General features: G+C 46.5%; 5 protein-coding genes across 7 annotated transcripts in view; 3 read left to right on the forward strand and 2 right to left on the reverse strand.

Annotated features, from left to right (window-relative positions):
- The window catches only part of PYM1 (PYM homolog 1, exon junction complex associated factor), a 6102-nt gene extending 4528 nt beyond the window's left edge, over positions 1-1574 (reverse strand). Inside the window, exon 1 of the mRNA XM_055003679.1 lies at positions 1493-1574. Coding sequence (XP_054859654.1) covers positions 1493-1523 — 31 coding nt within the window. The 5' untranslated portion in view covers positions 1524-1574. The remainder of the gene's footprint in view (positions 1-1492) is intronic.
- A 26972-nt stretch (positions 1575-28546) lies between these two features.
- Positions 28547-79961, forward strand: DGKA (diacylglycerol kinase alpha). 2 transcript variants are annotated; one of them, XM_055003952.1, is made up of 24 exons: positions 28547-28706; positions 55966-56061; positions 56677-56753; positions 57519-57660; positions 57872-57952; positions 58360-58409; positions 59944-60018; positions 60845-60964; positions 62105-62222; positions 63713-63801; positions 65175-65294; positions 66398-66496; positions 67210-67302; positions 68901-68974; positions 69732-69806; positions 70029-70114; positions 70313-70402; positions 72134-72294; positions 72977-73041; positions 73342-73432; positions 74132-74330; positions 74547-74667; positions 76318-76378; positions 76797-79961. In XM_055003952.1, the coding sequence occupies exons 2-24, from the start codon at positions 55992-55994 to the stop codon at positions 76893-76895; spliced, it is 2256 nt and encodes a 751-aa protein (XP_054859927.1). In that variant the 5' UTR covers positions 28547-28706; positions 55966-55991; the 3' UTR covers positions 76896-79961. The 2 variants fall into 2 exon arrangements, with proteins under 2 accessions (XP_054859927.1, XP_054859928.1); XM_055003953.1 differs by lacking the exon at positions 28547-28706 and adding an exon at positions 29441-29515.
- Positions 79962-80043: 82 nt separating this feature from the next.
- Positions 80044-93501, reverse strand: PMEL (premelanosome protein). Its single transcript, XM_055003954.1, has 12 exons — positions 93245-93501; positions 87331-87459; positions 87049-87195; positions 86431-86571; positions 85121-85282; positions 84553-84957; positions 83947-84339; positions 83630-83791; positions 82999-83092; positions 81937-82139; positions 81683-81773; positions 80044-80379 (listed from the first exon to the last, which is right to left on the reverse strand). The coding sequence occupies exons 1-12, from the start codon at positions 93309-93311 to the stop codon at positions 80220-80222; spliced, it is 2154 nt and encodes a 717-aa protein (XP_054859929.1). The 5' UTR covers positions 93312-93501; the 3' UTR covers positions 80044-80219.
- Positions 93502-95731: 2230 nt separating this feature from the next.
- On the forward strand, positions 95732-110648 carry CDK2 (cyclin dependent kinase 2). The gene is made up of 7 exons (XM_055003406.1): positions 95732-95979; positions 100221-100298; positions 100927-101050; positions 101942-102112; positions 103009-103110; positions 106553-106756; positions 108335-110648. The coding sequence occupies exons 1-7, from the start codon at positions 95864-95866 to the stop codon at positions 108437-108439; spliced, it is 900 nt and encodes a 299-aa protein (XP_054859381.1). The 5' UTR covers positions 95732-95863; the 3' UTR covers positions 108440-110648.
- Positions 110649-112988: 2340 nt separating this feature from the next.
- On the forward strand, positions 112989-133700 carry RAB5B (RAB5B, member RAS oncogene family). 2 transcript variants are annotated; one of them, XM_055003357.1, is made up of 6 exons: positions 112989-113060; positions 124038-124335; positions 126335-126486; positions 127448-127570; positions 129275-129368; positions 130554-133700. In XM_055003357.1, the coding sequence occupies exons 2-6, from the start codon at positions 124173-124175 to the stop codon at positions 130667-130669; spliced, it is 648 nt and encodes a 215-aa protein (XP_054859332.1). In that variant the 5' UTR covers positions 112989-113060; positions 124038-124172; the 3' UTR covers positions 130670-133700. The 2 variants fall into 2 exon arrangements, with proteins under 2 accessions (XP_054859332.1, XP_054859331.1); XM_055003356.1 differs by lacking the exon at positions 112989-113060 and adding an exon at positions 113206-113345.
- The last annotated feature ends 7504 nt before the right edge of the window (positions 133701-141204 follow it).

Genomic DNA, 141204 nt, shown 5'->3' on the forward strand with positions numbered 1-141204 from the left:
TATGCACTGGATGGGGGAGTCCCAGGTTTTCTTAAACAGTAAAGGGTGAGAAATCTCAAGTCTGTGTTTGGGAGAGGAGGGGAGGCAGTACAATGCAACTCTTAGTTCAGCAGTTTCATGCTGGTGGCGTCTCCCTTTGAAGTTTTTTTCTTTGAAGACTGGTGACTTTCATGTCAGAAACGGAGCATCCAAGCAGACGAAGTCACCATACGGTAATAATCGCAGAGGAAGCAGCCGTGTTCAGTCTCTTGCAGCAATAACTAAACAGGAGTCTTGCCGCAGCTTAAAGACCGACAAGTTTTCCTAACACAGGCTTTTGTGGACTACAGCCTACTTTGTTAGACGCATGGAGCTGGTAATCATGACTTCCTATTTAAATTTCCGCCTAGCAAGGGCAGATTGAATGTACTTGACGATGCGCAGTGTAGTCCAAAAAAGCCATTAGAAGAAAACATGTGCCTCTTTAGGACCTCACTACGCAGACATTCATGTTTTAGGTTATTATGAGGATACAATACAGACATTTGATAGTCGGCTGCAATCACATCACCCACTACCATTGTAACTACAGAGACTGGGAACTGAACCTTGGACCTTCCATGTGCAAAGCATGCGCTCTTACCACTGAGCCACAGCCCCACCAAAGAGTTGCCAAAAGCTCATGGTAGGAAAAAAATGCGTTTAAAGGATCATATAGAAAGGGGCAGTTAAGCAACTTTCTGCATACCCCCATTCTATAGATCAAGATGGGTGGCCGTGTTAGTCTGCCTGTAGCAGTAGAAAAGAGCAAGAGTCTGGTAGCACCTAGAAGACTAACAAAGTTTGTAGTAGGATGTGAGCTTTCGTGAGCCACAGCTCACTTCTTCAGTTAGTCTGTCTGTAGCAGTAGCAAAGAGCAAGAGTCCAGTAGCACATATAAGACTAACAAAATTTGTAGAGGGGTGTGAGCTTTTCTGAGCCACAGCTCTCTTTTTCAGATGACAGGTATCTGAAGAAGTGAGCGGTGAGTCACGAAAGCAGACACCCTACTTCAAATGTTGTGAGTCTTCAAGGTGCTCCTGGCCTCTTGCTCTTTTCCACTCCCCCCCACTCCATGCCCTCCTTTTCTGGAAGGAAGGGTGCCGGTTCTTAGGGCCCTGCTGTGCAATCGGGGCGCTGCTCCTGTCCAAAAAGGCGCCTCTTGCTGGACGGAAAGGATTTCCCAGGCAGAGCCAGAAGGCGCAAGGGGCGGGGCCAAAGCAGAGCCCTCCAGAAGGGGGCGTGGCTAGCGCAGAGCGCGGACAGGCGAAGCGGCCGAGGCCAGGAAGGGGCGTGGCCAAAGGAGGGCGGGGCTGGAAGGTGCGAGGATGGGAGAGGGGAGGGGCGGGATGCGGGGAGGGCGCGACGGGCCGCGGAGGCCGGCCTCGGCGGGGCTGGGGCGAGGGGCCGCCGAGGGCCAAACCCGGGCCGGAGCCTCCCCCGCTGCCGCCTCAGCCGCGTCTCCCGCACTCACCGGTTTCATCGGTAACATAGGGAGTCGCCATCTTGGAAACGCGACCTACTTCCGGCCGCCCGGCCTCCGCCTCCGGATGTGACGTAGATGGGAGGAGGGACGCGGGCCCCGCGGCCATTTTGCTGCCCCCGAGAAAGGGGCCTCCAGTCAGGGGCGAGGGCGGGCAGGGTCCCTCCATCCGGGCATTGTAGCCTCGGAAGCGCGCCTGAGTAGAACGAGGTCGCTGAGGAACACAGACGCGCCCCAAGTTCCCTTATTCCTAATGGAAGGGCCGAATAGAATATGCCCCTCTCCCAAAGAGAGAGGTCCATGTTAGTTGTAGCTGCGGAATAGTAAAGAGTCCAGTAGCCCCTTTAAGACGAAGTCTTTTAATTGTAGCCTAAGCTTTCGAGAAGCACAGCTCTCTTCGTCAGATGCATGTGCTAGTTTTCTGCTGGAGGGGATTTCCATGCATCTGATGAGAGCAGTGGCTCTCGAAAGCTTAGGCTACAATAAAGTGGGTTAGTCTTAAAGGGGGCTACTGGACTCCCTACTATTTCCCAAAGAGTGAAAGGTGACACGTTTCTCTGCTCCCTTTAGAGGGATGAGTGGGTCCTATCCATTTAATTTAAACTTCGACCTGGCCTTCTTGTAGTGGTTAACGAGCGCGGGACTCCTCCTGAAGCCAGCTGAGTGACCTTGGGTCAGTTGGAGCTCTTTCAGAGCTCTCTCAGCCCCATCAACCTCACAGGGGGATTGTGAGGATAATAATAACGCACTTTGTAGACCGCTCTGAGTAGGCGTTAAGTTGTCCTGAAGGGTGGTATATACACTGAATGTTATTTTTATTGCAAGTTTGGTACAAGGAGACAAAACGAGGCAAATATAAAGAATGTCTCTCACTCAGAGACCATGAGTGTAACTGATTTTGGTAGTAAGGAAGGAGGCTCAGACAGCCATCCTAGGCACATACAGCATGGTGTCCTGTCCCTCCAAACTGCCTTTCAAAGAACTGTGGGCAGGGATGGGAATTAAAATTGCGTTACCATTTTGCAGGCAGTTGGGGACAGTGATACGTGGATTATTTATATTGTTTAAAAAATTGTTTACTTCATTTATAAGCTGCCTTCCTCCCCAATGGGGACCCAAAGCGGCTTACATCATTCTCCATTTTTTCATCACAACAACCCTGTGAGGTAGGTTAAGCTGAGAGAGTGTGACTGGCCTAAGGTCACCCAGAGAGCTTCTATGGCAGAGTGAGGAAGCGAACCTGGGTGGGTCAGGTCTTAGCCTTCTCACTCTAGCAACTACACCACGTTTGCTTATACTTAAGTGGGCTGAATTACTTATTATTTCCGCAACTGGTGGTTACGATTTATCCATTCCAGAGTCTTAGAAGCTGGATGGTGTTAAAACCCCATTGCAAAACTAACCACAGCAATAAAATATTTTGAAAGCCAATTTTAAAAACTTCCAGGCTTCTGAGTTGCAACTTTTGGCAGCTGTGTGGCCACAGGCACAAGGCACCCAAGAAAGACTGTGTATTGGTTATGAAAAGCTTGTCGGGCGTACCACAAGAAAGGTGCCTGAGTGGATTTACAACTCTAGGGTTGTTAAGTAATTATCTCTGGGTGGGTAAATGAGCTCTCTGTATGCAGAGTAGCTTGCTCATTTAGTTACAAATGATAATGCCGCATGAAGTCAAGTGTAGTGGAGTTAGGCTATTGACGTCTGCTGCTCAGATGGGAAGCTGAATATAAATTATTGTGCAGAATTCTAGTCACATGATTTATACGCCAGCATTGAGTGTCCCTTGAACAACAAATATTTGCAGCTCAACTGCTGACCTAAAGCCAGGATCAAAGCCTTTGGAGGGTGGATGTTACATAAGTTTCAGGATGAGAAAAGGGCAGAATATAAATAAAATTACAGTGAAGGGCACTAAACAGGAACCCACAAGAAAAGGAGAGGAACTGGATTTGTGGAAGGCTGCCATGATATGGCATTAAAAAAAAAACCAGATTGCAGTCTTATGTTCAATTTACCTGGAAGGAAGCTCATTTTAAACATTGTCTTGGTAGTCCTTACCTCCAAGCAAGTATGCATAGAATTGGGCTGTAAGTGATCCAAGACGGAACATAGTCATCATTTAGAGAACCAGCTTCTCATTGGGAAACATAAAAAGAGTGACTAATGTATTTCAGTTTATCAATCTGACAGCTACAAAATGAAGAAATTTCTAGTTGCAAAGGCTTCTATGGCCTACACATAAAAAATAGTACAGATGTTAACAGCCAGGACTGACAGCTAGATAAACAATGGAGAAATAAGGTTCGCTTTCCAGAGGTGGAGAAGATGACGCACAAGATCAGTCTCCTGTGAATAATGAGGATTCTTTATTATACAGACATCATAAAGGTAAGATGAACATTATATAAGTGCTCCCAAAAATTCACTCGGAATATAGCATATTTTTATTTCCCCCGCAAAGAGAAATCATATCCATAACATAATAGCTTCCAAGAAAAAGGCTATGGAGCTAGTTGTTCTTTATTATTATCCAATGATCATGCTGTTGATCAAAAAGCCCAAATCAGTCTGGAAAGACAAGGCAGAGGTGCTAATGGGTGGGCGTAAGGTCTGTTCCAAGACATAAGGTGTCACCCATACTAGATGGAGTTGCACTTCCCTTGAAAGAGCAGGCAGTCTGTAGTCTGGGGTGCTCTTGGACAGAGGCCCACTGCTGCATAAGCAGGTGGCAGCTGTGCCCAAGAGTGCCTTTTACCAGCATCAACTGGTGTGCTACCTGCATCTTTTCCTGGGCTGGAAATATCTGGCCACTGTGATACGTGCCTTGGTTTGGAAACTTCAATTGATACAGAATGCTGCAGCCAGGATGCTGACTAGAATAGGGCCATTTCCAGATGGCTTACCTGAAGCCGCTCCATGCCGCAATGTTGTGGATCGTGCCGGGGAAAACGCGAAAGAGCGCGTTTTCTCGCGCAAGTTTTGTGCGACGTCACGCAAATCACTCCAGTCTTAGCTCATCTGCCCTGGCTTCCAAATTGTTTCTGGGCACAATTCAAGGTGTTGGTGGCCTTTAAAGTCCTGTATGGCTGAGGGCCAACATGCCTAAAGGACTTCCTAAGGCCTCAGGGCCTTCTCAGAAATTGCACCAAGACCCTGAAATTCTCTCCCTGGGGAGATTCCTCTTCCCCCTTTTATTGCCGTCTTTTGTTTTGCTTGGCATTCCCTCAACGATCCCTCCTCCCTCACCAATGTTTTAACTGTTGTTTTATATTTTGTATTCATTTTAAGTTCTGGTTTTAAATTGTTTTAATTATGTATTTGTGTGCTGGTTTTAATATATTTAAAATGAGATTTTAACTTGTTAGCTACCTTGGTGACTCTATGAGGCCCAAAAGGTTGGGTAAAAATCGTGTAAATAAATACATAAATAAATACTGGAGAGAGGGAGACATTTTAACCTACTTTTTTAAAAAAAGCTTGATGGATATGGTTAATAGACTAAAGGACAAAAGGAATAACTTTCTATCATTGGAAAACATGCGCCTGAATCCTACGTGGTTTCCCAGCTGATTTGTTCAATGGAACTTGCTTCCAAGCAAGTGTGTCTAGGACTGCTTATACCCTGAAAATCTTGTTGGTTTCTAAGGTGCCGCTGGACTCAGATCCTGCTCTTCTACTGCAGACCAACACAGCTGCCTGCCTGAGACTGACACTGCAATCCTAAGCAAAGTTACTCTAGTCTAAGCTCATTGATTTCAATGGGGTTAGACTGGAGTAACACTGTTTAGGATTGCTCTGTTAGTAGGGTAAGTTTTGTGCTTTTCTGAGAAATACAGAAATAGGATGTTTAGGAAAAACTGTTCAGTTTCTGGGTTAGGATTTTACCTTTTCTTCCATAACACCATCATTAGAAATGACATGTCATATATTTAGTCCACACCTCTATGAAGCCAGAATTGCTTAGATGCAACATATAGTTACACGAATCTTTCCTTTTTTTAAAGCCAAAAGGAGTCTCAACGGGCTGTAAGTTTGAGTGGTTGAAAGAGAGTGTGGTGAAGAGCTAATCCAACTTTGCATTCTCTATAGCAGAGAATTCGTTTTCATTCCATTCTGCCTGACAAAGAAATCTGTGTAGCTGAAAAGCTTGTACACCTTCTTAAAATTCCTGCAAAAACGTTGGGCCATTAAAAGATAATGTCTTGCCTATTTTGAAATGCTGGAGACCGTGACTGCACAACTGTGAAGTTCTTTTGTTCAGAATGGCAGTACCATAATGAATAATAATCTCAGTAGCTTTCACAGAAGTGAATGAATAAGGATGGGAGGGCTAAAACATGATTTCTGAATGCTACGGTCGGGAGTGGTGAATTAAAGGCAGGTTTTGCCCTCTGAATCTGTTTGAGCCTCTTTTCCTGTCACAGGATTTTAGCAAAAGGGAAACAAGCTCGACATGATTTTTGATTTGTTTTTCACCGTCTGAGCAGCACTGTACCTTCCCCATCATAGAGACAACAGAGGGTTGATAAGAGATGTCAGATGTGAACAAGTATGTTCCTTGATTTGGCACCATTGCTACTTGCGGTGTTCCGCTGCTGAGTTTCGACTCCTGCTTATGTGGGTGAATTCTGTGTGCTGAAATTTTACTCATAATTATCACCCAGGAGAAGGTAACTAGCATTTGCAATGAACAACTGGAGAGCTAACGCAGCCCCCCCCCCCATCCCAGACTGCTCAGTTCAGCGTGGTCAGTGAATATATTGTCCAGTAGGTGTCGCTCTGGTTTGCTCGCAGTAGGGGACGATGGACCAAGAAAAATAGGTCTGGTTTATTTCTCCCATCTAGTTTGCAGCCTGAGAGAGCAATCTCTGGACAGTGCATCATTCATGGGTATGGACACCCAGTGCTGAACCTCCAACTGGGGCCTCACTCTTCTCTGACCCATATATCATACGCTCTCCTCTGCTTGGACTCAGACCAAACACAGAGAGAATCACGCAAGCGTTTTTCTCCTATCCAGTTCTGCTCTAAGGTCTAGCATTCTGGTTCTCACAGTGAGTTGTCTGTCCCTCTTTTCAGCTTCCCCCGTACTAGGAATGCAGTGCAGTTTCGGAGTGTGCGAAAAATTAAAGAATTCTGGCATGAGATTTAGGAATGTGTATCATACATGGGCATTTTCAGATCTTTATGCTGCAGCAGGCGTTCGCTCAATCAATCAGTATCGTTTGTTTATAGTCCATCTTTCTCACGGGTACTCTAGGCCGATTCCATAAAGAAAGTTAATACAATCAACAGCATGGAACATCCAAAAAGCAATAGGATTTGGAATGGAGAAATCTAGAATCAAGCAGAAATCTCAAAACAGAGCTGAAACAAAAAGCGCAAGTATTAACATGATGTCAAGCGGATGGAGTTACGCTGCTGCTAGCCTGGTCCAGCGATCCAGCAGGAGCTTCTTCATTTTCTCCCCCCCCCCGCCCTGCAGTAATCGATTGGTTGGTTGACAGGAATGCATTCTGTGAAGGTGCGGTCCGTGCATTCCTTTGTCGCTGCCCCAGTGCCGCATCCCCTTTCCTGGCAAGCCCCGCCCAAGAACTGATCCTTTGTGTGGGAGAGCTATCAGGCCTGCATTGGGGGTTGCTTCTGCTGAATGGGTAGCAATCATACTACTAGAAGCCTTATAACTCTCCCTTTTTAGTCCTCTGAAATTTATCTGCATGAAAATAAATCCACATCGGTGTTAACAGTCTCCTGAGGTATTTGGTCACGTGCATACAGACTTAAACATACCTTGAGTATGAGCTATTATAGCACCAAAATGATGGAACAGAACCACGTCGTTGCCTATTTTGTACGTCTTGCACATTGTAATGTGTGCAGAGGGCGCACTTCAGTGTTCTGTAAGTTGCCAAAGGAAACGGAGCCCCGCAGGCATTCTAACATGAGTGGCATTTGTTACAGCCTGGTTTCCTCAGCTCTAGTTATCTCTGCCTTTATGGGACATTAGTTCAGTTAGCTTCCTGGGCCATTCCATATTGTTTTTCCAAGTCTAATGGGATTGTTTATACTTGCCAATGCAAGTAATATAAAAGAGAAGTACTCATTATTCATTAGACAGTGATTTATATGCCTTAAAGATACTTGGGCAAAACAATAAAACAAAACAAAACTGTCCTTGAACTTTCACTAGCCGGACACTTGAGTTACTGCTCTTTAGTTAATCTTTTTTTTGAAATTCCTGCAATTGTTGTAGATGACCAGTTGTAAAAGTGGAAGCAGTGGTGTTTCCCCCTCTACTTTTATGTAGGGGTGTATTTTCCTTAAGGGTGATTCTCCCCCACCTCCCAGTATCATCAGAAGGACTGATATTTGTTTTTGAAACTCTGTGCATTACAGATGTTTGTCCATCACAGTCACAGAATCCACAAGTCCTGGGTTCCACATCCATCCAAATCATATCATTTGAATGGGCAGTGGAAACTCATGGAATCTTTTTTACAGCTGAATTGGGGGGGGGGGGAATCCTCTCTTTGCAAAACAACTGTGGAAGAGAGTTGAGCTCACTGGTTGCCAAAAACCCCTTCCCCATTAGGTAAGTCACTGATCTCTGACCTTCATTGTTCCTCAACTGTAAAATAAGATAAGCATCTCTAGGATGTATAGATGGTTAATTCCTTAGCAAAAGTTCGTGTGTATCGCACAGCAACTATTGTACTTCATGGCCTTTTGGCCCTCCTGTTTAAAGTATTTTTTATATATGCATCTGAGAAGTCTTCTGGTCTACCAAAGTTTATACCCCAAGAAACCTACTAGTCCTTTGGGTGCCACGAGGCTTTTAAAAAATGTTTATTATATCCTGCTCTTCTTTCATGAACTCTAGATCACAGAATTTTCAATGGTTCTCCCACTCTGGTTCAGACCAGACCCTGACATGCTTAGCTTCAGCAAGAGTGCTGTTTTATGTGTCTTCACATAAAAGACACATGTGTGCCTGGCTAACTTGCTGTATAGTCTGTGGCTTGTTTCCACTGGATTTTGTTGTCTGGAATTATTTATTTAAAATATTTATTTGGCTGCCTCTCTCCTGAGCATCTTAGGACCCAAGGTGGGTAACAACAATATAAAAAAACAATTTGATATAATAAACTTTAAAATAGCAGATCTCAAACATTAAAAACCAATCTCTTTCTGCATACACTTCATTAGTTTCTGCTTTTTCCTAGCTCATGTCAGCCTCAGGCCCTGGGACTCCCCTCCACCAGCTCCACTGAGCTCCTGGCCCCACTTAGATACACTTTTGGCTTGGATTGTCATTTGTGATACAGTAAGCAAGACAAACATAATTCAGGGGAGGTCCCCGCACTCCCAGTAGCAATGAGGGGCATTTGGTGGTAGAAGACTGCGGGTCCACTTGCTGCTTCAGCAAAAATACTGCAAAAATTCAGCAAAAATAACTCCCTCCAGAGCATGGCTGGTTCTGGTAAGAACAGAAAAAGAGGACACTTGGCTTTTCTTTCTAGTCACAGCATTGCTGAATTGACTTTTTGTATTTTCAGTATTAAAGGTAGCTCAAGATTCAATCACACCTCCCATTGTCACTCACTGGCTATTATCATTTGGCTTCTGCTACCACTCCACTCTCCTAGAAATAAGGACAGATGGACTCATGTTCTAACTGTATCTGAATAAGTGAGCTGTGGCTCACGAAAGCTCCTACGCTACCACCAATTTTGTTAGTTTTAGAGGTGCTACTGGACTCTTGCTCTTTTCTACTGCTACGGACAGACTAACTAAAGAAGTGAGCAGTGGCTCACGAAAGCTTCTACCCTACCACAAATTTTGTTAGCCTTAGAGGTGCTACTGGACTCTTGCTCTTTTCTACAGTATTAAAGATGCGCGCCCCTGACCCATGAGCTTACATAGCTTGGCCTCTAGGTGTACATTTGCAGAGCTGTGTTGGTTTCCAACACCGTTCTTTCATCCTTTGTGGTGTTTGGTGGTTTCTGCCTTTCTTGCTGTTACTCAGACGTGGGTGATATAACTGCAGTGAGAAGAGCTAGAGCTGAAGCTGTGTGTGTGTGTGTGTGTAGGAGAGCTGTGACTCATCCACTGCAAAGAATGTGTTTGCTCCTTTGGTACTAGCCTGTTCTGAACTGCATCTCTAACCACCCCTGTGCGTTGCCACCTGCTTTCAAGAGCCCTGAAATTGAATGGGCCAATCATTTCGTGCAGAGAAGCGAATGTCTCTTGTATCGTTGCACAGCCAGCCTGGCTTCATCTGCTGGGGTGTTACACAGAACAATGAAAAATCTTCGGAAGATGCGTAAGAAGTCTTTCTGTGCCTTTTAAAATGAGTTCGTCAGGGTCAGTTCATCATCATAGACTATATTCTTCAGACGTGAAAAGCACTTCACAGTAGGAAATAACACATCGTGTGCCCATCACCTGTGTTGCATTTTGATGAGTTTGAGAATCTGTCGTTGGCTATGGCTTCCCTTTATGTGTACATAAAATGTTCAAATGTGAATATCTAGTGTGGGTTCCACACCTTTTCTACACCAAAGTCCTTTCTGTGTGGAAAACATGTAATGTCTGACATGGCCCTTTTCAAATACCTTTCTCATTAGAATAGCAATTCTGTTATTCTTCTTAACCATGGAGTACATTGTACTATTTCCATGCAGTCAAATACAGGCTTCTCACCCAAGCCGTACAATCTACTTCCCAATATCTAATTCTGATCCAGCAAAACTCAGATTTTGCAATTAAAATAAATTAGACAAATTAAGGTCTGTTCAGGTACTTTTCTGTAAATGTAGTCAGCTTTCCGAATTCAGATGTCTTGATTACCACCCTGCCACAAATTTTGTGAGTCTTACAGGTGCCACTGGATTCTTGCACTTTCCTACTGTTGGAGACGGACTAATATGGCTACTATCTTGATTACCATGAATCTTACTGGCAAAGGGTATTATCCCTGAATTGGCAATTAAAATCCTGAATGTTTATTGCCAAGCTTGCTGGCAATCCATATAGGAGAAATGAGTATGATGGGCCCTGTTTCTTTTCCTGTCCCACATGAAATCCCAAAGCAGGAAGAGAAGAAGACTCTACCACGTTCTTCCATGCGTCAACCTTCCACAAATCCTCCTCACCACGAATCGGAGAGAAAATACATCACAGTAAAAGGCCTGCCAAGCAAACCTGTGAATGAGCTATGCCACATACTATAGGTATTTTAAGGACAACGGCCAACCTGAGCCTGAAGAAAGCCAGGAGGCTGAGATGGTGGAGACCATGGCGAACCAATGGAGACGATTGGGACAGGGCCAGGACTCAGCGGTACCTGTCTTCGTGATCATGGCGTCTCCTCTGCCAGGTAAGTATTCATGACTCAGCAGTAGAGCACCTGCTTGGCAGTCATAAGGCCCCAGTCTCACTCCCCGGCATCTCCAGTTAAAACAGTCGGGTAGTTGATGATGCTCGAAACCTCTCTCTGAGACCCTGCAGAGCAGCTCTCCTTCGCCCAGCCCCACCCCCAGCCCCAAAAACCTGGAACTGCTAGACTGGGTCTCAAAGACCCCTAATATGGAGCAGAGGTCACAAAGCAGAGTCACCAGCGGGCAATGGAAGGGCGTGAGTGCAAGCGTCGGAGGAAATGCGTGAGTCAGCAGCAGTGGGCCCCCACCGAAAGCCACAGGCCCTGGCAGCAGCCCCACCTTGCTGTGAACTGCCAGCAGCCTTGCTGGAGGGCGGGTGCCAAGGTGTCCACAAGCAGCGAAAGGAGGGGAGGAGGGAAGAGAAGAGGTCCCTAGAGCCGGAGAGCGGCCTGCAGACCTGGGGCTTCTGCTTCGGCCCTTTCAAGAGAGTCCTTTTCATGAGGACTCTCAAAATAGGATTCAAGAGGTTTTGAAATCTCTGTTCCGGATCGCCATCGTTTCCCTCCCGCTGTTGGCCTGTTTTCCAGTCCTCCTGTTTTTATTCACCCTCGGCAGAGAGTTCCAATAGCTCTATCTGGTCTCCAAATCTTTGGCTGACATTTATTTGAGGGTTTGTGTTTGTGTGTGAGGGGAAGGTGCCTCAGATAACATCTGAAAAATAAATAAATTTTCTGCAATAACTTCTTTATATGTACATACAGTACTGCCCTTTACTACTAGATCTGAGTACCACTGAAAGTGCGTCACTCTACTTTGCTGTGAAGATAGTTCCCCCTCTCCAATAAGGTGCCTCAGTTTGTGTGATAACAATTACCTAACCTTTCCACAAAGTTATTAGGAAGTGTGCCTCAAAGTAATTTTTTAGCCATGACACTCTTAACAGTGGTGTGGTGGTTACAGCATTGAACTAAGGTCTGGGAAACCCAATGCCATAGATCCAGAGGAGTTCGCCATGTTAGTCTGTAGTAACAAAAGAGTAAAGAGTCCAGTAGCACCTTTAAGACTAACCAACTTTGTTGTAGCTTAAGCTTTTGAGAACCACAGCTCTCTGCGTCTGACAAAGAGAGCTGTGGTTCTCAAAAACTTATGCTACAATAAAGTTAGTCTTAAAGGTGCTACTGGACTCTACTATTTTACTCTGCCATGAAGCTCATTCGGGGACCTTAGGCCAGTGACACAACTTTTATCCTCACAATAACTCTGTGAAGAGAGTTAAGCTAAGATGTGAGAATGCTGTAAGGCACTTTGGGTTCCTGTTGAGAAGAAAAAGGGAGTATAAATGAGATTAAACAAATGTCTTTTCAGTAACATCAGTGGCATGTCGTACCCACACTAACTAGAGGTGGTAAAGGATAGCCTTGCTACTGGGAGGGAGCTGCGTCACTCCCTTTTAAAATTTAAATTTAGCTAAATCGCATTCTTGTATGCAGGAGTCATACACAGTAAAGGAGAGAACAGCCCTGACAAAATGAAAAACCATTTACCAAAAGCTTGTGCATGTCAAAAATGTGACAAGTCCAGCTGTACCCAGCACGGCGATGCAGTGATGGGGGAAATTGGCACCTGCTCTTCCCTCAGCCTGTCGTGCCTCTTTCAAAGGCCGAAGGGCCTCTGGGAATAGAGAGGTGGTGGCCCCATTCCGCAGCGAGGCTTTCAACATGCTGTTGTTCAGTCGTGCCTGGGTCTGTGTTCAGCTGCTGTCTCTGTTGTGATGATGGTGACAAGCTGGGGGGATCCTTGCCTCCGACCTTGGAGGTCTTCATGAGGGAGGCAGTTGGCTCTCAGCTGCAAGGCCCTACTGGGACAGGGTCTCTGCCTTACCCGGGCTTTGCCACTGGGGCACTTGCAAGGACGAGGAAGGCTTTCTCAGCAGCTTGTGTCCCTCCCCACCCCCCACCCCCACCCCCACGTTGTTCCCCATTGTTTGTGTGATGAAACAACAGAGTGCACAGAGTGGATTGTGAAAGAGGAGAGATTCCCCAGCACAGAGAGTGCATAGGGGAATAACCAGCAGGCAGTGATGATCAATAAAGCTAACACGAGGGAGGGGTTTAAGAAGGGTGGGTATAAGGAATACAGCATCCTGAGCGCTGGTTTACTCCGTGTGTGCGCGTGCGCATCTGTGTTGCCATTTGCTGCCCCTCCATTTTTCTTGGGAGTCAGTAACCAGGGAACAAACCTGGGACATTATGCGCTGAGCCTGGGCTTTCCCACTGAGAGACTGAGAGGGCTCCGACGACGGCACTAAGCTTTCTGGCGGGGGGACAGGGAGGGAAGGTGAGCGTGAATGGCAGCAACCATGTGGCAATGGTTTTGTGTGTTCTTTCTATTGCCACTGCAAACGCCAAGGCATTCGCAGAGGCAACCAAGTATCTACAAAGTGCCTTTGCTGCACTTTCCTTGCTCTACCCCCCTCCCCCCCCCCGTGCTGTGTCACAGGAGGGCTTTAGCTTAAAATTGTTAATTTAGATACTGCTATAGCTTGATGCTATAACAATATGTTGAATATTGATTATTATTTTTAAAAGGAGCTTTCTGGTGGCAGGGAAGAGAGGGAATGGCAGCCCTCAGGGGAGACGGAAAATGGAGTTGACGTTGGTGGAACCCACAAAAATCAGTATCTTCCCACCCACACACTTTCTAAAGTTCTTTGACTGCAGGGTCCCCCCCCACCACCACCACAAAAAAACGGCATACCAAACCAGGTTTTGAGAAAGCAGTAGAGAACATGAAAAGTAGATGATTAGAGGGACAACATAATGCCAATGTTAAAAAAACAAAACACTGGTTCATTTTAGGCAGTAAACCACCTGTGTTATGAGCAGAACCCCTGAGGGACTCCAGAGACCTCGTCGTGAACTACTTTTCTGTTTGCACCTCTGGCTGTAAGGTTGTGGCATTGCTTTCTGGCCTGGGAGTCTGGAGTTCTAGTCTGCTGCTTTCCATCCACGTAATACTGTTTCTACCAAGTTCTCCAAATGATTTCTCCTCAATGTGAGACTCAAGTCCACGTCTTCCATTTCCTCTTACATTGATCTTTCCCACTGAGCTACTAGTATTGGCTCCCATGACCGTATGCATTCTTCCTTGTCCAAATGGCCAAAGAAGCTGTGCAGATTTGGATCCGTGCATTAGATGAAAGAGCTCCTGGGAACCTTTATACAGTGTCTTGAGTTCTGTGGCGAGATGCACATTTAATAAATGAGTAATGAAGCATTGGGTTAAGTAACTTTCAAACTGATGTAACTGGAAAGACTGTGTCCTTCCTTCCCGGCGTGGCTCTGGCATTTCCCCTGTCAGTAGGACCGTTGTTTACAGGCTGCTGCTGTTTGTTGGGATCCTGAAAGATTCAGACCCTGGTCTGAGTAGACACCTGGACCCCATAACCACTAGTGTCAGTTGTTACTTTCTTGTCCGTTGAGTCCGGGAGGTTTCTGCCGGGCAAGTTTCTGTTGGTTCTCCTTGGATGCGTGCAGGTGGATTATGTGTGGAGGTTGCTTGTACTAGGTAGCCTGATGTCATTGTGGTTTTCCCAGTACAGCAACAGCAGAGGAAAAGCAGAAGTGTGTGTGAAGCTCAGCCAAAGATTAGTTTGTGAGAACGGCAATACAACAAAATCATCGCCACATGTCAACCACATACACCTACGTGTACAATGGGTTTCCAGGTAAAGGGATTTTTTTCCCCCATCGTCTGTTTTTCAGCTGCATTCACCATCTCATTACAGAGTGTTCATGCTTCCAGACTATGATGAGAGCGCAGAGCACTTTAAAGGGCAATATTAGCCTATATTTTGCTGAAGGAGCTGTTTGAAACGGGTCTTTATCGGGGAAACCATTGCGTGCACACAAGCAGGTGAATGTGCGCCCGACGTGTGGTTTTTGTTTTGTTGTATCAAATGTTATTGTTCTGTCACAAGGTGGTTGTTAGTTTTGTTTGATACACACTTTTTGTTCTGGTCACCGTGTTCCTGTCACCGCCACATGTTGATGGGTGCTTTCCATGCAAGGGGAGAAGGGGACAGCATTGGTAAGCGGTGACATGATTGGTTGGAGGTTTTCCAGAGATGGCGTGGGAGGAGTTACGTTGACGCTTGTTCCTACACCTGTTGCTTTTGCCCTTGTTTCTGGGCACCTCTAGGATAGTAGCAGAGTGAGGATAAGATCAGCCTGGATATAATGCTTCGTCTGCATTGCTAATTTCAGTTTAGCTTTTCAGAGAATTTGAAATATTCTGGCGGCACTTGAGTTGGTCAATGATGAGAAGAAGGAGAGAAGTCGGGCAAGGAGGGGCAAGTACTAGGAAAGGAAGGTGGCTTCGTTTTATTTGTGACCTGCAATCTAAAAACAACTAGTTAGTGTGGAACCTCGGCCCACCTGGTCCTGCCGTTTCCCTTCCAAGTTTAGTAAATGGGCGGCATTGGTATCGGCCCTCAGATAGTCTTGACGGCGCAACTTGAAAGGTCTGCCTGTGTTTCTCTGGCCCCATCAATCTCTCTGTAACCTGAATTCATAACTGATCAGTGCGGGGAATACCTGGGTTCTCGGGTGCGTTTCTTTGAGGCAGCTCTTTCAGAGTCAGTCACTTTCCTCCATATTTGATACTGGCTCACTACAGGTCTGAAATCCTTTCCCCGGCCCTCTGTGGTGAATTTGAACTGGATATTTTCAAAAATCTGCAGCGCAGAGCCGAAACAGTGGCAGCTTCACTTGAACCCCTCGCACCCGGTTGGAAACATATCCCCGCGCTTTCCCTTTTGGGGAAGTGTTTGCGTGCTTCCTCCATGTAGGTATCGAACCTTTTCTCGTGGCCATCACTCGGATCCTTCTGCCGAAACAGCTCCTCCGCAGAAGTCTGACAACTGCCAGCCACCTCAGACTTAATTAGCTGCTGTAATGACAGACCATAAAAATCTTTATCATCGGGGTTGCAGTTGATTCATCTGAACTGTTTGTACGTTGCAGCACTTTTTTTTTTTTGCAGAAGAAATAATATCAGTAATTCCCTGGCTTGCCTCCGCACCCAGTTACCATGGCATTTGAGATCTTTCGCTCTGTTACGGATCCCTCCACAAAACAAATGCCACCACCCCGTTCAACCAGCTCACCACAGTATCATGTGCAGAAGGAAACCAGGCTCTCGCTGAACACGGAAAGCATATGCTTGTAAATGGTTTCTTGAGGTACGCAAAGGAGATGCTTTCTCATTCTCTTCGGGGAAGCGTGCAAAGTATTTTTTCCTAAAGAGAGGGAGGCAAACTTGTGCCAAGGAGGAGAGTGGCTACCTCAAGATCCGACAGCCAGGTCAGAATAAATCAAAACAGAGAGATGCTCTAAGAAGATCAATACGGCTTGACAAAGCGATGGGAAGTTCTAGGCGCAGCCTTTGGCAAGGTTAATTGTCTTGGGAAGGAGGGGGGCGGGTCACATTGTTTTTGAAATGTGGGCACATTGTACAAGTTAAAAGATGTTCACAGTGAACATATAGGAGAAACAGACATCCAGATTAATAGCACAGGGCTTTAAAGCACTTTTGGTTTCAGTGACACAAACAGCGTGCCTTTGGAATCGATGCCCCCTCCCATGGCTTCGCCTTTCTAGACAGCTGCAGAAACTCTTTTGTCCCCTTTGTTGGCTAAATTCCACTGGCCAAACTGGTTTCTTCAGCCCCTTCCAAGCAGGAGGTTTAAGTGTACTGTCTTTTTCTAAAAATGTATGTTTTGATTTATTTCAAATATTTCTCTGCCACTTTTCTACTCAAGGCAGTTTACAGTAAAAACAATAAAGCACCTATGAAAACAAAACAAACCAGCAGACAAGAATAAAAATAAAGCAGAAGCTAAAAGCTATTTAAATACTGCTAGGTTAAGTACTGCAGAGCGAACATCTTCCTGCCCCGTTTTCTGGAAAAGATTTGTCAAGTGAGAACAGCACCTCCCCCTCCTATGCCTGCTGAGCGATGCAGAAGGATATGTTGGCTGATGCGTCAAAAGCCATTGAGAATCTCAGGAGAATTGTTGTATCCCTCTGTCTGCCTCCCTGCTCTGGTGATCTACCAGGGGATCAAAGCAGTTTCAGTCCCCTGTCTGGGTCAAAGATTGAAACGGGGCTAGATAATCCACATCATCCGAGAATGTCTTGGAGCTGGGCAGCCGCCTCTTTTGAATTTCTGGTCCCCAAATGTAAGATTAGCTATTAGTCAGGCGAATCATTAGGCTTTTTAGAAGTTTTTTTTAAAGAGGTGTCTTGCAACCACCTTCTTTAAGGTGGCTGGGAAAACTCCCTCTTTCAGCGTGGCATTGATGGCCGCCTTCTAGATTCACTGGGCCCAGAATGACTGCTCCGTCCCTTACTGTCCACTACCTGGCACAAACACTCTTGATTTCAGCTCTGCTAGGTAGGGCACCCAGAAGAGGAGATGGAATTATCAATATGGCAACAATGCTGGTGCTATACCAAGGATGCCTTCCATCTCATCCAGCCATGCCATTTTGGCTTGTGTTACCAAGCCAAGTTACATTAACAGACTTGCTCAAAGCCTGCAAACTGGAGGACGTGGCTTCTTTTATTGAGTTCCTCTTTCCCTACTGCCTTCCACTTTTCCCAGCATTAATGACTTTTCCAGAGAAACTTGTCTTCTCATGATGTGACCAAAGTACGATAGCCTCAGTCTTGTCATTTTAGCCTCTAGGGAGGATTCAGGATTGATTTGATCTAGGACCCTCTTACTTGTTTTTAAGATTCAACAGTTATTCGACATGGCAAGTAGGGTTCCCTGGCTGGATAAAGGACTGGAAAGGAAGTGAGTTGTTTGACCACCTCTTCCCTTACCTGATCATTTTGATTTCATTCATCATATCTTTCCCTTCCCTAGGAAGATGAGAATTGGGGTGCTTCTTCCCTCTGCATCATAATTGACTTTTGTCTCCCCTGATAAACCACCAGCTACCAGAGGACGTTTAGCAAACGTCTTCAGCTTGCGTATGACACAGAAAGTCTCATGAGAAGATGATAATTCATCTCCACAGAGGATGCTTGTGAGAATACCGAATATAGTATACGCACAGTCCCCATGATAATTGAGGCTTGAAGGGAGTCTACCCTTTTAAATAAAATTGCCCATATCGATGAGTTCCTTGTTTTCTCAGTTGCATCACGTTGAGGTCTCTCCATTGCAGAGCAAGTAGGACATTTCACTTGACTATCTGCAAAGTATTAAGTAACGACAAAGCACCCTGAACATCCTGTGCGTCTGGTGTGTGTGTACCCATAGCCCTAGATCCCTGAGGGAGATAAGAACAGCACCTTTCTCTCTTTTGTTCACATGCTATTTTTGGCAATAGGGTTGAATTTCTGTACCCGCTGCTTCTGCCAAGTTGTTGAAAGACTGAGATGAGAGGATGGCTCCGGCTTTTGCCGGGGTACTAAGCTAGGAAACAAGGTAGTAAAAGATTTCCTATCAGGTTGTAGTAATTAGTAGATTGATTGTACCAACTAAACTTGTATGTGGAGGGACAATGGGAGGGAGGAGGCATCGCTGTTTCATTTTACATGACTGTTTCACCACCTTGCTTACCGCTGTGCTATGCAGACTCTGGTTTCACCCTTATATGGTGTGCCTAGAAAGTAAATGAACATGGTCACAATCACAACTTTGTTCTCCTCATCCTGATTAACACGATGCTTCCAATTAAAAGAGCGCCAAAGGGCGCACATTTTCTTATATACATATTGATGAGGGCATCAAAATTGTTAAGGAACTTCCACAGCAAACTAAAAGCTGAAATTTGGTACATATGTGAGTGAGACAAGACCCTCAGGTCTGAAAAGGGAATGTTTTTACATCAGATGTTCAAAACTTGTGATAAACAAGTATATCCCACAAATAGCCAGATTATTTCTTTATTTAGTACTTTTTATCCTGCTTTTCCTCCAGGGAGCTCAGGGCAACATACATTATTTTGTGCCCATCCATTTTATTCTCGCAACAATCTTGTGAGTACATTAAGCTGGGAGATAGTGACCAGCAAGCTTCACGGTAGAAGTGGAATCTTGAACCTGGTTCCTCTAGATCTTAGTCCAGCCCTCGAAGAGCTACTCACACACAGCTCCTTTGAAATCCTCCTCTGTGGAAGTGAAAAAGGAACACTTCTTGGCCACCGTTGAGTCTGAACAGTGTCTTCCAGTGATCCTCTTTAAGGCTGTAGGAGGCTTGTTATAACTGGACCTTTGAGATGAATTAGGGAACCCTCAACAGCTTTCTGTGACTGGTTTGCTTAGGAAAGTCACAATCAACAGCCATTTTGACTTGGACTCCATTTTAACAACAGAAATAGAATGTTCCCAAGATTCCAGCTGCCAGAATTCATATGGATGCTTTCCAGTTAATTGTTCCTGACGATATTGGCAAGATTCTTGGAGAAGTGCGACGTGATACCCTCCCCCTTCCCCCAATCCGTGTCCTTCATGGTTGATGAAATTGGACTGGAGTGTCTTGGTACAATGGATGATGCCAATTATAAATAGTTCCTTAGAAGGAGTAATTTCATCAGCCTTAAAGCAGGCTATTATTAGACCTTTATTGAAAAAGCGTTCTTTGGATAGCAAGGATTTCAATCATAATAGACTGGTGTCAAATCTCCTTTTTTCTAGAAGGTTCTGGAAAGGATGGTTGCCAGGCAACTCCCAAGTTGTCTTGAATGAAACATTTATCTAGATTCTGTTCATACTGGATTCAGAGCTATGTGGAAGAGAAATTGCCTTGATTGCCCTATTCCATGTCCAGCACTTGTCAGCTTACAGGAGAAGTATATCTCCAGTGGTTCTTCTGGACTTCTGTGCAGTCTTTTGTACTATCAACCACTGTCTTCTTCTGGACTGCCTGGCAGAGATGGGTCTGGATTAGAGGTGGGCACGAACCGAAATATGAACCAAAGTTCATCACAAACCAGGCGATTTTTTGTTCGTGAACTGGTGGTTCATTGGAGGGTTTTTAGGCCGGTTCGTTTGGTTCATTTTTCAGTTCGTCACTGCAGACAGCCTGGTGCCGATCAATCAGTTTCCTAGGCAATGTGGGGATGGGCTTCCTGCAGATCTTCTGCTTCCCCCGAAGTGATGTATTCACAAACCAAATGAACTGGTTTGCAAAGCGGGCAATTTCATGCTGGTTCATGATTCGTGGTTTGTAAAACGCGACGAACCACGAACTGCAACAAATCACCATTTTCCTGGTTCGTGCCCACCTCTAGTCTGGATGGAGTAGTGTTGTTCTGGCTCCATTTATTCCTGGAGGGTAGGCCCCAGAAGGTCGTGCTGGGGAACTACTGCTTGATCCTATATGAAGTTTGGGCAAGGGTCCGTCTTATTCCCTCATGCTTTTAAATCTCTCCATGAAGCCACTGGGAGAGATTATGCAGAGAATTGGAGCGCAGAAAGCTCTCTCTCTCTCTCTCTCTCTCTCTCTCTCTCTCTCTCTCTCTTCCAGCCATGTTGAGAGAAACAGTTGAAGTGCTGAACTGCTGCCTGTAGTCAGTAAATGAGTGGATCAGAGAAAATAAATTGAAGCTTAATCCAGACAAGAAAGAAATGCTTTTGGTATGGAATAAAGATGTCCCAGGAGTGGGTGTTTCCTTGTTTTTGATGGATTACACACCTGAACAATGAAGCTTGGAGGTGATTTTGATCTCCGCATTGTCCTTGAACAGGCAGGTATCTGAAGTGGTCTGGGCAGACTTTTACCAAGTAAGATTAGTCTACCTACTGTGGACGTTCCTAAAAGAAACAGAACTCACCTTAATCTCACGTACCTTGATGCCATCCAGGCTGCTTCCAGGCAGGAAAAGATGCTTCTGCTGTGGAAGCAGGAGCAAGTGGGATGGAGGCAGGCAGGGAGGGAGTCGGCACAACCCCCCTCGGTGCCCAGTTGCTGCTTTCCCTATTCCTCCCCCTGCACCCCCCCTTTCAACCCCCTCTCAGTGCAGAAGTATCACAGCGATGACAATGACAGGCAATGCTCCCTTTCCCCTTTTATAGCTGAGCTTCAGTACTTAAGCACCGTGGCTCAGGGGGAAAAGCCAGTGAAGGGGCTTCAGCAATGGTGGTGTGTGTGTGTTAGCATGACATTGTGTGGATGTTACCTCCAAAAGCAGGGGCATCCAGCTGGCTATATGGGCCAAAATCCCTACGTGGAAACGGCCCCAGATTAGATCATTATAATATGCTCTGGGTGGGGCTGCCCTTGAAGATGGCTTAGAAACTTCTGTGGGTTCAGTATGTGGCAACGAGTCCTAACTGGGACCCACCGTGGAGATCACGTAAAGCCGGTATTATTCTAGCCACACTGCCTTTCACTTTTTTCTGAACCCAATTCATTATGATTTTCTAGACGACAGCCTCCATCCACTGTATGGGGAAATGACGGGTGCTATGCTTGAACTACACAGTAGCAGGCACTTTAGCTGCTGTTTTCTAAAAAGTTATGGGGGGGCAGTTATGGGGGGTGCTCAGGATGTAGAGCTTGTGGATTCCATTAAGAGACCCCTTCCCCCCCCCCCCCGCAAATAATTGAAGGACTGCCTTGACATGCATACACGTTCATTAGAACATAAACCGGTGAGCATGCAGAGTAAACAGAAAACTAAACCACCGCGCACCCAGATAGAGGGAGTGCTGACAATGAATATTGTACAAGATGGGATTCAATCCAGTGTTTCAGATTTGACATCCTGTGCCCAATCTACTGTACAGTTCCATCCTGGTCAGAAAGTAAAATAAAGCTGCCTTTGAAATTCCTCTTTTTGGCTTCTAGTGTGTGATTTGCAATATTTTTGTACCCATCTGTGTCCCTGATTAGAACGGCTTTAGGAAGTCTTTCTCAACCTTTCCTCTGTCGCATTGATTGCAAAATTCTTTCAGTCCTGCCTTTGGAGTTTCCTTCCTTCCTTCCTTCCTTGTTGAGGAGCCCTTGGATTCTATTTAGTCTAATTTATCCTCACAACAGCCCTGCGAGGTACGTTAGGCGGAGAGGCTGTGACTTGCCCAGGAAACTGCACACCAGGGCAGGCATTTGTTTCTGCGTCTCCCATGTCCAAACCCAAGTCTCTCTTCACTGCACCTGGTGTTTTCACAGCCTGCTTCATGATTGGATCACACATCATTTGTTTTACCCTGTGTGATCTGCAGGTAGCAGACTGGGGAAGAGTCCTTTGGAGGGAGACTGTGGACCAGTGACATTTTCCTGTCTTTGAAGCATTGGGCTGGAAAGATTAATTAGCTAATGATTGTAATTGAATTGAGAAATATAACTGCAGAGTGGGCTGGGAGTGTATGCGTGTGAGAGACTCTGTATAAACCGCAGCACCAAACACCTCCTGCCCACGCACATTTAACTGGCAGAGAGAACATCTGCAACCTCAAGAGGGGAAATTCCAGATGCAGCATTCGTTACACAGTCGGCTGGGAGGTGGGTGGAGTGGTTCCCCCTCCACCATGCAGGCATCCCTTGTTCAGCGTGTGGCTGTTGAAAACCCAGATCCTTGGAGATAGTAATGGAAATTGAATAACCTGCCCTTAGAGGCATCTGCTTCAGGAGTGGGTGGATGGAACGGGAAGTGCAGCCTGTCTTGCCTTTTTCAAGCCTTAGACTTTTCCGTTACAAACTAAGTTGTCAGCAGTGTTGTGGAAGCCGCCTGTGGTCTCTTGAGACATAAATAGGGTTACACAAGTAGGGCTAAAAAAGTTCTGTTACGTATACCCGGTCTGTTCTGTAGGCTATACAGAGATGCTCAGATGAGCTAAACAGCAGGCTGATGCTTCAAGTCCATAGGAAGAGCATATGAAGATTTATCTGCCTCCCATGCAGATGTAATACAAGCTGTCCATTAGATGTGGTTAAGGGGTTGAGAACAGGTGTGGAGTTGTGCATTCCCCCTGCGTGTGAATGCCTTGGCTTTCCTTGACACAGAAGTTAACTGTGGTTAACCCTAAAGCGTCTTGGTAAATGCTAGCTGCATATACTTGTTTAGTATATTGTAATCCACCCTGAGCCTGCTGGTGTGGGGAGGGTGGAATATAAATCTAATAAATTAAATTAAATTTTTGTCCTGCCCTTCTTCCAAGGAGCCCAAGGCAGTGTACACCATCCTCCCCTCCTCCATTTTATCCTCCCCACAATCCTGCGAAGTAGGTTAGGTTGAGAGAAAATGACGGGGCCAAGGTTAACCAGCAAGCGTCATGTCATAGAGGGGAGATGAACCTGGAATCCCTACCCTGTGCTGGCTCCACCCTTCCTCAAAGGAGCGGAGAACGGCGTGCAGTGTGTTCCAGTGTGGTTCCGCAACCACATTTTCACCAGCCCGGTCTTGCAATGGAACTACATCTGGCACCTCCAGACCTTTGTTTGATCCTTCAACAACAAGGTTATATAAATAGGTGTGGCCTGAGCACGTAAAGAGATCTGGGACAAGCAAACCTGAAGGCAGCCCGTAACCACAGGATACTTCCTGCCAATGTAAAGCTGTGGGGAATCTGCCCAAGAAGTTTTTGAATGTTTCTATCCCTGCCTTCCGTGGCATTCCAGGCAGCATTCGTTGCTGCTCACAGCTAGGTGTTGATCAGGCCTACATCTGCGTAGCTTCTGTAGGCTGATGGCATCATCTTCTCTCAGGCCGTGCCCTTAAATCCTCAGAGGTATCAGTTTTAAGTGGGCAGCCATGTTGGTTTGCAGTAGAGCAGCAGGATTTGAGTCCATTGGCACTAGGGTTGCCAGCCTCCAGGATGTGGCTGGAGATCTCCCGGAATTACAACTGGTCTCCAGGCCACAGAGATCAGTTCACCTGGAGAAAATGGCTACTTTTGGGGTGGGGTCTATGGAATTATGCCATGCCAAAGTCCTTTCCCTCCCCAAACCCCATTTTCTCCAGGTTTCACCCCCAAAATCTCCAGGAATTTCCCAACTTGGAGCTGGCAACCCTAATTGGCACCTTAGAGACCAAGTTTTTGAGAGTCAGAGCTCTGAAAACCTTGTTGTCTCTAAGGTGCCACTGGACTCAGATCCTGCCATTCAGTTGTGATAATAAGGTATTCTGATGCTCGGGTCATTTCATAGAAAAAGAGCTGTAGGAACTCATTAGCATAACTCATTAGCCCTAAAAGGGGCCCAGAATTGGGCCGCTGCTGAGCGGGAGAGTGATCCACCACCCGTAAGAGGCCCGATCCTGGCCGTTTTGGGACCAATCCAGGCCAAAATGGGCCCCAAATGGCCAAAAATCAGGTGGGCGGGGCCACCTGACATGGGACCTCTTTGGAGAACTACTGGAACTGCGTTCCTGTAGTTCACTCTTCCTTACTTTAAAATAGGGAGATCATTTCTATTTAGGCTGGAATTTGGGGGGGTTTTTTACTTGTTTATTTTAGACTTTTTTAGTACTGGTCATGTAGCTTGCTGGGGATTTTGTTCTTTCTCTGATGATGTTTATAGATTTGTGATTGCCTTCCTTTTTGTGAGTTGTTTTGTGTTGAGAAAGGCATGCTCAAAATGAAAAGAAGGCTGCCTTTAGTCCTGGAATCTGCAGTTCTGTTTCATCCTTGTGGAGCTTGCCGTGATATGAGTTTGGTTATATTCTGGAAACAATGAAAGACAAGCATTTTTTTTTTTAAAAAAAGTGTTTCCAATTTCTTTTTTGCAGTTCTAGGCTGCGGGAGGTTCTGGTTTTTTTAAAAGATGTTTTACGGTCTTTTCCATTGTTATTTCAGTTTCTGAGCTTGTTGGAATGGGGTACATGATGCACGCAATGTTTATTCAAAAGCACAGGCTCACTAGATAGATACTCATTCTTACACAGCACAGTTGTAGGTGCCGACTCCCTCATTTTGACACACCGATGGACTGATTTTAACAAACTGAGCACATGCTACCTATGCGGAGACACAAAAACTAAGAATGGGCAAAAACATATATAGCCCTGTAGAGAAATGCATAGGCTCATAGTGATAGGAAATTGGGCAGCACTGTGTATATTTTTCACACTAATGCACATATAAGACCATGCAGCAGAGTTGCCAGTCATAGACCTTCCACCGTGGAGTATTTCTCATTTGCGTATCCTGATTTATAATGAAAGAAATTGAAAATGCAGATTACCCTGTTTAGCACGGTCAGTTTAAAAGAGACCCCAAAAAATTGCGGTGCATTATTTAACCTCTATCCAAGTGTAACTAGGATCTGAGGAGGATACCTGTTTAAATCCCCACTCTGCTGTGGAAGCTTGCTGGGCGACTTTGGACCAGTCATTCTCTTAGCCACAGGGCGGTTGTTGTGAGGATAAAAAGGGGGATGGTAGAATGTTGTTAACTGCTTTGGATCCCCACTGGAAAGGAAAGCATTCTCTCTCTCTCTCTCTCTCTCTCTCTCTCTCTCTCTCTCTCTCCCCCCACCCACCGGCCCACCCAGTCTGTCTGTCTGTCTGTCTGTCTGTCTGTCTATCTATCTATCTGTCTGTCTATCTATCTATCTAATCAGTTAAGGCAGCTATGGGCCAGAAACGTCCATCTTCATTTAGCAAATGTATATGCCATGTCTCCAGAGTCTGTAAGTTTGGCTTGTGGGCTGGAGAACTGCAGCCACGCGTGTTCACCTGCTTCTCTGCGCGTATTCCCCACTTTCCCCCACCAACAGTGGGCAGATGCTGGCAACTGAGCAGCCCTGCCCTGGGCCTGGGCTTACATTTCAGTCAAGAATGGAAACCTTGTTAAAGAAACAAACAAATAACAGCGATGGGTGTAGCTTATGCCTACGCCAGGGAGTGAGCATGGCATATGGAATGCAGTTGGTTAGCCCATTAAAGGCCAGATCTTTTCAAGTACCCAACTCTAGTTGTAGCATTACATTTTTAGAGCCCCTATCAGGTCCTGTTTTGTCTCCTAAGAACAAATTACTAGAAGAGGCTGCTTAGAAGAACAAGGAGATAAGCCCTTTGGACAATCGAGCCCTGATTATTCTGGAAAGGCATGCATAGGAAGTGTGCAACATCTGTGCATACCATACAGCTGTGCATGCAAACTCAAATAATTTGAGTAGGGCAGCGATATTCTCTGCAACAAGCTAGATGGATGGAATCTGGATGTGTACATTTGTGATCTGAGATCGTAACGAACCTCTTGCATGGGCACAAAAATAAATAGGTGCACTCCTGAACTGACTTATTAGGGAGTAAACGCCCATTGAACCCGTTGGGACTTAGTAAAGCTGTTTAGTGAGTGCAGAAGAGTGGTATTTATTTATTTATTTAAAACATTCTATGCCACCTAATATATAAAATAATTCAATAAAAACATGTAACACCAAAACCATGGAGAAGACAGTTACTGGGTGCATGCCACAAGAAAAAAAAAACCTTCACCCAGCGGCAGAAGACAACTTTAGGGAAGACAGATAAATCTTCCTGGGGAGGGGGTTCTGAAGTTTTGGTACCATGACCAAGAAGGCCCTTCCACGGGTTGCCACCCTCCTAGCCTCAGGTGGAGTGGGGTGGGGTGGGGACTAGAAGCAGGGCCTCCAAAGATGGCCAGGGTGGATGGGTAGGTTCGTAGGGGAGAAGGCTGACCTTGAAATATGCTGGCCCCAAGCTTGTATAGCCTGGAAGCAAATTGGCTGCCAGTGCAGATGGAATACGACTGGAGCGATATGACCCCTGTGACCATCTCCAGTCGATACTCCGGCTGCACCATTCTGTACCAATTGTAGCTTCTGGACAGTCTTCAAGAGCAGCCCCACGTAGAGTGCATTGCAGTAATCTAACTTAGGTGCTGCCAGAGCATGCACCACAGGGCAAAGTCTTTTCCACCCAGGAAGGCCTGAAGCCGGTAAAGGACACCCCAGGCCACCGCTACCACCTGATTATCCAAGAAGAGGTCCAGCAGCAGCCCCAGGATATAACCTGCTCCTTTAGGAATATGTAGTGCTGCCAACCTCATGGTGGAGCCTGGAGATTTCCCAGACATGGCAGTTTCAAGAGGCAGGCCACCGCCAAATCTCCAAGGATTTCCCAAGCGGGCGTTGTCAGCATAAATTTCTGCACACAACTGCTGTGGGGCCTGCTGTCAATCAAGATTTGTGGCAAACCAGCTCACACAATCAATTGCTGGGTATTAACAGAAAGTGGGTTGATTAAAAAAAAAAAAAAACCTGACCGCCTCATTTGAAACCATTTCAATACCTTCAGTTTTCAATAAATGGCTGCACAATATAAATAACGGTGGCAAGGAGTGTTTTCTAATGTGCTCTTTGATTTGTGGTCCTGTGAACAGAAAAGCTTTTTGTCGAAGCCTCCAGGTATAGAAAGATTGTATAACGTAAAGGGTAGTTTGAGAAGGCTGGAACGACCCTATGGCAGTTTACTGACAAGATTCCCCGTCCCTTGTCTCCCATTGCCAGTCTTCCCCACAGGGGAGTACGAAGTCTATTGTGCAATTGAGTCCTCAGGTCTGAGGCACACCCAGGCAGTCTTCCATGTGGACTTTCAAACGCTGTACGCTGCACTGCCCCCCTGGTCTTTATCCTCAGGGCGGGTTGGGCAGTACAAGACAACTCTCCTTTGCTAGCTGTCAAAAGCCATTGCAAGTGAAGAGAAGGGGCCTGCCTAAAGGCTCGGGCTGGCCTCGGCCAGGGCCAGGGCATTTCCTGCCCTGGCCCCGACCTGGTGGAACTCTCTGTCGGAAGACACTTGGGCCCACCAAGATCTTGTATCTTTTTGGCGGGCCTGTAAGACAGAGATGTTCCACCAGGCGTATGGTGGAGGCCAGCACTGGATCCATCGAATTAGCCTCCCTGCTGGTCTCCTATGGGGGGGGGGAGCATATGGTCCATCTGCCCCCCCCATGCTTGAGGAGGTAGAGGTTCACCAACCCACACCTCCGCCCTTCCCTTCCCTTCCCTTGTGTATGGTGGGCAGGGGAAGGGGGAAGGGCGCCCTATCTGGAATGCGGATAGCCATGTCTGCATGGAGATGCTATTTTTATTGGTTTTACCTACTGTACCTTATTTATGATTGTAACCCACCCTGAGTCTGCTTGCAGGGAGGGAGGGCTAAAAATCCAAAAAATAAATAAATAAATATAAAATATTTATTTTTCTTTTACTTAGGGACCCAGAGTGGTTTACCTGCTTCTCCTCCCCTCCTCTCCCTTTTATCTCCTCCTCTGTTTTATCCTTGCATTAACCCTGCGAGGTAGGTTAGGCTGAGGGCGTGTGACTGGCTCAAGGTCACCCCCTGAGCTTCCATGGCAGGGGGGGGGGGCTTGAAGACGGGGGTCTCCCAGGTCCGAATCTGGCGCTCTGAGCGCCGCGCCGCAGCTGCCTGTGTCTCCTCGGGCCGGCAGTGTCTGGCCAGAACCCGAGGAAGGGCATTGCGAAGCCGGCTGCCCACCGCCCCGGTTGCATCAGGTACAGCTGGGCAGTGGTTTGCGGGGAGAGGCGCGGAGCTCAGGTCCCACCTTCTCTTCGGCCGGCTGGGTCTCATCTTGAGGAAGCAGCGAGTGTCTTGGTGCCCGTCTTTCCTGCCCTCTGGGGTGTGTGTGTGTGTGTGTGTGTGTGAATGTATACAACGAAAAGCTAAAGGGAAGCAGCAGCAGCCGAAAGCCTCGCCTGGCGCTGATGTCAGGAGCGGGGCTGGCTCACGGGAGGGTGTGTGGTTGAGTTCGGCTGAGCTTCAGGCGGCTCCTGGCTCCTGGCTCCAACTTCCCGGGCGCCGAGGCGGGCTGCGGAGCGAGGTACGGATCCCAGGACCCCTCCCTGCCTCCCTCCCTGCTGCTTTCTCCTTCCAGCGACGCTGCGTTGCAGGGGTGTGCGTGTGCATGCGTGTGTGCGCCCACGGGATGCAGGGATCCCGACGAGATTGGGGCGGGCGGAGGAGAGCGGCAGAAGTTGGGGCGACGCGATGAGTCGTCCGTTTCAGGGCCGGCGTGATTTGGCCGCGTCCGTCTCTCCGGGCAGCCGCGGCTGGAGCAGATTTCGGAGCGACGGCGAGGCTGGCTCGCCTGGCTGTGCTCAAAGCGGCGGGGACGGAAATGTGGATCGCAACGGCAGCATTTGGGGAGGGCGGGGCGGGGGGAGCCGGACTGTAATCTTGGAAGGCGCAAAAATAGGTTTCTTTCAAATATTTATGACTGCAAGGCGCGTCCGGGGAAGCTGGCGAATGGCTTCTTATTTTAGCAGCAAGGAGGGGAGAGGCAGGGAGAACTTCGTGTGCTTTCAGAGGGGGGGGGGGGAAACGGATCATGAAACTTCTCGGCGTCTCTGATGAATCACCTCCCTGCCTGGCAGAAATACATGGCACATCAGTGAACACAGAGAAACAAAGCAAGCCGCAAACTTTCTTCTGTGCTCGCTTGCCCATCTCCGCCCGGGAGGGAGGGAGGGAGGGAGGGAGGCCCTTTCAATCCGCACACTGGGGCGGGGGCAGCGCGTTTCATACCACTTCAGACTTGAATGTTGTGCCCCTGGTATTACTTACTCCTCTGCCGAAAGCTCTCTCAGTTGTTATCTGACCCTGGGGAAGGCTTGCTGGGCCTCATTTCCTGTGAGTAAGAGAGCGTTGATTCCTCTGATTTAATGCACAGATAATGTGGTAATGTCTGTCCCAGTTTAGCAGCATGCCGCACAATCCCAGGTTATAAACCTAAACATTGCCTCTGTTTGTGCATGTCTGCAATGAAGGTCAAAGTTATCCCTGCCTTGGGGGAGAGGGGGGTGATTCCATTGAGATGTTGTGGCTAAAAACCAAAAAGTGAATGCGTGGATAAGTATCTGAAGAAGGGAGCTGTGGCTCACGAAAGCTCACGCTCTCCCACAAATTTTGTAAGTGTTGTAGGTGCTACTGGACTCTTGCTCTTTTCTCTGCATGGATAAGTGTTTGATAAATGTTTCTCATCTGTGTTGTTGGAGGGCCCTAGCTGCAGATACTATTGCCTGCAATATGGTTTATGGATACAACAGGCCACCTTTTCAGTCGCAGGTTTCAGCACTTTCACGATCCCAGGTGTGGGTCTTTCCTAAGCATGCAGTCAGAGATTGTGGAACTGAAGAGAAATGTGTGATTCTTGTATGTGTGATTCTCTTGTATACCCTGCTGCCCCTGAGCTACAGCCCATCAGTCAAGAAGAATGACACATACATCTCTACATAGTGGGGGCTTTGATATAATCATAATAAGCCTGTCTGTCTTTGAAATCCTTGCTAGAAAAGGCACTGTATAAACATGAGATAATCTGTTTTATGTAGGACTAAAGCAGACTGTAGAAGAAAACCCCACACTGAATGGAGGACTCTAAGGGCTAAGGTAGACTAGTCCTTGTGGCCACCTTGAGGACCTAACCACCATTTTAAAGTTATTTAAAATTATCTGAGAGCCAACACACAGTGGACTGAAGCATTCTTGTGCCCCCCCCCACCTTGTCAATTGCTGAAACGGCCACCTACACACCCCGTTTTGGCACTTGAAAAAGTGGTGAGAGGAAACGAGCACTATACAGTGGTCCCCAACAGGATTGTACCCTTGGGACATTTTTAAGTGACTTTAAAATGGATGCAACAACCTTGTGTTGGCCGCAAGGGCACCGTCACGTGTCATTTGGCCCTCTGTCAGCTTAAGCCAAGTACGCCCTGTTAGGGTCAGGAAATGGGGAGTTATTGAGGTAACTGAATTTATGATGATGTGCTAACAGTGCACTAAAGGAGCAGGACTATTAGGTGATGGGTTAGGGCTCTGGAAAATTGCGAAGTGCGATCTCTTGTACATTTGTGGGATTTTTAGAATCTTAGGTTCACTTGGACTTCCAAAGAATAGCAAGGTGGCACTATTTTGATGGGAGGCAATTGACAAAGCTCTTCAGTCACTACTAGACTCTCAAAGAAGCCTTGGGCAACCCACTTTCTCTCAACATAACCCACTTCATAGAATTGCTGTAATGAGAAAACAACCTCCCTCCCTCTGTTCCTCCACGGCAGTTTTGCTCATCTGAACAGGGTCTCTTGCAGGTGCCACCCTGCACATGGGTGAAATCAACAGCAGCCTGAACAGGGCTTTCTCTGTGGTGGCCCCTGTCATGTGGAACAGCCTGCCTGAGGAGGTCAGGAGAGCCCCCACTCTCCTAGCTTTCAACGAATGATGCAAAACTAAATTATTCAAAAAGGCTTTTTACTCAGACAGGAGGGCTGTATTGTAGGGAGGGGGTCTCAGATGCTTCACTAATGAGTTAGGAACCAGAGACTTCACCACTATGTTGCCTTGCATATTATCTGTTGCTTTAAATATGTACTCCTATATACTGCCTGTGCTTCATGTTGTCTAATGTCAGTCCTAGAATTGATTATGTTCTGTTCCAGCAATTCCTCAACTTTGTATTGGATCCTTGCTAATGCTATGTCTTTGTAAACTTGTATTTATTTATCCTATGGCATTGTTTATGGAAATGTCCTTGATATTGTATGGAAAGGTCCTTGATACTGATGGTACTAGTCTCATACTGTGCCTTGAGTCTCATTGAGAAAGGTAGATTATAAATGACATAAATAAATAAATAAATAGATAGATAAATAGATAAATAAATAAATAAATGCAAAGTGCTTAAAATAACATTAAAAACTCAATAGGTACTCAAATGCCATCAACACCTTTGAAAAAACTAGCTCTCTGTGTCTCTAAGTGGCATAACCCAGTTTGGCCACTCATGGTCCCTCTTAGGTCTAAGGAAATTAGCGCAGGGTGTCACAAGAGGAGACCTTGGGAGATGTGGTAGGATCTTCCCAGCATTTTTTAAACAGCCATGGCAGCCATATGCAGCCCCAGTGCAGTCTCTCTTCGTCTGACGATGCATCTGATGAAGAGAGCTGTGGTTCTCGAAAGCTTACGCTACAATAAAGTTGGTTAGTCTTAAAGGTGCTCCTGGACTCTTTACTAGACTGCATGAGCAAGGAAGGGGAGGATTGAGCTCTTCCACTCAGCATAGAACTGCTTGCTCCTGAGTTGAGTTCCTGTCTGTTTTCATCCAGAAACCAAGTGCAGTGTGGGGTTGGTCTCAGTTGCCAAAGCATGATTTGAATGGTAACCTCCCCTCCCCTCCCCTCCCACCACATGACACTGATCTGAAATAAGACCCCAGGCCACTGCTTTTTTTTTTAAATGCTGCAGATGCAGTGAAGGTTGTGAATCTTCCAGCATCTTGAGTGTTCTGTCTCCAGTAATCAAACTGAGGCCTTCCAAATTATGATCTTGAGGCTTCTGGAAAGAGAAAACCAAGCAAACCTCCTCGTAAGCTCCCTGAGGTATACATTCCTCACTAGTCCTAAGGTGCGCATACCTCATTAGTTTTCATTCTCTTCCAGAGTACTGTTTTCCTGTATGGCTGTGATTTCAGGTCAGGTCCCACTATTTTAGGGCTTTGGGACCTCAGAAAAGACCACCTTTCGAGTTTTTTCTAGTAGCGGAAGAGTTTCCCAAGCACCGTTATAAACGAACCACAAAGTCATGAAGCCAGAAAGCACAGTAACTGTGATGTTTCATGTGTATAAAGAACCTTATGAGTTCTAGGCTTATCTTCTGTTCTTGGAGAGATCATTTTGAACATTTGGTTGAGCCGGTCTCGTAAACAAGAAGTCAGTGCACAACTTGTGCTTTTTAAATGTTAATGCTGAGCAAACCTTGTGATTTTTTTTTTAAAAAAAGCTGGGCTTGGCTGGGGAAACAAATTGGGAGAACTATACTGTTTAGACCCAGGATTCATTATTATTGGAGATAATTTAATATCCCAGAACATTTTCCTGTGTTGTTGTTTTTTTAAAAATTGAGATTGGGTGAAGCGCCTGGATGAGGGGCAAGCAATGACTCAAACTGACAAAGGCTTTATTCTCTTGTTTTGCAATTGGTGCTGTTTAAAGAGTCTTCACATGCCGTCCAAGTGCTTGATTTTTAAGCTATTAACACATCGGTGTTATGCCAAGAATAATATGTAGCCTGGTACAGAGCGCTACTTCCCTGTTGCTCAGAGAATATAAAGCACTCGAGAGTGAGAAAGGTGATACCTTTAATTGTGCTAACATCTGGTGGTTAAAAGGGATATATAGGCTTTGGCTCTTTACTTGGAAGTATGCACTGTAGCACAACACATTTTCAAGTCCTCGAGTCGTTTCCCAGCTCAGGGAGGAGGGTGAGTAGTCTTTCTTCTGCTCTCAAGAAAGGCCGGAGGAAAGGGTTTGCTTGAGTTTGCCAAGGTAATCCTTCCTAAGAAGCAGAATCTAAAGTAGGATATAGGGATACATCATCTCACCTGCAGCATTTCAACAAATCCAGATCTCTGCTTAAAACTGGAGCTTCCTGACTCATGCAGACGTTATTCTTTCATCCATTAGGTGTCTCGATGGCCACTGAGGCCAGTTTGCACAACACTTTCATTGATGGCTTGTTTGTACAACCCATTTGTTATTTATTTTATTTATTTCAAATTTGTATTCCGCCCTCCCCGTGAGCGGGCTCAGGGCGGATAACAAAATATTAAAAATACAATTAAAAATTCATCTTCATTAAAAAGCAACGCATTTAAAACAGGATGGTGGACAGCCTTCACAGGGAGGGTTAAGATGTATACACCTTTCCCGCCCCACCCCCCAAGGTCAGCAGAGGCCCAGCCTCAGCCATATGTCTGGCAGAACAACTCTGTGTTACGGGTCCGGAGAAAAGATAGTAGGTCCTGCCGGGCCCTGATTTCAGCAGACAGCGCGTTCCACCAGGTGGGCGCCAGGACCGAAAAGGCCCTGGCTCTAGTGATTGCCGGAAATTCCTGGAAATCTCAGGCTGGCAGGGTTTGGGGAGGAGAAGAGGGAACTCAGCGGGGTATAATTCCATAGATTCTACCCTCCAATGCAGCCATTTCCTCCAGGAGGACTAACCTCTGTAGTCTGGAGATCAGTTGTAATTCCAGGAGATCTTTAGGCCCCACCTGAGGATTGGCAAATCTATAACCGTATGACAAGTCTCGGGGTAAGCCTACCTGTTGGTCAAGCCGGCTATATGCTTATGTCACTACGGGATTGCAAATGTCTCAACTGAGATGTGAATTCAGAATTACCACCGATGGGCGCAGTGCATACTTTACAATAGTTTTACCATCTTACACTCTCAAAAGTGTTGATGCTGGATTATTTTGAGAGAGAGGCTTGGAAGTCTGGAAAGTCTAGAAAGTTAGTGAATTTGTACTTCTTTTTACTTCCCGTTTGGGGTGCTCCCGCCCCCCAACTATATTTTAAAAACGAGTCCTAGAAAACTTTATAAGCAGTAAAATGTTGGAGGTAGACCAGAGCCCAATGGATGTTCAAAACCATACCAGAGATGCTACATGCTACATCTGTGGGTTCTGTATTACCCCTTCCCTCAACAGAATGTATTTGTTTTATCTGAAGCAGGAGTGGCGTGCCCTGGTTTGCTATGTTCTGTGCGCCTCAGAGAAATCTCTTTGATTTGTTTACGCTGAAGCAATTAGTTTTCCATTTTTATTAGATACCTGCCTCTTTCAGGGGAATCAGCATAAATTGTCGCTGGACGCAGTGCGGTGACCCGTGCATGCAATTGCCTTCACGTTACAAGCACGCCACCCACCTCTTCCATATATTTTCCTTTGTTCAGCGTCCTAGCGACAGCACACACACATGCCAAAGTACACATTTACTCATGAGATCAGGGCCCGTTCCTGGGCAAATATCACAGAACTTTATAACCTTCCGATGGAGTTATTTTTAATTTAGGAAAATAAAGGAAGCTTCCTGTCTAGAAACTACGTAGGAAAAACAAATCACGTATTAAACCATAAGAGACAATTATCTCAAAGCAAACAGCAGATATAGCAAGACCTGTAAATATTTTGTGTGTCTTTGGATTTTCCACATAGATGTAGAATCTATGTGGAACGGCAGTGAAGAGGCCTGGATGGAAGATGTTGTGACAACGAAGAGTTTTAATACAGAGGCAAAGTGTGATAAGAGGGAGGCTTTTCAAAGCTCCGAAATGTGAAGTAGCTTAAGAACAGGCTATGTGTAGTACCCTGAGAGAATCCTCGCTTGTGTGTATGTATTTGTTTTAAAAAGCATTTTTCTAGCCATCAAGATCACAGAGGAGAGCTTGCAAGCGCACGTCCGACCTTCAGACTCGCCGTTTCTCACTGGCTCTGGCCGTTCCTTTCTAAAACGCTATAAAATCCCCTTTGAGTGGGGTAGACATTTTTAGTCTCTGGTAGCAGAAGCTGCAGAGAGTCTTTTCAAACAAAACTTTTCCTGCTGTTTCCCTCCCAGTTTCATCACAGCGTTGTTTTCCTTTTGTCGTCTTTCCATGGTTTCCTCGTCTCCTCCATGCTTTCTCAGATTTAAGGCAACACGTGCGAACAACAAAGAAACTGCAAAAGACAACAAAATGGAAAACGATGTCATGAGGAAGCTTGGAGAAAAACTGTTGCATTTCAGCACATAAACCACGGGAAACCATCCAAATGAAAAGATCCAGAGAGTCCTGAGACGAAATAAACATTGTTTAAAGAACGGCTAAGAATCCTGTGGCCCCTAATGGTTCCATGTCACTAAATGACCTGACTCACGGAAGCGGATAGAGTTCAATGCAATTGGTAACTACATGGAAAGATGCATAATTTATTCTGGTTGCAGAAGTTGGGTATTTTCCTTGCAGAATTTTGAGATACCTCCGAGTCTAGCTAGGATGTCTTTGATGCGGCTGCATCTGTTTACTCAACATTTAGCAGTTACGTTTGTTTTTCTTTTTCTGTTTTTTTTGGGGGGGGGAGGGGTCTGGCTTGTAAAACATGCCGGAGCTCCTTTTAATCCACTGCTACTATAAGTGCAGTATTTTTAGCATTTTTGTTGGTTATACTGCTAAGTAGGGTGTTTTGTATCTTAATGCTGCAATTTATTGTTCTATTTTATTGCAGTTGTAACGTTCATTGTAAACCACTTTGAAAATGTTACGAGGAGATGGCCACAGTCCTTAGGACACTTTCCTGGGAGTAAGTCCCACTGAATAAAATGGGGCTTACTTCTGAGTAGGCCTGCTTAGAATTGTTCTCAGTATACTTTAGACAAATAACCTCTCCCTTTCCCACCACTGATATGCAGCATCCTCTTTATGTGGGCCATTTGTAGAAGTGGTTGTACCAAGCTATTGCCAATGGTTTGCTGTTTCCTTAGTGTGTGAGTAAACTTCTGATCTCCCTTTCAAATTGTCCAAAGTCCATGGAGGGACCTGTGAAGGAAGCCGGGATGCTTATTTTTAAATTATTTTAAGATTATGCTTGCAGAGACGCTAAAACCCAACAATATTATGGCTTGACTGCTGTCCGAAACCTGTCAGCCCCCCAAACTGGCTAACTTTCTGCATGCAACCTGTTATATTTAATAATAGCATTTCCCAGTTCAGAGCGTGTGTGTGTGTGTGTGTGTGTGTGAGAGAGAGAGAGAGAGAGAGAGAGCTGTTGTAGCATACTGGTTAAGTGGTTCAGCTGCGAATCAGCACTCTACTGGTTCGAATCCCACTGCTGCCATGAGCTCAGTAGGTGGCCTTGGGTAAGCCACTCCCCTCAGCCCCAGCTCCCCAGCTGCATTGTGGGGATAATAATAACACTAACTTGTTCACCGCTCTGGATGAGGCACTAATCTGTCTAGAAGAGTGGTATATAAGCGCAGTTGTTATTATCCTGGAAGGAAGCTGAGGGAAAATTGCTGCTGCCTAACTTTACAGGGCTCAAGAAAGGGGATGAAAGTACATGGATGAGACACAAGAGAGCAGCCAGAGAGAAATCCAAGATGGGAACTTGAGTACATTTGGGGTAGGTGAGTGCACACCTGTCCACATACTGCAGGATGCAGTAGCAGTTTTCCATCAGCAAGATTTATTTATAAGGGGGAGGGAAACAATGGCGGGCTTGGCAGAACTTTGGAAAAAAGAATCCTACGGTGGGTCCTCTTAAAGCCCCATTTCTTCACACAAGCACTAGAGCAGAAATGCAATTGACCATTGCTCTGTATCTCTCTGTTCTTTGCTGCTACTGCGACAGCTGGCATAGCCCCATCTGGTTGTTTCCTTGGCTGGCGGGGAACAGCGCAGGGCTATCCTGTGTGCTGGGATAGGGAAGAGGGAAAAGTGCAATGCAGGCCAGAAATGGCGGCAGGAGAGGGAGGGGCAGTGGAGGAGCAGCGTGGGGGAGGGGCACGCAGACACTGCACGACTAGGCTGGCGAGGAGTGATGGATTCTTCAGAGCACCGAAGGCTGTTTCAATGAGGGAATCACTGCTCATGGTCGTCCCATTTTTGCCTTGGGTAAACAAGCTCCTCGGGGCCTTTTTATGTTTTCAGAAAAATGACAGTGGGACCAGAGACACGCGCGTTTGTACAGCCTCTCCGACTCCAGTCTTTATTTGCAAGATTGTACTAAGGGAGCGGCTAGGGCGCCAGGGCGGGGGAGAGTGAGCAACAAAGCAGACGATGAGAGGTTCCTGCGATGCAAAACCAAGAAAGCATCAGTATCATTTTAATCTACTTTTCACCTGTCAGAATTTCCAAGGCAGAGCAGCAGGCAGCCTGCTTGCCTATTCATGACCTGTTTCAGGCATGACACAGAAGAGGGAGCCCGGTCCAGAGCTGGCCTTTACAGCGAGGCAAAAGGGGCAGTGGCACTTGAATGGATGGTTTTTTTGCTTTTCATGGAAGAGTCAGCGTCCGAGGAGAATACAGGGTGGTAGCCTGACAAAGGAAAGGCTTTGAAAAGAGATCCTGGTTAATTTTCTCCTCTTTTTACGTGCTTGGATTACAGATCACATAGGGCCTGTCACGTGCCTACGTGAGACGGAAGGCAGATCCCATGTGACATCAAGAGGCTTGGGTGGGAGATGAGGTTCTGACCCAGTTCTGGTTTGCAAAGGCGAGAGGGACGAAAGTGTTAGTGTTTCAAGCAGCAAGTTTAAATCGAGAGCACAGTACAGTACAGAACGAGTCACAGGTTGTGCAAGAAACCCCGTCTCTCATTCTCTTCTTTGCTTGCAAGATGCTTTCAGAACCAGAATAAAAACCAGGAGACCCTTTCTTACCTGTGGTCTAACTGTTAACTCCATGCCCCCATCCTCCACAGAAATCTCCCATACTCCTGGCTGACTTCTTGCATGCCTGTTCTTGGTAGGAGGGAAGAAAAGCTGAACTGATGAATTTGTATCTGTTGCAGTCAGACCTGCTATTCATTTTGAAAAAATGCTGCCAGGCTTCCAACATCACATAGTTTTCATTGAGTGTAGGTGCTCAGTGTCAAAAATGAAATAGGCTTTGCCACATAAGTGTATTTATTATTAGGCTTTTTATCCTGTCCTGTCTCAGGGCTGCTAAGCAACATATAGGAATGAATAATAGAAGATCTTAACCATACAATAGAAAAGGGATTTGTTGTGTTGTAAAGCCAAATGAAATTATTGTAGCATAAGCAAGAGCCCACTTCATTTATTTACGTCATTTGAAATCTACCTTTCTTGCTGGGGCTCAAGACGGATTCCACAGAATAAGTCAATAAAATCAACAGGACAGGGTTTGACTTGTTGAAATCTGGAACGAAACCAACAATAAGTCAGAAACACTGATGAAATAAAGAGTATTACAGCAACAGACAGAATGAACTATATACAGTGGTGTGTGTGTGCGCGTGTGCCATCATGTCACAATCGACTTATAGCGACCACGTCAAGTGGCTTGCAAGGCAAGTTAGAAGCAGAGGGGGTTTGCCGTTGCTTTCCTCCGCTGAGTCATCCTTGGTGGTTATCCACCCGTGTACTGACCCTGCTTAGCTTCCAAGATCTGACAAGATCGGGCTATACCTTCCCTCCCATATACAGCAGTATATGAACTGTATACAGTGGTATAGGAAGAGTAACACTTTGTGCGTCTTACAAAATGGGTTCTGGCTCTCAAAAGTTTATGCTGCAACACATTTGTTGTTCTTCTAGGTGCCATAAGACTCTTTGTTACTTTGCTTGCAGTAAACTAACAGGACCACCCTAACCCCCCCCCGCAACCAAACATACAAAATCCTGTACTGGCACCCATTACTGTGTTAATGCAGACACTGACGCGGCTACAGCACCCATCTGTGGTACAAGCAGGTGAGGGTTGGCAAAAGCTGCTGGGTATATTTATTTATTTATTTATGTCATTTATAGTCCGCCTTTCTCACTGAGACTCAAGGCGGATTGCACAGTGTGAGATTAGTACAGTCAGTATCAAGGACATTTCCGTACAGTGTCAAGGACATTTCCATAAACAATGTCATAGGGTAGATGAATACAAGTTTGCAGAGACATAGCATGAGCAAGGATCCAATACAGGGTTGAAGAATTGCTGGAACAGAACATAGTCAATTCTAGGACTGACATTAGACAACATGAAGCACAGGGGTAGTATATAGGAGTACATATTCAAAGCAACAGATAATATGCAAGGCAACGTAATGGTGAAGTCTCTGGTCCCTAACTCATTAAAGAAGCATCTGAGGACCCCTCCCTACAATACTGCCCTATCTGAATAAAAAGCCTTTTTGAATAATTCAGTTTTGCATCGTTTGTGGAAAGCCAGGAGAGTGGGGGCTCTCCTCACCTCCTCAGGCAGGCCATTCCACAAATCAGGGGCCACCACAGAGAAAGCCCATGTGCGGGCTCAGGGCTGCTGTTGATTTCACCCACGTGCAGGCTGGCACCTGCAGGAGACCCTGTTCAGATGAGCAAAGCTGCTGTGGAGAGACATAGGGAGGGAGGTGGCCCCGTAGGTATGCTGGGACAAGGCCGTGCAGAGCTTTGTATGTAATAACACAGTTGAGCACAGTAACTGATAGGTAGCCAATGGAGTGAGTGTCGGATGAGAGTGATGTTCATGCTCCTGCTAACAGTCGAGCTGCAGCATTATGCACCCGTTGGAGCCTCCTAGTTAACTTAGATGGGAAACCAATATCTAACAAATTACAATAGTCAAGTTTTGATGTTACCATAGCATGGATCCAGGTAACCAGGTAACATAACCAAGGTAACCAGCTAACATAACCGAGACACTGCACTGACTTTGGCATCCGCTGGTGTGTAGCCACCACTCTCATACGAAAAGGTTTGTTTTTGGTTTCCACTAGAGGCCACGTGGAGGGACCCTTGGTGCCTGGGACCGCATTTTGCTGCTCATTAGAGGAATTTTACTTCCCCTTGGTTACTTGATGAGACGTGTATAAGAGCATTGACCCCTCCTGTTATCATGAACATTTATGTGCACATGGAAGATGGAAGGCCTCATGCTGAAGTAAGGCCATGAAGGGCAGAAGAACACTCACAGGAGTGCGTGAAGAATCTATTGGGGGGGGGTGTCAACTTTTAAACTGGTCTCTCTGGCTGTCCCTTTAATATCAGTTTGATCTGCAGCCGCTATCCGGTGATGTCATTTAGTTCCATGCCATAAAAAGCCTCCAGGGCAGATTCCTGCATATTAATTCTCTATTAAAGAGACAGGACTTGGATTTTCTTTCCCCCTGGCCAGTTGTCAACCCGAGGCAGGAGTGAAGCATGTGTGGTTAAGCAGCCGTGTTTTGGAGGGCAAGGGGTAGGGCTCTTACCGAGAGATGTCAGGTGTGCCCAGTGGTGCTGGCTGAGACAGGGGTAACTGCTGCAGTGCAGCCAGCCCAGGACCAGGCAGCACTGTCTAGGCAGCCACTCCCAATCAAAAATGGCACCTGGATCCCAAGAACGCCATCCGTGTAATGGCTTTTTCTAGGACCACGCCAGCTCAGGTTCCATTTCTTCCAGTTGGTGATGCCTGGATCGAATACCATGAAGGGTTCAGCGTCTCTTTCCTTCCTCAGAAGTTTCTCAATAAGGGAAATGGTTAAAAGCTGCAAACTCTCTTGAGACTCCGGTGGGGAGCCCAGGCTGTCCTGTAAATCTTTAGGAAAGAGGTCCCTATGCTGGGCAAAGAAACCCTCCTCCTTTGCTGCTGCCGAGTGTTGATAGATCTGGGTTGGAGAGAAGCACAAGGCGGTTGGCTCAGGGTTTAGTTACGCTGTAAAACTTACCCGAGTCACGTGGCACACCGTTGAGGAAGCCTGGGGCTGGAACATAGGAGGGAGCAGCAGTGCCCGGTTAGGCTGCTGCTGCTGCTGATGACTGTAGCTAGAGTTGCATCATCACAAACAGAAATCAGGAATTCAGGCTTCCTTTTTGCCCTTGCATCTAACCGCATTGCCCTTTCGGGTTTGCTTCCAGCTGTGCAGTATATGCTGTTTTGAGTGCATTTTGCTCGTGTTGAATACTAAGCTGCATATTCAGTTGTTAGGTGCACATGGAAATGGGGACGTGCTGTATCCATATGCAAGTTTTATGTATTAGATATTGAGGTCGCTTATTTGCCCTCTTTTGGGGTTTGTGCATGCGTGCGCATATGCTGTTTGTGGTCATTGTCCATTAAGAAAAGACAAGCTTATGTATATTTTAAAAGTTTCCTGAAATCCAGGATTGCAAAAGCTTTAAAAGTTTCCTAAAAGCTCAGTTGAAGGGCTTTAGGGGCAGGTGAAATGCGCTGTGCGTATTTATACCAGTGGATGCCAAGAGGTAGGGAATCCAGAGATTAAAGCATTTGTTTATCTGACTCATTTGTCTTTCTTGCTGTGTTTTCTATTGTTCTTGAGAAAACATAAATGGGCCTGCTTACTTCACATTTTTTTAAAAAATTGACTCTCTCTCCTTTGTAAAACTTTGGGAACTAGCGGAACCTGGTTGCTGAGTTATGCACGAACCAAAATGAAATATGATGGCTGCTTGAAAATATCTGGCATGAAGCATAATAATGCCTAGACGCCACTGATCTCTAATATTTATGTATGTCATTTATAGTCCGCCTTTCTCACTGGGACTCCAGGCGGATTACATAGTCTCAGGTTAGTACAATCAGTGTCAAGGACATTTCCATAAACAATGCCATAGGGTAAATAAACATAGCTTTAGCAAGGATCCTATATGGAGATGAAAAACTGCTGAAACAGAACATAGTTCTAGGACTGACATTAGACAACGTGAAGAACAGGGAGTACATATTTAAAGCACCGTAGTCGTAAGGTCTATGGTCCCTAATTCATTAGCGAAGCATCTAATCTGACCGCCTTCTTGCGAATCAGGAATTCGTTTTCCTTATTCAAGGTCCAAAAAGTGAAAAGTATATGTGGCTTGCGGTTGCTACTTCCTCCAGCCTTTTATTTTAAACACACATGTCACTCTATGTATACACTAGTGCATACATGCTTTTTTCCCCCAAGTGTTGTCATTTGTTGATAGCATGTGGCTTGTTAGCAGTGCTGTAGCAGGATTCTCTCCCTTGGGCAGTGTGTAAGGCACCCCCTGTGACTCATCTCACTTCCATTATTCCCAGATCATGCCCACCTCACTTTTGAATGGACCCTGCTATGATTTTCTAGCTCAAAGAAACTCTCTGAGCTTGAATCTAGGAATGTCCAGGGGTTTCCTCCCCTGCAGTCTGAGATCCTGTGGGGGGCGGGGAAGATCAGGCCCTGATCTCCGGCTACTTTCCTTCCAACATCTGGTTTGCATTGTGCGCTCCTGGCCCCTGGAGCCAAGGGCATCTGCCGTTGAACTAAAATTAGCTCAGGATGTTGATCTAGTTAGCTGGGCTGGGTAACTCCAAGCCCCTGGGCAGACTCCAGAGATGAGTCAGTTCTCCTGCCCAGCCCTCTGTGCGTCTGGGATCTCTGCTGCGATCCTCTCTCGGACCCGCCGTCTTTGGCTCGGCTTGTGCAGCCATCGGTTGCATGCTTGCGGCTGCAATAAAGAGAAACCTGAGCTGCGCCGCCCTGTTTCAGCCATTGCAGGCTGCCGGACTTTGTCCTCACTGTTGGGAGCTTCCCTTGGGGCCCCCGAGGGTCTTACAGCGGACAGGGCCTCTTCCTTTTGCTGCAGAGCTTGTCGGCACACGCCTCATTAACTCTTGGCAGGGCTGAGGTGCTTGCAGGGGAGGAGATTCGTAGACTCGTGCTGTGGTGCTCAGGAGGCCTTGCCTAGTCGATGGTTCCACTGTGGCGGGGCGCTAATGCGGCAGCCGTCTTAGGGCTCAAGCAGAATAAGATAATGGCGGTTTCTTGCACCCTGCTCAAGTGGCTAGCTCCCAGCGTTCCCCTACAGTCACCAGTTATGGGCTTGCTAAAAGAACTGGCTAATTCTGCCGCTGGAGGAAAGGGGTCAGACGTCTCCCATCCCGTCCCCGGGATCTCCTCTTGACATCACCGACGCCACAAGCAACTTTGCTTTTGCACAAACATAGCCTTCGCTTTCCTTCTATTCTTGGTGTATCCTGAGCAGGCCCTACTAACATGGGGAAGCAAAGAGGGAGGAACAGCTTATCCAGCCAAAGCCCTGACACACATCATGCTGCAGGCAATTCAGGTAGAAGAAAATGTCTGTCAGGGACAGGTCACCATGCTGAACACATAAGTATGCCCCAAGGAGGTTCCAGTCAGCCTTGGCTTCCCTTCTGCGGCATTATTTTCTGGCGCATACACACAACATCATTCTCCGTCCTTCCCGATTCCATGTTTCGCCCCGCTTTGCTGCGATCTTTCCCAAACCTGTTTTGATACGATCTTTTTGGAAAAATTGCAGCCAGAATGCCTTGGGATGGTGTATGGGTGGGAAGATGTACGTTTTTTCAGGTTCTATCCATGTGCGTGCCAATTTGATTACTTCGGTCCCTGTGCTGGCCATTTCCCCCCTTCATATGAGGGCTCCCCCCCCCCGCCAAAATCAGTAATCGTTATAACTTATATCACTGTAATGTTATAGTGAGCTATTGCAGAAATGTACTACTTTCCAAGCTTGTGGGGTTTTTTAAAGCCCTTTTGATTTCAGAGTTATAAGGGGAAAGATACTGGATGCTCCTTATAAATCTGCAAGCGAAGGTGCTAGATAATTACCTTAGAAGAAGAAAGCTGGAACTAGCACATTGCTGTTACCTTTTTCTAAAGCCCTCTGGTGGCAGGAGTGGGAATGGCAGGGAAAGCGATGCCTGTATTCTCAGCAGCAACCAGAGGGCCGCCGGGAACCGTCTCCGTGTGGAAGGCAGCCCAGCTTGCCAAATGCAGTCATGCAGATGTAGCATTAGCTTTTGCCCCAAGGTGAATTCTTGACTGGCCCTCCTTGCTCCCCCATGTCTGCACCCAGAGCCAAGCTACAAGTGGCGCCTGGCACAGGTTGGACACTTGTCAGCTTCCCTCAAGTTTTGATGGGAAATGTAGGCATCCTGGTCTTGCAGCTGTAATGGAGAGCCAAGCTGCAAGACCAGGACGCCTACATTTCCCATCATAACTTGAGGGAAGCTGTCCAACCTGTCTAAGGCGTCACTTGTAGCTTGGCTCCCACCAGTCGCCACATCCTCCCCTCTTATGTGAGCCTTCCGTACCCCCCTCCCCGCCTCGCCCTTCCTAACCCCTGCTGCCTTCTCCCCTCTCCACCACTTCTGCCTTCTTATTTCTGCCGCTCTTTCCTCAGCTGTCTGAATCCGCACACATTATTGCCCCACTTTCTAAAGGGCTGGCAGAACAGCTGGGGCATGCATACTTAGACCCAAGCTTTGGGTGTCGGGAGAATTATCAGTATTGGCTCAAATGCTTGTTGTTATGAAACCCAACAGACGTGTTTGCAGGACCCTAACCCTCCTCTCAGTGTGGGGAGCAAATGCAATTTACTTGGCTACCCTCTAATTTTTCTTTCCTGGCTGGCCCTCCGAGGTCTTCTTTCCTTTACGCAACTGCTCCAACCCACAGAGCTGTTTAGGTCCTGACTGAAGCCTTTAGGGGAGCTTAAAATCTGTGGTTTAATTTTGAGGAGGCTTGGAAATCTGATTGTCCAGCTCCAAATTACAGAAATCCAGGATATTGAATTGGAATAGTTTACATTACTGGCCACGCTGCAGTTTCTGTAAATTGCATTTGGGGCGGGTGGAGCCTGTTTGAGCAAAGATGCCATGTCTCTGAGAGGGATATATTTATGTTACTGTTGCCAAGTTGATTCCATAGAATGAACAACAAAAAGGAAACAGACATGTAATCTACTGGGAAACCCTGTTGCACAAGTTTTGTTGAAATGCATGAGGACGCAAGAACCAGACCGATTCCTGATGAGGTTCTGCCCCATGATCTTTTAGTGGGAAACTTAAGTTGCTTATGAAATGCCAGCTTTTGAATGTGTAGGTTCTTCCTCTGTCAAAGGAGTTTTCCTCTTGCACCAGTTTATATATACAGGAAAAGACACAAAAATATTGTGGTGGGTCCTACTCATATCCTATCACTCCACAGAGCAGAATTTTAAAAAGTCCTGTGCCAACTTTATTGTAGCATAAGCTTTCGAGAACCACAGATGCGCATCTGACAAAGAGAGCTGTGGTTCTCGAAAGCTTATGCTGCAATAAAGTTGGTTAGTTTTAAAGATGCTACTGGACTCTTTGCTATTTTGCAACTACAGACTAACAAGGCTAATTCCTCTGGAGCTAGAGCAAAATTAACCCTTCATTCACCCTACGTAGCATTTCTCCAACTGTATACACCAGGGTGACAGAGTCTGAGAAACAGTGGCTGCACCAGAAGGCAGAAAAAAGGGGTGCAAGGTGAAAAAAAATTAATATTTGTTGATCCCTATGAGCTTCACTGAGCTTCATCAGGAGCTCTGTTACAAAATATATGAAAGACATAGTTTGTCAATTTAAACACACAATAAATGTTTTCACCTTGCACCTGGTTTCACCCCTTTTTTTTCTGACGGTGTCTCAGCCAGGAGAATCTGCAGCTTCTCACTGCTTTGGGCAGCTGAAACACCCCCCAAAGCAATTACTGAATTTTGATTTGGCCAATCTAATTTAACTTAAACAAGAGAGAATGGCAGTTTCATTGAGTAATGGGAAATGTGGTTGAAGATATATGGCCGTTTGGTGAGGATCATTTTATCTTTTAATTTACAGAAGTGTACGGCTGGAACGAAAACTGCCTCCATGGTTTTTTAAAAAATTAAGTACGCGCAGCTTGTCATCATTCCAAGTAACAAATGCTGAGTGTTAGTTTTCAAACCCAAACTTAGGGGAGAGCGCTAAGTAGAAGCACGAGGCAAGAGAGAAGGCTGTTGACAACGAAAGGATAGGGAAAGCAAGTCTACGGACTATAATTTGTGCTTGCTGATCTGAAAGATGCCTTGGGAAGAGAAGTTTAAAGGGGGTAGCCCTGTTGATCTGCAGTAGAACAGCAGGATTAGAGTCCAATGGCACCTTAGAGACGAACAAGATTTTGAGAGTGTAAGCTTTCAGGAGTCAGAGCTCCCATTTTCAGACACCAGGGAAGAGAGGGAATTCTTTGTTGTGGCATTGGATTCTGCCACAAAGACCATGTTTTGTGAGCATTCAATTATACTGAACGCCTGAATTGACTTTTTTCTATTGTATAAGATGTTTTAATTTCCTAATGTTTGAGAAAAGGATTCCACCCTTAAATGTCTGCGCCAAAGTCAGGCTTTCTCTGCTACTCAGTCCCTTTGATGCCTGGGGATCGGGTGTGTGTGTTATGTGCTGTCAAGTCGCCACCGACCTACGGTGACCCTGTGAATGAAAGGCCTCCCGAACAACTTATCATTAACAGACTTGCTCAGGTCTTGCAAACTGGAGGACGTGGATTCTTTTATTGAATCCAGCTATCTCATTTTGGGTCTTCCCCTTTTCCTACTGCCTTCCACTTTTCCCCGCATTATTGAATTTTCCAGCGAGTCTTGTCTTCTCATGATGTGACCAAAGTACAATAGCCTCAGTTTTGTCCTTTTAGCTTCTAAGGAAGATTCAGGCTTGATTTGATCTCGGACCTGCTTATTTGTCTTATTGGCTGTCCATAGTATCCACAGAACTCTCCTCCAGCACCACATTTCAAACAAATCCATTTTCTTCCTTCGACAATACATTTTCTTCCTGTCAGCTTTTTTTCATTATCCAACTTTCACATGCATACATAGTAATGGGGAATAACATAGTCTAGATTATCTTGATCATGGTTCCCAGAGAACAAGATCAAGATAGTAGGGATCAGGTACCCCAGAGTAAAAATCCAAATGGCACCCAGCCATGGTGTCAAAAAGTGCAATTGATAATTTGCTCCCCGTTGGTACCTGCCTAATGGTCGGGACATCCCTGCAGTAGCTACAACTTCCCCATTCAAAATTTTCCCACTTATTCGTCCCAGGGATGGTCTCTTCCCTAGCCAATCTTTCTCTGAAGTCTGGAACCCTTTTTGAAATTATTAATTCATTTATACCCTACTTTTCTCCCCAATGGGAGACCCAAAGTGGCTTACATCATTCTCCTCCGTTTTTTCCTCATAACAACCTTGCAAGGTAGGCTAGGCTGAAAATATGTGGCTGGCCCAAGGTCACCCGGCAAGCTTCCATGGCAGAGTGGGGAATCAAACCGAGGTCTCCAAGATCCTAGTCTATCACTCTGTCCACTACACCGCCCTGGCGCTCCTTTGTCATTACTAATTCCGAACTTTTAAAACATCCTTTTCTCCAGCAGCTGGTCAACAATCAAAGCTTTGATTGCTGCAAGGGCCACTGGAAGAAGGTGTCTAAAGCAGCATGCAGTTTCAGAAAGGGCCCCGGGGATTGGTTATTCTGGCTTTGCTGGCCCTGGATGTCTATTTCTCCCTTTCTTTCAAGACTTACCTCGAGCACCGCCCGCCCGTTCCCAAAGCTGGCTGCATTCTCCCCCGCGCCCCCCCCCCCCGTGCACATTGCAAATCCCACACTCCTCTGTGCCTCCTCCCTCTCTTATCTGGATATGTGCGTGGGGGAGAAATAATAATTAATTCCCAAGCTGATAGCTTTGCTGGCTGATTTGCTGTCAGCAGTTGCCTGATGCAGAATGGTGGTAGGTGGAATGAAGCCAGGGTGACCAGTGGTTCACTGGACAGTGCATTTGAAAAACATTTCTCTTGTTTTATGGGCATGCTTGCTGCGCCAAGAACCTAAAGTTTTGTCCCCAGTTGTTAGAGAGAAAATGAAGTAGAGTAAACTTGAATTGGTTAGTGGAGGTGACAGTCCACAGATGATCTCATCGTTTGCATTATGTCCTTCAACGGGTCTTTTCGATATGTCTTCTTTCCCCTGGTTATGAGATGCTGTGCCCTTCGGGACTGTAATCTCTCAAGGGTCCATGTGGGCTTTCTGGTTATGCCTTCTCACCTGGAAAGTAAAAGAATCCTCGACTTGAATGATCAACGTTTCTTCCTGCTGATTTCAGGCAGAGGCCTCCCACAAACACAAGTTGCTGTAAAGGGAGAAACTTGCTGTGAAGGCCTCCAGTGTCTCTTGATCGTGTTTTAGCATGACCAAGAGATGGAGATGGAGAGGGGGGGGGGGAGGGAGAGGGAGAGGGAGAGAGAGAGAGAGAGAGTGGAAAGCAAGTGCCCTTTCCTCGCTATAGTAAAGAGTCCAGTAGCACCTTTAAGACTAACCCACTTTATTGTAGCATAAGCTTTCGAGAACCACAGCTCTCTTCGTCAGATGCAACTATGATGAAACACAGTGAGTTTCTTCACAATAATTGCAATGACTGTGCCATGGGCAGGGTGGAAAGTAGGAATGCTTTCTCACCTCCTTTCCTGGCAGCAGAGGCCTGGGCATGGAGGGAAGAGAGCACCCTCTTTTCCTCATTGTGACCGAAACCGTACCTTAGTTGGGCTTAATTAAGTGGGAAGGGAAGCCTCTTTCTCTCTCCCTCGCCTAGTTTGAGCCCAGGTAACCTGTTGCCGCTGCACCATTAGGACTCCGGCTGGTGACAGGCTCCCGTTTCACTGACTTGGATTGTTTGGTGAATGGAAAGAGAAAAAACCCTCATCCTGCCCAACCCAGTCACTGGATCTGCCATCGCTGGCTGGCAAAGCCCTATCCCCACCAGCCTTCCATGCCAAGCCAGGGCAGAAGTGGGCCACTCGGCTTACAGGTGCCTGTCAGGGGCTTTTGCAGAGGGCCTGGAACCTCCTTCATTTGGTGGTGGAGAATGCCTTCAAGTCACAGCTGACTTCGGGCGACCCCTGGTGGGGTTTTCACGGCAAGAGACTAACAGAAGTGGTTTGCCATTCCCTGCCTCTGCAGCCCTGGTCTTCCTTGGAGGCCTCCCATCCAACTACTACTCAAGGCCGACCCTGCTTAGCCCCTGAGATCATTTACTACTTCCCATTTCACATCCTTGTTAATAAGACCTTTATTGTTTATAATGGGGTTTTCTCACCCTTAGCATCAAGAACAACACCCTGAGAGGTCTTTGTTGGGTAATTCAGAGTACTCTTCAGCTGGCTGTTGAAATGGCTTCCTAACTTAGCGCGCCCAGAGGAGATTCAGTGGGCTCAGAGAGAAAAGTTTCCGCATCAATTATCTTCACGAATCCTTCTGACCTTAAAAAATATGAAACTCTGGCCGAGGCCCCAGATTGCACTCCCTCTGCTCCCAGAATGCACCGGGTGGGGCACCCTGTATGTGGCGGTATTGTTAGAGCCGCGGGAACTCCTGTTTGCGTTGCCAGCAGCAAAACTGCTGTAATTTAGTGGCTCCAGTAACCTCGGCAGATGTTGTTCTGGTTGCCAGGGAAACATTTCCTTTGTCATAGCCCACGAGCCACTGCGTGAAATTTATTGTTTTATTTAGTTTTAGTCTCCTGACAAGCAGGTTGTGGTTGTGGTGGGAAGGGCAGGATTGTAGCCTAGAAAGGAGGAGCCGTCACTCAAGCTCTTGAGAAGCCGGGGCGTGTAGGCTGAGCAAACCCCAGGGTTCAAGTTGGACCAGCTTTCATACCTCTCAGCCCTCTCCTGTACCACCTCAGAGAATTAAGGATTCTGTGCTAAAAATCCGGCATCTCAACCCACGACCCCTCACCCCGCTATTAGGACAAGGAGGGAAAGCATCACACATGTGCATATATTTTCATGTAATTTACATTTCGTACACTTGACACGCTTGCATGATGGGATGTTTTTAAAAACGGAGTTCTTTTTGGGCTCTCCTTCATTTCCATTTTTGACAGAGAGTGGAAATGGTGGGCCAAACCATATGGCAAGCAAAGGGATTCCCACAGCTTGAGGTGTATCGGTTGCATGCGGAGAGGGAGGAATTCCGACGCTTTCTCATTCCATTGTCTTTTCTCTGCCCTTTCTCCCCCCCCCCTGCTGTTTGATATTTATATGCTAAGCTCCTCAAAGCAACACCCTGCCTGCTTTTATATTACTTTATTAAAGCACAAGGTATAGAGAGGGTACTATGGAACTGATGCCTCTTCTGAAAAAAAGAAAGAAAACACCCACACTCTCCTCTGAACGCTGCAACTTTTAGGCAGAAAGAAAACCTCAGAGGGCCGAACAGCAGAATACGCTATCCCTAGGTAAAAAAGAGCAAGAGTCCAGTAGCACCTCTAAGACTAACACAATTTGTGGTGGGGTAGGAGCTTTCGTGAGTCGCAGCTCACTTCTTCAGATACAGCTAGAATACGAGTCCATCTTTCCTTATATCTTAGAAAGTAGAGTGATAGTAGAAGCCGAATGATAATAGTTAGTGAATGACAATGGAAGGTTTATTATCCTTTGGGTTCTGCTATCACTTTACTCTCCAAGATATAAGGACAGATGGACTCACATTCTAGCTGAATCTGAAGAAGTGAGCTGTGGCTCACAAAAGCTCATACCCTACCACAAATTGTGTTAGTCTTAGAGGTGCTACTGGACTGCTGTAGCACAGTGGTTAAGTGGTTCGGCTGCGAATCAGCACTCTACTGGTTCAAATCCCACTGCTGCCATGAGCTCAGTAGGTGGCCTTGGGTCAGCCACTCCTCTCAGCCCCAGCTCACCCAGCTGTATTGTGGGGATAATAATAGCACTCACTTGTTCACTGCTCTGGGTGAGGCACTAATCTGTCTAGAAGAGCGGTATATAAGCACTATTGTTGTTATTCTTCTTCTTCTTCTTCTACTGCTACAGACTAGCAAGGCCAGCCATCTTGATCTTTCCCCAGGTAAATCCTCAGGTCAGGTCAACAGGTGTGGTCTGAGAGTTCTGTGCTTACCAGGCCCATGTGGAGTGGGGGGGGGGCTTAAGCCTCCCCCATGCCATTTTCCTGATTCCAGTAGGTTTGGTGAGCTGCTGTTTGTCCCCTTGGGTAAATTTAATGTACAGCCCCTTGATCAAGTGAAGAAAATGGCATAGGGTGGAGGAAGGCTTAAGCCCCCTCTTCCTGTGAGCCATGGTTCTGAACTGAATTGGTGATACCTGGGAAGCCCAGCTCTCCCAGACCACACCTGTCAACACAGGAATGTACCTGAGCGAAATGTCTCTAGCATGTAGTTTGGCTCTACATGATAGGCTTTGGGTGCAATCCTATGCAAAGTTATGCCATTATAAGCTCACTGAAATCAGTGGCCCTTGGCTGGCGTAACTTTGCATAGGATTGCACTTTCTGTCTTCCAGGATGAGGCCTACTGATTTACTCATGAAAGCAGCTCCAGTTGTCTAAGGTTGTGTTATAGCTGCTTTTCAGGGACGTAGAAGTGGAGTTTTTGGTGAAAAAACACACATCCCTTTGTTGTGCCTTGCTATGGTCAGAAATCAAGTTTTGAAGATTTTGTAGCGCATCCAGCCGAAGACTGTGACCAGAACTGCTGTAATAAGGTGGCACTTTGGCAAGATACATACACAGTATATGACAGTGCAGGTCTCTTCCCTTCCCTTCCCCATGGATTCCTGGAACATGGTCTGTGATGCACATGTGCACTTCCCGCAAAAGCCTGGGACGCTTCTGAAGCTGGTATGAAGTGATTTTTTAAAAAATTAGGAGATTTCCCAGTCCTTCGTTACATTGGTACCGTGGATGCAGTACTGATTTAGAGCGAACGTCACAGTAGAGCTCAGGGTTTAGAAATCTGCCGTACAGAACTCGCCTGTACATTTAATGAAGCTGTCCACCCACATGATATGTATAGTCTCCTCAGGGCCAGGCCTGGAAAAAGCATTCTGGGTTGCTTGCCGTTTCCTTGCACTGATTCAGTTTTCGTACCAGCGTCCTCTGTACCAGCTGCCGAATCCATTTGAAACGGTTTGTTTTTCTAACAAAGATGCTGCTCTTGCTTAGGAAGAAAACTTGACTTGCAAAAGCCGTCCTGAAGGTTTTGAAGGGGTTTTGCAGGGGTTGCTTGCCAGCCCCAGCAGAGGACCAGGGGTCCTTGTGTCTTCGGTAGCTGTGTACGTGGAAGTCATCTGTTTGGCTCAGATTCTCCCTCCTGTACTTACCTATGGGTCCAGTGACTTCACCGTGTCTCTCCCTGTGTTGATGAGACTCACAGAACTTTGTGTGCAGAAGGGGCTGTGCTTGGAAAGCCTAGAAAATGGGATCTCAGAAAAGGACTGCAGGGATTTAGGAAAAAAAACTAGCATGGGAGTGCAAAGAGGGTGTGGCGATGAGATTGTTGTCTAATGGGTCTGGAAATGGCTGTTAAGCGTTGGGAGCGAGACCTTCTTCCCCCGGTCTTTCTGCAGAGCTAATTGCAATTAGTCCTGTGTTCGCACTAATGGGTCTGAGTGCAGCAGGGCTTGTCTTTCCACACCCAGCGGGGAGCGTTTGGTGCTGGAACTCTTCAGCTCTAAAAAGTGAAGTGGGTGTCAGTCAGAGCATGAATTAATGACACTTAGGGGGGGGAGGTTCCTGCTTGCTGGGCAGTAAATAGCCGGGCGGACCACGTGCAAGAGCGACATGGAAAAACCTGGCAACAGAAAGTCTTGGGTGTCGTTTTGAAGGGGGTGAAGCCCCTTGGCTGGTGAGACGGGGATATCGAGGTGCTGGCGAGGGGAGGGGCACAAACTTGCCATAAATAAGCAAATTTGTGATACTGGTCCTAGACCCCTTCAAAGCTCTCCCCCCTCCGCCCCCCCCCCCCCCGGCACCAGAAGTCCTTGCTTGGATTTTCTTGGTCCTCCTGGGGTTATTATGACCTTTGGAGGTTTTTAAGCAGAGGCTAGACGGCCATCTGACAGCAAAGCTTATGCTGTGAACTTGGGCAGATCATGAGGGGGAGGGCAGGTTACATCAGTGCTTAGTTCTCCTAGCCCCTTCTTACATGCCTAGGATAATGCTGATCGCCACCTTGGGGTCAGGTAGTAATTTTTCACAGGCGAGTTTGGCTAGGGACCCTGGAAGTGTTTTGCCATCGTCTGGGCATGGAGCGGGGGTCACTGGGGCAGTCGGGGGGGGGGAGGAGGTATTTGTGAATTTCCTGCATTGTGCAGGTTGGACTAGATGACCCTAGAGGTCCCTGCCAGCCCTGTGATCCTATGATTCTATGAAGCCTTCTTCTGCTGGCTCATCTCGCTCAGTGGCATCTACTCTGTGGCAGGGAAAGGTCAACATCAGCCGAGACTCCTTTAATTTAGCAGGCCAGGGGTTAAACTTACTGCTGGCTTCATACACAGGCTCCGTTTCTGAACCACAGCCCTGCCTCTTTTCCTCGATAACTCATGTGTGCTTGTTCAACCAAGGACTACTATTAATATGCTCAGGACTGAACAGGGAACTCCCGCACTGTCTTTTGTGTCTCAGCAGCACAGAAGGAGTCCAGCTATACGGCATTAACACCACGGCGTCTTTTAGTGTTCTTTGCAGGGCTCAAAGCATCTGACAGGCGTAATCTCAGTCGTCCTTACAGTACCCCTGTAAAATAGATCAATATTACTATCCCTGTTTCATATAGGTAGGGCTGAAAGTGGACCTTATAGCGGAGGCAAAACTTGGGCTTGCAGTGCAGTCCTGTTCACACTTACCTAGGTGTAAGCCCCACTGAACACAATGGGACCTGCTTCTCAGTAGACATGCATCAGATTACATAGTTCCAGTTCCAGAGGAGTTAGCCGTGTTAGTCTGTAGTTGCAAAATAGTAAAGAGTCCAGTAGCTCCTTTAAGACTAACCCACTTTATTGTAGCATAAGCTTTCGAGAACCACAGCTCTCTTTGTCAGATGCATCTGATGAAGAGAGCTGTGGCTCTCGAAAGCTTATGCTACAGTTAAGTGGGTTAGTCTTAAAGGTGCTACTGGACTCTTTACTATTTCACAGTTACAGTATAATCCTAAACTGAGGTATACGCTTCTAAATCCAATGTCCTTAGAATGGCATGACGCTCTCTAGGACTGCACTCTTAACCAGAAATATTAGATTTCTGTGTTTAGAAGAGATGGTGCAAATTGATTTGATTTACATGCATATTTAGGGGTGGTACCATTCTGAAATTACTCTCGACTATACTGTGCCCACCCACACCTGCCAGCGTATAAGCATTTAGCAGAAACTGCCTGTGCCTTCAGATAGGGATGCAGAAACAATAAGTGGGATACTGTACAGCCACAGCCTTTAAATGCAAACGTATACTTGGGGCTCTGGGACGTGGCTTTGATCAGCCCATCTCAGGAGCGCTGAAAAGAAGTTTTAAAAGGTTTGTTTGGCTCCAAGGAGAGTCAGCTGAGAAGGTGGGCAGGTACACAATCATCATACTTGAGGAAAAACTGAATTGTTCTTAAAGCTTTTATGTAATCCCAGGGGTACCTGCTGAAATTAAACCGAGGGCATTTTTTTTCTATGCAGCATATTGATCTGTGGAACTGACTGGCATGGAGTTGATGAAGGCCAACAGTATAAATGGGCTAGAGAGAGAGAGAGAGAGAGAGAGAGAGAGAAGGCTAAAGGTATCAATAGCTATGAGTGTGAGTGTGGTCAGGGAGGGCAGTTTCCGGCTTAGGTCCTCTTTCTCAGCATTAAATTGATGGAAGTTGTGAGTGAGGAACAGTCTGGAGCACAATAAGTGCTTTGCTGAGCGTGTCTTCCGAAGCAGCTAGAGCTACTATCGCTGACCACAAGCAGCTGGGTGAGACGGACACAGAAGAGGATGTTCTTGTGTTCTTAACTGACACCTTTCCAGGGCTGTTCTCAGTTTCCGTAAGTCCCTTGTGGAAGTGAGCAGGTGAAGCGCGCCAGGCCAGCGGGCTCCCTGCAAATTCCCACCCTTGCCCTAACCACCGGGATTGCATCTTTATACAGTGAGTGTACAAACAGTGCGGCATTTCCGGCAATAATGCACAAAACATTGGCACGGTGACTCTTCTCCATTAAATATTAATGGGATCGGGGCTGGCACCGTCCGCTGCAAAGGGGTATAAATTGCCAAACGGCTTTCCCCTCAGCCTTCCAGTGTGGACAGTCTCAGCATCAGCCTGTTGCCTGGCCTGTGAGCACCTCTGCTGAAGTCCTTCCCAGCCCTGAGTGTGTGTGTGTGGGGGGGGGGCGGTGTTTGGAAATGGGCTTGCTCTGGACTAAAAGATGCAGCAAGTGCTCTGTTGGCTGTCCACCTACTTATGCAGGTAATGGGGGACTGTCCCTTTAAGAGGCTGCATGTGTGAGCGTGTCACAGATTTCAGGGGTGAGGCGCAAGGGGTGTAAGCATCAAGGACGTTCCTCCGAAGGACCAGTGCATTCCCAATTTGGCAATGCCCCGCCACCCACTTTCTCTCTGCTCCAATCACACTTCCGGCTGGATCGAGAGCGAAGGCAGAGCAGAGGAGCGCTGTATTCCTCTGGGGGTTCAATCTGCCAGTGGCACTTCTGCCTTTCCTAGGCTGTGTAGCTGGAGCCTTGCCCGCTCTGTGGCTGCATGTGCTGTGGCGAAATTCCCAGTCGCTGCTCTGGAAACCAATTGTGCCCGTGAAGAATGTGCCGGCTCAGCGAATCGGCCAGGAGAGAGTGAGAAGGGAGAGAGAGCAAGCGAGAGAGACTGAGCCCAAAGCACCCTCTCCCTGTCTGTTGTATCTCCATCCTTCGCCGCCTTACAAGATCTCCTCGACTCTCCTGTTTGCAGACGTTAAGTGGGACAAGGAGGACGCGATGTCCGACAGCAAGGAGTGGGCCACGCTCAGCCCGGAGGAGTTCAGCCAGCTGCAGAAGTACCTTGATTGTAAGTTGTTTTTCCTTCTTTCTGTGTGGCTCTAGTTTGGTCACACCACCCTGTGGGGAGGAAGAACTGGAATGACGGTCGTAAGAGGGACGGTTGCATTACAAAAGGGGGCTTCCTCTCTGAAACCGAAGGTCGCTCTGGGGCACGATCCCCAAATTCTGGCACGTCAGCCTGTCCTGTGTCATTGAGCTGTGGGAATGAGGAGGAGGCACCAGCCACCCCTGTGCCAATCCAAGGGAAGCTTGCAGGGAAATGAGGAGGAAGGTAGGAGCCAGGGCTTGTGGGCAGAAGGGGACCTTGGATTCTGCTGAGCTGGGCAAGGTCAGGAGAGTTCTAGATCTCTGCCTTCCTTGGGGCCCTCCTATCCCAGCTGGCGCATGGGCAAACATGGCATTTCACCGTGTCTCACGGTCAGGACCGTCAAAATCCTCACGCCCGGTAATTTGTCGTCTTGCTGTGGCTTCCTGGTGCTGCCTGGTTCCCTTTCAGAATGAGGAATGAACCCTGGAGCGATGATGGCCAGCTCCCCCCCCCCCCCCACTGTTCTGCCTACTCCATCCTACAGGCACAGGATTCCTGGGCTGTGTCATTTTCTCTGGTTTCTTTGCCCTACAGACAGCAACAAGAAAGTGCAGGACGTGCTTCAGGAATTCTATGGAGAGGGAACGTTGTCCCGGCACCTGCAGGGGGACGTGAGTAAGCCCTTTTCCTCCCGCCCCGCCCTCAAATCTCTTACCTCGCCAGGTTGGGCAGCAGGGAGTCTCTCCTTCCAGGAAGGGAATCTTGCCGACGTGCCTCCATGCCAACCCCTGGGCACCACGTCCCGTCTCGGCCACTCCCTGACCAGAATACCCAGCGCACTCTTCTCTCTCGCCTCCTGCTTTGTCTGCCCAGTTTCTGCTTCTGCTTCCCTTCCTATTTCTTGTGACTAACCAACTTTATTGTAGCATAAACACAGCTCTCTTCATCAGATGCATGCGTCTGACGAAGAGAGCTGTGGTTCTCGAAAGCTTATGCCTCGATAAAGTGAGTTAGTCTTACTCTTTACTGTTTTGCAACTACGGACTAACAGGGCTCGCTCCTCTGGATCTATTTCTTGTGACAATCCAAAGAAAAAGCACCTGCCCTGCGCTAGCCCTTGCCTCACCCACCCAAGTGCTTTTTCTTGCTCGATCGATCTCCATTTCCTGCTCATTCTGCGTGTTGACTCCTCCCCTTCCTATAACCACTATTGTTATACTTGGTTTCTCCCCATTCAGTTGGGGCAGAAGGGGGGAGCTTCTCCCCGGCTTCATCAGTCAAGCATGGAAGTAACTGTGTTGGTCAAATGGTTGCTCTGCCAACTGGGTCTTGCAATAGACGGCACTAGTAGTTCTAGTACGGGTAGCTGCACTTACCGTTTTCTTCCTCCCCCTCCCTTTCTCTGTTTGTTCCTCCGTTGATGATGTCGTTGCCAGTCAGTAGACTTTGATGGTTTCAAGCTCTTCTTAAAGACCTACTTGGAGACAGACGAGATCTCCGACGAACTTTGCCGCCACCTCTTCATGTCTTTCCAGACTACTGTGGGGCAGGCCACAACAGAGCCAAGAACGCAACCCGGTAAGGCGAATGGCCTGCTTTCATCTCTCGGAGGGATGCAGGGGATTTTTTTAAAAAAATCTAAATTCTCGAGCGCCTGCTACTCTTGGTATCTGAAGCGGCAGAGAAGCATCTAGCAGTTTATTTGGAATGTGGAGTTAATGGCATGGGGTGGGGATGAGAGAGAGGAAAGCACCCCGGTGGTCTGGTTGATCGTCCCTCTTCTTTTCAGCCCCTGGTTTTGTTTGTGTCAATGACGTCTCCTGTTACTTCTCACTGCTGGAAGGTGGGAGGCCGGAGGACAAGCTCGAATGTGAGTACCGCGAAAGAGTCAAGAGGGAAAGGAGCGGCATGAAGCCCCGAGTTCAAGTTGTGACCTTTTTCAGGCGTGGGGGGGTGGGGGGTGGGGAAGGGGTTGTTCCAAGTTGACAGGGAGAAAATCCGTCTCACTCCAGCCTCACTCCACCCCGCACGGCCCTTTCCACCAGGGTTGCTGTCGTCCTTTTTGTCTGCGGCTGTTTTGTATCTGAAAACGAAGCTTCGGGAGCTTTGCAGGAGAGAAATAATTCTGTTCCAAAACTGTGAGGGAAGCAGCTGTGCTTCTCCGTAGAACAAAGCTGGGTGATTGGGCCCGGAAGAAACGGAGGCTTTGTGTCAAGCGTTGAGATCTCCGGTCCAGAAGCTCTAGTTTCTCTCACCTTTTTCTTTCTCCTCCCACAGTCACCTTCAAGCTCTACGACAAAGATGGGAACGGCCTGCTTGACAGTTCAGTGAGTAGCAGTGTGACACATTTAAAAGCTACAGGTTAACTTTTGGGGACTGTAGCCCACCTATTCGTTTCTTTCTCCTCCTCCTCCCGTTCAAACAAATGAACGGGTTTATCCCCCCTGCCCCGCCCCACACACAACGCTAAGCTTTGGAACCGGAGCTTTTTATTCCAAGGATAGCAGAAGACATTTTGATGCCTGAGATAGAAAATGCAGATGCCACACACACGCACACACGCGCACACATGCACACACATGCACACATGCACACACTCATTAGCTAGTGTGAACGTTCTCCTTCCCAAGCTTGATTTCAGTAAGGCTTGCAGAGAATGTCCCAGTGTGTCTTTCAGTTTAGATCTGCCTCCTTCTCTTCTGCACTGCCCGAGGGCCACACTAGACACCGCCACCATTTAAAAGTCATTTTAAAATGCAGCAAGGCAACAGCACTGTGCTCTTGACACACACACACACCCCGGTGAGTTTTCAAGTGCCAAAACAGCCACAGAGGCGGGGGTGGGCACGCGATGAGGCGTGCAAGGGGTGAGTGGGTGGGAACAAAAGCACCTTCACCTGCTGCGCTACACTTGTGGCATTTTAAAAATGACTTTAAAATGGCAGCCATGAGGACACCGTCACATTTTGTTTGGTCCCAAGTGCCACCTCCACTTCTGTTTTATGTTCACAAGGACTCCCCACCGAGAGTCAGCAGTGTGGTGATGCGGTAGCTAAAAAGGCAAATACGATTTGGGGCTGTATCAACAGAAGCACAGTGTCCAGATCACGCGAAGTGATGGTATCACGCTACTCTGCTCTGGTTAGACCTCACCTCTAGAGTATTGTGTTAAGTTTTGGGCACCACAGCTTAAGAAGTATATAGACAGGCTGGAACATGTCCAGAGGAGGGCAACGAAGATGGTGAGGGGTCTGGAGACCAAGTCCTCTGAGGAAAGGTTGAAGGAACTCAGAATGTTTAGCCTGGAGAGGAGACGACTGAGAGGTGATATGATAACCATCTTCAACTACTTGAAGGGCTGTCATACAGAGGATGGCGCAGAGTTGTTTTCTGTTGCCCCAGAAGGTCAGACCAGAATTAACAGGTTGAAATTAAATCAAAAGTTTTCTCCTAAACATTAGGAAGAACTTCCTGACAGTGAGAACAGTCCCTCAGTGGAACAGGCTTCCTCGGGAGGTGGTGGGCTCTCCTTCTTTGGAGGTTTTTAAGCAGAGGCTAGATGGCCATCTGACAGCAATGCTGATGCTCTGAACCTAGGAAGATCATGAGAGGGAGGGCAGGAAGGGTCACATCAGCGCTTAGTTCTCATGGCCCCTTCTTACATGCCCAGGGTAAGGCTGATTGCCGCCTTGGGGTCAGGTAGCTTCAGCTTCCCCCCTCCCTAAAATGAAAGGTGTCTCCCGTCTCCTCGAGGCTGTAGCTCCTCATGATCTTTTTATGTGCCCCCAAATTCTGTACTCTGTCGGTTTTTTTTTGTCAGACGCCCTTTTCATGTTAGCACTAAACTCTGTTTTTCGGCAGGAGGTGGATCGTATCATCACGCAGATGATGCGCGTGGCTGAATATCTGGAATGGGATGTCACTGAACTTAAACCGGTGAGTACAGAGCTCCCATGCCCAGCTCTCGTTTGGCAGAGACACAGAATGAAAGGAATACGGGCTCTGGAATGCGCGTGCCTCTGAGATTATCTGTTGGGTTAATTGCGAGCATACGAGGCAAGGTTGGTGAGCTTTATCTTCAACACCAACATTTCAAGTCGGCACCGGGAAGGGGAGGCACCACAACTGTGTGCATTCATGGAGGAGAACTGACCAGTAGGGAAGGAGCTGGAGAGGAATGGGTTAAGGCAAGCATTCTGGCTTATATATGAAATCTGCCATTGCTTAATGGGATTATCCTCCGAGGACAGCGTCTCCTTTCTCTCTGTTTTGCTGTACCCATGCAAGCCCCAGTCTCCTCATCCCTCTTTGTATGTTCTGTGCTGTCATGTGAACTCCAGGGTTCATATTCCACTGTAGAAGATGGGAGGATGCTAGACTCTGATAGGAGCAGAATACCAGCATTGGATATATTCTGCGACTAATTGCAGAGACTTGGAAGTGGGTCTAGGGGAGAGTGCCCTGTCCTCTGGGAGAATTCCTCTTTAAAACCAGGGAGAGGAAGACATGACTTGCACAGAGCTGCTGTAGCACGATGGTTAAGTGGTTGGGCTGCGACTCAGCACTCTGCTGGTTCGAATCCCACCCTGACCTCAGTAGGTGGCCTTGGGTGAGCCGCCCCTCTCAGCCCCAGCTCCCCAGCTGCATTGTGAGGATAATACTAACACTAACTTGTTCACCACTCTGTCTAAGCGCTGTTGTTGTTGTTGTGGTGGTGGTGGTGGTGGTGGTGGCTGAACTCGCTCTCCCTTCCTCCACTCAGATCCTGCAGGAGATGATGCGAGAGATTGACTACGACGGCAGTGGCACGGTGTCTCTATCTGAGTGGCTCCGCGGTGGCGCCACCACAGTCCCCCTTCTGGTGCTTCTGGGGCTGGAGGCTGTAAGTGCAAGAGGGGCCATGGGGAGAGGAGAGGCGGGCAGAGACGAGAAGGCCTCTGGGCCACTATCGCAGCTGCCAGATGGACAGTTTTCCCTGCTCCCAAACATGGGAGTCAGGAGTTGGTTCTTGCTGGAAGTACCTGGTCAGTTATGCCAAAGGCTACTGTGGAAGAAAGATGTCAAAAATGATTATATTACGCTGCTTTGGTTCATCTAACCGACAGTTGTCTGCTCCGGCTGGCTGTGGCCGTCTCAAGTCTCTGTGTCGAAACAGACAAGATACTGGGAGATCTGTGACGGGACCCTCTTAGCGTTGTTAAAGGCAAATAGCTGAGTGCAGCCCTGGTTTGGATTGGGGTTGTGGTGCGAAGAGAGGAGAAGAGCTTAGCCCTTTCCACCCAGTACAGTTTCGTAGATCAAAACCGACCACTTCCCAGACTTACCATTCTGGAAGGAGGAAAAAAGACAGGCAGAGCGCTAATAACTAAGCACGTTGGCCAATTCACCTATGAAACGTCTTCTCCCTCTTTGCAGTGACCCTGGTCTGAATTGGTGCCTCTCACAGCTGCTGTTTTTCTTTAACAAAACAACCTGGCAAGATCTGATCTGAAATCTCCCAGTATCATGTTTTAGTTTGATCCTGAAGCATGCCATGTGCTGCTTTAGGTCCTTTTAACTGGGGATTGAACTTGAACCTGTGTGTGCAAGGCACGTTCCTTACCTCTAAGCAGCGGCCCATTTCCCCTAAAAGATGATTGTATCAAAGCTGAAGTGAACAGCAAAACTTGTCTCATTGCTTTGCCCCCAAAGCATAACTACAAAACCATGCAGGTTCCACAATACAGTTTTGGTCCAGGGCGGTCATGTGACCCTTTGGGAAGCTGGGGTGTGCAGACTCCACTCTTCCAAGAAGTTCAGTGCTGCATTTGTATCATGCAATGTGTCATTCTGAGGACCCGAAGTCACGGACTCTTCGAGACACACCTGCAGTGCCATTCTCTTCCCCGCCCCCCCCCCCTGGAAAATATCGCAACTTCCACCTAAACTTCTGACCTGCCTCTTCTCCTCTTTAAAAGCCCCGATTTCTCAGCCAAAAACGCCGCCTGCTGTTCTTTGAACTGCCTTTCTCCATGGCTTTCAGACCATGAAAGACGACGGACAACATTTATGGCGCCTGAAGCATTTTAACCGCCCAGTTTACTGCAACGTGTGCGAGACGCTGCTGTTGGGGTTGCGCAAGCAGGGTCTGAGCTGCACCTGTGAGTGAGTCAATGTGTCCTTGAGATACAGGTGGGAAGAGGACGTATGCGTCGTTTCTTCTTTCTTCTGCAAAGGGGCTCTCTAGCATGTTTCCACCTCTGTGCTCTGGAAGGGACGTGGGAAAGTTCTGTTTGGAATGGAAGAAATGAAATGTCAGAAAGAATGAAGGAGGGCAGGGAAGGAGGAAGAGGCCCTGCAGCCACTATTTTTTTTTTAAGGGAGAGCCTTTAGAACGTCTCAGGGTTCAACTAGATTTGAAACCACCCCTGCCTCTTTTCCTCCCATCCTCCTGGTAGCATCTAGTGTAACGCAACAAGGCAAAGTCGCATCACATGTTGTGATATCCTAGACGTTACCAGGAATAGCAAAGAGGGAGGCACAGCGTGACAGCAGCTCCGTATCTCTTGTAATGTTTTATTAACAAGGACAACGGTACCTTAAGACCCTGAGCCATATGGCTTTGAGATAGCTTGATGTCAGCAAGGGTCATTTCGGTTTGGCTTGCAGGAGCCCCTTCTGACATCATTTTAGGGTCATGGGAGCTTTTGCCGCATGGCCCCTTCCCTTTACAGTCCCAAGTCACGTGGGAAAAGCCAACAGTCCAGCCACTTCCTGGGCATCGCCTTCCTTGGGACTTGGGGACAAAGAAGCACGGAAAGGGGCCTGGTCATGCCATCCCTCCGCCATGAGGCGGGGCCTCTGACATACCGGAGTCCTCCTTGGTCCATTGCAGCAACTTGTCCTGAAAGTGAAATGCAGTCGTGATGACGTCGAAGGGCAGGCAGCGCAAAGAAACACCGACATGAATTGAAAGACATGTCGCAGCATGCCTTCCTGTTTTACTTCTGGTCCAAATCCAGAATTCCATGAACAGTCACATCTTGTAAGCTTGCTGTGAATTAACTGCTTTTTTTTTAAAGGCTGCTCTTGCAAGAACTGTTAGTGGAAATTGAAAGCTAGCTTCTACTTGTCAGTATTGCTGCAATAGATTGCGGGCGGGGGGGGGGCGGGCATGGATAGTGTGTAAGTTTCCCTTACTGGGAGAAATGGATTAGACCAGAAACTTCTTGTGATTTCTGGATATCAGAAATGCGTGTGATCTCCCCCTCGAAAAAACATGCACATGGGTACATTAATTCTGGACGCTGCTTCTTACGCTCTTTGGGTCTCAGAATCTTTGTAAATGTAAATGTTTCTCATCTCTTTCTCCAGGAAATTCTGTCTCTCTCTCTCTCTCACACACACACACACACGTATATACATACCTACGTATGTATGTATGTATGTATGTATGTATGTACGTACGTATGTATGTATATCCCAAAGAGAAGGAGCTGTTGGGGAGGGAGGAAAAGAATGTATAGGGCTAGCAGTTGTTTGGGAAGGAGGTGGAAAGCCGTGGAGAACTTGTAGCTGGTGGAGTTCATTCATTCCCTCTTTCCTGGCATGTCAACAAATCCACCCTTCCTTCTTGTTCCTGTTCCTGCAGTTTGCAAGTTCACAGTTCACGAGCGCTGTGCCCGCAAGGCCCCGCCAAGCTGTATCAGCACTTATGCCAAGAACCGCCGTGACACCAGCGTGAGTGGCATGAGCAAGGGGAAGGCGCCGCATCCCTAAACCAACTTTTAGTTCCTTTCGCCTGCCGTTTCCAGGGTTTAGTGCAGGCTCTGCCTGTCTTGCTTTTTCCCATTCCACCGCCATTCTCCATCAATCGTGTTTGTGACTCCTTTCAAAGCCAGAGTAAAGCCTGTCTCATCCTCTGGTTCCCCTCTGTGGACTGTTCCTTCGTCCTTTTAGGAGCTGCTTTTAGATGTTTTTCTGCCCCTCTGTTATTGTAAGAAACTTTCCCAAGGAGTGGTATTTTATGGGTCATCACCCTACATTTCTAGCCATGATTCCTTCTCTTCATGCCTCTAGTGGTCGGTTAACACCAGACCTTTTTCAGTCCTGGTATCAATCTTTTAGTACCTATTAATCTTTTATTTCAAAAAATATTATTGCAGTAAATAGGGGGTGCCCAGTTAACTAGTGTGGTATATTGGTTAGGGGGTCAGACTATGGCCTGGGAGTCCCAGGTTTGAATACCTGCTCTGCTGTGGAAGTCACACACTCTCAGCCTAACCTACCTCACAGGGTTGTTGGGAGGAAAAAATGGAGGAGAGGAGGAAAGCTGCTTTGGGTCCCCCTTGGGGAGAAAGGTGGGGTATAAATGAAGTAAATAAATAAATAACTGCAACTTTCCTATCACAGATTATATTGATATGTGATGGCAATGCCCATGAGCAACGAAGAATTGGAAACAAATGGCAAATTTTATAAAATTGAACCTAGGAGGTTTTGATCTACCCGTTAGACCAGAAACCTTATTATTAAATTATCTCCCGGATGTTTCAAAGGGTCTTTGAGTGATTCTTTTAGATTTAATCACTGCGGCCCACGTGGGTTTTGCCAGATTTTGGAGACAGAAAGTATATCCAAGTTTACAGTCACAGGTAGAGAAAATTAAAGACCTATTTTTCATGATAAAATTAACCTCATTACCAAAATGTAGAAATGTTAAAGATCTTGAACGAATTTGTTCTCCTCCAATTAAATGGATAGATACCACTCTGTTACTTACCATTTTGATACACTGTAAATTTCAAGTTAATAAAAATGAAATTAAAAAAGAAAACCTGTAACGCCTCTGTCCTTAATCCTGGACCACGAGTTACATCAGTTTTCTTAACTGTTAAAAAACGGGAGTCCAAGAGCTGAGAGAGACGAAGACTGATTGTGGATGTTGCGAACGAAGAACTCTGAGGGTCTGGATCTTATTCTCCCCTCCCTCTCTCCCTCCAGCCCCTTGAACCTTTCTTGGTCCTAGAAGTCAGGGATAGAACTGCGGGCTTCATTCTGCCGATAAAATCCACTGGTCCCTCACCTTTTACCATATTGCTGCTTCCCTGCAGGCACAAGCCCATGTCTGGGTCAGAGGCGGTTGTGACGGCAATAAATGTGACCGGTGTCAAAAGAAGATAAAGAGTTTCCAAAGCCTGACAGGCATGCACTGTGCCTGGTGCCATCAGAAGGTGAGTTCTCACTTCATGTGTGATAAAGTAGCTTATGTGCTGGCATTCCTCCCTACACAGTTCACACAATTTCCTACGCAGAAGCGACTTCCTTGACTCGATGGCACTCTCCACTACCCATCTGTGGAAGCAAGGGGTAAATTGGGCAGCAAATAACACTTCCTCTTATAAAATAGTGCCTAATTTTTGAGCAGTCACCCTTGATCAGTCCGTGCCTTAAGTGCAGAGATCGCCACAGCATAAAAAACTCCATTTCTTCTCTCTATTGTGAAATAGACAAGTGTCCTGACTGACTCATCTATGCCCAGCCCAAACCCCTGGACCTAGAAACATGAAATTTGGGGAGAACATTCCTTTCATCATGTAAACACCCAGTAAGAATGGATTTTAAGAAATTAGTCCCCTCAGTGTTTCAAAAGGGGCCAAATGTGTTTTCCCAAAGGGATACAGCTTCCCTGTGTGGCTTGTAGGCTGCTGCCTGCTTGCACCCCCACCCACTACTAGCTCAGACACTCTTCCCTGTTTGGGCCAGCCTTTCAAGGTCATTTGCATACGTAGGCTGATTGTGGCTCACAACATTCTACACCTCATTCCCCCCCACAAGACAGTTGGAACTCAGAGGTCATTTGCATATGCAGCTTGATTAGTCCTCACTCCAACATTCTAAACAGTATGCAGTTGCTATTGGGAGTCATTGAATGTGTCCTGAGGTCAAATGCACCTCCCAGTCTTCCCCAATTCAAACACTTTTGCGATGCTCAGGTACTATGCTATTATACTACAAAACCAACTTTAAAAAAACACAACCCAAAAAATGTTACATACCCCTAAGTATTATAAGTGGATTTAAAGTTGTTAAATACCATAGCGAAGCATGGGTGTCAAGCTAGTTTGATATATAGATGATGTTTGTGTTGTTACCTATAGCAATTTTGTCTGATATGGAGGGCAAAAAAAAAAATCCGCGTTGGTGTTTGGGGGAGGGGAAGGATTGCACTTGAGGATCTGGGTAGATTCTCTGTGTTTCTCCATGCTTTGTGGGGAGCCCCCATAGCACTGGAACCCTGAGAAATTCCTGCTTTGTGTTTTGTTGTTCTCCGCAGATCCACGATGAGTGCCTGTCTCTCATGTCTTCCGCCTGCGACTGTGGGGTCCTCAGGGACCATATTCTGCCACCTTCAGCAATCTACCCTGTTGTGCTGGTGAGAGCAAGGGACATCCTGGGATATACGGACTACACCCGAGAGTCACGCACACGCTGTCACAGGAACACACTCTCGCTTGCACAGGGTAGACACAAACCATGGGATTCTGCATACTGCTCTGAAAATTTGGAGGCAGTATTGTGGAGTTGTCTTTGCCCATAACGTACATATTCGCGATATGTGTGCATTCTCTGTGGTGGCTCCCCACCTTAAGAATAGGATTGCCAGATGGGCTCCTGGAGAGAAGGCGGGGCTGGTGCTTACCTTAAGAGAGTGCGCGTACACTCCTGGCCCCAGCACAATTGTGTCATGTAGTCTGGCCCTTAGTCACCTGGTTTTGCATATTTTTAAAGTTATTCAAATTGAATCCTAGAAAAAGAGAAGCATGCCTCCAAAAATGCCGTCAGTGCTGCTGCAGTAGATGCGTTTTTTAATGCAACTCAGTTTTTGGAGAGTACTCATGAAGTGTGTCCTGTTCCCTCTTGGTTTCCTGACGCCCAAAGCAGTCTTGTAACTATGTTTGATTTTTTTTAAAAAAAATCATTATTCTCAAAGAGTTAAACTGGAAAAGAAAGAGGACAGAGGAATCTGCTGCTTAACAGCATCCCGCCATCAAAACTTATCTGTAGTGTTCCTTAGGAGCGAAACTGACTTGGCCAGCGAGTGTTTGTGTTCTGATCTGGTCTAACGCTCGACCCTTTCTGTTCCAGGAGCGGCAGAACAGTCAGAAGAATGGAGTCTGTGGGACCCCTTCAGAGGAGCCAAGTCAGCCCTTCACCACCCCTGAGGGACAAGCATTACGAGTGAGCTGGGGATCATAAGGGATAGGGGCCACCTCTCCTCATTAACCCTTTGCTGGCATGGAAGACCTGTGCTCCCTGAGTGTTGTCCGCTATGTTGCGTAGGCTGGCAGTAACCCAACTGGTTGAGCATGGGAGGAAGGGTCAGACAATAGAGAAACCTCCCTAAACCTCTGACTGTTTTCATGCAGGAGACTACAACGCATGTTTGAGCCTGTCTTGCGCAAGGTGTGCAACGTGCGAAAGTTGTTAATGCCACTAACGGATTATATGGGTTTCATATTCAATTTTAGCACAAACCAATTTGAGCTTTGCATGTGAAAACTCCCCCAGTCAGAGGCTGAAGCTCTTCCCTCTCAAGTTATAGCTTGTCTGGCTTAGTCTGGTGGGAATTAGATGTTCACATGCAGCCTTATATACAATCCCACCCTACCAGTCAAGCCTAAAGCATTCTAGGAGGTTGAGATTTCTGCAGAGGAAGGGGAAGTTAAGGGACAACTTAACTTTTTCCCGTTTAGCACTCAAAATATCACGCCTACATGCTGCTTTTATACCTAGAGGAGCAAAGATATATATAACCTATGTGGGTGGGGGAAATGTTGGGGGGGGATTTTTAGAGGGAAAACACCCAGAGGGGAAGGGCTAATGAACCCTGTGGATCCCCATACATTCATTCAAATTCATAGCTTCCCAAGGCTGCTTTTGGATTTCAAAATCTATCGGGGTGGGCAAAGTAGTATCTGATTGTATGTAATGTTTAATTTGGCCCTCTCGTTATGACTCCCAGCCTTCTTTTCTGTCCCTCCCACCCTGGCCAATGCAGGCCTCTCCTAGGAATTCATGGAAGGCACAAGGGCTCCCCCTGGTGATTCAGAAATCACAAAATCCTTCGGAGCTGCTGTTGGCAGTGACGCTTTCTTCGTTCTAATTGCATAAATAACTTCATCTAGTTTTAGATGGGTAGCCATGTTAGTCTGTCTGTAGCAGCAGAAAAGAGCAAAAGTCCAGTAGCATCTCTAAGACTCACACAATTTGTGGTAGGGTAGGAGCTTTTGTGAGCCACAGCTCACTTCTTCAGAGATTTCTTCTGTATTTCATATCTGAAGAAGAGCTGTGGCTCACGAAAGCTCATACTCAACCACAAGTTTTGTTGGTCTTAGAGGAGCTACTGGACTCTTGCTCTTTTCTTCATCTAGTTTTGAGTGTCATGGTTTTTCTCCCAGGGACTACTGGAAATTACAGTTTTGTGTGCTGAAAAATATTGTTAGGGATTCTTGGGGCTCTGGAGAACTAAAATCCGCACAAGAGTAAGGGGTAGGGAGGGAAATTATGCTAATTAAAACCAGTCGATGCAAACATTCATAGTGTGCCCAAAACATGTCCCATGGGAAAGCAAAGAACTACCGTTGGGTGACGGAGAATACTGGAAATGATCCAACTTTGGCCCTGCCCTGCTAAGCCTCCAAGCCTGTGTCTCTATTCCTGATTGTTGCTGTTGAACCCTTCTGCAGTTTGCTTGTCACCGTCATGGGCAACCAAATTTGGCCCTTGGCCTAGTTGCTGTTCCAAACCTTTTCTTGTTCCCGTCGCTCTTTCCACAGATCATCCCAGTGCCTGACACTCACCCCTTGCTTGTCTTTGTCAACCCCAAGAGTGGTGGGAAACAGGGAGAGAGGTGAGAGGGGAATGGCGTCCGATGCGTAGGCGGGAGGGAGGCTAGGAAAGCTCCTCTTTTCCTGAGACCCCCGTGTCAGACCACCCACGTCAGCTCTGCTGCTTAGACGTAGGACACCTTCCTTGCGGATTTCTTCCTCAGTGGATTTCCCTGCCTTCGTAATGAAATTGACCCTGTCCCTAATCATGCAAAAGTGATCTTGGCGGAGATGCTTGAAAGCTGCGCCTGCTGGAATAGAATGCTTGAAGCAGGTTCCCAAGTTAGTTTGTGGTGGCGTTTAGTGCTGTCTTCTGGGGTTGATGGTCATTAAACGTAAAATCTTGGTAACCATATGTGGCAGGGAAGGGCAAGGACTGTCTTCTCAGGACACCAAGTCCCTTTTGCAGCACAATTAGGTCGAGGCGGTCCCTTCTAGCAGTAAAGGCACCACAGTTAGGGAGCCCATGCGTTGATATATAAAATCCAAGCATGGACAGTCTCTTACAACGTGAAGATCCCGCCCCCCCCCCCCCCCGTCCCTTAAAGTGGTGGGCAAACATTTCCTGCGCTTGAATTAAATCAGGGCTGACAGCAATCTAATAAAATTGTGCAAGGCAAGGTGGAGCAGGGAAGAAATCTTGTATTTAGTGGCCTGCCTTAATCTATGGGATTCCGTCTGTAATCTCATCCCAAACTGAATCAATGTGGCAAAAGCCTGCTGTGAACTTCAGGGAGGTGGTTTCTGATTAGCTGCCTTCTGTCCTGTCTCTCCTGGCAGGGTGCTGCGGAAATTCCAGTATCTCCTTAACCCACGGCAGGTCTACAACTTACTGAAGGGAGGGCCTGGACCAGGGTGAGTAGCTAGCAACTGGAGGTATACGAGCCTTCTTTCTCGGTCGGACATTCGCCTGTGTTTCCAAGCCTCTTTCACAGGATGCAGGAGAAAAGGAGGAGGTAGATGGGAGATAGAAGAGTGCTGGTACATTTGTGGAAACCTGAGATCTATAGCAGGGTGGGAGGGTGCAAGCTAGGTGCATCTGCGGCACAATTTGGTCAGCCCGTTTTTTTCCTCTAGGTTGAATTTTTTCCGGGATGTGCCAGATTTCCGTATCCTGGTTTGTGGTGGTGATGGCACAGTGGGATGGATCTTGGATGCCATCGGTAGGTTCTCTAGAGACATCAAATGCTTACGTTTTCCCAGCCTGTGTGGATAGAAGAGTCAGTTCAGAAATGCAGAATCATACTTAAAAGGGCCATCTTTCTGGCAACTAGCCCTTGGCTAGCATCAACAGTGTTACCACTCAGTCCGTGCACTTGCACAGCTTTTGAGTTTGGGTGCTATTTCCCTTTTCTTTCCAGATAAAGCGAATCTACCGAGTCGGCCTCCGGTAGCTGTCCTGCCTCTAGGAACTGGCAATGACCTGGCCCGCTGCCTTCGCTGGGGAGGAGGTGAGTAGACTACAGCAGAGTAAACTTGGCCTGTTCCAACCCATTGGCATCTCCCATCTACTTAGAAATGGGCCAGTTTATCCAGTGGAGCCTTTTCCCTGCCTCAGCTAAGGCCTGGTAGCCATGTTGCGTTTCTTCTTCAGTCCTGAAAACAGTCACTGGGTCACCTTCCTTGTTATCATGGACCGAATGAAGGAGCTTACATTAGATTCTGGATTAGCTTTAGATTCTGGATCTGAAGCTGGTGGCATAAGGTACCTCTGGTGTTTATTATTTGGAATTCAGTGTCTGCAACTTGATTTCAGAACATTTGGTGCATGCGCTATCAGCCATAGGCTCGTAGAGTGGATAAAGTATTTGGACTTGGGAGTCTGGCGTCCTGATTTCTAATCTCCACTCAGCCATGAAGCTCATAGCACAACCCATCGTGCAGAACTGTTGTGAGGGAAGAAAGAGATGGCCCCATGTAACTTGCCCTGAGCAACTTGGAGGAAAGGCAAGATACAAATTCAAGAGACGTAAGAGGAGCAGCATGTATGTTTAAGAATGAGTACTCAAAGGGCATTTAGTTGGGGCTTACTCTTACCCCTAAGTAGAACCATGTTCTAGCATGTGGAATCTGAACGAGCGTGCAGAGAGGAAAAGTTTGAAAAAGCGAGCTTGAACTCTTTACCTGAGTACAAATAACTGATCCAATACAACACAGAAATAGATCCAGAGGAGTTAGCCATGTTAGTCTGTAGTTGCAAAATAGTAAAGAGTCCAGAAGCACCTTTAAGACTAACCCACTTTATTGTAGCATAAGCTTTTGAGAACCACGGCTCTCTTCGTCAGACGCATTATACCCTCTATGCATCTGACGAAGAGAGCTGTGGTTCTCGAAAGCTTATGCTACAATAAACACAGAAACAGAGATTCATTTAGATGGTTGTTAAGTCTCCTGATCATTCTTGATTAAAAAGGCTCAAAATACAGGCACTGACTTGGGGCATTGTTCTCCACCGTTTCCTGGGAGAACCCCCTGTGGAATAGCCCTGAGTAACATTCCGAGTGGACTTGCTTAGGATTGCTGCCTTAATCTGCAGTCCTGAGCATGCTGGGGAGGAGGAGCCCCACTGAAACCAAAGGGACTTGCATCCAAATAAACGTTCTTAAGATCGGATGAGTAGAACTCAAGAAGATGCAGCACTTGAGACCCTCTTGAATCCAGGGGGAGGCAGTGAAACCCGTGCTTAAGTAGGTGGGATTCTACAGCGTTAACTTCGGCCAGAACGTCCCGAGTATGATGTAGCTTTAGCACAACAAAACCGCAAGCTTTTATAGGAGAAAAACGTCGCTAGTGTACAACCAATTGCACACATCTTGCTGATTGATTAGACTATCTTTGGGAAGAAACAGAGAAAGACATCTGGCATTTCTTCCTCCCTCTTGGTTTTTTTCTCAAGATGTGAAACCATTGGAGAAGTTTAAGGGGAATAGGCTACATGAAACGTACTTCATTGACTGTTGTATCTCCTCCCCCTCTTAACTCTCACTTATCTTAAGCTTGGCTAGCCGAGGAGGAGGAATGGAGCCCCAGATAACACATTATATAGGTGGCCCTTTCCCTCCCCCATATTCTATTCAAGTTCATAAATCAATTTGTCCTCCCGTCTTTTTAATCATAACTCTGCGCACTCCCAACGTACTCCTCCACCCCTGTGCCTGTCTAACGCATCCATTCCTGACCAGGTTATGACGGTGAAAATCTGGTGAAGATCCTGAAAGATATTGAGGCCAGCAGCATCCTGCAGATGGACCGTTGGTCGGTGCAGGTGATACCGGATAACCCCGAGGAGAAAGGTGATCCTGTCCCGTATGAGATCATCAACAACTATTTCTCTATCGGTGTTGTAAGTATGGAAGGGCAAGGGCAAGTTCAAGGGAGGGAGCGACTTCTGGTTTGAATTTTTGGAGAAGTGGATATTTTCTCTGGTGTTTGTGTGCTGATGTGGAAGGCAGCTTGCAAGCTGCCTTGCTGAAGTGCTGAAGTGGAAGCAGGAAGAGAAATCGCCACACCTGGGTGTGGAAAGAGATGGATGCAAGGTCGGGAAGGCCTGACACGTGAATGTGGTGGAGCAAAGAGCTGAGCACAACTGAGGGCCAAGCTACAAGTGACGCCTGACACAGGTTGGACACTTGTCAGCTTCCCTCCAGTTTTGATGGGAAATGTAGGCAGCTTGGCGGAATGTTGGACAAGTGACCGTTGAAAAGTCCGTTGGACAGCCGTCGGAGAGCCAAGCTGCAAGACCAGCACGCCTACGTTTCCCATCAAAACTTGAGGGAAGCTGACTAGTGTCCAACCTGTGTCAGGCGTCACTTGTAGCTTGGCCCTGAGAGGGAAGTCTCGGAGTTGAGAGATAAAAGGAGGAAAGAGACCTTTAGAATGCTTTACTGAAGGAAACTACAGAGCTGAGATGTGAGAGAAACGCACATACCCTGCCACCACCTTCTTTACTCTGTACTCAGATGCTTACCCTCCTTCAGGGTTCTCCCCCTCATCTCTTACTCTTTCTCACTATCCTGTCTCTCCAGGATGCCTCCATTGCCCATCGATTCCATGTCATGAGGGAAAAATATCCGGAGAAATTTAACAGCAGGTGAGTTCAGCCGGCAAAGGACCCCCCCCCCCACCCTTCTGCTAGCTTTAGCGCTTTAGAGTTACTAAACCTCCGCCATAGCTAGTCCTGCCTGGAGCTGGCAGCTTCAGGAAACTCTGCCTCTGCAAAAAGGGGCTTGCTTGGTTCATGACCTCTTTGGCACACTGCAAGTTTTTGGTAGTACCTTGGGGAGAAGGGGCTGTCTGGACTGGGGGGTGGGCGTGCTCAGCTGGGGTTTTCTAGTGACAACCAGATTCTGCCACGTGTTCCTCTTGTGTTGCTTGCCCCTGCCATGAACAGGATGAAGAACAAACTCTGGTATTTTGAGTTTGCTACGTCGGAGACCATCTTTGCCACATGCAAAAAGCTCAAGGAGTGTCTGTCTGTTGAGGTGAGCCACTGTCTCTTGGCCTTCGAGTTGAGCGGCTTGAACAGGCGGGAGCTTCCCTCAGTCATCAACTTGCCTGCCGCGTTCATTGCTCTGACTTCTGCTAGGGCTTAATTGCAGCCGCCGGAACTTCTTGTGAATGCCAGAATTCAACTTGGGCACATGTTAAAAATAGTGAGCATGTGCAGAGTGCCTTTCCATCAGAAGCAACCTGGTGTTCTACTCCCCCACACATCCAAGATCAACGTTTCCCCAGTATGGAAGCGGGGCTGAGCGCCAGTATCTTTCATTTTAAAAATAAGTACACACACACACCTCCATCCCTTCTAGGACAACACCATCCTGCTCCCTATAGGTCCCTCACTTTATGCCTCCACTGTGTCCCCTGGTGGGCAGATCAGATCTTCCATAATAAGCAATAACTGCACTTATATACCGCTCTTCTAGACAGATTAATGCCCCACCCAGAGCAGTGAACGAGTGAGTGTTATTATTACCCCCACAATGCAGCTGGGGAGCTGGGGCTGAGAGGAGGGGCTGACCCAAGGCCACCTACAGAGCTCATGGCAGGAGTGGGATTCGAACCAGCAGAGGGCTGATTCGCAGCTCAGCCACTGAACTATAGCAGCTCTCAGTATTGTTTTAAACAAGGGATTGAATTGTTACCAAGTCACTCCTTTTCTTTTTCCTCTCACCACCCAGTGCTGCGGGCAGCCTCTTGACCTCAGTGGAGCACTTTCCGGAGTGGCTATTCTCAACATTCCCAGCATGCACGGCGGCTCCAATCTCTGGGGCGAGACCAAAAGGCCCTTGGGGGAAGCAGCAGCGCGAAGCACAGCAGGGGGGGCAGCACAGCCCCAGGTGATCACCGATGCTGAAACGCTGAAGAACTGTGTGCAGGGTGAGCCAAGCCTGGAGACGGGCAGGTTGAGCTACTCAGGTCATGAAAAGTGAGAGCAGTCATGGCTCCAGAGGGGACAGCAGGGAATGGAGCGAGGCTTTGCAAATGGCAGGCTGGGCTGTTGGCACTCCTGAAACATCCCACCGGAGAGGATCGGGAATAGGAAATTTGCAGTGCTTGGGATACTTCTCAGTGTCCTCTGCTCCCATCCCCCAGATCTGAGTGACCGGCGCGTGGAGGTGGTCGGCTTGGAGGGTGTGATTGAGATGGGACAGATCTACACGGGGCTGAAGAGCGCAGGCAAGCGGCTGGCCAAGTGTTCTGAAATCATGCTGCGGTGAGTGGCCTGTCTGCTCCTCCTTTTGCAGTTGTCACGTTGAACATCACGCAATCCAAAGGGGAAGAATGAAGGTGGGCAAGTCTTTGGGCCTGCCTTCCAACTTCCCCAAGGGGGCCAAATACATGATCGCAAAGGGGTAGCTGTTATTCTTATCCCCACAATGCAGCTGGGGAGCAGGGGCCGAGAGGAGGGGCTTACCCAAGGCCACCTACTGAGCTCATGGCAGGAGTGAGAGTCGAACCAGCAGAGTGCTGATTCGCAGCCCAACCACTTAACCACTGTGCTACAGCATGTACTGTTTTAAGACAGTACTGTCTGTTTAGTCTGCAATAGCAAGTAGAGTCTGCAACAACAAGATAAAACACAAGTCCAGTGGAACCTTAACAGCTAACAATATTTATTTCAATGTAACGTGAGCTTTTGTGACCGGCAGCTTTCTTCCCCAGAGGGAAATTTCACTGGATACATGGCTGCTGGATGGAGGAGCAAGTCGCAGCTTAATCTGTATGAGGCGTCAGCCTCATAATATCTTTCTTGTCCAGTGGCTTAGCTCTGGGGCATGTGAAAGTATTTCTGCACTTATACAGTGTGAATTTCGATCAGCACTTCCTGCTGGGGACGCACTCGCAGCCTAGCCTGGCCTACCATAAATCACAGTCTCTCTACACGTTACATCTTCTACGAGTTTTCCACGGAGCCGACCTGTGCCCTGCGCAGACACACATCAGATTGTGGGTTGGCTTCTATCAAAAAACAAGAGTGTAAATGGGCTTGAAAAGCTGCCGCCGGAGGAGGAAGAGACCCTGCCTTCCTCCCAATTTCCCCCCCCCCATGCAAAAGCAGTGCAGGGTGGGAGAGTTTTCCCCTTTCTGCTACTGCATGTGCACACAATGCCTCCACGTGGAGCAGCAGAAATGGGAAATTCCGCCATACTGTTTTTTCATGGGGGAAAAGGCGTGGGAGACAGGCAGGAGCTTTCCCTCCCCCGGCAGCAGCTTCCTGAGCCCGTTTGCATGCTGTTTTTTTAATAGAAGCCAGTCCCCGAGGTGACGTGTGTCTGAGCAGCGCACGGGATCGCTTCACAGAGAACACGTAAAAGAAGCCGCTGTGTAGAAAGACCCATAGATGGCAGCCTTCAGCAAGTCCCTCCATCAGCCACACCCCACCCAGCAATCTGAGGATAATAATGCTGGGCTAACTCACAGGGCTGTTGTCAGGATTATTGCCATAACATTCAAACATGCTTTCTAAAGACTATTATTATAATAACAACAACGGGGAGTTTATATACCATCCTTCTGGACAGATTAGTGCCCACTCAGAGCAGTGAACAAAATCAGTGTTATTATCCCCACAATGCAGCTGGGGAGCAGGGGCTGGGAGGAGAGGTTTGCCCAAGGCCACCTGCTGAGCTCAGGGCAGTAGAGGGACTCAGGTGAGCAAATCGCAGCCTAACCACTTAGCCGCAATGCTCCAGCTGTCGAGCTTGCCACAGCAATACACCAGAGATCAGTACCGTGGTACTAGAATTTCGTCCTCTCTAGACACACAACTCGTTCGTCAGGTAGGGGCAAGTACGCTGGCTCCAAATCTGCGCCCCTGTGGTGGCGAGCCAGCCTCCCTCTACTGAGTTTCCTTCCTTTGCAGCACCTTCAAGCACCTCCCCATGCAGATTGATGGGGAGCCCTGGATGCAAGCACCATGCACGGTAAGCACCGGGCATTCGCGGGGGTCAAAGTCTGGCTGCTGCAGCATCACCCTCCCCCCAGCCCAAAGCTGCCGTATTTGGAGCTTGCCTCCCCTTGTGTAGCGGGGGCCTATCCAGTTAGCATGCTGCAAACGCTACAATGAGTTGCTTGCTGGGGTGGGGAGTGGGTGGTAGGTAGAGGGTGTTGGAGAGGTCTCCCTGAATGGCTCCCTGTCAGGGGGGGAGACGAACTCAGATAACTGGGATTCCATAGTCTGACGCTCCCACTGATTTCAAAGCCGTGTTTTCACTTGGTCGAAAAAGAGAGAAAGCCAGGCCACGGCTGCCGTGCCTGTGGCCGATCGCATGCTGTGCTTTGTGGTCGAGAGGGGAGAGGAGGAAAGGCTTTTTTGGCACACCTTCTTCTGCGTGTTTTCAGATCAAGATAACCCACAAGAACCAAGCCCCGATGCTCATTGCTCCGCCTCCCCGATCTTCCAGCTTCTTTGGCCTCAAGAAGGGACCCCAGGAGCCATGAAGGTGCTTTGGTGCCTGCCGGGGCACAGCAGCCTCTGGGCCTGTGCTTGGGATGTCGTATGTCCTGCACCGCTGGGGGGGGGGATCCTCCTCCATCATTGCCACATGAAACTGATCGAACCGGACCGTGCTCCTTGCTGCCTCGTACGTGACAAACGGAGGGCCCGCTGCCTCTGCCACGCAGACCAGCCTTGCCGATTGGGGGAGGGGTCCTGAGGCTCTCTGCCCATTAGGCTTTGTACTACCCTCCTACTCAGGGTTGCCTTCTGGGCTGCCTGAGTATCCTGTGACCCTCCTTCCTCGCGGATGCCAAATCCTCCTCCACGGCCCACCGCGTGGCCCCCTAAATTGCCAGCTCTCGCCCTTGTGCTTCTGCCCCTTGCAGAGTCCACCCTCTGCACTTGAGGTAACTGCTGAGAGACTGGGGGGGGGGCGCCAGCTGTTCCCTCCCACTCCTCCCGCCTCCCTTTTTATTTATTGCATCTCCGTTCCAAGTCCTCCACTTGCAGTTAAGTTATCAGAAGTGCCTCAGCGTAGTAATAAAGGGTCGGGGTGTTTTTTTTCCTCCTCCTGTTGTATCTGATTTCTTCGGATGTGGGTGTACATGGGAGATCTGGCCTGGGGAGTTCCGAGGCTTAAGATCTTCACGTTGGCCAGGCCTCTTAAAAGTGAGTCAAGCTGCAAACCCCATGCTGAGTAAAAGACCGTGTGTGAATGTGTTGAATGTGTGCACGCACCTAGAAATAAGTGTTCACTAGACCTGTGATCTCTAACGTGTTGCCCGCCCATGGGTTTCCTAGTGCCCATTTGCTTCTTCCCCAAAGCATCTCTTCCAGAAAGCAAAGAGCCAGTCCCAGCTTTCCTCCACCTCTTTGGAGCAGGAGGTGATTCAAAAGAACGCGAGAGGCATCCCCTTTGTGTCTGCAGGGAGCATCCATTCAGAAACAGTTGCCTCCATCGTAGGAGGGTGCTTGGCTGGCAATTAGCCAGCATTTTGGGATTGGCTGCTCTGGAGAGCGGGGGCCACTTTGTAGTGGCACCCACTTCCCCTTCTCAGCAGTGGCTCAACAAGATTGGGATCCTTACACCAGACTTTGGGGGACATGATAGACAGATGGAATTTAGGCAAAGCCTTTCCACTTCTGAGGCAGAACCTTTTTTGCACATCTGCATTCACGTATTGCCTTGGGAGGCTTACGTCTCAGCTGGGTAAAAGTTTGGAATCGCGGGGCACGATTTCCATCGACGCGTGGAATGTTCACACCACTCTTGCTTTGAGGCAGCAGCGTAAGGTGGAGCAGAAACGACTTGCTTAATTTCTGGTGCTGTTTTTGACCCTCTCTGACATCCTATAATATATGGTTGCAGTCTTAGTAACTCCCGATAACTTGGTTGCTTCTAGGTCTATTTGCAACACCAGGGCCCTCAGTCTGTGAGCAGGGAACTATGCCTCTGGCGACGTGGCAGGACTCTTCCGTTTTACCACTGCAGTACTGCTGGCCCTGATCGTGCAATTATAGCTTGCTAAGAGTCTTCATAATGTTGTGGCTTGAAAGGGGCTTCAGCTGGCTATGGGTGACTAAGAGAAATGACCTCCGTTGGGGAAACTGATTTCTCTTCAGATTCCTTAATGAAGCCTCTTTGGTGCCACATAGGTCAGCAGAGAAGTGAAACTGTTTAGGATGAGATGGCAGGCAGTTTTGAACGTGCTATTCTATTTCATTTCTAAGGAAAACTGTCTCCCCCCGCCCCTTTTCATAGGGCTCCATGAAAACAAGTACATATAAGCTCCTAGCTTTTCCTATTAAAAACGAAAAGCCTTTGACAAACCACTCCTAAAATATACTAGATATTGCAGAGGGAGAGAGACCATGTGTTACTTATCGAAATCTAAGACCCCCCCCCCCGCCAATTTCACCACAGTGCTGACTGCACTTCTGGACATTTTTTTTTACAGCTTTCCAGGAAAGAGCTTGAAATGCTCTGAGAACAAGCACTTTGACCTGAGCAAATGGTTAGTCACATTATGGACAAACAATGTGCGCTAGGGGCAGCTCTTGCCATAGCTGAAAAGGTATCCTCCGGTCCACAGCTTCAGATTGTGCTGAGAGCAAGGATAGTTTTTAAGAACTGTGTCTGTTTGGGGAAGGGCTGCTACCCATTCTTCTGGACTTAAACCTAGGAGAGACTCGTTTTTTCTTCCTTTGTAGCCTCAAGGTTGGACTGTTGTGCTTTGGTGAGCCCCAGAGAAGGGGAGGTGACCGTTACTCCCACCTTCCTCTTGGCCCTGTTCTGTGCAATAAACAAGGGATCGTGGAGGCCTCTGTTACCCATGGCTGGCAGTGTAACATAATTTGGGAGGTCCCTGTGAAGTCCCATGTGTGCCACTTAATGAGTGAAGGACAGACTGTAATGTAATGAAGAGCCTGACATGATTTGTGCAAATATCGCTTCTGAATGCCTGAAGTCCTTTCCCCATTTGCCACTTTGAGCACAATAAAAGTGCAGTTATTGGTCTTCTGGGGCATGGAGTCCATATGTCTTTCCTGAAGGCGGCACAGGGAGATGACGGTTTTCCAGCATACGCAGGATACCCGCGAGGACTGCAGATGTTGGACTGCTTGTTGTTTGAAATAACGCTGTACAGAATTCGACCGTCTAGTTCAGTGCAAAATACAGATAACTCTCATGAATGACATGTTAACAGCCATTGGGTCCGCTGATGGTTGGGACAGATGCTGACTCCGGGAGGGAGGGGGGCAGATCAAGGTATGGCCCACTCACACCAAGAGCAGAAATACATAATAATGTTAATTCCATATACCATTTTAGTAACTTATTTTATACAATGCATCCAGCACGGCTGCAGTTTTAATGTGGAAAGTGCTTCCCCCTTAATCCTTTAAAATCAGTTGTCGTTGTCCCCGCACTCTCCCCTCCCCACTTGGGCTGGTGATTTTCAATGGGAAAGGAGGATAATTGTAACACCCCTCCACACACCAATCATCCCCTTTAAAATCACAGCCCCATTGACTGTATTGTATAAAATAAAACTTTGGAAAAAATGGATCACAGAGTTACTGGCCGGAATTAACCCTGCAAGTGTCTGTATCTCTTCCCAACCAGGCAGGCACTGAGATGACACCATCAAGGAGTCTGGGCATTTACTTAGCTGGCAATTAAAAAAGAAAAAGAATAACAATGCCGAGAAGGACAGTTTAGGGTCAAAGTATACAGGGGAAGACACTGTCTACTTTCCCAGTGCAGGCTCCACGGACAGTAGCCGTCAAGGCTTAGGTGGGTCCCTTGGCATTTGTCTCCATCTTTAGATAACATTCCCACTCAGCAGGGGGCTGCTTTCTCCACTGGACCCCTTCCCAAAAGCTTGGCGTAGGAAGAGGCGCACAGTGGTACGGTTGGGCAACCAGTTCCTGGAGCAAGCGCCGGTAGAAATCACAGTGCGGAGCGAGGTGTATTTTACTCGCCTGTAATAGGGGAAAAAGTGTATTAAAAATCCAGAGTGGACGGGAGCACCAAAAGTATCTTGTGGTACCCCCACAGATTCCCTGTTCTTCTTGATACTCTGAATTCAAAACAACATCCGTTCGAAGGACGGGGGGCATCAGTTAGGTAGATACTCCCCTACCCTGCAAACGTCGTACGGTGGAGGACTCCATACCAATGAACTGTTGGCTCGGGCGGCTGGTTTTAAGGTTTATATCACATTGCAAGAACAAGGAATGGAGCAGATGGGTGACAACAGCAGTAGTTGGGGGGAATTAAGATAAGTCAAGAGTCATCTGTAGGCGCAAGGAGGAAAGCGGTAGAGATGAAAATATGCTTTGTTAGGGCCTTAGGGAGCACACCCAGTATCTGTTCACAAGTTCTGAATCTATCACCATTTTAATGTTTTCACTTACAGCTTACCCCCTTGATGGGGTGGGGGGCTTGCGGCTCAGGGGTAGAGCACCTGCTTGGCATGCGATCCCCTGCAGGTGATGTGAGAGACCCCCACTTGAGCCCCTGGAGAGCTGCTGCCCACCCATGTAGACACAGACCAATGGTATGACTCCCAATAAGACAGCTTCGTGTGTTCCTGTGACATTTGTTTGAGCAGGGTTCCATAGCAGTTATATATGAACTAGCAACCAAGCTAACTAGCAACCAAGAAAACAGCCTCCGGAGGGCTGCGCTGGGCCTTCCCAGGCCTCCAGAGGCCCTGAGGAGGCCGCCATGGCCACGGGGAGACAAGCCGTGTTGCTGACAAATCGCTTTTTATCCCTGTGAGTGCGCCTGCGCGGTGAGTCGTCACCAATACGGCTTGCCTTTTATATAGTAAGATTCTCTGCTACTCTGGTTAGCTTAAGGTTGCTTTATCTCTCTACCGTAGTTTCCTCAAACAGGAGAATGGATTTGTGCTGGAAAGAAGTACCAGGCTGAAGACAGCCAGTTGTTTGGTGGTAAAGCACACCCTTCAGGGCCCAAGTTCAATCCTTATTATCTCCCACTGAAAATGAGCACAGCTGGGAACCAGTCAGAGAGCACCGCAGGGCCAAATCAACCGCCTCACTTGTTTGAGTCCCTCCAAGATGCAATAAGGCCTTGATTTGCTTTGGCAGGCATGGGAAGCTCAGGAGTCCTTGGTTTTTCTTGCTCGTTGGAGCAAGATGTGCTTATTGTTGTCATAATACAACTGGCCAGGCAAGAAGCCCCTGGCCTCTTCCACATCGCACCGTTAGCTTCTGGGATGACTTTGACTAGTCTCAGAAGCGCTAGGCAGGGACTCACCTGTAAGTATAGGCAACAGCACCTAAGGCAGCAGCAACAAGCACCGCACCGACTACGAGGGGAATTTGGGCTGAGGCTGGAGATCTTCCTGCTGTGGAAGAAAAGGGGGCAGAAGTAAGAGTTGGTTTCTGTTGGGTTTTAGAGGGCTGAGCAAAGTAACAGACACAGCAAAGGCTGGACAGGATGTGTCCGTTGCCTTCTGGGGGGGGGGAATTGGGTAGAACTGAATAGACTCCTCAGGGCTCAGAGCTCACCCTGGACGTTGACTTGGGCGCTGGCAACTGCCAGACTATTGGCATCTGCCAGTGAGACGTTGACACAGTAAAGGCCGGACTGGTTGAAGACCTGGCGTAAAACCAGTTCACAGTCAGGGCTGGGCTGGATTGGGCTGCACACGGTCTGCTTGGCCGTCAGACACTCGGCATCCGCGATGGTGGTGCACACTTCTTCAGGGAGGCTGCAAGCAGAACAAGGGTATCAATCCAAATGTTGGGGGAAGGACCCACTCCCGGATCATGGCATGTCGTCCACCGTCCACCCGCAACTTCCACATTACTGCTGTGTCAGGCCAGATCAACGCCACCACAGCTCTCCCTCCTCAGCTTCTTGGTCTTATTCTGTCTGAAGAAACAATTCAGCCCACAGACCTCCTTGCTCGGTATCTGATTTCCTTTCATTCCTCTCCCCAAGATAATCTTGATGCTCCCACCAGCTTCAGCCACTGTTTTTGAATGAGAAACTGGAAATCCCCATAGGACATAGGTTTCTCCTTTTTCTAAAAGGGGATCTACTGGATCCTAGCCAACGAATCCACCCTACAATCCTTATAATTACTTTCACAATGTTTGCGTTGGTTGTTTGAATTTGGGCTGGCCATGTTGTGAAAGAATAAATGTCTTCTTAGAAACAACACAGGCTTATCTGTGGGGGTGGGGCAGTTAAATCCTAAAAGGGAGAAAAAAATCTAAAAGGGAGGAACAGGTTATAGTGATCAATTGAGTGGGAAAGGGAACTGAGTCCCATCACAGTTCCTACTATTTGGTTAAGCTAGAAGCAAGGGGGCCATCATGGAACGTTGCTGGTTGCTCCATGGCAGCTGAGAACTTAATCTGTAAGGGGGCACTGGACTCTTGTCTCATTTTGCCATTACAGACTAACAGGGCTACTGATCTGGAATACTCTTGTCTCTTTAATGTGGTTTCTTCGGTTCTTCTTCCGGTTTTCCTGCTATTGTTGCCAGTTGGCGTCATGTATAGAAATTGGACTTAGTAAAGCTTGAGAATCTTCCTGGAGGCCCCCCGCCCCCACCTCCATACCTTCCTTGGCAGGTCACCGTAAGATCCACCGTGTTCTCAGAGATGCTCGGCACCAAGGACACCACTTGCACGATCTCCACGCTCTCGATTCCCTCTGCAATACGAGAGAATGACAAGTGGGCCTTTTGGCCCCGTTCTCCTCTGCCCGCCACCTAGTTCTGACACGAGAGTTTTCTTGAGAACAATCTCTAGAAGTGGGGTATGGTCTGGTGGTTGTCGGAAGCTGTGCTTCTCATATATAAATGTTAGAATTTTGAACGTCTCTAAAATGAGAAGTCACTGGACCGGAGGAAAGATAAAATGCTGAAGTCACTGGATAGGAGGAAAGAGATGGGCTTATTGGTTAAAACAGGCAAATAGCCGTATTACTATGTTTTGAAGATTGTCATACCTGCACCCATTTGTCATGCTTACATCTAGTGGCAAAGATTGTGCTGCTCTACTCTTTTCTAGTGATTACAGTACTCTGTTAGTAGATGTGTAGCAGGGTTGTGTGGATTTAATCTACTTGATGACCTATTTCTTGCCTTATTATCCACCTAAAATATTGGGAGGGAACCATCACTTCTGTGGACTTTGTATTCAAGTGACCCCCAAACCCCTCTCTCACCACCTCATCCCCAAGACTCACGGACGATGTCCAGATTAGTGGCAAAAGTCCCGTAACGGTAGAGGAGGCAGCCAGGTGGTGCCTGCCGTTTTACCAACACCTGGACCACATTCGTTGCAACTGTTCCAGTGTCGGGCACCACGGATGCAGTCAGATCAACGGTTGTGTTGTCTTCAGTAGGATCTGCTGGGAAATGATTTGAGGTTTACGGAGATAAGCCTATTCTACACACACACACACACACTTTTCCACCTCTCTCTCCCCACAGTTGTATACAGTAGCATGTGTCCCTGCCGTGTTGCGTTCCAGATGAACCAGGGATCACCTGCTAGACTCACCTTGGGTTGCTGGAAAGACCGGGGTGTTGGCTGCACTAGAGAGAGTATCCGACGGAGGCACAGTTGTAGGTAGAGCTGGAGATACAACTGTGGATTCTGTGGCATCGGGATCATCCTCCGGAGTCACTAGGGAGGAAGGAGCAGGTTCCCCAGTGCCAGGCAGAGATGCAGGCACCTCAGTGGACCCAGAAAGAGGATCTAGAGTGGCTGTCGCATCTTCAGCTGAGGTGGCCGAGACAACAATCAAGGGCTCCAAGGATGCAACGGTGATATCTGCCTCTTCGGGCACAGCACTGGCTATTGTTGCAGGCCCCACAGTGCCCAAGGATGCTGGCTCCGTGCCTTCTGGTTCAGGCCGTTCAGTCGGAGCTGCTGGAGTTCCAGAAGCTGGGGCTACATACGCAAAAAAGAAAAGGGAGAGAGAATGGAGGAAAGCAGAGGCAGGAAATGGTCTAAGCCTGCCCGGGTGGCTGCCTTAGCTTGCTCCACGGTCTACGGTTTTTCAGGAGGTGGTTCAGGACCTGAGTTTTGGGTTTTGTGCAGAAATGAGGGGAGGGCTGTGATGCTGACTGGGTTAGCGAGTGAAGAGAAACCCCTGGCTCTTACCAGCAGTCTCGATGCCCTCAGAGCTTGCCCCACTCATGCTGCTGACCATGGGGAGGGCACTGGTAACCTGAACCGTGCTGACCCGTGGATCCGTTGTGGGGACGACGATTGGTGCTTCTGAAGTGCTGCTTCCACAGGATGCTAAAGGGATGGCGGCCTGGATCACCACACGCGGGCTGAAGGTGCCAGAGGCAAGGTATGTATGGGTAACCAGGGTTGCCCGGGAAATCAGTGTCCCGCTCTCGTCTCCAAAATCCCAGGAGTAGGAGATGTCAGCGTCGCTCAGATATTGACTGGGATCATGGAGCCGTACACCAAAGGAAATGGCCCGGTTTCGCACAAAGCGGCCGTCTGTCCCGTCGACATCCATCACCTGTGCGATGTCCACATTGAATGGTATCTGATCTGGAAAGGGGAGCAAATAAGGGGTGTGGAAGCATCTTGGGCATAGAGCTGCTATAAACCTGAACTCAAACCTGGCTCCCGCTTCGTTGGGCCTCCTCTGCTCATTGGCCCGCAGTGCCTGTTTCATCATCTCTGAACGCGGAGTCCAGTTGTTCACGCTTACCGGTGATGCTGAACTGTGAAGAGGTGCCCCCGATAGGGATGAATTTTTCACGTCCTCGATAGTGGTAGACTTCCACAGCCATGGTGTAGGAACCCAACGGTACATCATCGGTATCAATAGTCAGCAGGGATGAGGGACCGTCTTCCACCTGCCAGTAGTGCCCTGTGGGGAGGAAACGTTGTGTAGAGCCCACGTTGTCGAGGAGTTACCACACTACGTATTATCTTGCCCGCTCTATGCATAGCCAAGGACTAAATTCCTAGCAAGAGTTTTTAACTGGTTTCAACTCCTCTTCAGACTCTGAGAAGCTGCCTTTTCTCCTGTCTGACACTGCTGCTCTCTTTTCACCTTAGCAGCCAAGAAAATTCGGGCAAGAGCTGTTTCCAGTGATAGTAATGCTTTTATTTGACTGGTATTTTCTGCCTAGATCATTTTAATCTCTCAATATCTGAACATACGTTGCTATGTTAGACTGTTTTATGTGTTTTATGTGTGTGGATTGTAACGGTCTTTGGCCACAAACAATAAACCTACCCAGGGCTTTTTTTTCTGGGAAAAGAGGTGGTGGGACTCAAGACCGCACAATGACGTCACTTTGGGTCAGCTGGAACAAGGGGGAGTTTTTTAAAGTTTAAATTGCCCTCTGCGAAAATGGTCACATGGCCGGTGGCCCCGGCTCCTGATCTCCAGACAAAGGGGAGTTTAGATTGCCCTCCGCGCCGCTGAGTGGCGCCAAGGGCAATTAAACTCCCCTCTGTCTGGAGATCAGGGGGCGGGGCCACCGGCCATGTGACCATTTTTAAGAGGTGCTGGAACTCTGTTCCACCACGTTCCCGCTGAAAAAAAGCCCTGAACCTACCTGCCTACCTAGAACAAAATGCTGCTAGTGTGGACAAGGGGCACAGGACGCTGCCACCTCCTAACTAAGAACTAAGTTGAAATGATGAAATGTGTGTTGTCTCGTCTTTTAGAGACAATTTTAACAACACTACCCCCCCCAAGCATTTCCTGTTTTAATAGCACAGACAGACACAAATTAATCTCCAAGAGTCAGAAAAATACTCCAAATGCAGACGAGGCCTTGGCCTGCAAGGGAATGCAGCAAGAAGCGTGGAGTCCCCAAATATTTGCAGTGCAATTCTATGCAAAGAGATCATTTCCCTGGAGAAAACGGCTGCTTTGGAGGGTGGGCTTATGACATTATATCCTGCTGCAGCTGAGGTCCCTCTCCTCCAAGAATCTCCAGGAATTTCCCAACCTGGAGTTGGCAACCCTAATTATTCTTAAGAGGCCAAAGAGCATACACTCACCCCAGGTCTGCCAGACGTAGACGAATTTGCCCCGCGTGCCCTGATTCCTTGGCGGAAAGGGTTGCCCATCAGGAAAGAAGCCATCCGAAATGTCGACCTCCTGATCAGGGAAAACTGGGTCTCCTTGCCTCACCTGGCTACCTGCGAGGAAGAGAGAGAGGGAGAGAGAATGAATAAATTAAAAGGCAGCATTGCTTACCATTTTAAACAAATTATTCCCTGAAGTCACAATTAAAAATTCTTGAGGCTACATTTCAACCACCATAAAAAAATATTACCTCTTATAAAAATAAAACAAGCAGCAGAAAACATATATTGAACAGGAGTGAGGGGAAAAAATTAAGCAGCAGTTAGTGGATAAAAAATAAAAGGCTTTCAACCCTGAGCTCATAAAACAGCAGTATTAACTTTCTCAGTAAACACAGTTAAGTTTAAGCTAGCAGAGACGAAAAACAATTCAAAACGGGAGAGCAAAGCACTTGGTATTAGGTCCGGGTGAGGAAAGGCCAGACATTATCCAATCAAAGTGGTGCATAAAGCTTCCGGAAGGCAGGAACTTCAGCGCCGTAAGGCTTTTAGCGGCATACAGATGCACCTCAAAATCCCCTGCCTCCTCACCGTTGATGGAGCAGTTCTGGTTCCACACTATGCGGCCATCTGGCAGCACAGTCTGATTGTGAGGGAATCGCAGAGCGATGCTGAATGTGGCCTTGGCGCCCGTTATGGTTGGGGCATCATTGCTGATGTCAAATGTCACACGACCTCCTGGAAAGTAAAAAGAAAGGGGTGAAAATGCCACAGATGTTTGTGGAGTCCCACCACCACTGTTGAGGCCTCTGAGGTTCAGTCTACAGATTCCCTTTCTCACGTGGAAGCCTTCTCTTCAGAATAAAAACACACCTCGCCAGCAGTTTCCGTGCCTTGGGTCTCCCTCCTTCCACCTGGGGTACAGTCGGGAATTCCAAGTCTTGTAGGCGGAGTGCTTGTGGCTCCCATTTTGTTCCCATCGGTTGTTCCTGCTACTGGCCCCTAAAAGAAAGAAAAAGAAAGAAAGAAAGAAAGAAAGAAAGAAAGAAAGAAAGAAAGAAAGAAAGAAAGAAAGAAAGAAAGAACCTCGTAACCATCAAGATTTCCCAGGCAAAGATGGATTAAGTCTTGTGTATAAGCACTCCTATTGTCACACTACTGCCAGAGGTTGTCTTCCTGTACTCTGTAGAGAATGTTTTAACTGCACAATAGCTCTAGTTGTACTTGTTACAGACATGAGCCTTCTATAACAGTGACAACCAAAGCTGGAAATCAAATTCATGTTGGCAGTATTCACTATCTCAATAGGCACTTAGGCCCTGACCTGGATAGCCCAGGTGAGCCTGATCTCATTAGATCTCAGGAGCTAAGCAGGGTCAGCCTTGGTTAGTGCTTGGATGGGAGACGTCCAACGAAGACTAGGTTGCAGAGGCAGGCAATGGCAAACCACCTCTGTCGGTCTCTTGTCATGAAAACCCCACCAGGGGTTGCCATAAGTCAGCAATGAGTTGAGGGCAGTCTCCACCACCACAACAGGTGCTTAGAAGTAGCTGGAAGGAGCTCCAATCTAGGGCACTGACATTTTGTGTTCATGAGCACGCATGAGAATTATTACAACAGGGATAGGCAACCCCACCGCACACGCAAACAGACACTTGCCAGACTATTTTGCTTGCCACACAGGCCTGGCTCTGGTTTCCTGACCAGAATCAAGCTGCTACCCACCTGTATCATCAGTCAAACGACTCTCTTCGTGCCCTTTTGAGGGTTCATTTTTACGTGTACGAATTCTAGCAGAAGACAGGAGGCTGCAGAAATAGATGGTGTAGCCTGTGCCTTCTTAACCCTCAGATATGAGCCCTGCCCTCAGCTGAGAGTCACATGAAAGAGCTTGGGCAAAGGCTGCCGAGCCCCATGTGATGGAAGCCCCACGGCACTGTGCTGGGCTGAGCCATCACATGCTGCCCAGACCGGCAGTGGAGCAGAAAAATCCTGGGCTGCTTGCCACAAAGATGGAGGGGGAGGGATTGCACGGAAGAGGGAATGGTGAGGGAATTCCACTACCCCCAATACACACTTCGGAGCTAGAATGTGTGCCTGAACATATAACTGGGCATCATCTGGAAACGCCTAAAAGGAGACTGGTGTCTAGCAAATGAGAGCATGATTTTTTAAAATTTTACTTCAATTATATCCCACCTTTCTTCCCAGTGGGCACCCAAAGTGGCTTATATCATTCTCCATTTCCCCTCGTTACAACAATCCTACAGATTAGGTTAAAAGTATGTGACTGTCCCGAGGTCACCCAGTGAACTTCTGTGGCAGAGCGGGGAATCGAACCTGGGTCTGCTAGATCCTAGTCCATCGCTCTAGCCACTACACCCAAAAGGTTCTTTCAACTCTTGGCTGCAGTCAACAGCTTGTGGTAAGGCTTTGTAGATAAAGCAAGTCCTTTATTTTACCCTCGATATTTCTGTCTGCCCGGGCTCCTTTTCCTTCTCTGATGAAGTGAGCTCTGACTCATAAATGCAAATGCTGGAGTAAATTGGAATAAATAAATAGGACTTCTGATTTAATCTTTAATCAGATATCCAGAGCAAGGGATGGGCAATGTAGACATGATGGAGAGAAGAACTCCTTCCAGTCCGTCAAAGGCACATCAGGTACGTGTAAGATGCCTTGTTGGTACAAGTCACCTGCCCAAAGAAAGATCCACAACTGGACACTTCCACACAGAGCATACAACTGATGGGCCCAATCCTAGTCCAAACCATCATTGATGGAAAAAAAATCCCACTGCCCTCTTTCAAGATCCAGGGAAACGTCATTCACCAGACAGGCATGTGGTGCTTGAAAGCAACCACACTTGAGAACAGCCTGCTTGATAGGAGAAGATGCAGTTCCCAGAGTGGAGACTTCAGCGGGTCAGCATTTGAAATCAGGCAGTCAAAACCAAAAACATACCAGGAACAAACAGTTCCAAAAGTTTCTCTACTGGAAGAGAGAGCGCTAGACCCACCCTCACTAACTAACTAACACACACACACACCCCTCCAGTTAACTGGCCTTATGATCCATCCATTCCTTCATCCCATTTCCAATGGTGACATCACTCACAGTTGACAATGCCACAACCTTTCCAAGACACGAGGAGAGAGCCATTACCACAAAGGCATTTCCTTGACAGACAGACAGAGGCTGGGTCTGGCAATGGAGAACCACTGTGGCATCTCAACTACTTCTATGCTAATAATTCAATTGTTAACAAAACATCCCCAAGAGAAAGGCAAACCAACGAACCAGCTACTTCATCTAACCTAAGCATACAATTTGCATTTTAGACGATGGCGGCATAACATTGCTGGGAAAGGCTGGAGGAGACCGACATGGAGTTAGGAGTTTCTAGCACCCCTCCCCTTTCTTTGGCTGCTTTCTTCTAGGTAAGGATCAAGAGGGACAAGTGGAAGGACATGGAATAACAGAGCAACTAGGAAGGCATCCTACAGCATCAGCAGTTGCACTAACGTGCATCCTAGATCCCCACTGCAGTACACATGCCATGGGTTTATTTCACATTATTGTACAGTTGACCAATGACTTTGCACCAGTCCCATGCTTAGCCCCGCAAGAAATATTTCCGGGCATAGAAAGTGGTTTTTAATCTGGCTGAAGAATGCCACCATCAATGAATAGGAACTAAAAGTCAACCAGGCTTTATTTATCGTTTAATTTTTGCCCCCTTCTCAAGCAATCATTGGCTTTGACTCCCCCAGGACAGAGATTCTCCACCATCTCTCTTCCCGTGTAACAAGTACACACACAAACATAGATGCACATTCCACGGCCCAGACAGCAAGCGCTGCCACAAAAGGATTAGTGGGGTCTTGTCTACTAAGGCTCAAATCCAGATCACCACGAGGTTTGGCTTTCCAAGGACTTGTGTGTGTGTGGTGTGTGTGTGTGTCTATGCTTGATTGTGCCATAATCCATCAAGTCACAAAGCTGACTGTTTCTGAAGGGGAGGCGAGACCAGATTGCTCAAAGAGGGTCTCCTTGTACCTTGATGATTCTAGAATGGAGCCAAGTGTCAGAACGATAGCTAAGCAAAGGCAACTGGCTTTTCTTTACACAGGATTCAAGTGTGTTTTCTGTTCTCCTGTGGTTACCGTCTGAACCAAGCCTGTTTTCCCCACCGGTATCTCCAGGTTAAATCTACTCACTGCTGTCAGCGCAGATTTAAGTTGTTGCAACTCATTCCTACACAGCAGTAAGAGACAAGAGGGTAGACTTTGGGACTGCCCCGTAAAAATATTTGGACCATAAAGATAATTCAGTTTGGAATTGAATGACAGATAACGATAGGCAAAAAAAAAAGGTAGGTGGGTAGCTGTGTTGGTCCATAGCAAAATCTAAAAATAGAAGTAACATAATACTTGCTATTAAGACCAACCGAAATAATAAGTGAAGGTGCAAACTTTTGAGTTCTCCAGGATTCTTCTTCTGGAAAACACAAAACCTTGCATGCTACATTGTTATCTTTTTAAACAGTATGTAATACTTTGATATACCAATAAAGGTTGTGTGTGTGTGTGTGTAATACAAAGAGTTTGTGGCACTGCTGTAACCAAAAGCACTATCCTGGGAAATACAGGCATCAAAGTAGTTTTACACTAAGGTTAAAATAGTTGCCATTTAATAAACAGGTCCTCAACTTATCCACACAAGCAGACATCAGACTTTTGATATGTGTTTGCGGGCTCTGAAATGGATTCCATATTTGATCCTGTAGAACTCTGCCTTTAACCAAGAACCATCTTTTTTCTCTGAGACAGTGTCGTATACGGGTTAGAGTGTTTGAATCCCTGCTCTGCCATGGAATCTTGTTGTGTGACCTTGAGCCAGTCACACACTCTCATCCTAACCTTCCTCACAGTGTGGTTGTGATGATAAAACGGAGGAGACTCATGTTAGCTGCTTTCAGGCCCCATATGGGGAGAAAAAGTGGCTTATAAATGAAGTAAATAAATAAAGAATAAATTTGCTTTGAGGATTTCCCCTCCCCACAAAAAAGAGGGGTGAAAGATGTTCAGACCTTCAGCTGATGTTGCTTTTGAGAACCTTACAGAGAAACAATCCATTGAGAGAGTTGCCATATGTATGGTACTGCAGTAATATTTTAAAAATCTTCCCCAAAAGAGGCGACACGTCTCCAGATATTAATAGTTCATATTGTGTTTTTTTCTCTCAGCCTGCCGCCTTCTTTGAGAATCTGATCCTTCAATCTTGATACTATTTGGTGATAGGTCAACCAAGGAATGTTTTTGCCTTGAGCCTGGATTTCTTGCCAGGTTTTTATGTTTCCTTCTTTGTCTATCATTGATTCATAACTGGCTTGATCAATTCTGTTCCTAACTGCTACATTATAATAGGCGTTAATTGGCGACATCGGTGGGGAAATCGGTGGACGGGATTACAATATGGGTCCCATCTTGTTTATGAATAGATTTGCATGACTGCTTTATCCATAAATAATTATGGATTGCTTCTTTCGCACCCGCTGTTTCCAATTTGATATGTCTGCCGCTTGGCATCAAACAAAACCTGTTGAAGAATGCATGAAGAATGCCCTGCGCTGGGGGTTCTTTTGCCTTCGAAAAACTATTCCGCCTCAGCGCAATGTAAATAAAATTTTAAAATTGCTCGGGTAAAAACGAAAAAGCATGTGCAAAAGAGCAATGGTGTGCGTGGGTTCCCCCTCCCCCGTCCCCCAATTTGGTTAATGAAAATTGTGGTAGTATTTGATGGCATATATAATGCAAAGCAACATTACTTTACTTGTGAATAAACTATTAAAATATATAGGTATCCTCTGCTGAACCGTCACAGAAAGTTTCATACTCCTTTGATCCCTTTACCAATGCCGGCACACAAAATCAGGCAACTTTACCCTAGTCTGCAAATCCCATATCTGAAATTTACCATGGTGTAGTGGTATAGAACTGTTATCAGGCTATTTTAAAGCATATTTTAATTAATGGCTCTGAAGACAAACATTCATCAATCAGCAGGATTTGAGTCCAGTGGCACCTGAGAGGCTAACAAGAATTTCAGGGTGTCAGTTTTCGAGACTCAAAGCTCCCTTCTTCAGATATGAGCGTCTTCAGAGCTTTCAAGGGTCAAAGCTCCCTTCTACAAGTGTCACCAGACTCAAATCCTGCTGTTCCACTGCAGATCGACATGGTTATCTGCCTGAAAATATATTCATCAATCAGCAAACATCAGAAGAATGTAAAGGTTTTGCTTTTCGCACCTGCAAGGAACGCAACTGGAAACTTAACATCACAATTCTAAGCATGCTTACTCAGAAGTCCTGCAGTATTTAATGAGGCTTACTCCCTAGGAAAAATGCATAGGATTGCATCTGTAGCCTCTGTTGCCCTGTAAAATAAATGCCACCGAGTGGTAGAAAACTTACATGAAGTTCATCAAACCAACAATCGCACTCCTTGCACAGATTCTCAAAAAGCCACGCAGTTTCAGGGAACCCTGCTTTGCTTGGGACCGACAGCGCACATAGCATTACGTGATGCTGTGAAATAAATGTCAGCACTCAGAAAGCAAGGTTAAGAAGACGTGATGAGGACTGAATCTCCAGATGAAATAGTTACATGGGGCAGATACACTCTTGAAGTCAATGGTCTTAGAAAGGTGAAATTCGGTTTAGGATTGCATTAACAACCCAGCTCAAAAAATCCTCACTCAAAGAGAAAACGTGCGCAATACTTACGGCGCTGGGCTGCAGCTACAGTCAGAAGGATCCAACTTGCAGCCAGCAGGCACCAGATCCTTGACATCTTTGTGCTGGGTTCTCTGTAGCCTCCTGGACATCTAACAGCAGAAAGGTGAAGTGGGAAGCCACTAGCTATATGAGAAGGGCCTCATTTGCATGCACCCTCCCCTTCTTGGGCATGAAGCATCAATCACTTTCTCCCCCCACCCAGTAAAGGGGAGCCATGGGGTGTGTGATTTAGTCACAAGTTTGTACTGTGAACACAATGGAGCCGCCTTCTTTAATTCCTTCACCGGCATTCCAGGGAAGGGGATGAGCAGCTGTCAGATACTAGAGCTCTTCAAGGAGGAGGTTTGGGGGATTATTAGAATCATTACAAGGGACAGAGAAAGGACTACTTATGTAACTTCATGAAAGGGAATCGCAGCGAGATTACAGGGTTCCTCAGCTGCTCCCCAAGCCCATCCCCTTCTTTGCTGTCACTTTATTATTACTGTTATTGACTAGTCCAGGAGTGCACCTCTATAATGGAATAGGATTGCAGTCCGCGGCAAAGATTCTTGTAGGTATCCCTTGCTTTTTCGGCCTTGTCTTACACCTTGTAAACCGCTTTCTGTATTGTTTTATAGTGTACTTTTTCCTTAGTTTGTTGTTCGCAGTTCCCACTGAAATCTTCGTTCTATTTTACTGTTTATTGGTTGTCTTATGTTGTCTGATCACGCTGTTTTATATTCTGTAATGTTCCTTAGCCAAAAAGACAGACTATAAATAAAGTTAATAAATAAATAAATAAATGCATCGTTTATTAACTTGTAGTTAAATAAATAACTATGTCAATGTGTGGGTCTTTGCCCCAAGGAATTTACACTTCAAAGTTTCCTATAAGGGAGACGACAAAGGGAGGGGAGGGGAGGTAGCAATAAAAGGAGGAAAGGATGTGTCTCCATCCCTATTACCTGTGCTTAGGCTGTTACAGCAGGGAAGGAGGCAGCGCTTTTGCAGAGGAAAATTTAGACCTGCACGGCGGTATATGGTTGCATGTACACATGTATTTCCCTTGTGTGCCTGTTTTGTTGCTTTCAGTCACATTCCAAAACATTTACAGCGCTATACTAAGCAGAATTACGCTCTCCTAAACCCAGGGAAGTCAATGATCTTAAGGCCAAACTAGATGAGACGGTGTCCTCATGCATAACTCAGGGACGTTACCGCTGTTTTAAAGAGCAGGCTTTAAAATGGTCACGGAGTCCCTGTGTTGGACGCGAGGACACCGTCACACCTAGCTTGGCCCATAGAAGGGTGTGGCTCTGTTTAGGACTGCACTGAATAGAAGCCTAAAACCAGGGAGATACAATCCTCAGAACTGAGAAATTGCAGAAGGGTAATATATTTAAGCTTCAAATAACATTCGGAGTGTATATATATCCAAATATATATATCCACATATATGTAAATGCAATATAGGTATAAAAATGGAATATCAAATTTATATGTGTGTGTGTGTGTCTATATGTGTGTGTGTGTGTATATGTCTCTATATATCCAAATATATATAAATGCAATATATGAATAATAATGCAATACCAAATTTGTATATATAAATATAAATATATAAATGCAATATATGCATAAAAATGCAATACCAAATTTTTATATATAAATGCAAACATATATATAAATAAATATATATAAATGCTATATATGTATAAAATGCAACACCAAATTTATATATAAAAATGCAGAGAGAGAGAGACACTACTCATAGATCCAGAGGAGTTAGCCGTGTTAGTATGCAGGAGCAAAATAGCGAAGAGTCCTGTAGCACCTTTAAGACTAACCTACTTTATTGTAGCATAAGCTTTCCAGAGCCACAGTTCTCTTTGTCAGATGCATCGTCTGGACTCTACTATTTTGCATCTGCCGAAGAGCGCTGTGGTTCTTGAAAGCTCATGCTACAATAAAGTGGGTTAGTCTTAAAAGTATTACTAGACTCAAAAGCTGATGATGCATCTAGCGAAGAGAGCTGTGCTTCTCGAAAGCTTAGGCTACAATAAAGTTGCATCTGATGAAGAGACCTGTGTTTCTTGAAAGCTCATGCTGCAATAAAGTGGGTTAGTCTGAAAGGTGCTACTGGGCTCCTATTTTGCATCTGACGAAGAGACCTGTGGTTCTTGAAACCTCATGCTGCAATAAAGTGGGTTAGTCTTAAAGGGGCTACTAGACTCTTTACTATATGCAATACGCCCCCCTCTGGGGAGGGGGTGACTCACGGAGGCCCCGCCGCCGAAACAGCCTTCCCGTCTCTGCTGGGCGAGACCCAAACATAAAAACTCCCCCCGGGGGCATTTTTCCTCGCGGCCCCTTTAAGAGAACTCCCGCCCTCGCTGGACGTGCTGCGTCGCGCGCGCCGGAGCCAATAGGCGGCGCGGGTGGGCGGGGCGACAAGAACGCGGGAAGCCGGCGGGCGGGAGGCGGGGCCTGGGCGGCGGCGGCTTTGTGGCCCGCCGGGCGGCTTGGCGCGCGCGGGGGGAAGGGCGGCGGGAAGCGGCGGCGCCAACGGGCGAGGCCGGCGGGCGGGCGGCGGCGGGACGTGCCCGGCCTGCGCCGCGGTGGCCCATGGAGAACTTCCAGAAGGTGGAGAAGATCGGCGAGGGCACCTACGGGGTGGTCTACAAGGCCAAGAACAAGGTCACCGGCGAGGTGGTGGCGCTCAAGAAGATCCGCCTCGACACGTGAGTGCCGCCGCCCCACCCCCCACCCCCCCGGGGGCCCCCGTTGGCGCCCGCCTTCCTCGCCCGCGCGCGCCCCTCCACGGGCTGCCGGCCTGCAGGCGGGGCGCAGCGCGGAGCAGGTCTCCGAAAAGCTCTCCCTGAGAGCCGCCTGGCTGCATCTTGCGGGTTGCATGGACTGGAGTTGTCATGTCGGTTCTGAGCACTTTGAAAAGCATTGCAACGTCGCCTTGTCGAATTCGTGATTCATTTGTGGTCGTTGTAACCCTCCCGTAGGCGGTGCCTTCTGAATCTTCAGCCTCCAGGGGGTGGCTTGAGATCTCCCGGGATGACAACTCGTCTCCGGGGGGCAAAGATCTGTTCCCGCTGGAGAAAAGGGCTGCTTTGGAGGGTGGGCTCTATGGTAATCTGCCCCACTGAGGACCCCTGCCCTCTCCAGGCCTCACCCCCCAAATTCCCAGGAATTTTCCAACCTGGACATAGACAACCCTGAGCGTAATAGATCTAGATGGGTAGCTGTGTTACTCTGTCTATGGCAGTAAGCAAGAGTCCAGTAGCACCTCTAAAACTAGCAACATTTTTGGTAGGGTAGGAACTTTCACAAGCCACAGCTCACTTTTTCAGCTACTAGTAGAAAAGAGCAAGACTCTAGTAGCTCTTGTAAGACTAAATTTGTGCTAAGGCATGGGCTTTCATGAGCCATGGCTCACTTTATCTGAAGAAGTGAGCTGTGACTCACGAAAGCTTCTACCCTACCACAAATTTTGCTAGTCTTAGAGGTACCACTACACTCTTTTCTCTTTTCAACAGTGTAAATAGGATATATATGATGCAAGATTCAAAACCAGCAGAAGTCCAATACAGGATTAAAGAAATGCTGAAATGGAGCATAAGCAGTTGTGGAGGTGGAAAGCGCTGTCAAGTCATGGTGACCCCTGCTGGAGATTTTCATGGCAAGAGACTAACAGGTGGCTTGCCATTGCCTGCCTCTGCAACCCTGGCCTTCTTCATTGGAGGTCTCCGTCCGGTTACTAGCTAGGGCTGACCCTGCTCAACTTCCGAGATCTTACCAGATGAGGCTTACCTGGGCTATCCAGGTCAGGGCAAGCAGTTCTGAACCTGACATATTAAACAACGTAAAAAACCACTACCCAGTAGAATCATATGCACTACAATAGACAGTACAAAGTAATAAAGTCTGTACTCACTTTCCCTTTACTGATGCAACTCTTCGAGACTGCTTTTGATGACGAGAGCTGTGCTTCTCGAAAGCTTATGCTACAGTAAAGTTGGTTAGTCTTAACTAACTCTTTACTATTTTGCTACTACAGACTAACACGGATAACTCCTCTGGATCTGAGAGCACTTCCTTACTGTACTGCCCTCTTATCCTTCCTACCCAAACAAAAACCCAGCAGCTGGGAGGGCCGGTAGCCTCTTTGCTGTTCTTGAATGGTTACCAGTGTGTGCGTGTGTTGCGTTTTATGCGTTTGACAAAGTGGCTTTACTCCATGAAAGTCTGTGCAAGAAAAAAGTCTCTCGGAGGTGCTGCACAGCCGCTGTTACTCCACACGCAAACACTTCTGAATGGCTGGTTGACGAGCAAGGGGACCTGGGAAAAGTGTGTGTGTGTGTGTGTGTAATCCGAGACTGCCAGCTTGGATCTTCTTCCTGCTGCCTTACAGGCGGGGAACAGAGCATCGCTTGTGTGCTCTGATGGTTCAGAAAGTTATTTGATGGCAATTTGATCCGCCTCCGCGTCTGCCTGCTCTGTTTTAATGAGATGATGGTTTTCCTTACCTGCGAATAAATGCTGGGTGGCCTCAGGGCAGGGCGCTCGGAGTCTTTTAAGCACGTAGCTGGCTGGCAAGGGAGACAGTAGCCGAAATGGGATGGGGCCCTGAGCTCTGAAGCAGAGAGGGTGACTATCTTTATAGGCGCTGCGTACAATGAATAGGATTTTGTAGAAAAGTGGCCGTGGGTAGTCCCAAATTGCAGCTTAGGGTTCCCGGGGGCTGGGCATCACAAGCTATTTCTGAGGGCCTTGGATCGCCTCCATTGTTCTGCAGGTTGGATTGTTGACTGCAGAACAGCTCTGATCATGTGCAAAGTTCCTTCCATTTCTGAGTTTCTGTTGCCGATTTCCGTAGATCTGAAATTAGGGGCGAGGCCGTCCAGGGAGTGCGGAAATTGCCAGGAGGGTGTGCTGATGTTAAGAGAGAACCGTGCAGAGATGAGACAGCTCTTTCCCCCATGACATCAGCCTGGTGCAGCTGTATAATCTAAGGAAGGGCTGGGTGTCTCCTTTTTGTTAGTGTTTTTTCTTTTCAGGGTATGGAAAAATTGCCTGGTGCTCGGACATCGGATAGCAAAGTAATGCTAGGGCACTGGAGAGCCAACTGTGTACGTTTGGAAGGCCTAGCTTTTATGGAATCCATTGCAAAATATTGTAAATAGACTGAAGGAGTAAATGGGAAGCTCAAATTCAGTAGCAGATTTCTAAAATGCGGGCTGCAGTCTCCCTTGGAAGACAGCTGTTGAATCCCAACCATACGTAGCTTGGTGATGGAAATACACTCTGTGTATTTCCAGAGACAAACTATTTATTTATTGCTACATGTCACCACTATTTGTTTAGGAGCCGAACCCTGTGTCTAATTAAATTGTAGCAGAATTAAAATTTGTCTTGGTGAAACCGACCCAATATGTCAGTGTGATACTGCCAGGTTGACTTGAAGGAAGGCCAAGCAACATAATATGTTTTTTGACAGGTCAGGTCTGGGGAGCGAAGATCCAACTTGCTTTTCTTGGAGCAGCTGCATGGAATGTCATTATTAAAGCTTCCAGGGCCCGATTGGGACCACGGTATGGGGAGACAAGGGCGCCTGCCCCCCACATGCCATTTTCCTGGTCCAAAACATCCCCAGTTGCATAATTTGGAGCTGTGCATGCACTCAACTAGTTAAAAAAGACAGACAACTTTCTTGGAGGTATTTTTTCAGTTGTGCCTACTGTTTTCTTCTTTAAAATGAGAGGAATCCCAGTCTGTTGGCAATATGCAGCTTTACCAGACAGCTTGGGCTTGCTGTATCTTCTCCCATTTGCTTCTCATTTTTAAAGATACTGATCCTTATAGTTGTGGATGTGATGTGGGAAACATGACGTATTTGATTTTTTTTTCTGTAGCAGGAATATAAATATCAGGAGCCCCACCCACCCCTTTCTGAGCTTTCAGATCTCATGACTGTAAGAAATGGATTATTTTTTAATGTTTGGGCCGTCACCTAACACTTTGAGGGCCCTTGTTCATCGGATTGGGCAAGGTGGTGCTTGTGACTCCAACCAAAGCCTAAGTATGGATGGTCATATTTGTACTGACAGTTTATAAGCAAAGTCTTGGCTGGTGTTATTTTTCTAATGTGGCTGTTGTTTGTGTTGAATAAGTTAAGACTGGGTTAAGCCAATTGTATTTTTTTTTTAAACCTATCTTTTGGCTGCTCTGATTTGTTGAGCTACACAATAATGCCACCAACAAACTGTAGCTTTCTTTGGGGTGTATCCTAACCATGTTTTGTGCCAGTGGAAAAAAAGGCTGATTTTTGCTAATTTCTTCCTCCCACGGTGCCCACCCACAAATCCTGGCACAGTTTAAAGGGGCACAGCAGACTGGAGCAGAGAGAGAGAGTGAGCGAACCTCTGCTCGACAAAATGAAACCCACCCCATTGGGAGCAAAGCCCTGTGTGACAGGAACGCGACGTTATCAGCCAGCCTAAATATAGATCCAGAGGAGTTAGCCGTGTTAGTCTGTCCTTGCAAAATAGTAAAAAGTCCAGCAGCCCGGACTGTGCACTCCACCTCTTTCATGACTTTTGCAACTGATTTGCATTTCCATGGACCTCACTCCCGGCACCCTCTCCCCCCTCCCCTCACCACTTATATATCTCTGGCCAGGTTTCTTTATACCCTCCATGCATCTGACGAAGAGAGCTGTGGTTCTCGAAAGCTTAAACCTAAATATAGAGGAAGACTAATTTAGAAACCCCAGAATAAATAGCTTCCTCTTTTATTGGGCAGAATTACAATACCGTATGCCTTTGCGTGGCTGTCCACGTTATGAAACCACTTCTCTCACCATTTGCTCAGCTTTGTCCCTCTTAACTGTCAGTGGACCAAAGCCGTGGTTATCTCCTTCTTGTAGCGTAATCGTTCCCCTTCTCTCCTCGCCTTCCTTCTTTGCTTACAGGGAGACGGAAGGGGTTCCAAGCACAGCTATCCGGGAGATCTCCCTTCTCAAGGAACTGAACCACCCAAACATTGTGAAGTAAGTGGCTGAAGGGGAGTTGGCAGAGAAAGGTGCTATAAAAAGTAGTTAGAAGAATCTTGTTCTTTACAAACTGGGAGCTGTTTACAAGTCTGTTTACAAGGAGACAGCTCTACGCCCTCTGTCTCTCTCAACTAAGGCAAGTCCAGTCTAAAATAGGGCCTTAGCCACACAGTAGGTTTTCCATGTGTCATTCCTGGGTCTACCCAGAGTACTTAAAGTCAGACATCCCAGAAGGGAACGCAACCAGATGGAAAGTCAGCGTGGAGCCCAGATGCATCCCACGGAAAAGCCGAAATGTCATTAGGCTCGTGCCATCCAGTGTCCTATATCCGCTAACGACCAGCCTCAGATGCTTTAAAGGAGTGCAGCAACTGGAAATAACATAGAACTCCATCCCCCGTAATTCGATTTCTGCTCATCTCAGGGCTCCAAGGGTTTCCTGAACGTCTTGAGTCTCTTTCTGGAAGACTGGAACATTGCCGTCACCAGGACATTATTTATTTATTTTATTTAAAACAGTTTTATGCAGAGTAGGACCTCCACAGATGACACGTTTTGCTTTAACGTTTCCTTATCAAATTCCCGTTTTCTGTCTGTTCTTCGGCCCCTTTCCTTGACTTCTCAGGTTGCTGGATGTGATCCACACAGAGAACAAGCTCTACCTGGTTTTTGAATTTCTGAATCAGGACCTCAAGAAGTTCATGGATTCTTCATCTTCCATCAGCGGCGTAGAGTTACCCCTTATCAAGGTGACCAGCAGCAGAGGGAAAATAAAATGCTTCTTGGGCCTTGAGCACGCAAGTTGCAAAAGCGCATCTGTGTTCCCACATGCACAGTTTTCTTCCATTTGCTTTAATATCAAGGACAGCTTGTGTGCAGAACGGAATGCACACCAGGGGTTGACGCTGCCTTTGAAGTAAATGAGGTTCTCGCACCTGCAGGAGCCACTGCCAGCCCGTTTAGGCCACCCACACAGGCGTGCATAGATCCAGTATCAGCAGGCATGAATAAAAAGGTAGCTCTGGCATGCTGCTGAACAGCTCAAGGCGAAGATCCAGTGTGTTTGTGACATTTTCACCTTGGCCTCCCTTTGTGGAGAGTATCAAACCTACTGAGATCTGTGTGACCCTACAGGCCAAGGATCATTCCAGTCAGCAACGTAACAATTCTCTCCCTTGGATATAGTAGTACCTGGGCTGGTGCCCCAGATTTCTAGTCCTTGTGACAGTGATGGGGGGGAAAACCCAAACCAAAACTCTGGCATTACTTTCAGGCAACTAAAAAAAACAAAAACAAAGGCGAACAGAAAACGAGCCCGTAAACTAACCACAGTCCATCTAGCCACTTAAGACTTCTGTGAGTAGCCTCTTAGGATGATTCAGAGTTCTGGCACGTGTGACCTAAATCCCCTCCCATCATTACATTTATTTTAAAAATACCATAATGAAATGGATGTAATGATGGGAATGGATTCAGGTCACCTTTGCCGTAGTTAATGAGTCACCTTAAGAGGCTACAGGTAGATGACTGAGGTGCCTGGAGGGGTCTCGGGTTGGTACCCACCATCTCTTTACGCTGAGGGTTTTTGATTCGGGTGGCTCTTCTTTCTCAACCCTTTTGTGCCTCTCCCTCCCCGCTAGAGCTACCTGTTCCAGCTTCTGCAAGGCCTGGCCTTCTGCCACTCTCATCGGGTGCTCCACCGTGACCTCAAACCACAGAACCTGCTCATCAATGCTGAAGGAGCAATAAAACTGGCTGACTTTGGGCTGGCCCGAGCATTTGGTGTGCCAGTGCGCACCTATACCCACGAGGTGAGCTTCTTCAGTTTCCTACTTCCTGTGTGTGCTTTACAGGGCGGTCCTATGCGGAGTTACTCCACTCTGAGCCCGCTGATTTCAACAGGCTTAGACTGGAATAAACTCCACATAGGATTGCATCATTAATATGTGGTCTGTTTGGGGAAACGTTAATTTGTAGGCGGTTCACGTTATAACTTTTCAAGTTTCTTATTATTTGGTTGATTGTCCTGTCACCCCAAAGTTGGGAAGATTTGTGGGATGGCACATGGACTCTCCTCCTCGTATCCATGGTACAGAGATCTCCGGAACGACCCGCCTACAAATTTGAACCTAGTTTGGGGCTTCTGAGTTCTTTCCCAGAATCTGAGGAATGGAACCTTTCTTCAACCAGTAGGTTAGTGTGGAGTTCTGGAAGCGACAGCTTTATCACACATTTGAAAGAGCAAGTAAATCAGAAGTCATCAGGGCTTGCCTTTAAGAAGCTGTGCACAGGACAAGAATGAGAGCAAGTTATGCTCAGGTTTCTTGAGAGCATAAGCAAGGTCAGACTATGAAACAGCGTGGAAATTAGAAGTGCTGCTTTGTTACGATCTGGAACATGGAGGCAGTGATCTAGTTGCCAGGAGGGGAATTTGTTATCCCATATTCAACTGCTGGTGGTTGGAGAGGAAAATACTAATTTTAATGGCCTTTTGGGGAAGAGGGGGGGAGGAAGAAAAGAAGTAGGCTGTATTTGAAGTAACTTGTGACCTTGACCTGGGAAATGTCCATGCAGCCAGCTAAGATGTTCTTCCCACGCTCTGCTCTCTCTGCCCTTCCCGGCAGAGAGTGACAGTGAAAAAGCGTGTCATTCAATTGCTACATGGACAGGAAGGGAGAAAAGTGAATTGTGTTCTGTTTGACCCTAGGTGGTGACCCTCTGGTATCGGGCGCCGGAAATTCTCCTGGGTTGTAAATATTATTCAACAGCGGTAGATATCTGGAGTCTGGGCTGCATCTTTGCAGAAATGGTGCGTATTCTTGAGGGAAATGGAAGTGGTGTGGGGAAGCCAAGTGGCAACGGGCTGGCCCTGGCGGAAGCAGGTGATTGAAACGGGCAGAAAACCACAGGCCTGTTGTTCTAAAGCCTCCGTGCTCTAGCAGAGTTTTGACTTTAGACCAGGATCAGAAAGCCAGAACTCATATTGGATGAGAGAAGTAAAAGATGTGACTCCATTACCCTGGTAACTACGAGGGACGAGAAGTATCGGCACAAACGCAGATTGGAAGCAGATAATCCTCTGTTGGCCTCCTGTGAGGGTCTGCTTTCCTTACCCTAAAAAAACGAGGATTGCTCTGGGAGCAAGATGTAGCAATCTGAGTCCTATACCTTCTAGAAAGAGCTTTGGGGGGAAAGAGTGATCTGGTTCACCTTTGCGCTATTAGAATCCCAAGTCAGTGGGCCATCTAGTCCCGTGCACCCAACTCAGGATACTGCCAAGCAACCATCTATCGGTCTGTCGCCACTGGAAACCAAGAGTTACACAAGAATAGAGTGCAGCGCTGTGTACAAAGGGTGCCTACAAGGCAGATACATTCCTCTTGCAAGTGAGTCACGTCATACACTGTAGAGGAAAACAGGAAGAATATGTTCACTTGAAAGCAACGCTCAGGAAAGCAGGGTGAGGAGAGCCAGTTTGGTGTAGTGGTTAGGAGCGGCAGGACTCTAGTCTGGAGAGCCGGGTTTGATTCCCCACTCCTCCACTGGAAGGCAGCTGGGGGACCTTGGGCTAGTCACAGCTCTCTTGGAGCTCTCTCAGCCCCACCCGCCTCACAGGGTGTTTGTTGTGGGGATAATAATGACATACTTTGTAAACCGCTCTGAGTGGGAGTTAAGTCATCCTGAAGGGCGGTATATGAATCGAATGTTGTTGTTGTTGTTGTTGTTAAAAAGCAGGATGGACACCCACCCACCTGCTCCGCACCCAGTCCCATTTCTTACCTGATCCAGTCCCCCACCCTTTGGGGATCACTTTTCTGGGTTGTATCATATCCTTTCTTTAAAAAAAACAAAACACTTGCCTTTGCTATCAAATACAGATACATGACAAGGTGCTTTTTCTAGGTATGTCATTAAAAAAGAGAATGGAAAAGAACAGGTGGTCTTATATTCACATACAAGTTACAGTTATGTCCAATAATATGTTGGAAGTTCTTGGCATTTTTTTTTTAGTGTAACAGTTTTGGACAGGTTGTCTTAAATCTTTTTTTTTTAAATAAACTTTTTATTAACATTTTCAAATAACAACATTCAACAGTTACAAAGTGTGATATTAAGCTTAAAAACACAAATTCAAATTTCTGGATTAATGATGTTCTAATGAGGTAATTTAGTAACTAAAAAGTCATTCCTAGAAAGAATGTCCAGAAAGGGGTACCATTTCTCGTAGAAACGTACAGATTTAAGAGGATCTACAGATGTTTGTATTCTTCCTGTAATTTTCTCCATGCTAAGTTGCTCCCAGACCTTTAGGAGCCATGTGTCCAGATTTGGGGGAAAGTGTGATTTCCATCTGGGTTATCTTTCTTTTGAGTAAATACAGGACAGCCATGACTGCAGCCCCTGGAGGCTTCCACAGATTGCAATGCAGGGCATGGAATATGACTTCTAATGCAGAATCTTCTCTCCCTGCTGTGAAAGCTCTCAACCTCCGAGCTCTCGTTTGTATTTTAAAAACAGAACAGCAGGTTTCTCCCCTTCTGGTTGAGGACGAAAGTCGGTGAAAAAGGGTCGGGATGGTTTCTGTTTCAAGGCTTAGCTCGCTACAGGCCAGAGCATGGATTTTTTCCTTGGTCGCGGATCTGGGGCAAAGCGCCTTCCAGATAGCCTTGATGTCAGTCCAAGTCGACAGAACTTGACCCGAGTTGCTGCCGATCCGGCACTCTACAAGGGCAACGACAACATTCTGGGCTGTACAGCTGGAAGATGCTTTTAGCAGGACAGAATTTCCCAGTGGCCCTATTTAGTATCTTTGCCGCTGTTACCCAAGTACATCGATCAAACCGTTTCCTTTTCTACCCATAAACATGGGTTATGGAACCAACATTATGGAACCAACGTTTTTTTAAAGAATGCCACTCGAATGGATTCATGCAGATATGCCCAGCGTGCATGACTGGTGCATTTGTAGATTGTCGAGCCTTGAAACAGCATCCCCTCCTGGCACATTGTAACGCTGCAAGCTCAGGGCCACTCCAGCGGGCGTTGGCTGTTTGAACGCCTTTGGAATCTTCATTCATTAATTTCTGCCTGCAAAGTGGGATCAGTCCAGATCAAACACTCCTTTTTGCCTCTCTCTTTGCCCTGTGAAGACCTGCTGACAAGAATCAGTTGACTTGGCATCGCCCTGCGGAGGAGGAAGCAGCTTGTGTCATCGTCTTTCCCTGGAGCAGAAACCTTCATAGAACTGGGAAGGGGGAAACAGAAAAGATCTGTTGTGGGTTCACCTTTTGAGGCCTGAACTGAGGCTTTGGGAAAGCAATTTCCTTTCCCTGGGGCTGTGTGTGTGTGTGTTTGTATTCCAAAGAGCCGCATCACATGCAGAGGGCTGTGCGTCAGGCAGGGAAGGCAATCTCTGCTTAACCCTTTGTGGGTCTGAACATCTGGCAGTCTGTGTTTGAGAGTCTGGCACAGATGGGGATCTGCATCTCGGACACATTTATTATTATTAAAAACATATTAAAAACGTATTTGTTTTGCTGCGTTTCTGTAGAGAGACGCTCAAGGTGACCTACAACAGGAAAACAATATAAACATTTAGTCTTTAGTCAATGCAAGAAATAGTGGCCCTCGTGGAAATCAGCCCCGGCTCAGTGTGTCAGCTTAGAAATAAGGACAAGCTGCGCGCTGCCTTACTTTACTGGGCCAGTCCCAAGTAGAGCACATTACAGTAGTCCAGCTGGCAGGCTACTAGCGCATGGATTAGAGCAGCTCTGGCTCTGTTGGAGCGGCACGTGCACACTTTAGGAGTGATGCTGCTAGGAAAGAATTGCCGTGTGGGGCTGAGCGGGGAAGCTAATACATTAGAGCGGTGGAGTCTGAATTCCTTGGTTCTGTTTTGAACCTCTAAGATACATATGTTGTTGGTTGAATCTGGTTAGACGTGGATCTCTTCTCTCTTTCATGGTCTAATTGTATGGTTTGGGGCAAATGACTGTCTTTGAATCTGCTTCCCCTCTGTAAAGCAGACATTTTAAAAAAACTGAACTCAGCAATACTTGGAAGTCTGCCTTCGGAGACTGAAAATGTGACATTACTGGCAAGTAATGGTAACGTTCCTCCCATCATCCCTTTACCTAGTTACTGTGTACCAGCCTTGAATGGGAGGAGGAGATGGGTGGCTGAAGCAGAGCACCCTTGGAGGGGTGGCCTCTTAAGCCACAGCCCTGACCTGCCTTTCTCTTGCTGAACAGATCACCCACAGAGCCCTTTTCCCGGGGGACTCGGAAATCGACCAGCTGTTCCGCATCTTCCGCACCCTGGGTACCCCGGATGAGACTGTGTGGCCAGGTGTCACGTCTATGCCCGACTACAAGCCCAGCTTCCCCAAGTGGGCCCGGCAGGATTTCAGCAAGGTGGTGCCACCCCTGGATGAGGAGGGCAGAAAACTTCTGGCGGTGAGTAACGACGCAGTTAGGAGAAGGGGCCTTCAGCTCTGAGGGAGCACATCGCGTTTCGTTTGTGCAAGACACAGTGGAGAGAGACTCCTCGCTGTGCCAGTGGGGGCCCCCCCCACGTTCCAGAATGTTTTGTACGCAGAATTCTGCACAGATTATGTAAATGAAGCATAGCTGCATATACTGCCTTCTGCTCTCGTCAGATCTCAGAAGCTAAGCAGGGTCGGCCTTGGTTAGTAATTGGATGGGAGACCTCCAACGAAGACCAGGGTTGCAGAGGCAGGCAATGGCAAAACCACCTCTGTTAGTCTCTTGCCGTGAAAACCCCCGCCGGGGGTCGCCACAAGTCAGCTGTGACTTGCCGGCACTCTCCACTGCCAGTTGCGGAAAGAGGCAAAGCGCTTTGCAGGGCACTGAAGCCCCACTTCCTGCGTACAGAGAATTTGACGCCTTTTTTTACTAGCAACACGGCCACCATTTTTCTGAAGTTAGGCAGGTCTGGGTGCCATTCAGTGCCTAGGTGGAAGACCCTCCTATACAAGATGCCTTTTAAGTTCCATGGTGGAAGAAAAGCCATATTGAAATGGCAGGTATGAATTCTGATGTCCGAAATGACTCCAGACATTACCTGCACTCTTTTATGCTTACCTTTTTGCATCCGTTGCTCTAGAAGTTTACCATTTTATGTCTGAAGAATTCTGCCTCCAATACTGTGTATTGGGGACAAGCCACTCTGATGATGGCAAACTTTCAGAGTCCTTCGCACAGGTTAATTTACCCATTTTACTAATAATCACAGATTGAAAAACTGCATCTCTAACCTGATTCTGTGCGTAGCAGGTTAAAGTGGTGTTGGGTAAATTTGTATAAGAACTGATTGTGGCAGAAGGAACACCAAGACAAAAAATGTACTTTTTTTGCATTTCATGTCATGCTGTTTTCCTCAAGTGTCACAAGATAGCGTTCTGCGGTGACATCTAACGTGGTTTTGTTAAGTTATTGAACATGGGTTGTCTTGCAGGTTCCGCTTCCCTAGATTGCAAGGCAGAACCCAGAGTCCTAAGGTGGCAAAATACATTTAAACCATATCCTTATGAGTCCCTACCATGCATTGGCAATTTTGCTTGTCCTCTTTGGTTTCACTCACTGCATTGCTTTCTCTTTGATCCAGAGGAGTTAGCCGCGTTAGTCTGTAGTTGCAAAATAGTAAAGAGTCCAGTAGCACCTTTAAGACTAACCCACTTTATTGTAACATAAGCTTTTGAGAACCACAGCTCTCTTCGTCAGTTGCATCTCACAGAGAGCTGTGGTTCTCGAAAGCTTATGCTACAATAAAGTGGGTTAATCTTAAAGGTGCTACTGGACTCTTTACTATTCTGCTTTTTCTTTGGCAGTATCATTTTTGTGTGGAGTTTGGTCTTTCTCTCTGTTTGCTGAACCATGTTTGCGTTCTTCAATGGAGTCCAATATTTGCCTCCAGCAAATCATTCTTTGGAGCCCTTGAAAACAAAAAAATAGATTTTAAAAAAAAATAGAGATCCTCTATTCTGGAAACTATTTCTTCCTCTTCCTTTTTAGCAAATGCTGCATTATGACCCCAATAAGAGGATCTCCGCCAAGACGGCACTCAATCACCCTTTCTTCCGAGATGTTACCAAAGCTGTTCCACACCTTCGCGTGTGAGGCAGGATCATGGCCTGCTGCGGATTCTGCAACATGCCGGTTCTTTGGACCCCACCAGCCGCTTGCACTTAACTGCCCGGCGTAGAGCTGTTTTTGGTACCAGAGGTCCTTTTTGGAGTTTTACACTCGGATCCACTGTAAGGTGTTAGCTGAGGCTGGTGCTCTTGACCCAGCTTGCGTGAGGAGAGATGAGGCTCCAGATCTGTCAACTGCAGGAAATCCAGTTGCTGAAAGGACCACAGCTACATTCATCAGACTTCTTTATTCTTCAAGAATTCCGTCTCCTCCTCGCCAGTCCTGCGATGACTGTACTGGCTGCGTCACAAAGCTCCTCTCTTGCTGCTGCTTCCTCAGCTCAGATGCCCCACGGCTCAGCTTCTAGTGGCTGCCAGCACACTCCAACCTGTGTGCAGGGATTGCCTGGCCTGGCCTTCAGCAAGTGACTTTCCGATTCGGACGATGGGTATTTAGTTTTAAATACGGGGTTGGAGCCTGGTTAGTGGAGGGCTGTGTCTTCCTGGTGCTCGCAAAATTTCCCCTTCCTGGTCAAGTCCTCAGTGAGATTCAGGCACTTAACTATCCACTGTTCAAGAGCAGGGAGGAATTTTACTCAAGGGCTAAGGGCTTTTCCAGCACCGGTGATGTCAGTTGGGGTAGCTCCGCAGTCTATTCCTGGTGAAGGTAGCTTAGGATACTCTCTGGTTGAGGTCCAGAAAGAGAGCTTCAGAAAAGAAGGGCTTGACTGCCAAATTCATCCTCCGGTGATCAGCAACTGGCTTTCTAACTCAGTCACATAGCTGCTTTGTAAACTCCTTTTTGATAGACTCACCAAATACTTTTATTTTTTTTTTAAATCACCATTTTTACTAGGAAAAACAGACCATTTCTTACCAGTATGGTGTCCACTTCCAGTAACCTACTCACCTGTTTCTGGTGCATGTATTTGTCAGTGAGTTGGCAGCTCTTGTGCTTCCGGCCAATATTAAGACTAGGTGAAGGAGCAGTATCGCTATAAATCTGGCTTTCCATTCCATGCTTGTTACAAATCTGTCCTTTTACAGTCGGTTATCGCATTCTTTTTTTCCTTTCCTTAAGTATTTTTCAGTAAATCACCAATCTCCTAACTGGGGTGGGCCTATCCAGTTGCTTCAGCTTCAAGCAGTGTATTGCTCAATAGTAGATTATTTTTTAAAAAAAAGAAAACTTGTGTTTTAGCTTTCAAAATGGGCGTTGTGTGAAAATTAAAGGCATAACATTTCAAGCTGTTTCTGTCCCCAAGGCCTTTCAAATCCAGTAAGCAGGAATGGAAATTTGCATTGTGAACACAATGGTCTCATTCTTTAAGGGCTGGGAATGTCAAAACCTCTATCTCTGCACCTCTTTGTGTCCTGGAAGCATTCGAACTCTTCAGGTTCTTTAATTAAAATGCACTGCGGAATGTGAATTGACTTGCAATCCAGCATTCATTCAGCATAGCACAAAGGCTGAACCCTGAAACAGAAAATCATGATTAGCAAGGGACAAATTCCTTCCTGGAGAATCTAGACAAATCACATACATTCTCTGGGCACGTTTCACAAAAAGAGATTCTTGATATTCTGAAAAGATGGAGTCTGTCCCTCCTTAATTCAGCAAAAATCAGGAGGGGGGCGTTGTTTTCACCCCTTCCTCATAATCTGTGTAGTTTTATTCTCAGATGAAGTGTCCATTGTTTCATGTCTGGATGGAAACTTACTTTTATTGATCTTTCCTGTATGTTTAAGAATTGTTATCTGCTCCCTCTCTGGACAAACGGGTCAGGACAGAATACAAAAATGGCTGATGTGTATAGATTGTCTCTTCGTAAGCTGGGCATTTCAGACCCAGTAAGTTAAAGTATCTTAAAAATGCCAGCATGAACCATCAAAATATCATTAAGAAGCCTTCACAGTCAGAAAGGATTTTATTAACCATGTTGCCTACATGCAATACGTGGACTTGTGACTCTTCCCTCTTTTGTACTGGAAAAAGCTGTATATTTATAAGGCTGTTAGTTTTAAAGCAGATTTCTGGGTTTGTATGAATCTTGTTAGTCTAAGCACCTTGAAGTTTTTAAAAGGGAAAAACCTATATATTTTTGTCTTTCTCTTTTTGGTAGCTCTTTATCTTACAAACGTTTCTAAAACATTGCAAAATTAGTATATAAATCATTAAAATATTTTTAGTTTTACCGTGTGGGTTTCTTCTAACCAGGGTTCTTAATTATCCTTTCATCATGCCCACTGTGTGGCAGTAGCGTGTATAGTAAATGCACTAAGCAAAAAAAATCCTCTGCTTAGGATAGGATCACGGCGTTAATCTATCTCCACTTCTCAAAGAAGAAGAAATGTACATTTTATAACCGTAAAAAGTAAAATGGACTGGCATTTATTGTTTCTTACCACAACTGCAATATCTAGGATGTTGTAGCCGAAAGCCCCGATGCTGTCTACATCAAATATATACGATAATTCAGTTAGCCTATAACTCGGCAGTCTGAATTATGTCTATAGGACGAGTCAGCGTCAGACTTCCCTCTTGATTCTGGAGCTTTGGTGTGTGTTTAATGCCGTGATCTCAAATGACTGGGGAGAAGAGAGAGCTGTTCCATGCATAGGATGGATGGTGATGTTCTAGGAAGCAGAAGTTCCTAGTCCATGGCAATAATAGACTAGTTGGGCAATTAGTTAGTCTACAGAGTTGATCTAGTGACGTATGATGTAATGAGTTTTATCAGAATGGTGACAGCTGCTCAGATGATGTAGAAATACAGTGGATTCCTCTTTACCAAAAAGCAAAAGATAAACATGTTGAATCCTAAAAAAAAAATCACGCTACGGATATGTTTTGCACAGAGGGGATAAATAAAACTAGTCAGCGTTGTCTTTATGTTGCAGATGGAGCAACCCTGCCTAGCAAATCTGATTGATTTATCTTAGTAGCAGTTATTGTATAGGGCCAAAGCTGTTACAAGTAGGAGGTGTGTGTGCATACGAGCTGTCAAGTAGTAACCAATTTATGGCAATCCAGGCAAGGGAACTTCAAGGCAAGCAAGAGGTGGTTTGCCAGTGCCTTCCTTTGCAGTCTTCCCAGGTGGTCTCATCCGAGTACCGACCCTGCTTAGTTTCCGAGATCTGACAAGACCCGGGTAGGCCACGCTGCCACCCTTCCCACAACTAAGACATAAAAAGAACTTAAGCAAACAACAACAAAATAACATTAGGTTTGCTAGAATCAGTTCATAGATTTCCAGATAGTAAAAATGATTTGACTTTAGTAGTATTAGTTGTAGTAGTTCTAATAGTAGCTGTAGTCATACTAGTTATTGTATAGGGTCAAGAGTCCAGTAGCACCTATGAGACTAACAAAATTTGTGGTAGGGTAGAAGCTTTCCTGAACCACAGCTCACTTCTTCAATTAGTCTGTCTAGCAGCAGAAAAGAGCAAGAGTCCAGTAGCACCTCTAGCAAAGTTTGTGGTAGGGTGTGAGCTTTTCATGAGCCACAGCTCAGTTCTTCAGATAGAAAAGAGCAAGAGTCCTGTAGCACCTGTAAGACTCACAAAATTTGTGGTAAGTGTGAGCTTTTGTGAGTCACGGATAGCTTCTTCAGATACTTAAGATTCTGAAGAAGAGAGCTGTAACTTCCAAAAGCTCACACCCTACCACAAATTGTGTTAGTCTTGGAGGTGCTCCTGGACTCTTTTTTCTATTGCTACAGACAGACTAACCCATCTTAAATCTACCTCACAGGGTTGTTGTGAGGGGGAAACCATGCCTGCCACCTTCAGCTCCTTGATAAAGACAAGAGCTCTTCGAGGTGTCATTTGAGTCAGGCCTCCCGGCTTTCCTGTTAAGTTTGGGAAGCTCCATTTTAGGCTGGCAAGAATACAAAGGGCCTGCGCTGGGGGTGCCATCTTCTCCCGGGGACGTAATGCGGCGTAATCCCGGGAAGCATTCAGGCCGCACCTGGAGGTTGGCAACGCGGGTCTGCACGCCAAGGAACGGCCTTTCCTCCATTCAACTTCTGGGTCACCGCTCACGTTCCCAGCGTGACAGTTGATTGGACCAGACCAGTGTGGGTCACGCCCGCCAACCCGCTCGTTAGTCCCTTCCAGCCTCTTGTGGAGAGAGATCGAAGATATTCGGCCTGGGATTGGGTAGGGGCGGTTCAAATCCGAATTGTGATTGGTCAGAGCTGGAAGGTGGCCCATCCCCCTTAGGTCACCTTATTTGTTGTTTATCCAACCTCTTCCCTCGACGACATTTCTACTGGCAGATGCGTCCGTCAGTTAACAAAACACCCCTCCCTTTCCCCCGCTGTCTGCCTTTTCATTGGCTAGCCCGCCTTCTCGACCCCATTGGTGAGACGCCCGCTGCCCGTCCTTCTCTCCGCCGCGTTCCAATTCGTCGGACAGGGCCAGGGTGCGGCTTCGCAGGAGGCGATTGGGCGAGAGGGCGTACCCGCGTTCCAGGTGCCCGGCGCCGATTGGCTCGGGGCGCGTTCTGGCTCCTCCCTCCGGCCCAGAGGTGGGTTTGGTAGAGGTAGTTTGTTTGTGTGCGAGACGGTAGGGGGGCTGGGAAGGGGGAGCCGGAGGCGCCTCAGGTACGCGGCGGGGCGGCAGCGGCGGCGGGCCCGGGCCGGGCCGGGCCGGGCCGGGCCGGGGAGGGCGGCGGGATCCCCCTGGCCTGGCGGCGGGCGGGAGGCGGGCGGGCCCCCGGGGAAAGGGCTGCGGAAGGGAGTGGGCTTGGCGGGGCTCCCCTTGGGGCCTCCGGCAGCGCCCAGGCCTGGGGGCGGGCTGAGGTGAGGCCTGGCCCTCTGGCCTAGGGATGGTGGTTCGGTGGCTGTACGTGGCCGGTGAGGAGGTGGGAAAGCGAAAGGAGGCTGGAGGTGAGCGGCCCTCCCTGGCACATGGGAAACTCAAGGGGTGTGTGTGCACGTGTGAACACGCTGTTCCGTGCCGGGGAGATGTGGTGCGGGTGAGCGGTGTTTCAGGAGGGTGGGGTTTGCCCTGAGTGTGCTTCCTATCCCGTCCTGCTAGGGTTGCCAGCCTGCAGGTGGTAGGTGGAGATCTCCCGGAATTATAACTGTTCTCCAGCCAGCGGACATCTGTTCCCTTGGAGAAAATAGTAAAGAGTCCGGTAGCACCTTTAAGACCAACCCACTTTATTGTAGCGTAAGCTTTCAAGAACCATGCATCTGACGAAGAGAACTGTGGTTCTCAAAAGCTTATGTTAGTCTTAAAGACGCTACTGAGTTCTTGACTTCTTTGCAACTACAGACTAACACAGCTAATTTCTCTGGGTCTGTGACCCTGGAGAAATTGGCTGCTTTGGAGGGTGGACTCTATAGTATTATGCTTTGCTGGGTCCTTCCCCTCCCTAAACCCCACTCTCTCCAGGCTCCATCCCCAAAATCGCCAGGAATTTTCTGTTCTGGAGATGGCAACCCTAAGTCAGTCCATTAGCTACCCTTTAGTTACAGTGCTCAGTTCAAAATATTAGTTGTCACGTCCAAAGCTCTTCACGGCCTTGGTCTCACGTACCTAGGAGACTGCCTCCCTCCCCAGCAGCGTCGCTCTTCCAAACAGGGTCTCCTGCAGGTGCCACCCTGCACATGGGCGAAATCAACAGTGGCCCATAGACAGGCTTTCTCTGTGGTGGCCCCTACCCTGTGGAACAGCCTTAGGAGGACCTTAGGAGAGCCTCCACTCTCCTTGCTTTCCACAAACAATGCAAAACTGAATTATTCAAAAAATCTTTTTACTCAGATCGGAGGGCTGTATTGAAGGGAGGGGGGGGTCTCAGATGATCCGCTAATGAGTTAAGAACCAAAAACCACCACTGTGTCGTACTGGATTCCTACTAATACTATGTCTCTGTGAACTTATATCTATTTACCCTACGGCATTCTTCATGGAAATGTTCCTGATATTGACTGTACTAATCTCACACTGTGTAATCTGCCTTGAGTCTCAGTGAGAAAGCGGACTATAAATGACATACATACATACATATATACATAAATATGAGTATTCCTTATTTTGAGGTAGGAGGTATTAAGGCTGGCTGGCTGCCTTTCCAGCATAAATGAAGATGGCACAGAGGCTGAGGTGCTAGGGGCACTCTGACAGGTATCTAGGTTGATGATGACCCCAGTCAGTAGGCCTCTAGCCTTTGGGGCTAATGTTAGGTTTGTTTTGACACGTGTTATTCTGATTTTGCGTGTATTGGTCTCAATATGGATTCGATCATGTGCTTCCAGAATCTCTTGTTTTTAAGTCGTGAAATCTTGGCTTGATGACAGTGTGGTGGAGAATCACATCAACCACCTCTTGGATAGTTCAGTGAAGTTGCAGCTACCCTCGTTTCTGATAGTCGCAACAAGAACAGAGTACTGACCTGTTGACATGGTTGTCCTTGGCTCTTGCCTTTTGAACAGTATTTAAGCTCTCATGCCTTGCTAGAAAATGCTGAAGCCTCCACTTTTTTTCTTAAGGCTGTCCAGCTGACCAAGCACTCTATTTTTTAAGGTTTGAGCCTTTGTACTTTTCAGTGGAAAGCCACCCGTTGTGTAATCAGCATCCATAAGGAGTTCTTGATTTTGCAAAGATTTGCTTTTTGGTTGAGCATATGTGGGTCTTCCACTAAGCCTTGCAATCATCCCTTAGATGTTTTGAAGATGGGCGTGTTAGAAAGTCAAAGATACTTCCCTGCTTCTAAAGGGTTTTATAATCTGGTCTCTTTACTATCTGATTGCATTAAAATGCATGGGTCTCTGCAAGCTGCACAGAGAATCAGTGGACATGGGTCTCTGGTGACATTGTAGGGGAAACATGAGCAGAGATAACTGGTTGGAAATTTTTAACTTGTCCTATACCCCGATAAACTATTTTCAAAACATAAAGGTATCATAGGAATTTGACACTTTGAGCCCTCTACCATATAACACACAAAAACTGGTTGTGTGTATATTGAGCTAGGTAAGTGAATGCCTGTTTCCAAATAGAGTGTTAAATACTTGGTAATAAGTGTGTTGTCCTGATTCTTTTGGTATCTCTAATAAGTGTGTTGTCCTGATTCTTTTGGTATCTCTCAGTGTGAGATTCTGTGCTTGTGAAATTGCTAGTGGAACTGAGAGGAAAAGGGAGGATATGAATCAAGAGGATATGGAAATCATGTTGCTGAGGGTTATGAGGTCATTCAGTGTAGGCTTGTCACAGACTATCTGGTCTAGTTAAAAGTATGCCAAGTGATAAGCCTTCTATTGTTTACTGATGATACATTCTGTTTCCTGATCTTCAAGGGGAAGTGACCTCTTCCTAAGTTTTATATTTTTTAAAAAATTCCTAGCCACTAATGTGATGTGCTACCCTGCTTGTTAGAAGCCCTTCCGCTAACTTTATACTGTAAAAGAATTGATCCTGTATGTTATAGGCCAGCTCTGTCAACGTTTGAGCGCTTAAGAGGGCAGCCAAATCCTGTTGTGGTATTATACCCTAAAAGCAATGGTTATTGAGCAACATTACTGAAATCAAGGGACTCTTCCTAACAGTAAAACTAATGTATGTATGTGTTCACAAAATTAGTATCAACATAATTTGACAGTTGTAATGAAAGTTCATATTTTAAAACTGGTATCTAGCCCATAAGATCTTATGCTGCAGATCTGTAGCTATACTTTTTAGTGGGACATTCTCAATTCTATACACTTAAACAGTGATGGTGAGAGAGGTATTTTGCTACTGATTCTGTCTCACCTGTTCCACTGCTATGTTGTTGCTTGCTTGTATTTACCAGGTTTTTAATGAAAGAAAAGGACATTTGGATATTTTGGACTGAATGTCACCTTATTCTGTTGTTCCCAGAACTATAGGGAGAAGAAAAGAAATCCCTGTATTCTTGATGTTCAGATTCTTTTATGCCAAGTGGAATTAATATTTTTCTATACTGTGGATACAAGCACTTACTTCTATTCATTGGCACGTTTCTGAGGTGGATATGGTAGCTCCAAGAATATGCTTTAGCCATGTTTTACTGAAAATCCCCCACTGCTAGGTTGCATTGACAAGCTTTCTTCTTTTCTCCTTCATGCTATATGAAAGGTTTGTGTTGCTGATTGCTAGCTACTTTTCCTGTTTGTAAAAAAGTTTGGAGTCCAGAAAGCTTTTGGGGAAATGGAAATACCTTCCTTTTTTCATCTTGAAAAAAACATCCAGCTCTACGGGTTCCCCAGTGGGAGAAAAGTATGGTATAAATAAAACTGTGGATAGTCTTTTAATTTAACTGCCACATGTTCAACACTTGCTTCAAGTTGGTCTGCAGTAGATAAGGAAGATTCAAGTCCAGTAGCACCTTAAAAACCCACAAGAGTTTCCAGGATTTAAGCTTTCAAGTGTCAAGCTCCCTTTGTCAGATCGGATGATGGGAGCTTGACTGTCAAAAGCTTATAGCCTGAAACTTATGGGTGCCCATGGCCAGATACACTGGGAGCAAGTCAGATTCCAGCAGCTCTGCCAGTACCTCAAGGGGTACACCAGCTGTGCGAGGATGGGAGGCAATGACAGGTGTATGCCCTGCCTGTCATTTTTCTCCCAGCTGCTCTGCTGCGGTCTCAGGGCTCGCTTTGGTTGCTTTGGCAGAAAACCAGCCTTGCATGCTAAGTAAAATGACTTGCTGTGTGCCGTGCTGTGATATGAATTCAGTGGCAGTCCTGTCTGCTGTCCTTTTGTGTTGGAATTGCTTCATACAAGTAACACCTGGAATGTCTGATCTCAGTGGTTTACAGATTGATGACCATTTGTGTGACAGCTGAGGATACAGGCTATTCTCACACCGTTTAATATTGGTGAGAAAGTGCCCATTAGTCCTCCTTTCAGCTTTCTGGTAGAATTACGTTAGGGTATCTGACATAAGGATATCCTGGATGTTATCATATCTGAATCTGAACAGCGTATTGTTGATATGGTACGCTCAAAAGATCAAGTGGGTGGTAATTCAGTTAACTGTCTTCTTGTCCCATCAGTTTGTTAACTGTTAAATTACTAAAGACTCTCAGAGGAAAAAAGTTTAAGCTGAACCGTGTGCCCATGGGGGAAAAATCCAAGATGAATATTTCCTCTTTGCTTTTTCAGATACTAGTGCCATTTGTTCGGGAGCCTGATGCTATGTCCCCTCCTAAAATCAGCTTCCCAGCTTGCCTTGCTAGTATTTAAAGACATCTTTTCAAGCCTAGAAAATAGGATGAGGGTAAACTTGTAATCTCACGTCTCCTAGGCTTGTCCTTGATCTGGTGCACACAAACCCAATTCAGATAAGGCTATTTGTAACTGTTATGTTCAACAATTCATGTGCTTGGACAGAAAAATCAAGGGGGTAAAGATTTAACTTCTGACCCAAGGCTTGCTTGTTACAAACCATGGGAACCTCGGATATTTGGAAACATAACTTCAGAAGATTCTTGGAAGCAGAAATTAGCTGTAATGGGAGCTGTTTGTTGCATATTGGGTTTGGCAAGAGACATGAAGGCTTAAGGGGGGGGGGAAATCAGAGAAACTTTTCCTGTTGGAAACATTTAACATTTTTGAGGAGCACAGGAACAAATACTGTGAAATACTTTCCTTTGGAATGACTAAAATGGTTTTAAAGGAAAGGTTTTACTTGCTCAAGTGTTTCGTATAAAGGTACTTATGTAAAACATCCAATATAATTAGATAATTCCTCTGTATGCTGTGAATATATACAGCATATTTTCGAAGGTATGTTATGTGACTAATTTTGTCCACAGTTTGTTCTAATATGTATATGAGGATAAACATTGATCTTGTCAATAGCATGTGCCAATGTTAAACTTTATATTTTGAAGTCCAAATATGGTTCTGTCCAAATAATGATCTCCATTTATTTACCAAAAAATGTGTAATTTGTGGTTACTACAAAAGTTGTTTTCTGTTTTCAACATTTTTCTCACCTCCCAGTGCCAAAAATTAAGACACGTATACGAAGATAGCATAGGGAGCAGTACTTCACAGCTCCCTTTCTTTGGTATTGAGTACATTCATAATTTTGTTTATAGAAAACTTAAGAGATGTATACCTACATTTTGTAAATATGCCAAATACTAGTTTTATATGCTAATCTATAAATTATGTATTTATATTAAAGCAGTAAAATAAGTTAAGGTTTGATAAGAAAGAATTTCCATTTTTCTGGAAATGTGCTGCTCTGTATTAGATGGGATGAGGGCATCATACATGGTGTCTGGTTGTTCAGTGGTGGCTTTGACACATATCTGAGCTAGGGCTATTAGTACTTATAATTTCTATAGCGGTTCTCCTCTACAAAGTATGCTTTATAATACTTAGTTTATTTAGCATGCGGGTAAGGATTCTGAAACTAAAAGGACAACGTTGTAAGGTTTATTAGAACATCTTGGAGTAAGCTGTGGTTGTTTCTTTCTCTTTTGCTCCGAGTGCTTTCCCAGATGGGAGTTCCACAAAAGAGGCTGCAGCTAGGTGGAGACCGTTCTGGCCTACGTTTTAGTAATAGTGAGGATCCATGCCAACATATTAGCAAACCAGATCAGTTATCTTTCCAAGGAGGCACGCAGACTGACACTACTTATTAGGTCACTCACTGCGTTTGGTTAATCAAGGACCAATGAGATGGGTGAGTTTCTCACGGGACCTCTCTTTGCTTGCTATGTCTGTATGGGGAGACTGCTATCCCGCAGTATTGGTGGACAAATTTGCAGTTGAAAGCAAATAAGTACTTTGTATACTTTATCTGTAAATAAAACAACATCACTTGCTGTCATGATGTACTAACATAGACTCTGATCTGCGTTTAGATCAAAGAACGTTTACTTATTGCAGTAGGCTGGCCGGAAAGTTAGCAACTAGTAAGTTTTCTGAATTCAAAGAGTATTCAGGGGACTGGTAGATCTGGGTTTCAGGAACGCAATTGCAGAGACTTTCGCTGGCCAGAATAGAGGACCTTAAAGTTGGCATCAGTTCTGTAGTGGTGGTTCGAGTTGGTAGGACAGGAAGAAATAATACGAAGCTTGCCTTCTTTGGTTCCTAGATTTAGTTTAAACGTAATGGATCCGATTGTGGCCAGGTTTTGCCTTTTGAGGACCTCTTACTTTATTGCTTCTAAATCGTGTTTACTGAGTAGTATTAAATAGGTTAAAGACAAGCAGGGAAAATATCTCCAGATATATAAGCATGTTAAATCTTTTGTTAGATACTCCTAGAAGCCTGCTCATTCCTAGTAGCATGCTAATGTTAGATGTTCCTAGTATCGTGCTCATATAATATCCAGGTGTTGAAAGAAGCGAACACTTCTGTGGGTAACATCATATTCAATGTTAAACACTTATAGAACAATTGTACTTCCTTTATTAACAATATCGACATAGTTCAGCCAACTCACGAGTTTGTTCTGAATCTGGGGGGAATTTATCCTTACCAATGATAGGTTATTCTTATAGTGAAATGTTTGTTTCTTAAATCTAATGAGTCTGTGTCTGACTATAACTTTAGATTGTTCTGCCTGCTTTGGATCCAGCAGCCAATGTTTTCTATAACAATACGTGCTACTTCGTAACGAGGTCACTGCTATTTGTTCTTGATTAGACTGTGTAGGAGAATGATCTTGGACTTCTCTGGAACAGGAGAGAAAAGAATTTCCTAAAATTTTTGCTGTTGCATGAGGGAAATCTTAGGATGTGAATCTGTTGTGGTGAGCTCCCCTTGAACAGTTTGTTACAAAGAATTAATGCCAGAAAATGCGTGCTGCTAGAGTTATTGCAAAAATACTTCTGGGCAACAGTAAAACTGAAAATGTTTGGAGTAATTGAAAGCAATCTGCAAAGTAAATCAGGGGATTAGTTTGGTCTTGCTAAGTTTTCTTGATTCTGTCTGTGCCTCTGCGTCTAGTGAAGGCCTGTTATCTAATTAGCTTGGATAGGTGAATTTCCAGATTCAAACTGTAGAGCATGCGAATGTGTTCTGGCTTTAGAGATTTTTTCATCTGCAACCTAAGACATTCTTGAGGTGCTCACTTTAACATATGGCTGTTGTAAATTGCAGCAACTTTAGAAGTAATCCTGGTGTCCTAAGAAAAGAGCTAAACTATTACTCTTTAACATTCTTGCCAAACCAAGTTCATGATCTTTGATCTTGGGGGAAATGTACATGTAACTACAGGGACTATAAATTTCGCATCATGTCTTTCCTGTAGTTCTGCATTCACTATTCACGAGGCTCCTTTTTCACACCAAAAAAGTGCAGTTTTGGAACTGGGGTGAGGGCATAAACTTCTCTTCAAAAAGTTAGCACGTCCCAAAATCAGCATGTTTGGTTAGTTTCAAGGGCCGTCCTTAAGAGTGGGAAATGGATATGTATGTTTGTATTGCCGTGAAGCGACTGCTGGAGATGCCTGAAAACGATGGTTGCGTTTTAGAAAAGCGTTTGAGCTGAAATTAAGTGAGCAGCGCCACTTCAGCAAGCTTCCCTGAACTGGCTGGCGCCGGCTGGGTAAGTCTGTTTTCTAGAAGTGCGCAGGGCTCTCCCCAGGAAACTTGGACAGGATGCTTTGCGAGGTCATTGCTCAACTGCTCTCTTTAAAGAGCTCTTAGAAAAGGAAGGAAGCATTTTCCTAATTTAGCAGACTCAGCTAAAGAAAACCTGAATACAGACTATTTGCCTTGCTCACCAGTAAAACTAGCGCTAGTCCTGCACTTAATTGTGGTGTCTGCTGTAGAGAAACCGCTTGGGAGCGCTTGCCTTTTTACCCTGCAGACTTCAGTATTTGTTTATTTGCTTCTGTCAAACCCTCCTTTCTCCCTTCCTTAGCCAGTGAAGACGCAAGGCAACTTACACAACTCTTCTCTCCATTTTATCCTCACGGAAACCCTGCGAGGCGGGTTAGGCTGAGCGTATATGACTGGTCCAAGCTCATTAAGCAAGCTTCCATGGCATAGTGGGGATTTGAACCTGGTCTCCCAGATCCTCACCTGACATTCTAAGCACTGCACCACACTGGCTCTAGCATGGAACTATTCTGTCTTTGACTAGTAGAACATCTGTGTGAATTCTAGGTAGTGCTTCTGGCCAGGATTTGGGTTTAACTGTATTTAAAATAGCTGGGGTCGATGAATCTGATAATAAACTTAGCACTTGTTTGCTTCTGTTGCAAAACTCTAGAGCACCTTTGACAACTGGGCTTGTTAACCATTTGGCCAAGATGGCACCTATATACGAAGGATGCTTAAAGTAGAATCTGGTGAGGGTTGAAGATTCTGGGGAAAGTGAAAATGAACACACACCATCTCATCCTGCTAACCTGAAAGTGTCTCCAAATCAAAATTGCACCCAACATTGAAAAGCTTACGCTTGGGACAGCTAGAGTGAAAACGTTTTCTGACTTTTCACAAGAGTTACGGCTTCCGTTCTCAGGCCTTACTGCATGTATCATTTAGCCTTGTCTTCAGTTTCAGGAAGGGTTCTTGGATTCACAGCACGAAAACTGAAAACATGGCTAATTTCTTGTAAAGTTTAAAAGCCCAGAACAATCTGGTGGTGTTTGTAGATGTCAAGTGCTGGGCTGGCCCATTTGGCACAGATCCAACTCTAGTTTTATGCATATGTGGTCTATAATGTCATCTGTGACTAAGTTCATATGGAAATGGAAGTCACGTTTGAAATTGGAATAAGCCTATTCAGCTGTTTGAATAAGTGTGTCTGGGTGGCTTTATGATTGTGGGGGGGGGGCACTTCTGACTGCTGTAGTGCCGTACATCATGTGGCACCACACCAGAGTTAGAATCATAGAATCATACGGTTGGAAGGGAGCTCTAGGGTCATCTAGTCCACCCCCCTACACAATGCAGGAAATTCACAAATACCCCCCCCCCGACTGCCCCAGTGACCCTTGCTGCATGCCCAGAAGATGGCAAAACACCTCCAGGATCCCCAGCCAAACCAGTTGCCTGGTTATCTGCAAAGCATCCATCTGAGAGGCAAAAGGTGCGCGGAAGTACTTTTCCCGTTGCTCCCTTGTGTAATGTAAATGTTTGAATGGATATTCTCTATCGCACTCATCCAGCAGGGCTTTGGTTTCAGGTGGGCTGGCATTTTAACTGACCTCCTCGAATGGATTACATTTCCTATCGATTGCTTTCTGCGTCTCCCAAGAGAGGTAATGTGGTCTTTTTGGACCGCTTGTTGATGGTCAGTAGAGCAGACTGTTTTTCCTAGGGTTTTGTTTCTAGGTGTACTTTTATTATGGAATAAAGTATTATGTGACTCATTATAGTCCTGCTTCTTCTTATTTGTGAGCCCAGAACAACCAAAATGAGGCAGCAAAAAAGGCATTGGTGGGGGGGACTGAAGATGTTGGTTTATATGTTGCTTCATCTGTAAGAAAGATATGTTGGAAAAGCATATAATATATGTATGATTGGTTGCATTGGGTAGAGGGGGCCGGGTATGTGCATTACGAAGCAAGTAGGCCTGGAGAGAACGATAATCACGCCACTGAGAAAATTCTTGATCGCATTTCCTGAGTCCTTGAGATCTTGAAACTTTCAAGCTTGTGTATGATGTTCCTTCTGATAGAGTGATTCATCTGTAAAGCATGTGTCTGATTGTAAAGAGAATTCACCTGATGGAAAGGAAGCGTAGAGAGGGACAACCCAAACGTGTGCAAATCTGTGTGGCTTTCCAGCTGGCAGCCACATGGAGGCCTCCTTGCTCAACCGAGTGGCGAAGCGCTGCCCTCGTGTGCTGTGCTGGGCGAGGACCAAGGGTGTTGCTCGTGTTCTCTTGGTGCCACGTGGTACGCATTCCAGTCCAGGAGTCGCTTGCTGCATCTCGAGGAATGCGAGCAAGGAAGTCACCCTCGGGAGCTGCTGATTCATTGATTACGCAGCTCCACGCTGGTCTTGGAGAGGGTTTTCCCCGGAGGGGAGCTTTGGGCTGTCTTTCTTTGGGCTAGGAATAGACTTGCCTCTCCTCCAGCAGGTTCTTGGATTTGACATTTCTGGTTTCCAAAGGGGTTCTGTAGGTAAAATGCAGGAGGCCTCGGGAATCTCTCTCTTTCCCTTCTGAGTATCCTACGGCTGTGGGTCATTTGGCCTCTGGGCATCAAGTTACTGCTTTTATTATGGTTTAAATATCCTCCTTCCCCGGTGGATGCTCAGGAGGTTATGGGGTGGATCCTTCCCGCATTCTGTTACTTCACGGAGCAAAGTTTGAAGCCTTTCCTCAGCCTCAGGAGCCTTCCTCCGAGATTCAGCCTTGGCCTCGGTGGCACAGATCCAGACATCCCCCGGGAAATCTTGCTCCGGCCACTTGTTGGAGGGATGCTGCCCAGGCTGGAGCAAGGCTCCTTGGGGGGTGATTGGCTCCATGCCACGGAGGCTTGCTTCTTTCTCATCAGTCAGGTTTGATTGAAGTAGAAAGACTGCTCAGTTTTGCTTGAATCTTTATATATGTGTACATTATATTTTTCCAGAGATCTTTCTCGGGATCTTTCACCTGTCCAGCACACTGAACCCTTTTTTCCTCTTACGTTCCAGAAAGAACCACTTACGGTTGTCGGAGGAGGTTGTCGTCCTGTTCTAAACCAAACGCCCCTCTGCTCCCAACATCTGGTCAGTGGCTGGTAGGTTTTTGCATCGGCTGGGGCACAGGCTGCTCTTGGAACCCAGGCCATGACCAGCAGAGGAGCTGCCAGGCCGAACGGTCAGTCGCAAGCCAGCAAGATCTGTCAGTTCAAGTTAGTCCTGCTGGGCGAGTCAGCGGTCGGCAAGTCCAGCCTGGTGCTGCGTTTCGTCAAGGGTCAATTCCACGAGTACCAGGAGAGCACCATAGGTGGTGAGTGTTCAGGTGCTGCTCCTCCAAGGCCAGAAAACCCATGGCCCGAACTTTAAGGGACGTCGAGCTAGATCCCAGCATATCTTATTTTTATTGCCCCCAGGCATGAGCGTCCACTTCGAAATACAGTACCCGTCTGTCAGCGTCACTCAACACCATAGCTCCCCGCCCCCACCCCGGTGCTAGCTTGTGACTTCCATAATCCCTTGGAAAGTAGCAAACTGCACTTGCTGTACCCTGCCAGCTGAGCAGGCGCCCAGAAAGGTAGTTAGCATCATGGTATGCCTGCCTCTGGGTGTGGGTGAATTAGAACTTTAAGAGTCAGCAATACAGAACATTAAAGCTGTTGCACCTACGAGGTTCGATATTGTTACAACACAGTGAGCAGCCCATAATCGGGTTGGTTTTTTTTGGTAAACCGATATTCAGTTAATACTTCTTGAAGTTTAAATAATTTTTTTAATGGGCAGTTAAAAATATTATAAACATTAGTTTGGATTCAGTCCTTCACAGATAGAGTGAAATTACAGAAGGGATGTCTGCTGGCCCCATCCGCCACTCGCTGTCCACCCCCGTCCCCAGTCTGAAAGACCTTTGCAAACTGTGTGGGATTCAGCAGGTGGGCTCTGCAACAAGAAGGGGGAGTGGCAGAAATAGCCCCTTCACATCCTTTCACAAGTGGAGAAAAGCTCACACAGGGTGGAGGGGGTTATTGATCACCCCCCCCCCCCCGAATTTTTGCTGCAGCCCCCTCTGCATCTCATGCTTTCCCCAAAGGCCGGCCAACTTTCCAGAGCAGCTTTTTCTGCAGACATGGGTAACACTGGAAATGGGAAGCTGGCAGCAATACATCCCATATACTCGTTTCTGTTTGCAGTAGGATTTGAAATCTATTGCCTGGTAGTTAGCTTCATATTGTACTGTTAAGTCATTCTCTGGTTTTTAACAGTGGACTTCAAAACAACATGTTCCTTAAAACTATACTTGGATTCGTAGGTTTCGCAAAAATAGTTGGGAAGCGTTAGAAAACTCCAAAGGAAGTCCTTTTATGAGATTTTCTGCAGCTCTTTAAATGTTCATGGAGAAATATTACCATGAGCTATGTAGGGGCGTGCACACAGCGCAGTTTTAAGTTTGTTTTTATAAACGTTCCTCCAATAATTCTGAGAGGTAACTTGGTCCTTAAGATCTTATCACTGTTGCATGAGGAATTTTCCAGTGGGGAGTTGGTGAGAGGCGGACATCAAATTCAGCGCTAAGAGTGAAGGGGTGGGTGGGGCAGGGTACAGTGTTTCTGCGTACAGGCAGCATTTTATGTAGGCGAGTCTTCAGACATGAGGAGCCCCGTGGTGCAGAGTGGTAAGCTGCAGCACTGCAGTCCAAGTTCTGCTCATGACCTGAGTTTGATCCTGGCGGAAGCCAAGTTCAGGTAGCCGGCTCAAGGTTGGCTCAGCCTTCCATCCTTCCGAGGTCGGTAAAATGAGTACCCAGTTTCCTGGGTGTAAAGTGTAGGTGACTGGGGAAGACAATGGCGAACCACCCCGTAACAAAAAGTCTGCCAAGAAAACGTCATGATGCGACGTCCCCCCATGGGTCAATGATGATTTGGTGCTTGCACAGGGGACTACCTTTACCTTTATTCAGACATGAGGTTCCTGTACATCCAGTCTTGGAAGGCTGCATTACAGGACTATCTGCCTGTTATAGGTGGCTTGGAGGTGCTGGTCAAAAGTGTCACACTTGGCGCACAGATGTCTTGCTTTGTCATCTTTTTACCCCATTTCATTCCTAGGCTGTCTGGTGTTGGTGTTATGGCATCTAATGGCCTCTGTTTGCCATGTGAGTTAGTAGTACTTGGGCTGTCTTCTCTCCATGGTCGTTTAGCTAGCTCATAATAGCAAAAGTTCAGTGACTGTCGTAAACATTGACATCTAAACTTGCGTGATCTTGTCCTTCTTGGTGGGTTCCTAAGCCATCTCTCTGCCTTCTTGTTTCACAGCGGCTTTCCTCACACAGTCTGTCTGCCTAGATGACACAACGGTAAAGTTTGAGATCTGGGACACAGCTGGCCAGGAAAGATACCACAGTTTGGCCCCGATGTACTACCGAGGGGCTCAAGCTGCCATTGTGGTGTATGACATAACCAACCAGGTAAACCTGCACTCTTTGCTAGCTTGTGGGGAGAAGGGCATTCTTAAGTCAAAATTCTGGAGATGCAACAGTTTGCTATGGTTTACAAACCCCGGACACTGTAATGTGTGATGACTGATACATAGATAGGATGGTTGCCTGACACAAATCTTGCCGTGTCTGTATGAAACCTTTGCTATGAACCAACTTCCCCATCTAGAGTAGTAGATTGATTTTGAAGACCATGACTGTGCTTTGCTCTAGAGTGCATAGTATCTCTGTTTGCTGCATTATATAAATACGGCTGTCCCAGAGAGGTCAGAGATTACTCTGGAAAGGAAATGGCTTTATAAATGTATAACTTACAGCCCAAGTTCTCGGGAAACAAGGCTAGAAAAACTTGCGGAGTTCAGGAGGCATTTTCTTCCATGGTACTAGGTTTGTTTTTAGATTATATGGAGTGGGAAAGTGTTCTACAGCAAGTGTCCAAGAGTTTTTACTTTTTGATTATATATACTGCATAACAGCTTGCAATCCAAAGTAGCTTGTAACCAAAGTAGCTTATATTGTAAGAGAGGGCTTTTGCTTCATATTACACATCCCGTTGATGTTTCCTGTAATATCTGAGAGGAAACATTCTTTCTCACTGCCTTCCCACGATGTGTATACTGATCATATCCATGCTATATACGTGTACTCAGTTGTGCCCACTCAAGGGAATGCTACAGGCCCACCCGGCTACTCCTGTCTGCCGTCCTTTAGCTCAGGTCAAATGAAGAGCTTGCTGAAATTACTCATTTGGCTCAAGCTCGATATCCTCAATACATTCTGATGGGGAATCTGTCCTTTCCCAGTAGCAAATCGTTTACACTGTTGGGAGGGATTGTTTCTGTGTACTTGTGAGGTGTAAGAGAAGGTGAGAAACATCTGTCTGTTTTTTTGATGGAAAAACTCTTGCCCTCCTACCTTTTCTTCTCCACAGGAAACGTTTGCACGGGCAAAGACATGGGTGAAAGAACTCCAGCGGCAAGCTAGTCCCAACATTGTTATAGCCTTAGCAGGAAATAAGGCTGATCTTGCCAATAAGCGCATGGTAGAATATGAAGTAAGTAGAAATTGTCAAGCTTTTCAGTTGCACTTTAGGGATCCTTCATATTTCGAGGACTTTGTCTTCTGCAGTTCTGTTACCAGATTTCTGTACCCTGGCTTAGCACACCTTGAGGGCTGCTTGGGTTCCCCGAGGGACATCTTTTCGTGCATGGTCTTCGTTTCAGTTGTTGCGGTCTAAGTGTAGGACTGGTCATACCAAACCAGTCAACGGGCTCAGGTAACCTAGCAATATCTACAATGCCAAGACCACGGCAATACAGCCCGGAAAACCCACAACAACCATCGTTCTCCGGCCGTGAAAGCCTTCGACAATATCTACTTTGACTAGCAGCAGCTTTCATCAGGACTGTGGGAGACTTCTGCTGAAGATCCTTTTAACAGGATTGAGCCCAAGACCTTCGATGCGTGAAAGATGTGCTTTACCATTTAACTTTGGTTCTCTAATTCCTGGAACATAGTTGGGAACCTCTATGCCACTCTATAATCCACTTCTGTAAAGCCTTGAAAGATACGAAGTAAAACTGATACGAAGTAGAACAGAATGGAGGTTTTTTTAATGATAGCGCTTTACTAATGCCAGTCTTATCTGCTACTTTAAGAAATATGACTTGCACTTATGCCTAAACCTGAAAGACGGTATAAGGTGGACTTGCTGCTTTTCTTTTTTTAAATATAATAAATTTATTCCACATTAACTTAAAACATAACCATACAAAACCCAAAATATAAAAATTCCTAAGGAGTTCCATACATCTAGAAATTCAATAGTTCTTGACAATGAATGTTAGAAGAAACAATTTCTTTTTCCTGCAAAAATTGCACAATAGGAAACCATATTGCTTGGAAATTTTTTCGATAGGCTTCCAAATTCTGAATGCCTGTAGAGCAATCCACTTTACCCAATATAAAATGGTTCCAGATGGAATCATACCAATTTTGTAGTGAGGGCCCTTTCTTATTTCTCCATTTCTTGGCGATCTCTATCCTAGCAATTGCTAACAAAGTTGTTATTGTAAGACTCGCTGCTTTTCTGTAAAGGATATTTTGAGAAATCTTCTTGGCACTTGTGCAGTACCTTCTTAAAAACACTGTAAAATGTATACACCTAGGCAATAGAGTATTCACCCCTCCCCTCAACATCTGTGTACACTTATACCATCTTTCCAGTTTCATTGATAAGTGTTCCCTTGGTTTAAATATTCAGCAGTTGCTGCACTGAAGTCTTCAAACAATTTCCCCATATCCATGGGGCTAGGAACTCGCTCCTATGAAACAAAAACCTACTGAATTGAGTGCAATAGTCCAGATTCCACAGAGCTGAAAGGTAGAAGTAACTGTTTAAACACAGGGTTTGGAAACACTTGACATATGACCTTAGTTGTACCCTTAGCATGGGTACAAAGGCAGGATATGAATGATATTGGCACACAAAATAACAAATGATAATGATGGAGGGATCGTACCATTTTTTACAGGTAAGCAGATGTGCGAATGCAATATCAAATACAATCTTGGAAGCTTTAGCATCTATTGGTATTTACTTTAGATGTGCAATTCTGTGTACGCACACAATAGGAACCTGATATATTGTTGGTCCGCCTTATGATTCCTCCTAGGCTTCCAGCTTATTTTGTCTGACCAAAAATTAATCTTGCTTCTGTAAGTATAACTTCTCATTTTGTCGCTGATTTGCTTTCAGGAGGCCCAGGCCTATGCAGATGACAACAGCCTATTGTTTATGGAGACATCCGCCAAGACAGCAATGAATGTTAACGATCTCTTCCTGGCGATAGGTAACTCCGTTTCCTTGCCAAAGTTGGCAAGGTGCTGGCTTTATAAAACCTCCTGTAACTTCCTGCCAAAATGGGCACGGAGTCATGCAGCCTCCTGATTATTATCATTGTTGTTACCACCAAGCCTCCATTGATCCATTTTCATCCTGAAAAGTAAGCAAGATGGTAGAATGACAAATGTCTTTTAAATATTCTTTCAGGCCTGCTTGAATACAGTTGCAGCAGGCTTCAAACCCTTCCTCGTTGTGCCCTGCTTTCAAAGAAAATACACCTTTGTGCAGCTTTCAGCTATTGGGCCTTCAAAAGAAGGACATGCAAGTACTGGGCCCACAGTGGGATTCTAGACAGATACCATGTCATTGATAGGATGTAAAGAGTCCAGTAGCACCTTTAAGACTAACCCACTTTATTGTAGCATAAGCTTTCAAGAGCCACGGCTCTCTTCATCAGATATTATGTCATACTCGTCATCTGACAAAGAGAGCTGTGGGTATCAAAAGCTTATGCTATAACAAAGTGGGTTAGGAGATTAGATTAGGTTGTTAATTTCATGGATAGATTGTGAGAGTGATTCCGAAACGGAATAACAAGCTGGCAGTACCCGTCAGGCTCTTGGGCTTATGCTCGACCATCAACTATAACCATTGGACTGCATTGTCCTTTCAAGAAAACTCCATATTAACACCAATGAATCTATAAAGGAACAAGCAAATAGAATTACATCACATAGTACATCTCTGGAAGACTTGCATTATCTTCATAGGCTGGAACTTCACCGGTTGAACTCCTGACTGTATTTTGTATATATTTGGATATTTATGGGATGATCTATTGATACTTGTGTATAATATTTATTAGAAATTGCATGTTGACACTTTAGCACTTTGCACTTTGAATTCAAAAAATATATTTAAAAATTCATAATATCAACTTACTCCTTTTGACCTTCGAGGTTTTTCCTTAGATACTGGTTGTTTCCAACTCAGAGGAGCCCTCCTGTCTAGTCTTGGTATCACCTGTATTCATGCGAGGCATACTCACAGATGGCTGGTATTGCCTGCATATGGAACAAAATACCTTGTGTCAACCGGTTTCAAATTTGGGGTCAGTTGAGCCTCCTTTGGGGGTTCAGCGAGGAGCTCGCAGTCCTCCCTTCCACACACTGAGTCTCTTCTCTCTTTCTAGCTAAGAAGCTGCCAAAGAGTGAGCCCCAGACCGCAGGTGGTGCCGTCGGTCGGAATCGAGGCGTGGACCTTCACGAGCAGTCTCAGCAGAACAAGAGCCAGTGTTGTAGCAACTAAACGGTGGCATTAAAAGCAGCCAGCGAGAGATAAGATCTAGCCTCCATTCCCACCCCACCCCACCACACCTCACCTCCAGTAACGGCATCGGCCCTCTTGGAAGCCGGCCCCCTTCCTTCTCCCGAGAGCTCCGTTTAACTGCACTTCTAATGCTTCAGAAACCACCACCAGACGCCTGTTACCACCACCACCACAGAAAAGTGGAGATAGACCGACCGGGGACTTAACTTCCAAAAACAAAACAAAACTCTTCTTCACTTTGTATTATAGGTGCAAATAGCTGCCTACTTACTTGGATTCTCCTACTCTGTTTTCTCCCAGATAATATTCCTCTTTTGTCTCCCCTGCCCCCTTTGCTCTGATAAAATGTTTTCTCAGCCCAGAACCTTCCCTCTCCACCTCTCCCTTCCTTTCCTTTGTTCAGTGCTATGGGGGAGGGTCACAGGTGAGGAGAAACTTAATTCTTGTAGATTTATTTTTAAGAGCAAGGTTAATGGGTTTCCTCCGAAAATGCTTTTGGGGGAGGTCCCCTCAGAGTTCATTTTTATTTCATGTTTTCACTGTTCTGAAAAGCTGCAGTGTCCTTAAGTGTCTTTCTTTTCCAGGTCAGCCATTTGTAGCTGAGTTGGAGAGGGAGATTTTTATCTGAACTCTCGCTGTGACGTGAATGTGGCCCTAGCACTCAGCGGTGTGATCAGGAGAGTCAGTGTGTTTGAGTACGGAATATGAACCAACTTTCCCAAACCCTTCGATTGCGCTTGATTGATGCCTTAGAAGTTTCTTTGGACAGGGCAGCCGAGGGAGGTGAAACTCGTTTGTGGAGCGTCAGGATTGACCTGCAAAGCTTAAAGTCCCAAGACAAGAGGCGGCTACTGTGTGTCTTCTCTCCTGTTGGCATCCAGGTTGTTTGTCTCCAGCATGCATTTCAGTTATTAGACAGCCCCATTAGGGATATTCTTTCGTTCTCAAAGTTGGTAGGAGCAGCTGGCTGAAGAACGGATGTGCAAACTCTTTGTTCCCTTGGGAGAAGTCGAGAGGTTTCCTTTAATCGGCTCTACTTGCTCAGCCTTCACCTGGCTGTAACAATTGTATGCACAGTATTGTCCATTAATACAATTTTGTTCTAAGTTGCCAAAAGGAGGAGGATCCTGGCGTCATTTTGCGGAGCTAGGAGAAGCCTTTTCCTTACGGTAGAGATTAGTGCAGGCCTCACCAAAGGTTTTGGTGAATGGGACATGGGAGAGGGAGAAACAAGACAGCATGCTGAACGGAGAAGAGAGGCTGGTAGAACCAGTACTGTATTTTCTGTATCTGTCTCCCTGCCAGGGAGCACCCAGCTTGCCTTGCGATTTCTCCCTGCCAAATATCCTTGTGTACAAATCAGTCTTACCCTACGTAACAGTGTTGAGAGGTAGCAGTCTGGATTGGTGGAGCCATTCAGTCTTTGCCTGTCCAGACTCAAAGGGCTGTCTAAACTTGAACAGACTGTTTCAGTTAAACTTACTCAGCCCTGTTGTGCTCAAAGGGCTGTCTAAACTTGAACAGACTGTTTCAGTTAAACTTACTCAGCCCTGTTGTGCTCTTTTTCCTTTGTAAATAGTACAGCACAAATTTATATGTAAAAATTCTAGGGCAGGGCATGGAGGGTAAGAAGTGAGGAATTTTTATTCCCCAGCTATTAGCTAAGCAAAGTAATAGCTTTTAAATGTTCGCTGTAAATACAGCTGATCGGCAGGGCTGCGGGTGCTACTTTCTCTCACCTGCCTCTTCCTCTTTGGGCAGCTTGGCAGTCTGGTTCTTCTAACAGTGACCTTCACAGGTTTAATAGCCCAACCCCTCTTTGGTGTGTTCTGGTGAAACAAACTTTCTCACACTTGTCTGTCCCTGTAGTTAAGTTCTGATTTGACACCATCTGGGCCGGATCATGCTCACAAACATGTACACACCCCTTCTTCGCTCCTTCTCCCTAGACAGGGTTTTAAACACACCGATTTTACACACGATTTACACTTTTACACTTAACAGTTTTGCCCTCTCTTCCTGTCGGTGCCCGTTCACCTGCGCACTTGGTCCCCATCCAAGCAACATGCACACATTTCAAGCTTGCTTCTGCCTGGCTGCCCTTGGGAACTATCAATTCTTGCTCTGCTGTAGGTTTGAGGAGTGATGTAACGTTCTTTTGAAATGGCATTCTGGTAGTGGCTGTATTAAACAAGAAGTATCTACGGGAGGAGCTGGACTAACTTGCCTGCTCAAGGCTGTAACAAGAATATTCAAAAGCTGACTTCAGGAAATAGGCGCTCTGCTTCCCCCCCCCCCCCCCCCGTATATAACATATTAACAGAGTTGATTCTGGAGTCGTCAGCTGGCTCCTTGTCACGATGCTTCATACAATGTATGGTGCTGTGGGTGGTGGCAGAGACTAGTCACGCAGTTCTGCACACAGCTTGTCCAGTCTAAGCCCATTGAAATCAACGGGCTTAGACTGGAGTAAGTATGAATGGGGTTGTACATCATGACAGTATTTTTCCAGATGTTTGTTTCCAGTGCCACACCTCAAGTCGACTCGTAGCGCAGAGCGCTGGGGGAGAATCCGGACATGGAATCTCGCACCTTCAGTTGCGTTAACGGACACGTCTTGTTAAGCATACATAATATGATGTAGCCACCGAGGAGGATCTAGAAGTGGGAAATAAGCATGACCTCTTGCACCCCAACAAAGCCAGGGATATTTTGTGCTCAGCTCATGGCCAAGCAAAACTAGGCCCTGTAATTAAAACACGCTTGTTTTTCAGTTAATGCTTACCAACTTTTTATTTCTGCTTTCTGGCTAGATCCTGGACCAAGTTAGGACACTGCAGCTTTTTCTTAAGTTTTCTTCTGCTTACTCTTCTGATCAGTTTTTTTTTCTTTTGAGAAAGCTCTTACATTGCATTCAAAATAACAATCATGGTAACAGAATTCAACTGCTGATTTACCAGTGTATTTAATGTAAGTAAACAAAACAAAAAAATCAGTGTATTAGATGGAACTCGCTGCTTTATTGTGACTTGAGATAAGCAATTGAAAAAGATCTAATTGAAATGTGGTTGGATTTGACAGATGTAAAATGACTTTTTGCAAGAGGAGAGGAGTGGTACTAAAGCAAGGGTCAGCCTAACCATACGGACTGGCCCTCGGCAGTCCCTCAGTTCAGGGCTGCTGCCGCCTCCTCCCCACAGTTGCCTGGCAGATGGAACTTCATCAGTGCCTCTAATAGCTCCTGTGTTTCTCTAGTCAGTCTGCTGGGGAGCTGAGACGCTGACATTCTGGTTGGTTAACATGATTGAATTAACACAATTAATTAACACAGTAAGTGGGGTGGGTGAGCAATTTTAAAGCACTAATGGCCCAAAAAAGCACACTTTTGAACCAGCCCTGCACACTCTGTGACGGCAGAATGACTAACTCCAGAAAGTACAAGTAGACAAATTGAATTTAGAAGTGGCTTGGCTTCTGTTTAAAGCCAGATAGACTAACGATCCGGTAATAAATGGATCGAGTTGACTAGGATAAAGCACTTGGAAGTCATTTGATCTTTCTAGCTCATTAAGATTAGGTGAGGAGTATCATCTAGTTTGGTACTAGTTTTAAATCATGTCAGTGCAGAAACTGACTGGATGGTTTTAGTGGCATTTACCACTACAAAAATAGTATTTGTTTCACTCTTGGTGGGGGAGGATTCGACAACAGCAGTCTTGAAACGAGTTTAATAGAGTTGGTTTAAATGGTCAGGGTTCCCAATGAAACCTTCACTGGAAAAGTACAGTGGGTGAACTTGTAAATGAGAGGCATGTAAAATACTGCCAGAGATAATTACATAGCATCACTTAGCTGAAGAGAGAGTGATCGTTGTTGACTGTTCCTTGGTAAGATTTTAAACTTCTGGTGGTAAAGCGACTGAATAAAGCCACAAACAACAGGGAACCGGGCTTTTCACAGTGCTGCTGTACAAGCATATCTGAACAGGTAAGGGGTGTCTCGGCCTTCTAAAGCTCAAGTTGGGTCTTTAGTTATATACTCCCAAAAATCTTGCATCTTTAAGGTACATCGCTGTGCCCCTGCTTAAAAGCTGTTGACGTTTTATTTATTTTTTTGACATGCGCTTTTGTAAAAAGATGCAGGCAATCTTGTCCTAATGTGTGTGGGGGAGATCTCTACTGGCTACTCCATGAGATCCCTGCAAGCAATATTCCTTATTAATGTGTCTTGATCACCTCTTTGCCATTAGACGTGTTTTGTATATTATATGGTCTAGGTTGAAACAAAACCGTTCCATAATAGTCTGCTAGACTCTATTTTAAGTCTAAACCCAGGTTATCCTTGATTATAGGATGCTGCTTATATATTTAAATCCAACTTCTAGTAGTACGTATAAAGAGAAATGAAGCAAGTGAAAGTTAGTGGGATAAACTACAGTCTGCTTAAGTGTATTGTCACTTGCTTTGCTTCTCATCTAATTAATAAGTTTGGCTGTATATCTGCAGAGTGGCCTGTAGAGGATACTGCTGAGCAATCTGCTGGTTTTAGATGCAGGAACGAGAATCTTTTAAACTTTTCTTTCCACTCCAAAAAGGGACGGGGAGACCCTTTAGCCAGTAGGTCCAGTAGATCGACTGCGTATTTACATATGTTCCCTGGAGTGATTTTATTTGCCTAACTCTGCAATTACAGCACAGCAGAATCTGAATCTCTCTGGTCAATTACTTTTAGCTAGCATGCCAGTTTCACAGTGTTACTGCTAAGTTCAGTGTTCCTCTGTTCCGTAGGAACCTGGTTTCATATGACCGGAAATAAAGCTGAGATAGCTCATGCCTACTTCTGCGTAGGTGAAGGATAATCCGCTTCTGTTGTGAAAGACTTGATAGCGTTCAAGCCTGTACGATTGGTCCAGTATGATTACAAAGTGAAAGTCCAGTAGAATCTCAAAGACTAACATTTGTTTCAAAATGAGCTTTTGTGAGTCTCCTCATTTCCCCAGATACTAGCATGAATTGATCTATTCCCTGGATATTTACTGAAATGGGGGCTTGAGGTGTCAAAGCTTAGCAAATCTCTCTCGCTTTCCTTACCTCTTGCCTACATTTAGGTAAGTAGTAAACTTACAGTTCACCTTGCAAGTTACACTAAGAGATAATACAGCGGCAACCCTTAATCAAAGCACGCAAACTGCTCCTTAACCAAGGTTGACAAGGCAGTTTGCAAAGACTACAGAATTCAATAAACAGCAAAAAAACAACAACAACCAGTAAATGCTAGAACGCCTCAAGCAGTAATGAGAAGCAAATGTTGGCCAAAATCAAAATTAATTAAAAAAGAGTAGTTCTAGTTTATAAAACTGACCAAAGACACTAGCTATCACCAAGTGCCTTAAAGACAAAATATAACTTCAGCTGATACCTAACATTTTAAAAAGGGTAGGTTCCAGGGAAATCACAGCATGAAAAGAGCTCCATCAAGAAGTCAGTACAAAGAAGGTCCTCTTTTTGGTAGCCATCTGTTTCACTCCAGAAAATACAGGCTCACGTAACAAGAGGTTAATACTGTCTAGGTAGGTACATAGGGGAAGAGACGGTCCTTTAGGTAGTTTGGTGGAAAGCCAGTTAGGGTTCCAGAGGCACCAATGTTGTGCTTGGAAATGGCTCTGTAATCAAAGAAGTTCTTTTGCAACTGCTGTTAGCTGTATCAAAAAGAATCCAGTAGCACCTTTAAGACTAACCAATTTTATTATAGCATAAGCTTTCGAGAATCAAGTTCTCTTCATCAGATGCCTGATCAAAACTGCCCAGTTTTGATCAGGCATCTGATGAAGAGAACTTGATTCTCGAAAGCTTATGCTATAATAAAATTGGTTAGTCTTAAAGGTGCTACTGGACTCTTTTTGATTTTGCTACTACAGACTAACACGGCTAACTCCTCTGGATCTATGTTAGCTGTATGTAGATCACGTTGCAGTAATTCGACCCAAACGTCATCGAAACAACTCTGGTTAATGTAACTTTGCCAAGAAAGCATGGAACAGGCAAACCAATGAAAGTTGGTTAGAGGCAGTAACATGCCACAGTTGAAACTTCAGAACGGGTGGATCTTTTTTGACTCCTAAGGTGCAAACCTATTCAGAGAGAGTTAAACCCCTTCTAAAACAAGCTGATTCTTCATTCCCTGCTAAGACCAGCAGCTGCTCAGTCTCATTTGGTTTCTGAGCTGAGCTAAAAGTTACTGACCCTGACCCAGCTCCAAATAATCTGGTCAGCTAATGGTAATTTTGCTTCATATTGGTAATACCCCATTCCTGCTATTTGGCCAACTGTTGCTAGGCATTTCCTCCAGTGGTTAAATGGGATAGAGCAGATGCGCGGAATCCTACTGGATCCCCTAGCGCAAGTACCATGAGGTTGTGCCCTAGTGGTCTCCTAGTACCACCTAGTACTGCTTAACCAGTTAAGAATAAAGTTGCTATTGTAGTATGCTGTGCTGTGCCAGCCAGTTGGGAAGGATACCTTGAGTGAGGGTCTCAAAAGCTGCCAAGAGGTATGGGAGAATCATCAGAGTTATATTTTTCTGCAGACATTCATCAGTAAGGCTGCCCAAGGAAGTTGCCGTTCCAAAACCTGCCTGGGATCTTACCTTAAATGGGTATAGGTAACCATTTTCTCTGGGAAGTCGTTCAACCACCCGCTCATTCAAGTATGTTGGCCCAAATAATGATTTTAATTAGTACCAGACAACAGTATCTTCTAAGTACAGGGAAGTCTCCTCCAGGGAAAGTTAGCTCAGTCTCTTAACCATCTGCTTCCTGGACCCATGTAGTCTCATAGCTCGAGCAAGCTTTAACAAGCCAGTAAGGGCAAAGGTGGTCGTTTGCACATCCCCAAGTGTGAACTGTGCCTAGCATCAGGCTCCAACATACGAAATTCATGCAAGGACTTCTACCTAAGCTGTCCTCTGGTAGCATTCTGAAGTTGTTCTGCTAAATCAGTAAAGTTGAAGTTGAAGCAAATCTGAGCACTTTATCTGCAAATTTGCGCGCTAACTACTGCCTCAGCTGTGTGAGTCTAATGGCACCTTAAAGACTAAATATGATTTTCAGGGTATAAGCTTTTGAGAGTCAAAGCTCCCTTTTTCAGATACCAAGTAGATAGCAGGTATCTGAAGAAGGGAGCTCTAATTCCCGAAAACTTTAGCCTTGAAAATCTTGTCGGTCTCTAAAATGCCGCTGGACTCAAATCCTGCTGTTCTACCGTAGCCCAACATGGCTACCTGCCTGAAACGATCTAGGGATTTGTATCGTCCGGGGGGGGGGGGGCGGGGGGTAGCAATATCGTTTTTTTAAAGAAATGATTCAGAAAAGGTCTCCAGGAGAGCTTTGTGGGGATATCAGCAGAGAAGTGAGTAGGCTTTTCTGGCATCACCGGGAGTGAAAATGAGCTCTAATATATGTTTGGTCAGCTCAAATTGCCACTTGTGCTCAAGCCCACCAGTTTTATTGCCCCGTACCCTCAATAAATGGAGAAGCTGGACAGGTTCTGGTAGATGGAAGGGGTAACTAAGAGCAACCTTGTTAACCACCCAGGTCATTTCAGAATTCCAAGAGCTTTGTTAGCCGTGCCGGCCATTTCAACAGGGAAGTTGTCCATCCGTGTCTTGAGATGGAAGGTTGTCAGTTTCTGTGACGAGAGTTGTTAGAATTTCCCATACCATCAAACACTCGGCTTGAGATAGAAAGCCAAATCTAGCATGTGAGCCGCTATTAAGTTAAACTGAAATGAATCATTAAATTATGGGATTCGTTGCTGATGGCTACTGGTGTGGATGGCCTGACAGATTCAGAGAGAGAGCAGTCGGTGCCTATGAGCTGTGAGTAAATGAAGACTCCGCAGTCAGACACTAAACCTCTTGAGTACCAGTGCTGGGAAGTAACATCAGAGGAAGGCCTTAGTCTTTATGCTCCTGCAAGGCAACTGGATGACGACAGTTTGTAAAATTATGCTGGATTAGACGGACCGCTTATCTGATCCGGCAGGGTTCTTACATTCTTACAGATTTAAGTCCTATGTTCAAGCAACACCACCCCTGCAGGAGACCACAAAATCCTGAACTGGTCCAGATAAGGTCTTGGCATGGAGATCGAAAGCCCCCAAGAACAACGAATCTTGGGTACCTCAACACATGGTCTGAGGCCACCTCCTGCTGTTCAGGTATGGAGGTAGCAAGGTGGTGGTACACCAACAGAACTCCTGTAAACTTCAGAGCTGGAACTCTGAAACAGCACCTATAAAGGGCAGTTAGAACTGTCAAAACGAAGAAGAAACAGAAATTGGTGGCAAGAGAAAATTCTTTTAATGTTGTACATCCCCTACGCATTTCAACTCAGCTTTGTCAGGGGGGATCTTTGGAATTCTCTTGGCCATCTATTCTCTGTGTGACAGATCATAGCAGTTTTCCATCCCTGGTTACTGACTCTAGGTGGAAGAGATTCTCTACTCTCCTGCCCACCCCAGCCAATTTCCTGTGAAACTGGCCTGGATCAGCCTCAACAGGACTTCCAAGATTTTCCATGATCTCACCCTGAGGATAAAGAAATAAAACCTTATGGTCAACTACTGGCCCTCATTCTGCTTCAGAGATAGTAGGAATGAAACACCAAGCAAGTCTAGGTAGTCTCTCAGTTGGTATGATGGTACAGAAGCAGGCTTCTTTTTATAGCAAGAAAGCTTTAAACTTATTGTAAGGGGTGGTTTCTAGTCTAATCTGGTCTAAATGTAACTGACTGGAGCTGCAATCTTAAGAAAACTTTCCTGGGAGCAGGGCTTTTTTTCAGGGGGAACGCGGTGGAACAGAGTTCAGGAACCTCTTGGAAATGGTCTCATGGTTGGTGGCCCCGCCCCCTGATCTCCAGGCAGAGGGGAGTTGCGATGAGGGCAATCTAAACTCCCCTCTGTCTGGTGATCAGGGGGCGGGGCCAACAGCCATGTGACCATTTTCTCCAAGGGCAACCCACTGAGTTCCACCACCTCTTTTCCCAGAAAAAAAGCCCTGCCTGGGAGTATGCCCCAGTGAATAAAATGGGAATTATTCCTGAGCAGACCTGCTTAGAGCCAGTGTAGTGGTTAGAGAGTTGGAGCGGATCTGAGAGACCCAGATTCAATTCCTCACACGTCCATGAAACTTAACTGGGTATTCCTTGTGCCAGTCGACTTTTGACCTCACCTGCCTCACTGTGGAGAAAAAAATGAGGAGGGGTAAATCATATGTGCTGCCCTGAGCACTTAAGAGAAAAGGCAGGCTAAAAATGGTTTAAGATGCACACAGCGTTTGCAATTCTAGATGTATACCAGAGCCACACATCTTCACCCCCTGAATTTTTTGTCCATGCACAAAAATCCAGAAACTCAGTAAGTATAACACAATATTCAATAATATGTCAATATAGGATTTCCCTTCCTGGAACAATTTTTTTTAAAAAATCATTGTGGTTCTTGTTAAGTTCCTAGACTTCCTTGCACATGGTTGAAGGCAGTTTGCAAATAACAAGCCAAAATACCAGGCGATGTAGCTTAGTGACTAAGAGAATCAACTGGGCTCTAAGACAGCCTTGGTCCAAATTTGTCATGAATTCCCTAGACGACCATAGGCAAGCAGCTCTGCAGTGTGTGGATAATCACACTGGTCTACATTACAGGACTGTTATAAATACTATATATGCAAAGGACTTTGAATACTAAAAGCTGTATATCAACGGTAAGTATAGTAGTTATTGCTATCCTCGGAAACCCTACACATTTTTACATGTAGGATTTTCCAGTTATGAGAGCTACACAGCCTGATGTTAAACATACGTACTTCTGTGTTTAATGGGATTTATTCTTGCATAGGGGATTGCGGCTCAAGAGCTAAAGCTGTTGTGGGATGGAAACCTCTTTTTGGCATGCTTTTATATATGGAGTTCCATTTAAAAAATAAATGTGATCCCTTTATCCTCTGTGTCTGTAACTGGATCTCGGGAATGATTAGTTGCATCTTTTATCTGGCAGAGCAATTTTTTTATTGTTTATTTCTACCCTGCCATTCTCTGCAATGGGAGCAGCTTACATCATTCTCCTCTCCTTTATTTTATCTTCACAACAACCCTGAGAGGTAGGCTAGACTGAGTGTGACTGGCTCAAGGTCACCCAGCAAGCCTCCATGGCCGATTGGAGACCCGAACTGGAATCTGCCAAGATCCTAGTCCAGAACTCTAAACACTACACCACCCTGGTTGAACTCAAAACAAAAAAAAATGGGTGAAAAGAGTTAATCCCCCTGTGCAATGGTCCCAGTGAAGATCTGTTCACCTTGCAGCTGTCGATAAGTTCAGGGATCTCCTAGCCTCTTGTCTGGACTTTTTATTTGGGGACATTCAGGGCTTGGCAGCAAGCCAATGCACCCTATTAATGAGTCTTGCATAGCATCAAGATTTGCAGGGCCTTAAATGGCACAACTATTTTTAGATTTTT

The sequence above is a fragment of the Eublepharis macularius genome, chromosome 19 (genome assembly GCF_028583425.1).
Source record: "Eublepharis macularius isolate TG4126 chromosome 19, MPM_Emac_v1.0, whole genome shotgun sequence".
NCBI lineage: Eukaryota > Metazoa > Chordata > Lepidosauria > Squamata > Eublepharidae > Eublepharis > Eublepharis macularius.

What these genes read in the sequence shown, in the direction of transcription:
- RAB5B (XM_055003357.1), top strand. Translation starts at nt 124,173, where the DNA reads ATGACCAGCAGAGGAGCTGCCAGGCCGAACGGTCAGTCGCAAGCCAGC. An exon ending in AGCGCATGGTAGAATATGAA is followed by an intron (nt 127,571 to 129,274) that starts GTAAGTAGAAAT and finishes ATTTGCTTTCAG; the next exon opens with GAGGCCCAGGCCTATGCAGA. An exon ending in CGATCTCTTCCTGGCGATAG is followed by an intron (nt 129,369 to 130,553) that starts GTAACTCCGTTT and finishes CTCTCTTTCTAG; the next exon opens with CTAAGAAGCTGCCAAAGAGT.
- PMEL (XM_055003954.1), bottom strand. Translation starts at nt 93,311, where the DNA reads ATGTCAAGGATCTGGTGCCTGCTGGCTGCAAGTTGGATCCTTCTGACT. An exon ending in ACGGTGACCTGCCAAGGAAG is followed by an intron (nt 82,140 to 82,998) that starts GTATGGAGGTGG and finishes TTCTGCTTGCAG; the next exon opens with CCTCCCTGAAGAAGTGTGCA. An exon ending in CGCCCAAGTCAACGTCCAGG is followed by an intron (nt 81,774 to 81,936) that starts GTGAGCTCTGAG and finishes TTTCTTCCACAG; the next exon opens with CAGGAAGATCTCCAGCCTCA.
- DGKA (XM_055003952.1), top strand. Translation starts at nt 55,992, where the DNA reads ATGTCCGACAGCAAGGAGTGGGCCACGCTCAGCCCGGAGGAGTTCAGC. An exon ending in GCCGGAGGACAAGCTCGAAT is followed by an intron (nt 57,953 to 58,359) that starts GTGAGTACCGCG and finishes CTCCTCCCACAG; the next exon opens with TCACCTTCAAGCTCTACGAC. An exon ending in CTGAGGGACAAGCATTACGA is followed by an intron (nt 67,303 to 68,900) that starts GTGAGCTGGGGA and finishes CTCTTTCCACAG; the next exon opens with ATCATCCCAGTGCCTGACAC.
- CDK2 (XM_055003406.1), top strand. Translation starts at nt 95,864, where the DNA reads ATGGAGAACTTCCAGAAGGTGGAGAAGATCGGCGAGGGCACCTACGGG. An exon ending in TAGAGTTACCCCTTATCAAG is followed by an intron (nt 101,051 to 101,941) that starts GTGACCAGCAGC and finishes CCTCCCCGCTAG; the next exon opens with AGCTACCTGTTCCAGCTTCT. An exon ending in AGGGCAGAAAACTTCTGGCG is followed by an intron (nt 106,757 to 108,334) that starts GTGAGTAACGAC and finishes CTTCCTTTTTAG; the next exon opens with CAAATGCTGCATTATGACCC.